This window comes from Heterodontus francisci, chromosome 3 (genome assembly GCF_036365525.1).
Source record: "Heterodontus francisci isolate sHetFra1 chromosome 3, sHetFra1.hap1, whole genome shotgun sequence".
NCBI classification, from domain to species: domain Eukaryota; kingdom Metazoa; phylum Chordata; class Chondrichthyes; order Heterodontiformes; family Heterodontidae; genus Heterodontus; species Heterodontus francisci.
The window spans coordinates 75,812,961-75,957,139 of record NC_090373.1 but is presented as its reverse complement, the minus strand read 5'-3'; the positions used below and the strand labels follow the sequence as shown (position 1 = coordinate 75,957,139).

At 43.0% G+C, this 144,179-nt stretch overlaps 1 protein-coding gene across 1 annotated transcript; it reads right to left on the bottom strand.

The window, feature by feature from the left end:
- Positions 1 to 49,912: 49,912 nt before the first annotated feature.
- On the bottom strand, positions 49,913 to 115,773 carry LOC137352366 (syndecan-3-like). Its single transcript, XM_068017667.1, has 5 exons — positions 115,619 to 115,773; positions 62,319 to 62,424; positions 58,617 to 59,098; positions 56,000 to 56,210; positions 49,913 to 51,736 (listed from the first exon to the last, which is right to left on the bottom strand). Exons 1-5 carry the CDS (start codon positions 115,679 to 115,681, stop codon positions 51,570 to 51,572), a joined length of 1,029 nt encoding a protein of 342 aa, XP_067873768.1. The 5' UTR covers positions 115,682 to 115,773; the 3' UTR covers positions 49,913 to 51,569.
- Between the last annotated feature and the right edge of the window lie 28,406 nt (positions 115,774 to 144,179).

Below are 144,179 nucleotides of genomic sequence, written 5' to 3'. Positions count from 1 at the left end.
AGCAGGCCCAGTGCTGGAGTCCGGGATGAGAAGTAAGTGAGGCGGGGTTGTCGGGGCCAGTCCAGCAGCCCCCAACAATGGGGGGGACGGGTGGGCGTTGAGGGCGGGGGCGGTGTTACTGCAGAGGTGCCCTTTGCCTCAGTGGACCACAGATTACCCATGGAGGAGGTGCCCCCCCACAGAAGTCTGCAGGGAAGTCGCCTCATTTTACTGCATGACCCAAACCCCTGCATATGGACGACCCCCCTGCACCCCCCCACCACCCACTCCCCACCTCGTGCCCGTCCCCTGCCGCAGGTTTAATTCCAGCAGTGATGGGATGGAGCCCTTATGTGGCCAATAATTGGGCACTTAAGGGCCACAATTGGTCTCTGGGCAGGAAGGCCATCTTCGGCCTTTGCCGCACCCCACTTAATCGTGGTGCAACGGGAAGGCAACGGGAATGCAACGGACCCTCCGTCCCCCGCATTCTATCACAATTCTAAGGCCCGGCCCCGCCCCCCGTCTCCTAGCCCATTTCGGGGACAGCCCATTAAACTTTTCCCTAAGTTCTATAGATGTTGTCCATAAGGACTTTTAGAAGTCACGTGAAAAGGTTCTGACAAGAGTTTATTGATAAAAATTAAAATGCACGGATTCAAGGTAACCCTGTGAAATGGGTTAGTAATTGGTTGGGAGGTAGGAGATGAAGAGTAGAAATAAAGGGAATATATTCTGGTGGGATGTGACAAGTTATGTTCCCCAGGGATCTGTACTGGGGCCTCAGCATTTCACTGTTTACAATAACAACTTAGATTGAGGAATAGAAAATTGCATATCCAAATTTGACGTGGTCTCTTCAGACTACTAGAAAAGATCGGATGTCCACCAAAGCTACTAAATATCATCACCTCATTCCATGACAATATGAAAGGCACAATTCAACATGGTGGCTCCTCATCAGAACCCTTTCCTATCCTGAGTGGCGTGAAACAGGGCTGTGTTCTCGCACCCACACTTTTTGGGATTTTCTTCTCCCTGCTGCTTTCACATGCGTTCAAGTCCTCTGAAGAAGGAATTTTCCTCCACACAAGATCAGGGGGCAGGTTGTTCAACCTTGCCCGTCTAAGAGCGAAGTCCAAAGTACGGAAAGTCCTCATCAGGGAACTCCTCTTTGCTGACGATGCTGCTTTAACATCTCACACTGAAGAGTGCCTGCAGAGTCTCATCGACAGGTTTGCGGCTGCCTGCAATGAATTTGGCTTAACCATCAGCCTCAAGAAAATGAACATCATGGGGCAGGACGTCAGAAATGCTCCATCCATCAATATTGGCGACCACGCTCTGGATGTGGTTCAAGAGTTCATCTACCTAGGCTCAACTATCACCAGTAACCTGTCTCTAGATGCAGAAATCAACAAGCGCATGGGTAAGACTTCCACTGCTATGTCCAGACTGGCCAAGAGAGTGTGGGAAAATGGCGCACTGACACGGAACACAAAAGTCTGAGTGTATCAGGCCTGTGTCCTCAGTACCTTGCTCTATGGCAGCGAGGCCTGGACAACGTATGCCAGCCAAGAGCGACGTCTCAATTCATTCCATCTTCGCTGCCTCCGGAGAATCCTTGGCATCAGGTGGCAGGACCGTATCTCCAACACAGAAGTCCTCGAGGCAGCCAACATCCCCAGCTTATACACACTACTGAGTCAGCGGCGCTTGAGATGGCTTGGCCATGTGAGCCGCATGGAAGATGGCAGGATCCCCAAAGACACATTGTACAGCGAGCTCGCCACTGGTATCAGACCCACCGGCCGTCCACGTCTCCGCTTTAAAGACATCTGCAAACGCGACATGAAATCCTGTGACATTGATCACAAGTCGTGGGAGTCAGTTGCCAGCGTTCGCCAGAGCTGGCGGGCATCCATAAAATGTGGTGAGTCGAAGAGACTTAGTAGTTGGCAGGAAAAAAGACAGAGACGCAAGGGGAGAGCCAACTGTGCAACAGCCCCGACAAACAAATTTCTCTGCAGCACCTGTGGAAGAGACTGTCACTCTAGAATTAGCCTTTATAGCCACTCCAGGCGCTGCTTCACCAACCACTGACCACCCCCAGGCGCGTATCCATTGTCTCCCGAGATAAGGAGGCCCAAAAGAAATATCCAAATTTGTGTATGGCACTAAATTAGGAGGTTCAGTAAGTTGGGTCGCTGGGAGCAGAAAGTTACCAAGGGCCATAGTCAATGTAAGTTCAAGCATATGGGATCCTTTGCTTTATAAAGAGAAACAGGACTAAAGCTAGGAAGTTATGCTAAACATTTATAAATACTGGTTAGGCCCCAGCTTGAATATTGTGCCCAATCCTGGGCACCACACTTTAGGAAGGATGTCAAGCAAAGCCTTGGAGAGGAGATTTAATAGAATGTCATCAAGGATGTGGGACTTCACTTACATGGAGAGACTAGAAAAGCTGGTGTTGTTCTCCTTTGAGCAGAGAAGGTTAGGGTAAGATTTACTAGAGGTATTCAAAGTCATGAAGTGTTTTGATACGAGTAAATAAGGAGAAACTGTTTCCAGTGGCAGAAGGGTCAGTCGTCAGCGGACCCACATTTATGGTAATTGGCAGAAGAGCCTGAGGTGAGATAAGGACAACATTTATTTACACAACCTCTTATAATAGAGAACATACCACCTGAAAATGCAATGAAAGGAGATTCAAAATAACATTCAAAAGGGAATTAGATAAATACTTGAAGGGGAAAAATTTGCAAGGATATAAGGAAAGGGCAGGGGATTGGAAATAATTGGATAGTTCTTTCACAGAGCCGACACAAGCATAATGGACCAAATGATCTCTTTCTGTGCTCTATTGTGCAAAAGTGGCAGGTGGAGTCCAGTATGGGGAAGTGTGTGATCTTCCATGGAACCAAAATGTATGGCCAATTAGATATTTTCCTAATTGTAAGAAGGATTTTGGTGTCCATGTACAGAATTCACTAAAAGCTAGAGGACAAGTACAACAAGTAATGAAAAAGGCTTATGGAATGTTAACCTTTATCTCGAGATTGCTGGAAAACAAGGGGGAGGAAGTGATGCTTCAGTTGTTCTGAACCTTGGTCAGGTTCCATTGGAGCACTGCATTCAATCCTGGGCACTACAATTTGGGAAGGATAAATATATTTTTGCTCGGTAAGGATATCAATAGATGTTTGTTTAATTTTTAAATATATTTTAATTGCTTCCTCTTTTTATTTTCAGGTTAAAGCTCGGGCTGTATTGATGCCTGGGCTTATGGTCAAATACTAAACAGTCATCTGTTCATAAACTTAAATTCCGGCAGAGAGTGACAGAAACTGCAGGCTGGGGTCCTCTAGTTTGGAGAGGGTTTCAGTTACTGGACTATAGTGGGACAGTGAGCTTGCATTGTATAACCTGCATGCGATTTCAGTGGTAAGACGATGGTTGACGAAGAATCCTGAGACAGTCAGCAGAGCGAGAGGTCAGTAGAAGGGTAGAAGATACTAAATATGGTCAGGGCCACCCTCTTAATGAGACACACCCACACAAGCACTCTTACTTTTAACAGTCACAATGAAATGGATTTTGGTGTCAACTGAAATGATAAAGCACAAAATAATACCGGTGGAGAGAAAATAAAAACAGCACCTGCTGCAGCTGCTGTTCTCAAATGACACTGACTGCTCCCAGATCAGTCACTGTACAGAATTTAACATGAACAAGTCATTTATATTATTTTCATTGCTTTAAATCTAAAACAGCAGCATTATTCGCATTGTGTATGACAAAATTGAACAGTTTAATTTAAGTGAAGCAGATTGTGATATGATTTAGTTTATTATTAATGAAGTGTTTCAACATTCTACAGGCCTATTCATGCATTTTATTACATATTTGTGTTTTAATGGTTGTGGGTGGCAGGGTGAGGCCCCGAAAGTGCTTTGTGTTAAGGCCTCAAGAATTCAAGGCCCCAGTTCTGATGATAGGTCATTGACCTGAAATGTTAACTCTGTTTCTCTCTTTGCAGATGCTGCCTGACCTGCTGAGTGTTTTCTAGCATATTTATTTTTATTTTACCCAAGAATTCTTAATGTGGTCATAGTTAAAGTAAATCAATAATAATTTTGAAAAGAAGTCCCTCAACATATAGTAGAGCTGGTGCATAGTATTCTACTGAGGGTTGTAAACCTCAACAAACAATGCTGAATAGTGCCAGACAAAAAATTCATCAGATTTGGAAACTGCTCAAAAATATAGTAGTAGTAAAAATGATAGCAAATTTCTGAAAGTTGGATATTGTTTGTTCGATGTGTTTGAGTTAACTTTGTGAAGTTTTTAAATTACAAGATTACAAATGGGTATGGACATTATTCAAAATTTCAAAACTAAATTCAGCTCTAGAATATAATCATGTTTAGTCTACCAAATTGAGTTCCATTTTCCTTATTGTGTTCACAAATGCGAATCTGTTGTCAAAGTCATGCACAACAACACAGAATGTGATTTGGTGACAAGCAATTAACACATGCATTCAAGCTGTATAAAATTAAGATATTAATGAAGGTGTGTAGAAAACATAAATCTATTCCATAATGTACATGAATATTTAAATGAAAAAGAGAGCACAAAGAGCCATAAGTCCTCAGAGAGGACCTTTGAATCCAAAGATATGTCATTCTTCCTTCTCAGCCCCTCCCCCATCCCATCATATCAGGAAAAGCATTGTTAGGAATCAAATCTCAAATTAGAAGGGACTGGAAAGCGTGTAGAAAATATTGCTATGATTTTAAAAGTTGAGCAAAAGATAATTTGGCCAAGAAGTATTACCTTGAGATCATAAAAAATGGCCTTTCTGCCAAGGAGCAGTTTACATTGACTAAGAAATTGGCTGTCTAGGTCATGATGAGATAATAATAGTCCTGGATTGGCTGGTGGTTAATGGTGAGGAGTTGGATTCATAGATGATGAATCCTTTTAACAATCAAGTACAAATTCTGGTATCTATTATACGCAATCCTGATACCTGATTTTTTTTTTCTCATGCCGTTTTGTGGTGGGAAAAACTGGATGATGGTAGCCAAGAGACAGTCTAGACAGTGTCACTACTTACAGGTTGTTAGTACATTTACTAGGTTACACCCAAGATCTTAAAACCATACTTTCTTTGTTTCTGATAGAGCTCATGTGTATAAAAACATTTATAACCAGGGCGTCTTAGATGTAAGACAGATAATCAGCTTAACCACTCAACCTTGGATTTATCTTCTTGGTCAGGCCACCATAATTCTGTAAATATTAATGTGCTTGGTCAATTAGCATACCTCATTTATATTTGCAATAATCTTCAACCATTAAGGTTGCTGAAATTTGTCACCAAAAATAGATATTATCATCCAAAATGTCCCTTTGTGTATGTTATCAGAAGTAGAAAGGTTACATATACATACAATGGATCCTTCATCAACCACAGTCTTATTATATGCCATCCCAATTATCTACCAGACTTTTTGCAGGATAAAACCTAATGTGAAACATTGCCTCATTGCACAATTGTGACAACTATAAGCTGATCAGAAAGACGCAGTAAGAAAAGTGGATCAAAGTATTTTCTAAATGATGAGAAGGTAGTAATTGTAGAGGAGCAGAGAGATTTAGAGGTCCACGTACCAAAATCACTAAAAGAAAAAGTGGACAGAGACAAAAATAATTTAAAACACTAATGGAATGTTAACCTTTGTCTCAAGGGGGTTGGAATACAATGGAGTGGACGTTTTGCTGCAATTATACAGAACTCTGGTTAGACCGCATTTAGAGTACTGCATTTAATTTTGGGCACTACACTTCAGGAAGGGTAAGTTGGCCTTGGAGAAGATGCAGCAGAGATTCACCACAATTATACAGGGGCTAAAGGGTTAAATTACGAAGGCAGGTTGCACAGACTAGGCTTGTATTCCCTTGAGTATAGAAAATTAAGGGATGATCTAATTGAGGTATTTAAGATGATCGAAAGATTTGATAAACTAGATACAGAGAAACTATTTCCTCTGGTGGGTTAATCTAGAAGAAGGGACATAACCTTAAAATTACAGCCAGGCTGTTCAGGAATGATGTCAGGAAGCACTTCTTTGCAAAATGGCTAGTGGAAATTTACAGCTCTCTCCCCCAAAAAGCTATTGCGACTAGGACAATTGAAAATTTCAAAGCTGAGATTGATAGATTAATGTTACATAAGGGTAAGGAACCAAGTAAGGTAGATGGAGTTAAGATACAGATCAGCCACGATGTAACTGAATGGCAGAACAGGCCTGAGGGGTTGAATGGCCTACTCCTGTTCATATGGATTAGCATTTAAAAAGAATGCTTTTCAAGTCCTTTATCCATTTGTAATAACTCTTTGCTGCTCCCTCTCCAGAGGTTAGTCATCAGCAAGCAGATTCCTCTTGATTCAGTTCCCATGCCATTCTTCTAGTGTAAGTAGGAGCAGGACACTCCCTTTGGATAGCTCAGCTGGATCACCAGTTACAACAGATTCTTACCTAGGACTAGTTCCTACAGCAGTGATTGACAGCAGTTCAGGGTTGGGTGAGGTAAACAACAATGCAATGGTTGGAAGAGAATATAAATGAGGTGGCGTGATACTTTAATATTCTGTCTAAAGCAGCGTTGACTGACACAATAAGAGTCATTATTCAATCTTGCAGGGTCAAATGTTTGTCACATACAGAGGCTGTGGTAGGTCTCTCCCTAAAATTCCAGAACCATGAGTGATTTTATAAATGTTATTGATTTGCTGCATAAAAATAATGGACATGTTTTAAGGCATTGCACTAAATTCCTGTCAGTTTTAAAGAAAAATATTTTTATAAACATGGTTTAAAATATAGTTAACAGTAGGAATTTGACACCTCTCACAAAAAGTTCACCTGAGGAAAAAGTTCCCCAAAGAATGGTTTTTTCTCATTCTTACATTCATTTCATTCAATTTTCAATTTCTGTTTCCAACCTGACATATGAGCAGGTTTCAGTCTGCTCCATTAATAAACCCTGGTCCTATCATTACATGAATCAATACAATTACTTCTTTTGAATATTTCAGTTAGGTCAATGGTAGAATACAATTCTAAAATTCAATAAGCATAGCATGAAGAAGTCGTTCTTCAAGCTAAATTACGCACATGAATTCTTCAGTTAATGTCAAGTACTCTGGTTCTCCAACACTTGAATGAATGTACAGCTGTAGCAATTTTACAGATTGAAAATAATGAATTGAAGATTTAAATACTGTACTAAAATGAGAAAAGTTGATCACATTTTGTTTGAGTTTAATTAATTGTGCCTGTCCTAGCAAGAACACCTAATCTTATAATAGGCTAGAAGTCGATTAGATAGGCAACTGCTCCAAAACCTTATTTCTAAAGTGAGGTGTTAATTATTACAGAGTAATGATGTTTCTGCATCTTATATTTAATAATGTTTGGTACATAGGCTAAATGAAGTGGTAGAACCCTGGTTTATTAATGGATCTGACTGAAAACTGATCATATGTCAGGTCTGGAAACAGAAATCGAAAATGGAAAGAAACAAATGGACTTTTCTCATTCTTACATTCTTAAGGGAAATTTTCCCTTAGGTGAACTTTTGCTGTGAAGTATTAAATTCCTACTGTCAGCTTAGGCCAGACGTTTATGCACCCCACCCCCCAAAGAGTGGGCTGGTGGCGGGGGTGGGGGCATAATATGGAGTTGAAGGCTCGGGGGGCACTTCCCAACCCGCTCTTGCCTCCACCGCCATTTTACGCGGGGCAGCGGTGGTGAGAAACAGCTCGCCCGCCCCAAACCAGTCAAGGCCCTTAAGTGGCCGATCAACGGCCAGTTATGGGCCTCCGCCCACCACCACGGGGATTTTGCCGTTGGCAAGTGGACGGCCCAGGCCTGACAAAAGCCGCCTGATAAACGTAAGCGGCCTTCTGACGGCCTGGGGGGGGATCCCTCCTGGTTGGGCCTGATGGAGGACTGCCCTCGATGCCCCAATTACCCCCAATGCCCAAAACGCCCCCCACGCCTCCAATCGACCCCCGTTGCCTCACCGGGGCCCAACCGATCACCCCCCAGTGAGGCCCCAAAAACTTACTTTTATCCGGGGCCGTCCTTCCTCTTCATCCTGAAGCTGGGTTGCAGTCCCAGCAGTGGCCACCACTCCCAGTGGCGCTGCTGGAACTAAGAGTTGCTGGTCCACTGATTGGTCAGCATCTCCATTAGGCAGGACCTCCTGCCTCAATGAGGTAGAAGTCCCACCTAAGATCAATTAAGGGCCTGGGGACTGTAAAATCCGGTCTGGCGGTGGTGGGATTGCCACCAATTTTTCGGTTGGTGGACAGCTCCCGTCCGGCAAGCATAAAATTCCGACCTATATTTTAAGTGAGGTTCAATGGCTTTAGATTTTTTTTAAATGGCTTCAGCCTCCTGTATCTCAAAGAGAATCTCACTATTTCTGTATATGAAAATGATGGTCAATATGTGGACAGACCCATCAGTGTATTCAATGAAGAAGATCTGCCCTGGTTGGACTTGCTTTGCTTATCAATTCCTCAGTAAGGACATAGGTAAGTCATAGAGTCATCGAATCATTTACGGCACAGAAAGAGGCCATTCGGCCCATCAAGTCCATGCCAGCTCTCCACGGAACGTTCCGTCAGTCCCACTCCCCCACTTGATCCCCGTACCCCTGCAAGTTATTTCCTTCAAGGGCCCATCAAATTTCCTTTTGAAATCATTGATCACAAAAAATGTTTTGGTGGCCTGAACAGTATAATTGAATGTCAACATGTGTGGATTGACAAACTGGGAGGGGAATCAGCTTCTGCTTATTTATAATGCCTATTACCATCCCACTAGTTGATGAGTAATACAGAGTTTACATTAATTTATACGCACATCATGAATAGTGATCTATCCCATGGTGTCACAGTTTGCACGCAGGATTATTTGGGGAACGGGTCAGGACTTAATGTTACTCCGCAAATGTTTTGTGAGTCTTTTGAGGTACAGGTGTTGGGTGTTGCCAATTTCATTCCCAGTCAGAAACCAGACACTGCCCCCAAACACAGATAGGCTGCCATTTTCTATAAAGTATATGAATAAATCACTGCTTCCAACTTCTCCCACATGCATCATCTTGTCACTAAAGAAAAATGTGTCCATAATTCCTTAGCTGTTCTGCTGGACTCTGACTATAACTCTGGTGGTGAGAAAGGTCAGGGCCCAGTTACTTCAAGTCCAAACCTCAGATGGGAAATGCCACTAAGCATAAAGCATAGCCCTATTTTCTAACTTTAGATGTGTCTGGATTTGTCAATTTGGTGAGCGGAATGGAAGTTCATGTCTACCATGGCCAGAATTTTGTTGGGGCAGTTGTGGCCCCGACAATGGGCTGGAAATCCGGGGGCAATCCTGCCTCGGCCGTTTCTGGAAGCCCCAATGGATTTTCTGTCCATCAGGCAGCTAATGAACTGCTGTCGGGGATCCGGTCCCTTTAAGGGACAAGAGCCCCCTTCCAACAGCTGCCGGCCAATCAGAGGGCTGGCAGTTCTTCAGTCCCTGCAGTGCCACCTGGACTGCACCCAGCCTAGAGAAGCAACATGGACTCCGCCCTCAGATCAAGGTAAGTGTGATCGGGATCGTTGGGGCCTGTCAGACAGGCCCTGGTGAGGGTGGGGCGGGTGGTGGCTGTTGAGGGCAATGGAGGGTGTTCGTGTGAGGCAGCCATTACTGCATGAGGGAAGTCCATCCATGGGCCACAGAGTGCCCGATCAGGAGGGCATTCCCCCTTCACTGAGCCCGCAGGTAGGCGGGCTCCGCACATGGCGGAAGGCCCACCCATCACTGGTAAAATGCCAGCGGCGATGGGTAGAGGACCTTAATTGCCCACCTAAGGGCTTCAATTGGCCTCTGGGCGCGAGAGCCGTCATCCACCTTCCCCGCTGCCGGCAGAATGCCATGGCAATGGGAAGGTGATGAGCCGCCACCCCCGCACCCTTCCTACTGACATTCCGGCCCCTCCTCTCCCATCTCCCAGTCTGCTTCTTGAGGCTCTGTAAAATCCCAGCCCATGTCACATTGCAAAAGTTTCCGAACGTCTACTTTATGCAAAAGTTCTGTGGCTTACCAAACCTGGTTGAGAATATATTCTGAAAAGGTATTGTAACCCTTGTGAATTGATTCTATTTTTAAGAGTTGTACTCCTAGTATTTTGCTATATCTCACTGCTGCTATATATTCAAGTTATAAATAAATCTAATAGTTTTAGTTTTTACGCAATAGTCTAACAAAATGGTATTTTCCACTTTTCAGAAGGATCAGAACTTTGCAGGTGTCCTAGGTGACGTCCCATTTAATGGGTGATTGTTAAACTTGGGCATGGCATCTCACACATGACATATAGAACAGCATAAGTTTTGATTCATAGACACCTTGGTCTTGCTTATGGAAATTGTCTTTTCACCATGAACACAATTCATAATTGTTAGGAAAGAGCCCAAACTGTAGCTCTAATTTGGACTAATGTCACTGTTCCTGTATCCTAATTTATACGCAAAAGTTCATTTTTTTCCTTTGTGCAGAGTAACTCAAAATATTTTAATATGATTAGTACTTCCAGAATCTTGAAAGATGAGCACTTGCAGCAATATGCAGCACTGTTTAAAATTCAGTTAATTATTGTCTCAGTTCTTTGATAAGAAACTTGAAGCCCTCTCAGTCAAATACCCTGGAGCCAATTCCTTCTTCTTCAATAATAGAGGAGTTGCACATGACTGCTCATTGATGAGTATGGAAGCCTCCTCCTCTGTCAATCTATGTTCCAAGCCTCACTGTTCACTCCTTTTTCCAGGACATAGATCTTTTGTAAAAACTTTATTTCAATCCATCTGCTTGTACTTGGGTAGCAAATTTTTTTTAAAGAAAAAATAAACAGCATTCATTCAAAAAGGTCTACAATGTGCTGTTTCTAATTTCTTTGTAGCTTCTCACCCCACCCAGATAATTTTTTAGATCTAGAGGTCATTTCTTTCTTTTGTTCGCTCAGCATTGCCAAATGCTTTTATTTAATTTCCTGATCAGACTCATTCATGAAAGTACAAATCTGTAACATAATCTGTTCGATTCCTTTTCTCCTTTCTTTTTCTAAGCTTTTCATAAAACCTTGTAATTGCCAATGATATCACGATGAAACTTGACACTTCACATCGCATTACTTGCAGTAGTTGTAATTGTGCTATTTTACTATGCATATAAATTTAATTAGCAATCTGGAAATGGACAATCAACAGCATCTAAAAGAGAAAAATGGATTAAAGCTTCAGGTGAGACATTTGATAAAGGCTCCCACCAGCATGCTAATGTACTTTCCTTTTTCAGATTTACAAATACTGTGCACTTGCAGTTTATAGTTCAGACTTTCAGGAGTCAGCTGTATACACTAACAGATCAACAGACTACCTTACTGTTTTGTTAGAAAATAATATACCATGAACATTAACTTAAGCTATAATGAGAGGAAAAGTTTAACATGAAGTAACTAGCTTATAGTTTCGCAGTTCTAAACAATTTGTATGATCACTTTGCATACAGAATGCACACAATCCAAGAAGAAAGTATTAAGATTCCACAAAAGCCTTTCTATATTAAATCAGATGGAAACTTATTTTTAATGATGAGAGAAATACAAAAGATCAAGAGAAATAAGCCTGAAAATCCTTGAGTATACTCCAGTGGCATAAGTGTAGCACATTTGATATTGCTGACCTCCACTCTGGGCTCCAGCTAAGTATCGAGGGTCAGGGCAGCGTCACCTCACCAGTGTTTTTCTGGCAGATTCCCACACCGTTATGAGTGACACTGTCTTCACATGAGCTGTATGGTGGCCACTTCCAGCTATGCTATTGTGAACAGATGTGTGTGACAGGTGGGTTGATGAGGATGCGGTCAGGTAGTTTACTCCCTAATCTTGGTTGGCTCATCATTTGATGCAGGGCAAGTCTGCCAATTATATCTTTCAGGATGTAGCCAACTTGATCAGCATTGGTACTATTGAATCACTTATACATGTAGACATTTAGGTTCCCCATCTGGAATACATCTTGTGCCTTACTGTATTTCAGTGCTTACAGTCATATTCAACGTGGTTTGTCAGTTGAGGGGAGAGGTAGGTGCTTTTCTTGGCCTTATTTAACCGAAAATCATAAGACATTATGGAGTCCGGAGTTGATGTTGAGGACTCCCAACTGTATGCTATTGTGCCCTAACCTCTGGTAGACCTAACTTGCTATGTGACAGGACAAACCCAGTAATGGTGATAGAGAAGTGTGAGATCTTGGCTGAAAGATATGACTGTGAGCATGACAGTGTCAGACTATTGCCTGACTAACATGTGGGACATCTCACAACTTGGGTGCCTATCCCTACTAATTGGTGAGGAAGGCATTGAAGATTCAGCTGAGCTGGGATTGTCAGAGTCTGTTTTCCTGATCCAGTGCCTGGATCTATCCAATATTTTCCTATTGTTCTGCTTTGTGGCAGTTGTTTTACAAATGAGTGGTTTGGTGGGTCATTTCAGAGAACATCAAGAGTCAACCACATGTGGGACTGGAGTGACACATAGGGCAGGCTCCGCCTCCTGAAGGGTGTTAGTGAAATGCAGCATTCATGGTGCTAGCCCACAAATTACCTAGATTAATTGAATTCAATTTCACAACTTTGTAGAGTGAGTTTTGAACTCAGTGAATTGCTGCTACAGCACCATAACCACTAGGCTACAGTACTCCATGAACACCAGCTTGGAGATCCAAGTGACTCCCCTCCCCAATACCACTTCTGCCCCTAAACTGACCTGGATGCTAGATTTTTCCTATCATCCAGATTGCTGCATGAAAAAGAAATGGAATCCATAGGAATTCTAGGGCAAGTTCTCTCACCAACCTTGCCTTTTCTGATATTAAGGGCCCTGTTTATGATGGACTATGATTCTGGCTGCCCCAGGCCCCAACAAAAATTCTATGGAGATTTTATTCAGGGTCAAGAGCCAGCATTTCCAAGTTCTGCCCAATTTTTACTCCTGCTGGGCCTTTTGCATGTGTCCCCAGCAGTCCTGAGGAAATTCTGGGCCAATATCTTTGGAAAATATATACCTTTACGTTGTTCATATTAGTTGTAAGAGTGATTGCATTGGACTGCAGAACCTGCCTTCAATCCTAGTCTAGTTAAAGGGGAAAAAAGACTGTAGGGATCACAATTCCGATGCAAACTATACATATATGGTACACGTCTTTCTAGCAGGAAATTCAATGTAAGTAGCAACCCTTGCATAAGCCCTCTGCTGTAATGTTAATTTTTCTACTTATAAAAAACAGAAGACTAGGTCAAATTAATTATTGTGGGCATGCTCATTACTGTCGTTTTTACATAGCTTACAACCAGCTTAAAAACACATTGGGACTGACTCCAGGGTCCACCATACCCAAAGTGCCGTAGCATCTGGATGACAGACATTGAAGAGCTACTTAGTGCCTATTGTACAGTGAGGCTTTCAGTACCTTAACCACAAAAAGCCTGCACACCAACTCTGCAAAAGGTGAATTAAGCTCCTTGTTTTATTTTAAATTAGGTCAAAATGCAATGATATAGCTGAAGCACCTGAAAAACACTCCAGTCACACAGCATACTTTTATAACACACTCTTTCTAGAAAGCTTGAAAGAAAAGTCAACTATTTCCTCAAGGGTTTCCCTCTCCCTCCATTAAGTCAGCTCACCTTCCTTGGCTTCCTAAGGTCAAGCGATGAAAGGACTTGTGTATTTCCAGTATTTTTGGTTTTAATTCACATTTTCAGCATTTGTAGTTTTGCTCCTTTTATACTTCATTTCCGATATATGACAGGGTAACATGTGATGCATTGATCCTCTTACAGCATGTTTTATGATTTCTCATCCCATTGTGCTCCTGTTGCAGTGCTTTACAGAAAATGAAATGGTGATACTTTATGGGTGGGCAGCAGCCCTTCAGTGGTTGCTGATGGCTGACCTTCTGGCACCTGACAATCTAATGTGACCTGGTAGCACTCCCAGTTGGTCAAGCACCAGGGATTCCACAGCATTCATTAAATGAGCTTACTTCACATTATTTGTGTGAGGTCAGTCCATTGGGGCATAGGGACAATTCTGGCAACGTGGCAACAGGAGTACAATGGGATGAAATGGTCTCTGTGTCAAGGTGGCACATGTTTCCCTGTCATATATAGGAAATTAAGTATAAAAGGAACAAAACTACAAATGCTGAAAATGTGAAATAAAAGCAGAAAATATTGGAAATATGCAGCAGACTTATTCATAACTCAAAAGAGGAAACAGTAGTATTATTCCAGGTAAGAAGCCTTCATCAGCTCCAACAAGGGTCCCTACCTACAATGGTAACCTATCTTTTCAGATGTTGACAATCACAAATAACTGATCACTTCTTTTTCTCTCCCTTCTCTTTCCCCCTCTAATCCTACTTCCTTCAGTAACAGCCTAGAAAAAATTCTCTCCCAATTCACTTACAGCTGCACTTTCAAAATATCAGGCTTTGGACCTCCATTCACCATGACATTTCTGCAGCTACCAATCTGCTCAACTTCATGCTCATCTTCACCTTCAATGCCCCAGTCCCCATTAAAACCATTACTTTCTCTCATCCTGGCCGTTCCCCATTGTATGGCCCTCATCTCCGTTCCCTTAAGTCCAAGGAATGCAGACTTGAATGGATATCCTTCATTAATCAGTATGTTCTCAGTCCAACTAGAAAGGAGGAATTTCTGGATCTGGTGCAGGGAAATGAGGTGGGTTAAGTGGACGTGGGGAGTATTTGGGTAAGATTGATCATTGTATAATAAGGTTTAGACTTGCCTTCCTGCTCCCAAACCACTACCTCTGGTGTCCCCAAGGATCGACCCTTGATTTTAAGATTCTTATTGTTGTTTTCAAATCCTCCACAGCCTCATCCCTCCCTATCGCTGTAATCTCCTCCAGCCCCACAACCCTCTAAGATATAGGTATTCCTCCAATTCTGACCTTTTGAGCATCCCCGCTGTTAATCACTCCACCATTGGCACCTATGCCATCAGCTGCCAAGGCCCCAAGTTTTGAAATTCCCTCCCTATACCTCTCCACTTCTCTATCCTGCTGTCCTCTTTTAAGATACTCCTCAAAACCTAACTCTTTGACAAAGCTGTTGATCATGTAATGTAATGGTTCTTTATTTTATTTAGAGATACAGTACTGAAACAGGCCCTTCAGCCCACCAAGTCTGTGCTGACCAACAACCACCCATTTATACTAATCCTACATTAATCCCATATTCCCTACCACATCCCCACCATCTACCTACCTACACTAGGGGCAATTTACAATGGCCAATTTACCTAACAACCTGCAAGTTTTTGACTGTGGGAGGAAACCAGAGCACCCGGTGGAAACCCACGTGGTCAGAGGGAGAACTTGCAAACTCCGCACAGGCAGGACCCAGAACTGAACCCAGGTTGCTGGAGCTGTGAGGCTGTGGTGCTAACCACTGCCCCACTGTGCCGCCCTAAATGTGGCTTGGTGTCAAATTTTGTTTGATAACACTCCTGTGAAGCACCTTGGAACAGTTTAATACACTGCAGGTGCTATATAAATGCAAGTTGTAGTTGTTGTTGATGACAAATCTACTATGTACTTCCAGCATTTTCTGCTTTTATTTTCAATCCAATTAGTTACTGTCCATCATATTGGGATTTCTGATCAGCTCAGGTACATATTCACGGCAGTTCTAAATTTGTCACTATATTTCACTGCACGCAACAGAAAAGGGGTATAGCATGCAAGTATTCTTGTCTGTTCCATGTCATACCTTCTCATTCTCTCTGCTATAGCAATGTCATCTCTGAACAGCATTATATATGGCTTTTCCTTTAAGAGTCCAGATTTACCGATTTAGGGAGCACCACCATTCAATTATTTCTTAAAATGCAATTTCAGGGAAAACCCCCCTTTCAATGATTTCTTAAAAGGATTTTAACAAACAAAGCACCACTAATATATTCTACCTGTTTATTCCTGGGAGCTATTAAGAAGAGAAGAAAATGCTTCTCTCAGGGTATCTACCAGCGCTAATATAATGTATAATATTAAATAGAATATACTTTGTGGAGCCTCAAAAATGAATACTCAGCGACAACTGGTTACTTCAAGACTGACAAAGGGTCGTTGAAGGGATTCCCTCCAGCTCACGTTACCTCAACATAGCTGCTCCACATAGAGCCATTATGATGGATTATTGCCATTAAGAAAGAAAGAATGTGCATTTATATAGCTCCTTCCACAACCTCAGGACAGCCAAAAATACATCACATATGTAGTGCAAGACTCTGTAGGCAACCATGGGAGTAAAGATTTGATAAGTCAATCAGCATAAAACGAACATTATTGAAGACCAAGGATAAATTCTGTGTATAAGTACTTATCAGTGGTGTATTAACCCTGGAATTACCTTAGCATTTACGACAAGCATCAACAAAAAATAACAGCAAAAAGTTATCCCTTATGTGAAAAAAATGAATGTCGCAGAAGGACAGTGTTTCTACCCTTCCCACTCATAAGTGTTGTAGCGGTGAGGGTAGTTTGTTTCATTAATAAGCTTCTATAGGTATAACTAACACCTTTATTCCAGGACATAAGACAGAAAAATGCCATTCAAAGCCATATGTGATTTTGCTACTGATTCTTTTGAGTTGCTTTACCAAATCTCTCATAAGTGACATAGACCATCAGGCAGCAATCAGCATGAATCTACTCTTTGTCATGGATTTACTTTTATGAAAGGATTTTTCTAAACTACAAATGAACTTCTCAGATGTTTAACTCCAGCAAAGGGCCAGGTTTCTTATTACAGAGGTGAGTGAAATATGTTGAAGCATGCAGAAGTTTTCTGAAGAATGTAACAATTATGTACAGATCACTACAAATATAGCCAAGTTATTCTCTGGAAGAAAAACACTAGCAGTCAATTTGGTTGCAGAACCAATTAGAAATTTGATTTATATCAAAATAGAAAATTAGAACAGCCAAATCGAAATTGCCTTTAACTCTGAAGTGTTAAAGCATTGTGGCCACAAAATTCAGCTCCGTAGTGCCACTAGTTTCGGCGCTATGGGAGCCAGAAGATGAAAAGAATGGTGGGGGTTCTGCCAATAACTTTCAGCATGTCTCACTGCGATCACCATGCTTGGAAGGGCAATAATATGGGTGTCCTCTGCATGCGCGAGAAGCATGCGGAGTGGGTAGGGCATGACATCAGTCAGTATCTAACGCTGATTTGGCACCCGACCTGCTATGTTGAACCTGTTAATGCTCTTTCTTAAACATGCACAGCTGAACATGCGTTCAGTTGCATGAGGGACTCCCTCCACTAGTGCTATTTAAAGGCATCAGCATGGGACTTTCAGGTGATGTGCTTCTGACTTTCTTGTGCTGTTGCAGAGTAAATGGAAGTATTGTGTTGTTGGAGGAGATGACAGAAGTTCTTTCAGTCAGAAGGGAGTGATGCTGGACCATTGGAAGAAGTGATGTGGATTTAAAAGGCCTCTGAGCAGAAAACCTGCTCTTACTCATGAGAGTTATAGTTGCAGTTTCTCTTGGGCTGTAGTATGATAAAGAGATGCAGCAGAGGCAGCTGAGAGGAGAGGCTGCTCACAGAGGGAGAAGGAAGCGGGGTGTCAGCAGAAGGTCATAACCACCTAGGGTCTTCAGGGAGCGCTACTACCTCCATCTCAGCCAAGAGCAGTGTCTGTGGCGGCTACACTTCACCAAAGAGGTGGTCACAGAACTGTGTCAGCTCCTCCAACTGGACCTGCAGGCACACAGCGGGCAAGGACAACGCTGCCAATGGCCATCAGAGTTGCCATGGTCTCAATTTCAATGCCAGCAGATTCTTCCATGCTGGAGCCAACGACATTGCCAACATCTTACACCTTGCCGCCCATCGCTGCATCCAGGAGGTAACTGTTGCTGCTACATTATGTTTTCTTTAAGCAGAGGGAAGCAGAAGGAGTGGATACATGGCTTTGCCAGGGTAACTGTCTTCTCAATCGTGCAGGGAGCCACTGACTGCATGCTTATGGCTCTAAAAGCACCACATCTCAATTGGAAGATGTTCTGCAATTGCAAAGGGTTCCACTCCCTGAATGTGCAGTTCGTGTGTGACCATGCACGGACCATCATGCTGGTAAATGCAGGCTATCCTGACAGCAGTCACAATGCTTTCATCATGCACCAGCCAGCCGTTCCTGCCGTCTTTGAACCACCATGTCGAACCAGAGGGTAGCTTTTCAGTATAAGGACTCCCCACTCTACATGTGGCTCATGACTCCACAACACCCTGTGGCCACATATGGTCAGGGCTGCTACAATGAGAGCCATGCTGCAGCCAGGAATGGTTCCACTGCCTGGACTGCTCAGTGGGAGCCCTCCAGTACTCGCATAAGTGTTGCTCCTGTTTTGCGGTGGTCTGCAGCATCCTAAACAACCTGGCAATTATGAGGGCACAGCCCTTGCCACCAGGCCTTCAGGAGGAGGTGCAAGAGAAGGAAGAAGAGGAAGGGAGAAGACAACCAGGACATCTTTGTTCCAGATGGTCTGTGCATGAGCATCTCATTCGACTCTCTTTTACTTGAAAACATTACCACATTACCATTGCTCCACACTTCTCCATCTTTCCATCCCTCTGTCACAGACCATCAAAGCATCCTCTTGGCCGAAATCCTGAAATAAAAGACACCATAAAACAACCATTCCAGACTACTTTATTCAAACAACATTTCCAATGCTATGTACAATGTTTATCTATTCACCCTTGTGTTTTTCCTTAGTGCCTGTCTTGTGGGTGTCTTTTCCTGTCCTAGTGCTCCTCCACAGTGCTACACTGGTGGCTGCAGCACGGCTGACGGAAGGCTGCTAAATTTCTCTGGGGGGAGACTCCAGATGGCCTTGGAGGATGGCCTCAAGCAGCTCTGAGCCTTGTGGGCCTGACTGTGGACTGCACCTCCTTGGCATGGGCGGGTAGCGGTCTGGATTAGCTGGCTGACAGGCAACTGCAGGGGCACTGGCAGAGTAGGAGCACAAATGCTATCATCCTGAGAGAGGGCAGCAGGTTCATGCACCACGGAGCCACTGTCACTCCCCCAGGGTGATGCTTCAGCGATCCAAGAAATCTGCTGGAGCACAGATTACTGGACTACTGTGAAACCCTGCAAGCCCCTTTGAGAACTGGTATCCGTAGCCATGTTGGCAGCAGTCTGAACTTGCAGGACAACTAGAATATATCTCATGAACTCGATCTGAGCTTCCACTGCAGCACTCAGATGTTGGGTAGCTTCTCCTTGTGCTGCAATGGAAGCTGAGACATCGGCCATCAGTGCTGCATCACGGCTGCGTCTGCAAGTCCTGTTATGGAGTTTGTTACCACTTCCATGCTGGAAAAGATGGGCTTTAAGCTCTGCACGTAACCCTGTGCCAAGTTTGAGCCAGACTCCTCCATGTTGCTTGTCAGTGACAACAGGCTCCCTATAATAAAAGCAAAATACTGCGGATGCTGGAAATCTGAAATAAAAACAAGAAATGCTGGAAATACTCAGCAGGTCTGGCAGCATCTGTAGAGAGAGAAGCAGAGTTAATGCTTCAGGTCAGTGACCCTTCTTCAGAACTGGAGTTCTGAAGCAAAAGTTGCATCGTTACACCATCTGCAGCTTGTACTTCGTACCAACTTGTGGGATGAGGCTAACGTGGGATTTGAGAAGGTGCATATTGCAATAGCACACCCTCATCCTGAATGGTTTCAGTGTGCCTGTTGCAACAGCCTCAGTGATGGTTGAACCAATAACGTGGAGCACCATCTCCTCCAATAGGGTGAGGACATGTAATGTACCTGTCCCATGCGGGTTCTTTGCTGCTCCCACCTGTTTTGTTCCACCTTGTCCTGCAAAAGAGAATGAAGTGTGTCAGTGAGTATGTTGTAATGTGTCAGGTTGATGTGCCTGTCATAGTTGAATAGCTAACAATATGTGGAAGCTGTGAGATGTGGGTGTGAGGCTGGCAGTATTGGTAAGTGTGTGGGGATGTGGTGGAAATTATAACTGTTAGGCATAGGTCCTGATTGATAGAGATTGCTGATGGGTGACTGATGGGGGTGTGATGCATTGAGCATTGTGTGAGGTTGGTGGAACAGTTACTAGGTCATGACATTTGAATGTGCATTCACTGACCTTGACCACTCATGTGAGGCCATTGGACTTTTTCCAGCATTGTAACCAGGTCCTCAGGACTAAATCCCTGGCATTGACCTCCTTGGCTATCTGCAGCCATTCCTTTCTAAGTGAATGGCTGGAGGGCCTCCTCCATTCCACCTCCTGCACTCAGGCCTCCAGCTCTGTATCGGAGAAGCTGGGAGCCCTCTCTCTGGCCTGCTGCTCCACCTTTCTGATTTCTTCCAACTCACAAAGTTTCTCCCATCAGCTTTCAGCCCCTGCTGCAGCCTGAATGCATTTTCCCTTTAAGAGGAGCAGGCTAGCTTTAATCGGTGTAGCCTTGCACAAACTTGGGCCCCCTGCTGAGCATGCAGCCAGTCAGGAATGCATTAAGTGCTGGCTGCATGTCACAATCATGGAGATAACCAAGCAGTACAAAGTTTGTCTGCTGCTTGTATCACTTCCATGGGGTAATTGCGCATCGCAATCCCCATGCCCACTAATGGGCCTTATCCAATTTTTAGAGCTGTTTATTTCATTCATGAAATCTGAAAGATTTCCATGCTAAGCTGACTGTGCATAATAGTTTCATAATTAATAGACAAAGAGTAGTCTGCTGAATTGCTATACAATTATAAATGTTATTGAATAAGATATCATACTTATGACTTTTTCTCCTTTTGTATAGAAAAGAAGGAACATGCATTTATGTAGCACCTTTCACAAGCTCTTTGCAGCCAATGAAATATTGTTGAAGTGTAGATACTGTAGTAATGTACGAAATGCAGCAGTCTGTACATAGAAAGGTCCCTGAAACAACAATGAGAATAAAGGCCAGATAATGGGGCAGCACAGTGGCACAGTGGTTAGCACCGCAGCCTCACAGCTCCAGTGACCCGGGTTCAATTCTGGGTATTGCCTGTGTGGAGTTTGCAAGTTTTCCCTGTGTCTGCGTGGGTTTTCGCCGGGTGCTCCGGTTTCCTCCCACAGCCAAAGACTTGCAGGTTGATAGGTAAATTGGCCATTATAAATTGCCCCTAGTATAGGTAGGTGGTAGGGGAATATAAGGACAGGTGGGGATCTGGTAGGAATATGGGATTAGTATAAGTGGGTGGTTGATGGTCGGCACAGACTCGGTGAGCCAAAGGGCCTGTTTCAGTGCTGTATCTCTAAATAAATAATCTACTTTTTAGTGATGTTGGTTGAGGGATAAATGTTGGCCAGGACTCCAGGGAGAACTGTGGTTATTGACCCTCCTGCCAGTTGAAACAGTTTCTCCTTATTTACTCTATCAAAACTCTTCATAATTTTCGACACCTCGAGTAAATCTCCCCTTAACTTTCTCTGCTCTAAGGAGAACAACCCCAGATTCTCTTCAGGAATTTCAGTTATCCATACACAGAGAGTTGTTCTGATCTGGAATACATGACCTGAAAGGCTAATGGAAGCAGAATCAATAGTAACTTTCAAAAGGGAATTGGATATATACCTGAAAAGGAAACATTTGCAGGGCTGTGGAGAAAGAGCAGGGGAGTGGAACTAATTGGGTAGCTTTTTTAAAGAGCCGACACAGGCACAATGAATGACCTCCTTCTGTGTTGTACCCTTCTATGATTCTAAATTCGATGGAGGGCATGTAGAAAGTACAAAAGCACCTTAAATTGGTTAATGAGCTCTTGAAAGTTCAGTGAGTTTTTTCAGTGAGTAGATCAGGCCAGGAAGTCCCTAGTTTTTGCTGACTGATCAGATTTCTGACATGATGGTGGTACTGGTGTCACATTTGGCCTCAGCACCTGTGAATTAATAAGAAGGAAATTGTCCACAGCCCCTAAATCGACCTCACTGGAAGTACACGAGTGAGGACAGGGCCGGGCATGTCCTCTGTGGATTTGGCTTTGGGAACGCAAAACTTAAAAAAAAATCAAATGACATTTTGTCCTTGACGCAATGTCAAGGCTCACGCATAAATATAATGACCCTTGAGTGAGGTCCCAGAGGGTGCCTGAAACCCAGCTTAGCAGGGAGTCAAGAGCAGGGAGGAAATTGGTTAAGAAAGAAAAATAATGAACTTCCCATGTTAATACACGGGTTCATAGGTTGAAAAATTGGATCCAACAGCTGTATATTCACTGTACAAACTGGAAGAAGAAGATGTGGGGTGAGCATATGGAATAAGATAAAGACATATAAAACGGAGAAAAATAAAAAGCATTAACTTAATGGTACTTTTGTTCATTCTGTCACATAACATAACATGACCAGTGTTCAGTGAACAACACCTTCTTCTTCTTGTGTATCATTTTTACATGCCCTGTGGTATGAGCAGATCCTGTCAGGATACCTTTCGAAGGCCCCATTTAGTTCTTGCACCATTAACTTGCTATAAGGCAAGCTTTCATTTTCCTTTGAATGTTGCCGAGCAAATCATAATCCCTGGACTTACTCTTACTCAAATAACACGGAGGTCAAACAGGCACTGACAAAACAAATTGAGAATGACTCACCTGGAATTTCTGCAATTGATGAATTCCTTTTAGTTCCCCTACAAAAACAGAGTTTACGTATACAAAAAAAATGATAACCATGATCATAAAATTTAGTGTCCATAAAGACAGATGATTTTTAAACAAAATGTGTTTTACATTGACTTGCAGACATTTTTTTAAATTAACAGTAACTGTAAGCCACATATACTAGGCCCTTCTACTTTAACTGTTAACATGACCAAAATCTTTTGCTTTTGCAGAATTGGGGCTGAATTTAATGAGTCTGCCCAGATAAGGACGGCATTTCTGTGCATCAATATTGCGGCCGACGGGCGGCCATTTAACATAATGGAAGTGCTGGTCACCCCAAACACATGGTGGGGGCAGAAGATGAGATGCAGATTATGGCATCAGCTGACAGCAGATCAGGTGCTGGTGCCACCTTTAAAAGCCTGCAATCCCTATAATCACTCCTGTCTTGCAGTCTATAGAAGGTTGGTTTACTGTGAGGCATAAAAAGTCACAGCATTGTTTCCTACAACACTCCACCACCTCCCCCTGCCCCCGCCCCCCAGGAAGAGCGGAGAGAATGGCAGAAGTTAGACCAAGAGTGGCCTCATGCTTCAGTGATGCCTCCAGGCTGCAAGGGAAAGGCAGGAGGTTCTCTTCCCCAGTGATGGCAAGAAGATGTCCTCTCGCTTAACCAAGCAAGCCTGGGTGGAGATCACAGAGGAGGTCAGCAGACATGGAGTCACCCAATGCAACTGGGTCCAGTGCAAGAAGAGGGTCAATAACCTCCTGCGTTCAGCCAAGGTGAGTGTTAAGTTCCAATGCTCTTTTCTGTGGTTTGGTTGTCTCTACAGGTGTGCGACATGGTGAGGGTGCCACTGCCAGCGTGATGATAGAGGTTATAACCTCATCATGACATATGTATGCCTGCATCTTGGCCACAATCCATCCTGGTTCATAGCTTACCCCCAGTAAATCCCACAACAGCGTGTGTCAGCATGAGATATATCCGATCCCCCGGTTGGAGACGAGGGGCCCATAGTAGCAGAACTGTCATTGTGAAACTTATGCCAATTTATAATTTCTCCATCCTTCCTCTTGCTAGAGAAAAGTGCGCATAACAGGAAGGAGGCAGCCAGGACTGGTGGAGGGGTTGCTGACATATGTCCGCTCAACCTGGCCGAGGAAGAGGCCTTAGAACTAGTGGGGAGCCAGGGCGGACATACTATATCTGATGGGGAGACTGGAGTCCCATGCAAGAGAGTGATTATTACAATTCATTGAAAAATTCATGAATGCTGGAAAGGCACCTCAGGCATGTTTGCCATAACGGGATATGTCCATCCTAACCCATACATGTTTTTGCTGTATCTTGCAGGTCAGCATTCACGGGTGACTGCAGCTCCAGAGGAACACCCCTCAACCTCTGAGAAGGAGCAACACTCAGAGGACGCACCGTCCCATGACTCTCCTGCGCCTTCCTCCTGCAGATACTTTCACCTCAGTGGGTAATCGATTGGCATTAGCATTAGGATCACAAGCTGGTGAGAGCACTGCACATGCACCCAAGCAGCTGGCTGAGGCTGAGACAGCCGAGGCCACCGACAGTCGGAGGACTGTGGGTGGCTAGGCCCATGCTGAACACCAGGCTGATGACGAGCCTCTGGTGTTGACAGCACAGGGCATGCTGGAGTTGCAGACAGAAGTAAGGCAACATCTGGCAGAGATACCAGAGGCCATGCGCAGCCTTGAGCAGATGGTGGAGGAGTCCATCCATGCCACGACTGCTGCCATGTCCCAGGCATACAAGTGCATGGCTTCCTCCATCGAGGGGTTGGTGACCCTCATAAAGATCCAGGTTCCATAGATGCATGAGGACCAGCACACCATCGCCTTGGTCATAAGCTCAAATCAATAGTAGCAAGGTGAGAGAAGGAACAGGAGCCTGGAGAATTTTCCCGCTCCTTGTCCTTCTCTGGTGAGCAGGGACATTCCAATGAGCCTTGAAAGGGAGGAAGAGAGGCTGCCCTCCACATCTGGGGACTCCCCTAAGGGCGCTCCTTGTGTGACCAATGGCTCCTCAGCCCCTTCCCCAGTGAGCCCAGCTCCAGCAGCTGTGACACCTGAGGAGACTCCTGCACCTGTCCAGGAAACCCTCAAGCAGCCAGGGCCCTCCAGGCCTCAAACACCAAGAGGACGGCCACTGAATTAATCTCAGGCCAAGGGGCAGCCTGAACAGCAGCCTGCCTCCAGCACAGTTGTTAGCGTAAGGGTAACACCTCATAGGAGCACCCACAATCGTAATGATAAGCACCTAGCCGCACTTGGGTATTCACGGGTATTGCAAATATGTTATTGGAACTGAATTAGTTGCTCTTTTGTGCCAATCATTAGCCATCATTGTGTGAAAACCATGTTCCATTATGGCTTAATTGTGAGCTTCTGAATTCCACCCTACTCCTTAGTGCTGTGCCAATGTGACCACAGCCCTCAATATCATAATGTGACTGCAGATCTCATTAACATATATTCTCCCATGGGCACCAGCGTGCATTGCAGCTGACAGGCATTCAGGGAACACAGATGGAAACAAAGCGAAAGTCTACATGCATGAAGGTGAGCCGTTATTGGATTCTCAGTGAGTCTACATCAGGGTGGGTGAAAGCGACTCATTATGAGGTTGTCTCTTGCCTCCTTTGCAAATTGCTCAATATGTCTCGCCTCCATCACTGTGTTATCATCATCTATAGCTGCTTGGCCCTATCTCTCCTCCGCATCCTCCTTGTCAGAGGATGATTGTCGCTCAGGCATATCTTCCACATGTAAGGCCTCCCCCCTCTGCAGTGGTAGATGTAGAGCACAGCAGACCACCACGATGCATGAGACCCTCACCGGGGCATACTGCAGGGCTCCGCTGGATCGATCGAATCACTTGAATCTGATCTTCAGCAGCCCATCGGCCGGCTCGATGATCGCTCAGGTGGATCCGTGGCAATTGTTGTACCTCTCCTCCATTCATTGCGAGGGTTCCTCACAGGTGTCAGTAGCCATGCCTTCAATCGGTAGTCCTTGTCCCCAAGAATCCATTCTTGAAGGCGAGCGGGGGGATCGAAAAGCTGAGGCACCTGGGAATGTTCAAGTATGTAGGCGTCGTGGCTGCTTCCCGGGAAGCGGGCACACACCTGCAGGAAACACTTTTGGTGGTCGCAGACCAGTTGAGCGTTGATTGAATGGAATCCCTTCCTGTTGATGAAGGCAGATGGCAGGTCCGTGGAAGCCTTGATGGCCACAAGTGTACAATCTATTACACCTTGCACCTGTGAGGATCCAGCTGCGGCCCCGAAACTGCAGGCCCTCTCAGCCTGGCTGTCAGGGTCAGTCCGGTAGCGCGCATAGTCACCGGCCTTCTTGAACAGGGCTTTGGGCACCTCCTTGATACAGCAGTGGGCTGCAGCCTGGAAAACACCACACATTTCACTGGTGAATCTCTGGAAAGATCCAGATGTGTGGAAGTTTCGTGCCACAGTAATCTTTAGGGCCACTGGCATAGGGTGACCCCCAAATCCCAGATATTGCAAATCACCCTGCAGAAGGCTGCATAAGTCAGTGACAGCCTCCCTGGAGAGCGGCAGTCTTTGCTGATAGTGTCGCTTGGACATTTGGAAGTAGGTGATGCGAGTCCTATAGACTTTCTGGTGTACGTGGGCCCTTATTGGCCTGGCCAGCTGCTGCTGCTCATATCCTGGAACTTCAGGGTCAGGCGCAGCTGCCTTGGGCTTGCCTTTGTCAGAGGTGCCACAACACGCCAAGGGGATCCAGGAACACAGAGTGTACGAGACCCATGGCAGAGCCCCTGATACACACAGCCCCTTCCAGACCCTACATCAGCAGAGTAACAATGGCCTCAGAACTCCCCACTTCCCCTATGCTGCAATGGTCAGGATACCTCCCCGTCGCAGCACTGAAGCCTCTCACCTCGGTGCCACTTTAACAGTCGCAAAGTCGAATGCATGTGAGTGCTGCACGCCATTCACAAAATCACATTTCAGTCATTAAATCAGAGATAATTACATTTAAATTCATGTTAAACAGCATTTCAGCAATTTAAATTAGGTTCCCGTCATGTCGGGGCGTCAATTCCGCCATGGTACTTCCCTGCCTCTAACGAAATCGGGACACTTCGGAATGATGCTAGATATCAAGGCAGACGGTTCTGGTGCAATTCTCCGTCCCCCCATGGCACCGGACCTGCCTTAAAAATCATACAAAATTCAGCGCTTGGTATGCATCTTTGAGCAAATGGGAATTCTACTCACCTACAGATGCACCTCTGACCTTGTCTGATCTTAAGGTCATTTAAATTACTTAGAATTACATAGAATGTATAACACAGGAACAGGCCATTTGGCCCAACAGATCTATGCCAGTGTTTATGCTGCACATGAGCCTTCTCCCACTCTTCTTTTCCCCATATCAGCATAACCGTTTAAATATTTTTGATGGGCACCCCAGCATCGACCAATGGTCTATCAGTCAAGCGGATGGAGATTAAATGCCATTTGTGATTGCTCTACCTAGTTAGTCTCATCCTGGATGTTGCCTCTTTCCTCCGAACATCATACCATTCCACACTCACAGTGACGGGTGAGATGTAATTTAAAACAGGGAGATATATCTGAATTAATTTTGTGCTTCTTGATTTAATACTTGAAAGGTCTGGATTGTTAAAACATTATTTCAGAAGTTTTAAATGTTTTTTACGTTCAAGGTGCATATTTAAAGAATTTACAAAGTATATTCGCAGCAAGATGAATGGTGTTAAAAATATTTTTGGATTGTTTGCAATTCTTATCTAACTAGGCAATTATAAATGAGTAATTTCTCTCTGACAGCCTGTTAGAGAAACTGTCTTCAATTTATTTATATTTTAAATCTAAATATTCAAAAAAATCCCAACTGCCTGCAATAGCAATGTTGCAATTCATGTCGATATACTTTATTTATACTACAGCACTGTGGCTGTACCTACCCCACATGGACTGCAGCGATTCAAGAAGGCAGCTCACCACCACCTTCTCAAGGGCAATTAGGGATGGGCAATAAATGCTGGCCTAGCCAGCGACACCCACATCCAGTGAATGAATGAAAAAAAAACATTAGGATTACGTCAGCTTGAAATTGAGATTGCAGAGGAAGGCAAGGAAACTGCTCATTGATAAATTTATGTACTGCCATTTTGCATTATCAATTTAAAGTGAGAAACATATTGAATAAATGCTTTATTGATACGAAAGATTATAATACTAATAGAAATATATTTGCAATAAAATCCACATAAGCTAAGTGGAAGGATTCAATTGTAACCTTTGTGTCCCCATCATAGTATTTCTCAATTTCACACACAGCATTCTCATGTACGACTGACAAGTTCACCTTACAACAAAATTTCTCTTTCATTGTTAGCTACAATAATGGGAAACAAGAACATTGGTTACTAATGCAAGAGCTATACATCTGTAACACCAAGACAAGATCTGACTAATTGGAGAACAGGTTTACCAGTGTATAGCAGGTCTTATATCATCATACAACTGTGTGGCTTTATGTGTTCTCACAGAGAATGGGATATTGTTCATACTTTCAGCCGAGCAGAAAGGCTAACAAGGACAGCGCAGTTTTGAATTTTGCTCACCATTGAGTTATTAAACAGAATGATTATATACAACTTTAGGAATAATAGAAGTTTGTTACTAAACTCATCCAATGACGGATGCCATGAAGTAACTTTAGAATTTGGGCAATTCCAGTTCCATAGCAGAAAGTAAGTCAGACGTATGCAGACATGTTAACTTCTTTGCCTTCAGCAAAATGGAAACTCTCCTTTCCACTGTAACAGTTTTGGTCATAAATGCCATTTTGCATTATCAATTTAAAGTGAGAAACATATTGAATAAATGCTTTATTGATACGAAAGATTATAATACTAATAGAAATATATTTGCAATAAAATCCACAAAATTACAGGTATAGAAAGTTACAGCTATAACAGGGTACTGAATTAGACGATCAGCCATGATCTTTTTTGAATGGCGCAGCGGGCCCAAAGGGCCGAATGGCCTACTCCTGCTTCTATTTTCTATGTTTCTATAAGTTACACATGTCAAGTATGTGGTTGCTAGAGTTTATTTGTTCGATGTTTGTGATAACTAGCTTAACACACCTCCAATCATACTTATGTTCAATATAATATTGCAAGAAAAAATTACTGCATTAAATACATCAGCTCTGATTTTAACCCGGGTGGCAGTTGTGCAGGCAGGGTCTAAGGTGGGCAGCAAACTGTCTTGACCTCGTGAGCCCTCGCAGCAGGAGGCTTAGGAGAATTTACCACCCAGGCCTCAACTGCATAGGCCCAGTCAGGCACCTGCCCAAAACTGGCAGGATGCAGCAGCTGTCCAGCTGGCAGCAGTGGAATGTTGGGTGGTAAGAGGCTAATGGCAGGGTCTAAAGAAATGGTCCTCTGCACATAGCTAAATTGCCTGGAGGGGGTTTACCTCTCCCATTCCAGCTCCTCCTGGCCACACAGGAAAGTCAAAAAAAAGTTTAAAAAATAATCTTTTTGGGCCAATTCTGGTCCGCCTCCTCTTCCTAAGTGATCGGCTTAGTGGAAAAGCCACAAAAACTTCTCCTCTTAGGTTTCTAAACCAGTCATCCGAGCCCAATCTGCATATTCAAAGAAGGACTCTGACAAATGAGTGTCCCTCCCGATGATGGGTGAACCTCTCTCCTGCTCAGAAGAGCAGGTGAAAATCAGAATCTGAGAGAAGAGTGCAAGACCTCAGCAACTAAGTCCCATAGACAATTTTAACTGCCTGCTGCCTGGTTTCCACTGTACAGGCAGGGTTAAAATTGCACCTATTGTAACAATTTTGCATTCACAACAATTTCAAACTCTGAATGTGTTCCTCTATGGTAGTCCAACTTACAAACAGCTAGGTATCTCACAATCACAGGAACCTCACCATGTTTAACAGTGTCCAACTCAAGCTACTGAGAAATCTACACCCACTGGTAGGATATGGAGATATCTGCCCAATATGGAGTACACACTTTTTCCAAGGAAGGACACATCTCACTTAATCAAGTACAGAGAGCTTAGGCTGGCAGCGCCAGGGCTTAGAACCCTTCAATTGAATGCAGTAATACTGCTTAAACAGGTAAATTTATGCAGTTGGGCGGCACAGTGGCGCAGTGGTTAGCACCGCAGCCTCACAGCTCCAGGGACCCAGGTTCGATTCTGGGTACTGCCTGTGTGGAGTTTGCAAGTTCTCCCTGTGTCTGTGTGGGTTTTCGCCGGGTGCTCCGGTTTCCTCCCACATCCAAAGACTTGCAGGTGATAGGTAAATTGGCCGTTGTAAATTGCCCCTAGTATAGGGAATATGGGATTACTTTCGGGTTAGTATAAATGGGTGGTTGTTGGTCGGCACAGACTCGGTGGGCCGAAGGGCCTGTTTCAGTGCTGTATCTCTAAATAAAATAAAAATAAATAAAATAAAAAATAAATACCTGTAAGAGCACTGGTAAGCTTCATATTTTATGTCCAGCTAGGAATATATTAGCCACTGGGGCATTGCCTTGCAAGGCTATCTGGAGCCGAGTGAGAATAATTGTCATCGTCAGTACGTTGTCTTGGAACCACCTCAAGCAAAAGATACTTCATCTGGCATCCAATTAATGCTTTCCAGCAGTTGCTGTCTCAGGTTTCAGAGCCTTTTAAGAACAAAAGAAATAGGAGACAGAGTAGATCATTTGGCCCTTCGACCTTGCTCCACCATTCAATAAGATCATGGCTGATCTGATCGTTGCTTCAACTCCACTCTCTTTCCTGACCCCCTTTTCATCTGCTATATGACAGGCATCTGCTTTCAGGGTATGTATTATCAGTCACCTTGATATTGTAAACATCCAAGTTCACTGTCATGTATCATGTTTACTCATCATCATGTCCTTATTCCAGGTCCTCATTTGAGGGGCTTTAGCAGAGCGGCATGTCTGTTGTGCGATGGACTCTCGCTCCAGATTACTCAGTGACATGACAATGTAGACCAGAGGCATCCCGCACTGCCCCACTTCCCTTTCCTGCCACAAATCCATCTCAAACATTGGTTCTGGATCTTGCACAGGAGCTGGAGGAAGCCCTTTGGTTTCATGCCTTTAAGTTCTGAACTGTAAAGGAGAATTTTTAGCATGCCTGAAATAGCAGAAGCTTGTGTTGAGATTTTATTGTCATTGAATAAAGTTGTGAAAGACCAATATGCTCTTTGTCCCTTCTCAGTGTGACCCTAGAGGATTGTGTCCAGCCTAAAGTTGGCAATGATCTTAACCAACAGCTACAGATATGGATCAAAAATTAGGACAGCTGCCTGTTTTATTTTCCAATCAATGCCTCTGGGTCCCCTGTTGAAACATAAAAACAGCACTTTGGGCAACCCATCACCATAATCATACTGGTCAACCCATTGTTCAAGATGTTGAGTAGGGCATAGTAGATCTGTAGATAAATCCACCAACAATACAATATATCATCATCATCAAAAAGAGGTGCTGCAATATCAGGCTCACTAGGATCACCCACGTTGTAGGTAAAGATCACGCTGAAACACTTGACGACAGACACCTCTCAAATAGAATCCTACTCATAGACCCAAGGCAAGTCAATGATTTCTAGGAATATTTTCCAAGACCTTTGCAATCTCATCCACACCAGGTGACCTACTATTAGGTGGTGGATGCAAGGTCACTTCCTCCCATTAAACTGGTTCTTTAAAGCCTTCAATCTATGCAGCATATCCAGCTAATCCAAACTCCATGTAAATGCATACTACAACAGCGTGTTGGGTCAAATGACAATTCAATATAATGTTCTCTTCAGACTCCAAGAAACTCCTCAAGACTCTGTTGGCGGGCCTCTGCAAACAGGTGTGGTCATTTTGGGAAATAGTGTTGCAGGTGTCTTTAGATCTATTTGTACATCTGTAGGACAGCAATTGTACCATTCAAATTAGCCACGCTACTACACAGAGTAGTGCAGAAATTTGATACATTTTAGTAATTGCCGATGCATCGAGCTATTGAAGGCTGAAATGCATATAGTTCAAAGGCTGTGTTCATGTTCTTAACTGCAGATTAGGCATGTTACCAAAAACAAAGTTGATTTCACTGTTAGGAAACTACTTCCTTTTAGAGACACTGAAACTGAGGTAAATAGCATTACATCATTGTTCTTTGACTTCTGGTGTATGGTTTAGTCAATACAAGGGTGTGACCATGCTGGACTAATAAATGGAGAGCCATCCTTCCTCAATGAAGAGGAGGTAAAACATATTGCAGAATACTGCTACATATGCCACAAAGCCTCCTTACATTGCATTACAGTGGTGCATTCTTCTGCATGCAGTTACTGAATAGGTACTTTTGCAACATGTACCTGGGGAACATGATTGAGCAGACTAACAGGAAGAGCAAGACACTGCTTGTGATAAAATTCCACTACAGTGCACTTTTAGGTCTTGTGCAAGAATGTATCAATTTTGTGAGTAATCCATGAATGATGCAAAAGAAACAAGTCTGATCTTCCAGTAAAATAACTGATCCCATGGGAGAGAAAGGGTCTGAGTTTCTGCAAACTACTGCTGGATACTGATGGAAAACTGCCAAAATGAGACAGTTGGAATGAAAGGAGTAGGGCAGATCTATCCGATTACTGGTTTTCATTATGAGGTTAAAATGGCTATATAAGGGAACTATCTTTAGAAACTTACAAAGCATCAGCTCTTGACTGCTCTGGTGTAGAGGAATTTTCTTGTGTTCTGTAATATTTTGCATAGCACAGTCAAGAGTACTGTGCAGTAAAATGGAAAACATTCCTCAGCATTTATAGCTGATTTGATAATGTCATACATTATACTTTTCCCATTTAATGTAACAATTTTATACATAATTCTGACTATAAGTTCCTTGTCAACAGCTTAATTAAAAGGAGCTATCACCAATCACTTGTAATAGAAGTTTTCCAAACTTTTCTTTCAAGCAAATATTCCTGTATTATCACATACTGCCAAATTGAGCGCCTATAAATCATCCATAAAAATCACTGTTATTCATGAAGAAGTTTATACATCTTAATGTTCCTGGCAGTTTAATTAGAAAAGCCCATAAAGCTGTAATATTTTTTCTTAAAATTAAATAATAGTAGAGATGTGAAGTGACACATTTTGGAAGGATGAATGAGGAGAGGCAATGTAAACTAAATGGTACAATTATAAAGGGGGTGCAGGAACAGAGAGGCCTGGGGTTCACATACACAAATCTTTGAAGATAGCAGTATAAGATGATAAGCCTGTTAAAAAAGCATAGATGATCCTTGGCCTTATAAATAGAGACATGGGGGGGGGGAATTTTATACTCTCCCCCCAGCAGATTTGGAGGCGGGGAGAGCATAAAATCAGGTGGAATGGAAGGCCTGTGAACGGCTTTCCCACCCCACCACCAATTGAGGCCCTTAACTGGGCGATTAACCCCAATTAAGGGCCTCATCCTGCCGTCACTGCAATTAGCCACGTGGTGGGCAGCCCTGTCGCCACACAGGAAGCATGGCACGACAAACCATGTGGATTGAATTCCGGCTATGGGGGTGGGGAGGGGTCCCTTGTTAGAAGGCACTTAGTGCCTGAATGAGGGACCCAGCATCGGGAAGGTGGAGCCTGCTGAGAGCTAACCCCCTGCTTTTGCTAGCGGTCCACCCCCCACCCCCCCCCCGTGACCCCGCTCCCACTCTTACCTACCTGTGGCCCTGGGTCCAGTGCCACTCCTGGGCCTCCGGTAGATGCTCCTCTGACAGCAGCCACTGTCTCTGTGGTGGCATTGCTCAGTGGAAGAGCTGCCGGTCTCTGATTTGTTGGCAGCTCTCCAAGGCCAGGACTTCCGGAGAAAAGGTCCTTGATCCTGTGGAAGGCCCGCCTCTGTCCACTTAAGTACTTGATTGGCAGTAGATTCGGTGGGCCTTCTGGAGAAGAGGCAACGCAGGGTTCTTAGCATCACTTATCCCGGATGATTGCACATTGTTCAGCACCATTCACAACTCCTCAGATACTGAAGCAGCCCATGTCCATCTGCTGCAAGAGCTGATCAACATTCAGGCTTGGGCTGATAAGTGGCAAGTAACATTCACGCCACACAAGTGCCAGGCAATGACTGTCTCAACCAAGAGAGAATCTAACCATCTCCCCTTGACATTCAATGACATTGCCATTGCTGAATCCCCCACTACCAACATACTAGGGGTTATCACTCTGGCCTGCTCTTGTAACCACAGCATTTATGCAACTGGTCCAGTTCAGTTTCTGGTCAATGGTGACCCCCCCAGGATGTTGATAGCGGGGGATTCAGCGATGGTAATGATATTGAACATTAAGGGGAGATAATTAGATTCTCTATTGTTTGAGATGGTCATTGCTTGGCACTTGTGTGGCGTGAATGTTACTTGCCGCTTATCAGCCCAAGCCTGGATATTGTCCAGGTCTTGCTGCATTTCTACATGGACTGCTTCAGTATCTGAGGAGCCGTGAATGGTGCTGAACACTGTGCAATCATCAGTGAACATCCCCACTTCTGAGCTTATGATAGGGGGAAGGTCATTGATGAAGCTAGTTGGGCCTAGGACACTATCCTGAAGAACTCCTGCAGTGATGTTCTGGAGCTGAGATGATTGACATCCAATAACTACAAACATCTTCCTTTGTGCTATGTATGATTCCAACCAGCAGAGATCTTTCCCAGTGTTGCACATTGACTCTAGTTTTGCTAGGGCACCTTGATGCCATACTCAGTCAAATGCTGCTTGATGTCAAGGGAAGTCACTCTCACCTCACCTCTCGAGTTCAGCTCTTTTGTCCATGTTTGGACCAAAGCTGTAATGAGGTCAGGAGCTGAGTGGCCCTGACGGAACCCAAACTGAGCGTCAGTGAGCTGGTTATTGCTGAGCAAGTGCTGCTAGATAGTGCAGTTGACGACCCCTTCCATCACTTTACTGATGATCGAGAGTAGACTGATAGGGTGGTAATTGGCCAGGTTGGATTTATCCTGCTTTTTGTGTATAGGTCATACTTGGGCAATTTTCCAAATTGCTGGGTAGATGCCAGTGTTGTAGCTGTACTAGAACAGCTTGGCTATGGGAGTGGCTTCAGTACTATTGCCGGAATGTTGTCTGGGCCCATAGCCTTTGCAGTATCCAGTGCCTTCATTTGTTTCTTGATATCACATGGAGTGAATCGGATTGTCTGAAGCCTAGCATCTGTGATGCTGGGGTCCACAGGATGAGGCCGAGATGGATCAGCTACTTGGAATTTCTGGCTGAAGATGGATGCAAATGCTTCAGCCTTGTATTTTGCACTGACGTGCTGGGCTCCCCCATAGCTGAGGATGGATATTTGTAGAACCTCCTCCTGTCAGTTGTTTAATTGTCCACCACTCATGACTGGATGTGGCAAGATTGAAGAGCTTAAGTCTGATCCGTTGGTTGTGGGATTGCTTAGCTCTGCCTATCGCATGCTGCTTCTGCTGTTTGGCATGCAAGTAGTCCTGTGTTGTAGCTTCACCAGGCTGACACCTCATTTTTAGGTATGCCTGATGCGGCTGCTGGCATGCCCTCCTGCACTCTGCATTGAACCAGAGTTGGTCCCCTGGCTTGATGGTAATGATAAAGTGCAGGATATGCCTGGTCATGAGGTTACAAATTGTCGTTGAATACAATTCTGCTGCTGCTGATGGCCCACAGCGCCTCGTGGATGCCTGCTTTTAAGTTGCTGGATCTATTAGAAATCTATCACATTTAGCACAGCGGTAGTGCCACACAACACGGTGGTGGGTATCCTCAATATGAAGACGGGACTCCGTCTCCACAAGGACTGTGCGGTGGTCACTCCTACCAATGCTGTCATGCATGGATGTATCTGTGACAGGTAGATTGGTGAGGACAAGGTCAAGTAGGTTTTTCCCTCTTGTTGGTTCCCTCACCACTGATTCCTCAGCTGAGGGTGGGGGGAGGGCGTTAGGTGGTAATCAGCTGGAGCTTTCCTTGCCCATGTTTGATCTGATGTCATGAGACTTCATGAGGTCCAGAGTCAATGTTGAGGACTCCCAGGGCAACTCCCTTCTGACTTTTTACCACTGTGCCAGCACCTCTGGTGGGCCTGTAATCAGTGTTAAGCAAGATATTTTTCTTACCAGCTTGTGGTCCTGTGCCAATGAAGTATATAGCTACAGGGGTGGGAGAAGACTTGGGCTTTACACATTAGCATGACAAGCCGGACGGTTTGCACCTCAATCGGACCAGGACCAATATCCTTGCCAGGCAGTTTGCTGGTGCTGTTGAGCAGTGTTTAAACTAGTTTGACAGGGGGATGGGAACCTGAGGGTAGACTCAGATGGGGCAAAATCAGAATTGGAAATGGAAGGCAGAAAAATAGTGAGTGAGTCTGGAAGGCAGAGAAAACAAAGGATAGAAAATTTTTTTAAAGTGTTTGCAGTGCTCAAGAATATATACTTCAATGCAAGGAGTATAGCAAATAAAGCAGATGAGCCGAGGGCACAGATAGAAACATGGCAGCATGATATCATAGCTATTACAGAAACATGGCTTAAAGAGGGACAGGAATGACAGCTCAACATTCCTGGTTACAGGGTTTTCAGACAAGATAGAGAGGGGGATAAAAAGGGAGGGTGGGTGACAATTTTGATTAGAGAAGCAATTACAGCTTTGAGGATGGATGATATGCTAGAAGGATCATCAACTGAGGCCATATGGATTGAGCTTAGGAAAAAAAGGGCTGTCATGCTGCTGTGAGTGTACTATAGATCCCCAAATGTCAGAGCAAATTTGTAGGCAAATTTCTGAGAAGTGTAAAAACAATAGGGCAGTAATAGTAGAGGATTTTAACCACCCCAATATTAACTGTGAAAGTTTTAGTGTGAAAGGAATGGAGGGAACAGAATTCTTAAGGTGCGTTCAGCACTTTTTTTAGCCAATATGTAGTAAGCCCAACAAGAGAGGGCACAGTTCTGGGCTTTGTTTTAGGTAATGAAGCTGGGCAGATGCAAGGAGTGGCAATGGGAGAACATATTGGTGGTAGTGATCATAATTCAGTTCGGTCTAACATAATTGTGGAAAAGGGCAAAGATCGAACAGGAATTAAAGTTCTAAATTGGAATGAGGCCAATTTTACTAAGCTGAGAAGTGATTTAGCAAAAGTAGACTGGAAACAACTATTTGAAGGTAAGTCAGGGTCAGAGCAGTGGGAGGCATTCAATGGGGAGATCCAAGGGGTTCAGAATACACATGTTCTCACAAAGAGAAATGGTGGGATGGCCAAATCTAGAGCCCCCTGATTGTCAAGGAGCTAACAGGGTATGACAAGGCAGAAAAGGAAAGCTTATGTCAGACACCGAGAACTATGTACTACAGAAAGCCAAGAGGAGTATAGAAAGTGGAGGGGTGAAATCAAAAAGGAAATTAGGAAAGCAAAGAGAGGGCATGAAAAAATATTGGCAAGTAAAAACAAGGTGTTTTATCAATACACTAAGAGTAAGAGGATAACTAATGGAAGAGTTGGGCCCATAAAAGACCAAAAAGGTAACTCACGTGCGGAGGCGGAATATATGCGTATGATTCTTAATGAACACTTTGCGTTTGTTTTCACAAAAGAGGGGAACGATGTAGACATTGTAGATAAGGAGGAGGAGTGTGAAGTATTGGATGTGATAAACATAGGGAGAGAGGATGTATTAAAGAGATTAGCATCCTTGAAAGTGAATAAATCACCAGGGCCGGATGAAATGTACCCCAGGCTGTTAAAAGAAGCCAGGGAGGAAATAGCAGAAGGTCTGACCATCATCTTCCAATCTTCACTGGATACAGATGTGGTGCTGGAGGATTGGAGGTTTGTTAATGTTGTACCTTTGTTTAAAAAGGGAGCAAGGGATAGACCGAATAATTACAAGCCAGTCAGTCTAACCTTGGTAGAAAGCAAATCATTGGAATCAATTCTGATAGACAGGATAAACTGTCACTTAGAAGGGCATGGATTAATCAAGGATAGTCAGCATGGATTTGTTAAGGGAAGTTCATGTCTACTAACTTGATTGAACTTTTTGAGGAAGTAACAAGGAGGATTGATGAGGGTAGTGCAGTTAATGCGGTCTACATAGATCTTAGCAAGGCTTTTGACAAGGTACCACATGGCAGCCTGGTTAAAAAAAACAAAAACCCACTGAATCGAGGGAAATGTAGCAAGCTGGATACAAAATTGGCTCAGTGGCAGGAAACAAAGGGTAATTGTTGACGGGTGTTTTTGCGACTGAAACGTTGTTTCCAGTGGGGTTCCGCAGGGCTCAGTACTAGGTCCCCTGATTTTTTTGGTAGATATTAATGATTTGGACATAAATATAGGGGGAATAATCAACAAGTTTGCAGATGACACAAAAATTGGTCGCATGATTGACAGCGAGGAGGATAGCTTTAGACTGCTGGAGGATATCAATGGACTGGTCAGGTGTACAGAAAAGTGCCAAATGGAATATAGCCCAGAGAAGTATGAAATGATGCATTTGGCAAGGTCAAACAAGGCAAAGGAATACACAATATATGGGAGGATACTGAGAGGTGTGGAGGAAGTGAGGGAATTTGGAGTGTATGTCCACAGATCTCTGAAGATAGCAGGACAGGTTGATAAGGTGGTTAAGAAGGCTTATAGAATCCTTTCCTTTATTAGCCAAGCATGGAATATAAAAGTAGGGTGGTTATGCTGGAACTATATAAAACATTAGTTAAGGCACAACTTGAGTACTGTGTGCGGTTCTAGTCATCTCATTACAGAAAGGATGCAATCGCATTGGAGAGGGTACAGAGGAGATTTACGATGATTTTTTTTATTTTATTTTTATTTATTTTTTATTTAGAGATACAGCACTGAAACAGGCCCTCCGGCCCACTGACTCTGTGCTGACCAACAACCACCCATTTATACTAACTCTACAGTAATCTCATATTCCCTATCACCTACCTACACGAGGGGCAATTTATAACAGCCAATTTACCTATCACCTGCAAGTCTTTGGATGTGGGAGGAAACCGGAGCACCCGGAGAAAACCCACGCAGACACAGGGAGAACTTGCAAACTCCACACAGGCAGTACCCAGAATCGAACCCGGGTCCCTGGAGCTGTGAGGCTGCGGTGCTAACCACTGCGCCACTGTGCCACCCCCAGGATGTTGCCAGGACTGGAAAATTGCAGCGATGATGAAAGATTGGATAGGCTGGGGTTGTTCTCCTTGGACCAGAGAAGATTGAGGGGAGATTTGATTGAGATGTACAAAATTGTGAAGGGCCTGGATAGAGTAGCTGGGAAGGGTCTGTTTACCTTGCCAGTGACTAGGGGGGGCATAGATTGGTAGAAAGAATGGAGGGGCGATGAGGGAAAAAAAATTCACTCAGAGGGTGGTGGGGGTCTGGAACTCACTGCCTGAAAGGATGGTAGAGGCAGAAAACCTCATCTCATTTAAAAGGTGCCTGGATATGCATCTCAAGTGCTGTAACCTGCAGAGCTAAAAACCAAATGCAGGTAAGTGGGATTAGGCTGGGAGCTCTTTTTTTCAACTGGTGCATACACAATGGGCCAAGTGACCTCTTTTTGTGCCGTAAACCTTCGATGACAACTTGGGAAGAGTAGAATACATGCTTACTCTCATAAACACACCCTAACAGATCCATAACGAACCCAACCTGAGGTTCAAAATGTCTAGCAGAAAAAGGACAGACAAACCCTCTAATACATACATGCCAGGTGACCAAGTCTAAGCACCCAACCCTAGGGGATTGAAAGCTGTGCAAGAGGAACTCACATTAATTTGTACATACTTACATCAGCTAATCCTCAACACAATATTCATGAAGCGCAGGATAATCAACAATCCAATAAAAAGAAAATATTCTAACATGTCCCGACTTGTCCTTTCTCCAAGAAAAATTCAGCACTCTTCAAAAAAAAGTGATAAACCAGGAAACGATAGGTCAGCTAGCCTTACTCCAGTTGTCAGTAAATGGTTAGAGTCTCCAAATAGATGAAATCACAAAGAACTTGGGAGGACCATGAGCTGATCAAGGCCAATCAACATAGCTTTTTAAAAGGTTGACTAACCTTAGTAATCGCTCTTAAGAGATGACAGTAGCTAGGTAGAGGAAATGAAGTGGATGCATTTCATGTGGATCAAGTTAGGAGAGTACAGCATGAAGTGGGAAGTGATGTATAAAAAATAACAGGGTTCAGGAGGTGGAAGAGGAGAAGAAATGGTGCCAATTTGAATTATTTTCTAAGAGGGAGTTCAGTGCCAGGTTGATTTACGAGAGAAATTGTGCGAAGTGCTATAATGGAACAGCAGGGTTGGAGAGCAAGTGCATGTCTTGGTGAAAGAGTGGAGAGATGTATATGGTTGACTATTGAGGGAACGTTTGGAGAAGGGATGGTCAATTAAAACAATAAATTTTATAATCATAAAAGGGAACTAACAATGGTGAAATATGAAGATGCTTAAAATATCCAAAATGCATCTATTTTCCAGGAACATGACCCCAGACCTCCCCAGCACCCTCCCCACAAAAAATGCACCAATTTTATGCCTTCTGTATTCCATTCCGCCAACCCCCCTCCTCTCCCCACCTCAGGTTTTCAGCTTCTTCGCTCCAATGTAAGCCAATGAACATTGGATATAAATATATCATAATTTCCAAACTCTGTAACTACTTGCTTTCACAATATAGTGTTATGGTCAAGTGAGGAGGGGTCGAAGGGCTTCCCTCTTTTCCCTCTCCTTGTTTGACCACAACAGGTTTAATTCTTTCTTAAAGTTGATGTACTACCAATTCAGTAGGTGTTTGATTATTTACTTACGCTGATCATAACAAGAACTATTCAGACAGGTTTTCTTGAGTTTAACAAAGGAAGTGGTTAACTTCATTGTACCTAAACTGAACTAATGAAAATAATAAACTATGTGCCAATTTTCACTCACACATATACACTGAGGTTGATACACACACAAATAGGGTACAGAGTGGGAAAAGGTACATTGGTTGAGTTAGAGTCCATAGAGAAACAAGGTATACAGTGTGTGGCGTTTGGTGATTTGGCTGGCTTCTAGCTGAATTCGATGGTCCTGAGGCTTTTAGTTTGAAGAGGTAGATGACTGGTTCAGTGGGTCTCTTGGAGACAGTGATGTGGATGATTTCCTCCAATAGGGTTTCTGATAGTAGCTGGAGTATGCAAAGGTGGTCAATCATCAGGCAGAGTTCGAAGCTTGCAAGCTGAAATGGAGAGAGAGAGAGAGGGACCCCCACTTGGGTCTGCAGAGTCCAGAAGCTTCTCCTTTGCTGGAGAAAAACACAAGCTTAAAACAACAGATGGGGAGGGACTTGTCACATGACAGTCACTCAGTGATTCAAACATAGCAGTTAGCAGTATTTCTCTCTTGCTAAAAAGAACAAGTAGTTCCCTTAAACTTCCTGGGTCTTGGTTCTTACTGTGGCATGAGCAGACATTACGTCTCCCTCTTCACAGGCCTTGCAATGTAAGAAATGGTGCTGTGAATTAGATGGCCATCCTAAGCTGCTAGCGAACTCATCTTTTTCTATCTGTTCTTTTTAAAATTTCTTCAAAAAATATAAATTCCGATCTCCAGTCAGAGGATTAAAGAAAATTATAATTAAACAAAGCAAGTTGGCACGACAATAGGCTTAAAGTCAGAAACTACGTGGGCTGTGTCAGCTGTTCCTAGTTTTCAAGTGCATGACACAGTGTAGATCAATTGACCCAATGTGCAAAACAGACAGCAAAACCACCAAGATCCAACTTAAAACAAAGCATTTGTCAGCTATTATGTCTTTCTTTATGTTTCAGGAGGTACAGGCTATGCAAGTGGGAGATTCTTAGCAGACCTCCCAGGATAAGAACTTTTAAGGTCTCGATGTCTTAGTCTCAGCCAGTGAGATCCAAAAATTAACCAGGGTCCGACACTTCAGTAAAGCCCGATCTGGACATAGTTTGTGCTTGTTAAACTACAAAGCTGCACTCCCCTAATTGCTTTAGTTCTTCCTCCACACACTAGTAGATTCCTCCTTTGCTCCCTTCAATTATCCATAATTAAAAGCCCATTAAATGCAGGACCCGAATGCTTGTGCACTCTATCGATACATATCCTTCCCGAACTCAGGTGATAAATTACTGACCAAAAATCCTGGCCTCCAGATTGCATTGGCTTTTCAATATTAGAACATTAGAACATTACATTAGAACATTACAGCGCAGTACAGGCCCTTCGGCCCTCGATGTTGCGCCGATCATCTGACCTACACTATTCCATTTTCATCCATATGTCTATCCAATGACCACTTAAATGCCCTTAAAGTTGGCGAGTCTACTACTGTTGCAGGCAGGGCGTTCCACGCCCCTACTACTCTCTGAGTAAAGAAACTACCTCTGACATCTGTCCTATATCTTTCACCCCTCAACTTAAAGCTATGTCCCCTCGTGTTTGCCATCATCATCCGAGGAAAAAGACTCCCACTATCCACCCTATCTAACCCTCTGATTATCTTGTATGTCTCTATTAAGTCACCTCTCCTCCTCCTTCTCTCTAACGAAAACAACCCCAAGTCCCTCAGCCTTTCCTCGTAAGACCTTCCTTCCATACCAGGCAACATCCTAGTAAATCTCCTCTGCACCCTTTCCAAAGCTTCCACATCCTTCCTACAATGCGGTAACCAGAACTGCACGCAATACTCAAGGTGCGGCCTCACCAGAGTTTTGTACAGCTGCATCATGACCTCGTGGCTCCGAAACTCGATCCCCCTACTAATAAAAGCTAACACACCATATGCCTTCTTAACAGCCCTATTAACCTGGGTAGCAACTTTCAGGGATTTATGTACCTGGACACCAAGATCTCTCTGCTCATCTACACTACCAAGAATCTTCCCATTAGCCCAGTACTCTGCATTGCTGTTACTCCTTCCAAAGTGAATCACCTCACACTTCTCCGCATTAAACTCCATTTGCCATCTCTCAGCCCAGCTCTGCAGCCTATCTATGTCCCTCTGTACCCTACAACACCCTTCGACACTATCCACAACTCCACCGACCTTCGTGTCATCCGCAAATTTACTAACCCACCCTTCTACACCCTCATCCAGGTCATTTATAAAAATGACAAACAGCAGTGGCCCCAAAACAGAACCTTGCGGTACACCACTAGTAACTAAACTCCAGGATGAACATTTGCCATCAACCACCACCCTCTGTCTTCTTTCAGCTAGCCAATTTCTGATCCAAAGCTCCAAATCACCTTCAACCCCATACTTCCGTATTTTCTGCAATAGCTTACCGTGGGGAACCTTATCAAACGCCTTACTGAAATCCATATACACCACATCCACGGCTTTACCCTCATCCACCTGTTTGGTCACCTTCTCGAAAAACTCAATAAGGTTTGTGAGGCACGACCTACCTTTCACAAAACCGTGCTGACTATCGCAAATGAACTTATTCTTTTCAAGATGATTATAAATCCTATCTCTTATAACCCTTTCCAACATTTTACCCACAACCGAAGTAAGGCTCACAGGTCTATAATTACCAGGGCTGTCTCTACTCCCCTTCTTGAACAAGGGGACAACATTTGCTATCCTCCAGTCCTCCGGCACTACTCCTGTCGACAATGACGACATAAAGATCAACAACAACGGCTCTGCAATCTCCTCCCTGGCTTCCCAGAGAATCCTAGGATAAATCCCATCTGGCCCAGGGGACTTATCTATTTTCACTCTTTCCAAAATTGCTAACACCTCCTCCTTGTGAATCTCAATCCCATCTAGCCTAGTAGGCTGTATCTCAGTAATCTCCTCGGCAACATTTTCTTTCTCTACTGTAAATACTGACGAAAAATATTCATTTAACGCTTCCCCTATCTCCTCTGATTCCGCACACAACTTCCCACTACTATCCTTGATTGGCCCTGTTCTAACTCTTATTCTTTTATTCCTGATATACCTATAGAAAGCCTTAGGGTTTTCTTTGATCCTATCCGCCAATGACTTCTCGTGTCCTCTCCTTGCTCTTCTTAGCCCTCCCTTTAGATCCTTCCTGGCTAGCTTGTAACTCTCAAGCGCCCTAACTGAGCCTTCTCGTCTCATCCTAACATAAGCCGCCCTCTTCCTCTTGACAAGCGCTTCAACTTCTTGAGTAAACCACGGCTCCCTCGCTCGACAACTTCCTCCCTGCCTGACAGGTACATACTTATCAAGGACACGCATTAGCTGCTCCTTGAATAAGCTCCACATTTCGTTTGTGCCCATCCCCTGCAGTTTCCTTCCCCATCCTACATATCCTAAATCTTGCCTAATCGCTTCATAATTTCCTTTCCCCCAGCTATAATTCTTGCTCTGCGGTATATACCTGTCCCTGCCCATCGCTAAGGTAAACCTAACCGAATTGTGATCACTATCGCCAAAGTGCTCACCTACATCTAAATCGAATACCTGGCCGGGTTCATTACCCAGTACCAAATCCAATGTGGCATCGCCCCTGGTTGGCCTGTCCACATACTGTGTCAGAAAAACCCTCCTGCACACACTGGACAAAAACAGACCCATCTAAAGTACTCGAACTATAGTATTTCCAGTCAATATTTGGAAAGTTAAAGTCCCCCATAACCACTACCCTGTTACTCTCGCTCCTGTCGAGAATCATCTTCGCTATCCTTTCCTCTACATCTCTGGAACTATTCGGAGGTCTATAGAAAACTCCCAACAGGGTGACCTCTCCTCTCCTGTTTCTAACCTCGGCCCATACTACCTCAGTAGACGAGTCCTCAAACGTCCTTTCTGCCGCTGTAATACTTTCCTTGATTAACAATGCCACACCCCCCCCTCTTTTACCCTCTTCTCTGTTCTTACTGAAACATCTAAATCCCGGAACCTGCAACATCCATTCCTGCCCCTGCTCTACCCATGTCTCTGAAATGGCCACAACATCAGGATCCCAGGTACCAACCCATGCTGCAAGCTCACCCACCTTATTCCGGATGCTCCTGGCGTTGAAGTAGACACACTTTAAACCAAGTTCTTGCTTGCCAGTGCCCTCTTGCGTCCCTGTAACCTTATCCCCTACCTCACTACTCTCAACAGCCTGTACACTGGAACTACAATTTAGGTTCCCATTCCCCTGCTGATTTAGTTTAAACCCCCCCGAAGAGCACTAACAAATCTCCCCCCCAGGATATTGGTACCATTCTGGTTCAGGTGAAGACCATCCTGTTTGTAGAGGTCCCACCTACCCCAGAAAGAGCCCCAATTATCCAGGAAACCAAAACCCTCCCTCCTACACCATCCCTGCAGCCACGTGTTCAACTCCTCTCTCTCCCTATTCCTCTCTTCGCTAGCACGTGGCACGGGCAACAACCCAGAGATAACAACTCTGGTTGTTCTCGCTCTAAGCTTCCACCCTAGCTCCCTGAATTTCTGCCTTAAACCCCCAATATGGAGGTGGAAAACAGGAACCAGGTCTGGTTTTGGGTCAGAAACCCACCTCCAGTGAGAAACTGATTCAGATTGCAATTTTCAAATGGGTAAAGCCCTTAATTTGTGTGGAGAAAGGCTTCTTGGCAATCTTGTTGTGCAGCAATGGGCACATCCCTGTGCAGTGTTATCTCCCTACAACCCCTCTTCCTCCTCCTCTCTTAAATCCTGTCCTGCCCCAATGAGCTGTCTTCTTCCAGGGCTTCACTGAACTCAAGGTTCACACCTCTCTGGACAGCCATATACGGAGAGCGCAGCAGACCACCATAATGACAGAAACCTTTGAGAAGGGTATTGGAGGATGCCACCCAACTGGAATTGAGTGTTGTTGGAGGTGCACCCATCCAGTCAAGTGGAGAGTATTCCATTACACTCCTGACTTGTGCCTTGTAGATGGTGGACAGGTTTTGGGGAGTCAGGAGGTGAGTGACTTGCTGCAAGATTCCTAGCCTCTGATCTGCTCTTGTAGTCATGGTATTTATATGGCTACTCCAGTTCAGTTTCTGGTCAATGGTAACCCCCAGGATGTTGATAGTGGGAGATTCAGTGATGGTAATGCCATTGAATGTCAAGGGGAGATGTTTAAATTTTATCTTGTTTGAGATAGTCATTGCCTGGCAGTTGTGTGGCACGAATGTTACCTGCCACTTATCAGCCCAAGTTTGGATATTGTCCAGGTCTTGCTGCATTTTTACACAGACTTCTTCAGTATCTGAGGAGTTGTGAATGGTGTTGAACATTGTGCAATCATCAGCAAATATCCCCACTTCTGACCTTATGATGAAGGGAAGGTCATTGATGAAGCAGCTGAAGATGGTTGGGCCTAGGACACTACCCTGAGGAACTCCTGCTGTGATGTCCTGGGCCCAGATGATTGACCTCCAACAACCACAACCATTTTCCTTTGCGCTAGGTATGACTCAAACCAGTGGAGAGTATTCCCCCTGGATTCCCATTTACTCCAGTTTTGCTAGGGCCCCTTGATGCCATACTCGGTCAAATGCTGCCTTGATATCAAAGGCAGTCACTCTCACCCCATCTCTCGAGCTCAGCTCTTTTGTCCATGTTTGAACCAAGGCTGTAATGAGGTCAGGAGCTGAGTGGCCCTTGCGGAACCCAAACTGAGCGTCAGTGAGCAAGTTATTGTTAAGTAAGTGCTGCTAGATAGCACTGTCGATGACATCTTCCATCACTTTATTGATAGGGTGGTAATTGGCCGGATTAGATCTGTCCTGCTTTTTGTGTACAGGACATACATGGGCAATTTTCCACATTGCCGGATAGATGCCAGTGTTGTAGCTGTAATGGAACACTTTGGCTACGGATGCAGCAAGTTCTGGAGCACAGGTCTTCAGTACTGTTGCCGAAATGTTGTCAGGGCCCATAGCCTTTGCAGTATCCAGAGCCTTCAGTCGTTTCTTGATATCACAGAGAGTGAATTGGATTGGCTGAAGACTGGCATCTGAGATGCTGGGGATCTCAGGAGGAGGCTGAGATGGATCAACCACTTGGCCCTTGTGGCTGAAGATGGATGCAAATACTTGAGCCTTATCTTTTGCACTGATGTTCTGTGCTCCCCCATCATTGAGAATGGGGATATTTGTGGATCCACCTCCTGTCAGTTGTTTAATTGTCCACCACCATTTACGACTGGATGTGGCAGGACTGCAGAGCTTAGATCAGATCCATTGGTTATGGGATCACTTAGCTCCGTCTCTCACATGCTGCTTACGCTGTTTGGCACACAATTAGTCCCATGTTGTAGCTTCACCAGGCTGACACCTCATTTTTAGATGTGCCTGGTGCTGTTCCTGGCATGCCCTGCTGCACTCTTCATTGAACCAGGGTTGGTCCCCCAGCTTGATAGTAATGGTAGAGTGGAGGATATGCTGAGGCAAGAGGTTACAGATTGTGGTCGAGTACAATTCTGCTGCTGTTGATGGCCCACAGCGTCTCATGGATGCCCAGTTTTGCATTGCTAGATAGTTTGAAATCTATCCCATTTAGCATGGTGGTAGTGCCACACAACAGGATGGGGGGTATTCTCAACGTGATGATGGGACTTTGTCTCCACAAGGACTGTGCGGTAATCACTCCTACCAATACTGTCATGGAAAGATAGGTCGGTAACAGGAAGATTGGTGAGGATGAGGTGAAGTATGTTATTCCGCTTGTTGGTTCTCTCACCACCCGCCGCATACCCAGTCTAGCAGCAATGTCCTTTAGGGCTCGGTCAGTAGTGGTGCTACCAAGCCACTCTTGGTGATGGACATTGAAGTCACCCACCCAGAATATGTTCTGTGCCCTTACCACCCTCAGTGCTTCCTCCAAGTCGTGTTCAACATGAAGGAGTATTGATTCATCAGCTGAGGGTGGGGGGCGGGGGAGGGGGGCAATAGGTGGCAATCAGCTCACGATTTCCTTGCCCATTTTTGGCCTAGTGCTCTGAGACCTCATGGGGTCTGGAGTCGATATTAGGACTCCCAGGGCAACTCCCTCCCAACTGTATACCACTGTGCCACCACCTCTGCTGGGTCTGTCCTGCCAGTGGGACAGGACATAGCCAGGAATGGTGAGAAGGAATGGTGATGATGGTTTCTGGGACATTGTCTGTAAGGTATGATTCCATGAGTATGGTCAGGCTGTTATTTGATTAGTCTGTAAGACAGCTCTCCCAATTTTGGCACAAGCCTCAGATGTTAGTTAGGAGGACTTTGCAGGGTTGACAGGGCTGGGTTTACCATTGTCATTTCCAGTGCCTAGGTCAATGCCAGGTGGTCTATCCAGTTTCATTGCTTATTGGCTTGGAGCTGTTTGGTACAACTGAGTGGCTCGCCAGGCCATTACAGAGGGCATTTAAGAGTCAACCACATTTCTGTGGGTCTGGAGTCATATGTATGCCAAACCAGGTAAGGACAGCAGGTTTTTACAACAATTGACAATGGTTTTTATGGCCATCAATAGACAAGCTTTTAATTCCACATTTTTATTAATTGAATTCGTATTCCACCTTCTGCCGTGGTGGGACTCAAACCCATGTCGCTAGTGCAATCCCCTGGCTCTCTGGTCCAGTGACAATACCACTACGCCACTGCCTCCCCCATGTCGTCAATGTTCACCCACACACTTGTAACAATGCGGAATATTCCAGATAGGTGTCCATCAAGTTAGGAGTGATCTTGATCACTCTCTCCACGTCTCTCTCTCTCTTCCTATGTTGTTCCCCCCTCTTGTGTCATACCCTCTCTCTGTTCCCCCCCTCACACCCCTGTTGTCTTCCTCTCTGTTTCCACCCCACCCCACCCCATCTCCCTCGCTCTCTGACAATTGCAGCACAGCAGCTTTGTGGTTGGTCAGTTTTTTTTAAACATCACACTGTCAGTTTCACAACTGTCCTGACATCGGGAACAGCGGTTTGCCAGCTTCGGACAGATTTGGGGTTTTCCGGCGAGCTATTAAAAAAATTGGGAAACTGCTGTTCCTGATGTTAGCACCTGTCAGTTGTGAAACTGATGGCATGATTTTTTTTTAAAGCCAGTCTGAAAGAAGACGACAATGGAAAATTTCTGATCTCTGAAATACTTCCACGGGCCGGATTAAAACCTTTGGCTCACAGGCTGTGTATTGGACAATCCTGATTTAACATATTATCCAGAGATTGATACATCATGATTCAAAGAGCCTTGGAATCCATGACTAGAACAAGCCCCCCTTTACAACTTCTCGCTCAGCATGAACAGGCTGTGTCCTCCCAGTCCCTTTTGCACTCCATGGTCTTGTTAACAATAGCAGGTTGGAAGGCCTACTTCAAGTTGAAAGTGAGATTAATCAGAAAGCCCATTGGCAACTTCCAAAATCACTTGTTATATGTATGTTCTGAGCCTTTTACAATCACAGTATTACAACAGTAACTTGCATTTATATTGTGCCTTTAGTGCAGTAAAACATCTCCCAACATTACCAGGATGATCAAGTTGCTCCTCAAAGGCCAAATCCTATCCTTAAAGCAAATGGTGTATATGTAATACAATTTATGTTACTACCTAGATTAGATACTACTTCCAGAAACCTGCCATGCTATCTGGAATGTGGGGTGGTATTGTGGAGGGAATATCCAATGGAGACTGCCCCTATTGGAGCTATCCTTAATAATGTGAAGTTCCTCCCTCAAATTTTTCATTGCATACAGAAAGCCCATGAAATTAATAGGAATAAAGCCTAAGCCACTAGTTAACAGTGGAAGGCTAGAGAAAGACTCTGTAGTCAACAGGAATTACCTGCAACTACCCCAGAATTTAGGGAGGTTGGGGTTGGGGGGGAAAACTCAAAATCCTGCAATCTATATACTTAACCTTACACAAGCTCTCAAATATTTTAATTTTCACGTTCATGTTAAATGGACTCTTCAAGTTCACAAAGTATTGACAATAAGTTAGTGTGCCAGTGCTCTTTTATTGCTTGATATGCTTAGAAATAGCACAGTTAATAAATAGAAAACATTAGTGAAAGCTCAGGACAAAGTTTAACATTCATGAAAAGAGTCACCAAGTCACAAACACCCTGTTTAACTAACTCTTTTGGCATCTAGCCTTTTTGCTAGTCAAAAATGGTTCTAAACACAAATGAACCACTAGTTCGATCATACAAAAATAATTATATTTTGTTTATTCTTTGTTAACTTTAGAAAATGCAGATCGTAACCTGCAGAGTTGACAAGTTGTGATCAACTTTATAGACTTTTACTTGAAAATGGCACTAATTCAATGACAGCAAGAGGCATACACAGTTATCTATTTTATATAGCCATTTGTTCATAAATTCATAACAGCTTCAAAATGTGAAATTAAAAAAATACAAATCAGGAATTCAGCACGCTTATGGAAGATTGTGGTAACTGTGCAATGGCTGAAAAAAGGAACAAATCATTGGATCCAAGTTTATACAGAAAGATGCAAGACATTTTACTTGCACTGCACAGGTCACATTAAAAAAGTGACTCCATTTCATTTGTGGAGCTTTCAAAGTCTCAAGATAAGCATTTTAGATTGTGGCTGTGATATTAGATGGAGAAATTGTGGTATACTTGGACTAAGTAAACAGAGGTATATCTGAAAAAATCAATTTTATTTAGTTCAGTTAGATCAACAACACAACTGAAGATCAAGAAAAAAAAAATACTTACCTGTGCAAAAAAAGTTGGGATGGGGTTGGGTGGCGGGGGGGCGGGGGGTGGTCGTGGGGACACTGAACTTTACTTAATTTTACACAAACTCAGAAGCCCAGCTCTCTAAAAAGGAATAGATCAGATCAGGAGTTTCAATGGCTGGTTACAGTATAAAAGTAGGAAACACTTTGAAAGCTTCAGGACCAAACATATGTCACTCATGAAACAGCATTCAACTGCTACTGCCCTTCCACTTGATCAATTAAAGTATTTAGAAAGGACATAATTTCACCAATTAAACCTTCAATTGCCATAAAACTGAAGGAATGGTTAAACTTAGTAAGTCTGCTTTAAAAAATTCAAATGTATTTTTTCAATGAACACCATAATACAACACAAAAATAAGAACATAGCCAAGTGCAATGGGAATCTCTAATGTAAACCTATATTATTAGGTACACATCATCAGCTTTCATACAATTTGAAATCACAATAGTACAAGTATCCATCTCCCCTTTTATCCCCCCCATTTGATTAATATTTTTACAATACAGAAATTTACAGGTTTCGGCAGTTTGTGGCTTTACAATATTGTACTGTGCATTCCCAACTGTTTATTTTTTTGTTTTTTTAAAAAAGCCTATTTACCCACCATTTCAGAAGGCAGTTATCCTTTACAATATAAAAATTGCATGGAAATTTAACCGTCTCCTCACCCATGAAGCCAAATGGCAAGACGTCCCATTACACAAACAAGTTACCCCTCTCTGCCTCAGGACTGTCAAAAATACAATTGTACAATTGTCATGGAGATAGAGGTTAGACTGAACTTTTTCTGATTCACTTTCTAACCCAGGCAAGAAAAAAGAAAAAAAGAATGCTCACTTTGCATTAAAGATTGACACAGAACTTTATAAAAATAGAGTTATGCATAGAACTCCTCTTGTTTTTGTGGTTTTTGGTAACCTCCATTTGGCTGCTTGGATTCATCCAATGTATAACTTCCTTCATCCTTTTTCTTCATTCGATACACCAGCACCACCACCAGCAGAACAGCAAGCACGAGTCCCACAAATCCTCCAGCAACAGTTGCTAAAAACATGGAACAAAATAAAATCAAATGTCTCAAAGAACATTAATGGTCACATCTCCGTGATTTCTGTAAGGATGAAAAATGTTCCAAGTTCTAATCTCCTCAGAACATGTCAAGTCATAATCATTTTCTCCCAAAAGAAACACAATGAGATTTTCAACTGCAATAAATGTATTTCAGTGCATGCAAAATATCTATCAGATCTATCACTGCAGAGTCATAATCCCCAGTTTTTCTTGAACCAAATTCTGAGGACCAGTAGAACAGGAGGAAGAAAGCAGAAAAGCGATAACCACACAAACAATTTAGCTTTTGGAACTGGGATTACAGCTTGAAAGTGTCTGCAAACTGACTGTTGGTTTTAGTGCAAGTGGATAGTCCATTTGAAATAGCTAAAAAGAAAGCAGATGCCAAATAATTTTCTTCCCATCAAATACTTCCATCTCTTTTAGTACCTCAATTTTTTACAAATGACAAGAGACATAAGTTCTACTTCTTAGGAATTGCTCAAGAACTTTCTCACATTCTCTCCCCACTTGACCTACCAGCCTACACTCCCTATTTGACCGACCATTCTAAAAGGGCACCTAAATCATCAGCATTTAAGGTTGTAATATATAGTGCATGGCTTGAACTTTCTTGCAGATATTCATGACCCATGAACCCTGGAGGAGTAATTTTTTTAAATCTGTATAAAAGTTACAAATATGACAAAGTTCTCACAAACTGGTGGAAATGAAAATGGTGAAATTTTGAAAAGTGACATCAGCTGGCACATTTTCCTTGTTCATTTATCTATTCATGTGTCAATTGCAGTGAATTAGAATTTGGATCAATTGTCCTGTATCACAACACATTATATAATTTGCCAGTTATAAAGCCAACTTGTACAACTGCAGAACAGCAAATTACAATTGATTAGGAGGGAAACCAAGATGGAGGTTAAATGTAATCAGCTTCCAAATTCAGTTGAAATAAACTATATTTAACTGTAAAATTAGGACTACAAGGCTTTCAACTGACCTTCCATTTTAGATCTTTCAAAAGCTAAAAACAGCACTAAATTACAGTGCAAAATTCCAAATTGTGCTTCTAACTAGATCTTTTGTTTTCCAACATGCTACTTCAATTGCACTTCATTAAATTGAGCTGCCTTAATATACATTGATGCCAGTTGTTCAAATCTAAACCAATGACACATATCAGAACTTCAGTACTACCATTCCTTTCCAAATGCAGCCCAGTCTCTGCCAGTCATGGATGAGCTGGACATACAGCCAACCAAATCGGAACTCAGTGATGCCATTGATTCCCTAGCCAGCGGAAAAGCCCCTGGGAAGGACAGCATTACCCCTGAAATAATCAAGAGTGCCAAGCCTGCTATACTCTCAGCACTACATGAACTGCTATGCCTGTGCTGGGACGAGGGAGCAGTACCCCAGGACATGCGCGATGCCAACATCATCACCCTCTATAAAAACAAAGGTGACCGCGGTGACTGCAACAACTACCGTGGAATCTCCCTGCTCAGCATAGTGGGGAAAGTCTTTGCTCGAGTCGCTCTGAACAGGCTCCAGAAGCTGGCCGAGCGCGTCTACCCTGAGGCACAGTGTGGCTTTCGTGCAGAGAGATCGACTATTGACATGCTGTTCTCCCTTCGTCAGATACAGGAGAAATGCCGTGAACAACAGATGCCCCTCTACATTGCTTTCATTGATCTCACCAAAGCCTTTGACCTCGTCAGCAGACGTGGTCTCTTCAGACTACTAGAAAAGATCGGATGTCCACCAAAGCTACTAAGTATCATCACCTCATTCCATGACAATATGAAAGGCACAATTCAACATGGTGGCTCCTCATCAGAGCCCTTTCCTATCCTGAGTGGTGTGAAACAGGGCTGTGTTCTCGCACCCACACTTTTTGGGATTTTCTTCTCCCTGCTGCTTTCACATGCGTTCAAATCCTCTGAAGAAGGAATTTTCCTCCACACAAGATCAGGGGGCAGGTTGTTCAACCTTGCCCGTCTAAGAGCGAAGTCCAAAGTACGGAAAGTCCTCATCAGAGAACTCCTCTTTGCTGACGATGCTGCTTTAACATCTCACACTGAAGAATGCCTGCAGAGTCTCATCGACAGGTTTGCGTCTGCCTGCAATGAATTTGGCCTAACCATCAGCCTCAAGAAAACGAACATCATGGGGCAGGATGTCAGAAATGCTCCATCCATCAATATTGGCGACCACGCTCTGGAAGTGGTTCAAGAGTTCACCTACCTAGGCTCAACTATCACCAGTAACCTGTCTCTAGATGCAGAAATCAACAAGCGCATGGGTAAGGCTTCCACTGCTATGTCCAGACTGGCCAAGAGAGTGTGGGAAAATGGCGCACTGACACGGAACACAAAAGTCCGAGTGTATCAGGCCTGTGTCCTCAGTACCTTGCTCTACGGCAGCGAGGCCTGGACAACGTATGCCAGCCAAGAGCGACGTCTCAATTCATTCCATCTTCGCTGCCTTCGGAGAATACTTGGCATCAGGTGGCAGGACTATATCTCCAACACAGAAGTCCTTGAAGCGGCCAACACCCCCAGCTTATACACACTACTGAGTCAGCGGCGCTTGAGATGGCTTGGCCATGTGAGCCGCATGGAAGATGGCAGGATCCCCAAAGACACATTGTACAGCGAGCTCGCCACTGGTATCAGACCCACCGGCCGTCCATGTCTCCGTTATAAAGACATCTGCAAACGCGACATGAAATCGTGTGACATTGATCACAAGTCGTGGGAGTCAGTTGCCAGCATTCGCCAGAGCTGGCGGGCAGCCATAAAGACAGGGCTAAATTGTGGCGAGTCGAAGAGACTTAGTAGTTGGCAGGAAAAAAGACAGAGGCGCAAGGGGAGAGCCAACTGTGCAACAGCCCCAACAAACAAATTTCTCTGCAGCACCTGTGGAAGAGCCTGTCACTCCAGAATTGGCCTTTATAGCCACTCCAGGCGCTGCTTCACAAACCACTGACCACCTCCAGGCGCGTATCCATTGTCTCTCGAGATAAGGAGGCCCAAAAGAGGTAATAATGCATTTACTTCAGTCTTCAAGTTCATTAAAGAAACCCTTTAATGGAAATCATTGTTAAATTAATATTTGTGTTATATAGAAATGCCAGACATTAATTCAGCATGCTAGGTGTGCTTCAAATGCATTTTTAAAGCAGAAGTTAAAAAAACACACAACTGCCTGACACACATAGTAGATATGTCAGCGTTGGTAAAGAGAAGGGGCAGGAACCCTGACGTCAGGCTCCATGCCGGTGGGGGGGGCAGGTAGATTGTTCCAGCAGAGGCCCGCCACAGAGCTCAACACCAGGATGGCCTGGCCTGACCCTCCAGGCAGCAGCGAGGTTCTGAAGCACCCACCACCACCCCCCCACCACTCCGCCGCTAGGCGACGGGACCTGAATTTCAATATGTAAATCAATAAAATGAATAAATGTAAATGCACTCTCCTCCAATCTTCCAGACCCACTGCGATATTTAGTGCGGCGGCTGGCACTCCCACGCCTTCACTTCCCCATCCGGGGAAAGCTGGTGCGACACAGATGGGGAGGGGAAGAGTTAAGATTTTTAGTGCAGGAGGAAGATGGATGGGGTCAAATAAACGCAATGAGGGGATGGTGGAAAGGGGTGAACTTTAAACTTTGTGCAGTCTGGGGGCGGGGGGACGGTGGTGGGGGGGAGGGAGGTCAGATTTCAAAGGCAAGTGTTTTGGTGGGGGGGGGGGGAGGGCGAATAGTTAATTTAATTGTTATTGGGGGGGTGGGAAAGGGGCCTTACAATTTCATTTGTTACATTTTGGGTGGGGGGGCGGTGGGGGAGACACCACTTTAAAAATTCAAATTGACTGGCAGGGCTGGCTTCCCTTTAAAAATGGTGCTTGCACCCAGGCACTGATTGGGGGAGCGGGCCGCCCCAGCTATTTTAAATGAACCGCCACATGGGAGATTGCGGCGACTCTGCAACATGTGCAGGCCGTCATTTTTTTCACCGGCCACCGTGAGTGACGGCGGGCTCCTAAAATCTGGCCCAATAGGTTGACATTTGGAGTGTAGACTCTTCAGCAGAATTGTCCTGATCAAGCGGTTACACCTAAAATAGCAAAGGCATCTTTTCTCTTTACATATGCTAATAAATCGAATGTGTATTTGCAGCAGTTTCGGTATTTGTGCATTATATAAAAATTAGCGGCTATACAAAAAAAGTAGCATACCTGCCAATAATTCACGTTTTTCCAGAAAACTCCCAGATGAACTGACGTCCTGAGAGTATCTTTCCTCTGGCGGTTCAATTGAACTTCTTGAATCTGGAATGTGATTTTGATTCCGAGAAGTTTTCTTTTCTATTATGTCAGTGAAGAACAGATCATCCTCATCGGTTGTATTGTCCTTTTGCGTCATTCCTATAATCACCATCGCTGTACCCTAAATGAACCAGCCAAGATTACTCAGGAATCTGGTTTTGATCAAAGTTTTATTCAATTCAAGTTATTGTATATAATGCAAGAATACTTCAACATAAATGCCTTGGCATTTTAATATTTACCACGTGTGTTCATATTTACTGAAAATGAAGGCTGGCTTCCTGATCTGAGCTGCTATTTTTGGAGGCTTGATAGAGGCATGTTTCAGTGCATAAGCTTGAAGTTCCAACACTCCGTATCATTTAAAAAAAGCGATATCTCCCTTAAGCCCAAATATTAAAGCTAATGGCCTGGAGATTCCGCTTGATTGCGCTGTTTCAGCACAATTTCCTTGAAATCAGTGTAACTGGCACAAAAGATTGAGGAATTGTAAGTGAAAATTGAGTTCAATGTAACTTAAGTTTCCGCGATCTTTTGAGCTAGTTTTAAAAACATCACGCTAGAAGCAAACCCTGCTCTCAAAACTGGCCACTACCCAAGGATGTCATCACCACTGCGAGTTTTCATAAATTGCGCCCATTTGCAGGCCTTCAAGGAGACTTTAAAAATTAAGCAGGATATTTTGGGCGCAAAGACACGAATAAGTACATTTTAAAATGTTTAGAATGTACTTTTTTCTCATTTACTCAGGAACTGACTACTGTACCCCAATCTAACCAGAAAATAGTTTTTTTTTTAAACTCGTTTTCAGTAGTTTAAGGTTAGCAGGTGGAGTACCACTGATTAAAAATGCAATTTTTGAGATAAACCCATTTACAGCTGCATAAAACTTTGCCAAGTTATCACATTTAAATATGTCAAGGATTTTTTTTTTTAAATTACATTTTAAGACACTGCCTGATTGCACTGGTTTCTGGCAGATTTTGTATTTGGTTATATGCAAATGACTATGGGCTGAATTTTATAAGCCCGCCACCGAAATCCACATTTTTAAAGGGCTGTCAGTCCTACCGGGAAATTTAAATATTTAAAGGGAAAGTGAATTCAAATAAATAAATAAATAATCTCTTTCGCCACTCTCCCACTCCCCAATAACAATTAAAATTAATTATTTGCCCTTTCCCCCATAAAACACTTATCTTTGCCATCTGACCTTCCACACCCCTCCAAACTTTAACCTTCCCACCATCCCCTAAACCAATGACATTAATTTGACCCCACGACCCCCGCACTAAGAAACTTACCTCCTCCCCCCCTTCCCCACCAGTGTTGCGCCCCGTTTCCCCACATGGGGATCTGAAGACATGGGAGTGCCAGCCGCCAGGCTGAAGATCACGGCGGGATTTCAGGAGGAGACGCAAGATTGATTAATTCAATTATTTTAATGTATTCAAACATTTAAATTGTGGTCCCATCGCTGAGCAGCGAGGGTGGGGGATGGGGGTCGCCAAGAGGCCTCGTCGCTGTTGGTAATATTGGGCCAGGCCCTGCCGGTGTCAAGGTGCGTGGCGGGCTTCATCTGGGGCCATCTTCAGGCCCCCCCCCCACTACTATGGATCCCGACATTAAGGGCTGCTTAAAATCCAGCCCTATGAGTGGAAACTTGGGGGAAAAAGATTTTTTTTAAACGGGCTGAATTTTGGGCACAATTTGTGCCGGAAACGCCGATAGCGCCCAAAGTGGAAACTCTAGCCCAATATTTTTGAAGTGCATTTTTGAAAATCAAAATTGGATTTCATTCCATAGCTCCCAATTTAAAAAGATGGTTTAGTGGATAAACAAACTGCCCATGGTGACACGGAGGTATGCAGACCTGGAAGGGGTTAGGTATGATATATAGCCTGATTTCAGTAGGGGTGCTACAGGTGGCCTCTGTGAGTAGGGGAGGAAAAAGGTAGCGAAAAAAGCCAGAGTTTGGGCTTCTGATTGACACCTGTTGGAGAATACATCTGGAGCCAGAAGCAAAACATATGTCTGATACCCTCAACTACAGGCTGAAACTTGTTATCTGGTCTCACATTTGAAGAATGCTCACTTGTCTGGTATACCAGAGGTCAGCAACTTATGGGGAGAGGGGGAAATCGTAAAGTAAAACCACTTCACATTTTACCTTGCAAGACAAAAAGCTGTTAGGACCCTTTGATACAACAATGTTTGATGTACCTATGGCCCTAAAAGTGCACTGTTTGAAGATTAGCAGATTTACATTTAATGTCTTCATATTAAAAATGCAGTTATTGTCTAGTAATTTAAAATAATTAAAGAAAAATCCATTAAAGCCTCTGGGAGGTTAAGGTTTAATTTTTAATGTTGTTGACCTTGAAATTCCACTCTGTGAAGATTAACGCATGAATGTTCTTTTTTTCTCATCTTTTCCTTTAACAAAGTTAAGCCTGCACGTATTGCTTGATCTGAGCACTAACTTCACAGCAAAAATGTTAGACTTCATTTTTTTTCCCCCACTCACCTCTTCAGTTGGATCAGCTTTTTTAACCATCATGGTCGTCATTTCATTTGCTACAAACACCTTTGGTACAGCTAAGGATTCATCATTGATAACAGAAACTGCACGACCAGATGATGTGGTATGAACAGTAGGGCTAGCACTGCTCATTTCAGCATCAACAGTTGAAGGATCATGTTTAGGTCCAACACCACGTGCCAAATTATCAGCGTTGATTTGAGGAACAATGACAGCATCAACGTCCTTTGAAACAGTAGTGGAAGATATGGAACTGGTCACTATGGTTTCAATTGTGGTATTAACAACGGGCAAGTTAACATGTACTGGTAGAGTATTCACATCTGCATCTGTGATCACTTCACTTGTGATCTTAGTCGTGGTTACTTGGCTTGTTGAATGCAGATTACTTGAAACTGTTGAAGGAAGCGTGTGATAAGCTGTTGTATGCTCCACATTGGAACCGCTATTCAGCAGTATAAAGCCATCTAAAAGTAAATTAAAGTGGAACAGTTAGACTAATATACATTTTTGATACAACATTCTAAAACTGATTAGTTCAATATTAGATTATAGTCTTCACCATTTTCTGAGTTTCAGCCTCTACAAATATATTGCTATCACCCCACAGGCAGAAACCAACTAAGACAATGAGAAATTGCTGCCCAAATCAAGTGAGGAAATCTTGCCCAACTATGATATAGATAAACCTTTGTTCTGCCAGCAGCGCAAACTCCATAAATCAGCCCTTTAGAGAGTTATCCAACTGTATGGTGGCTGCAGCAGTTGTCACTGCTGAGTAAACTGAATGCTAGCTTTCTACCATGAATTCTGTCACCAAAATACTCCACCGTAGTCTGAACCTGAACTGAAGCAAATAAATTTGGGTGGGCCATTCATGCACAAACTTCAGCCAGTGTGCATGGTAAGAAGTCCTATGTTTGCAAATGTTTAGATTCCTCTTTGTGTAAAGTACTTGCACATTCACCTCAAGGAACAACTTGGTGAAGCTTTGTGAACAGGAAACTTTCAGATGCATAGGGCACAAATAAGCACCTTTCTGGCATAAATGCTACAGCAACTATATGATTTCTTTTCATAAAGAACATAAGAACCAGGAGCAGGAGTAGGCAATTCAGCCCCTTGAGCCTGCTCTGCCATTCAATACAATCATGGCTGATCTCATCTCGGCCTCAACTCCACTTTCCTGCCCGTTCTCCATAACCCTTCAACCCATTTCTAACTACAAATCTGTCTATCTCCTCCTTAAAATTTACTCACTGTCCCAGCATCCACCGCACTCTGGGATAGTGAATTCCACAGACTCTCGACCCTTTGAGAGAAGTAATTTCTCCTCATCTCTGTTTTAAATCTGCTACCCCTTATCCTAAAACTATGACCTCTTGTTCTAGATTGCCTCACAAGAGAAAACATCCTCTCTATTTCCACTTTGTCAATCCCCTTAATCATCTTGTATACCTAAATTAGATCTCCTCTCATTCTTCTAAACTCTAGAGAGTAAAGGCCTAAACTGCTCAATCTCTCTTCACAAGACAAACCCCTCATCTCTGGAATCAATCTAGTGAACTTCCTCTGAACTGCCTCCAGTGCAACTACATCCCTCCCCAAGTACTGTACTCAGTACTCCAGATGCAGTCTCACCAATGCCTTATACAGTTGCAGCAACACTTCCCTACTTCTATACTCTATTCCTTTAGCAATAAATGCCAAAATTCCATTTGCCTTCCTTATTACCAGCTGCACCTGCATACTAGTTTTCTGCGATTCATGCACAAGGACACTCAGATCCCCTTGCCACGAAGCACTGTGAAGTTTCTCGCCATTTAGATAATAATTTGCCTTGCTATTCTTCCGACCAAAATGGATAACCTCACACTTATCCACATTAAACTCCATCTGCCAAATTTTGGCCCATTCTTCTAACCTGTCCACATCCATTTGTAAATTTCTTTATTGCAACTTACTATTCCACTTATTTTAGTGTCAACTGCAAATTTGGCTATAGTACCTTCTATCCCTGCATCCATGTCATTAATATATATTGTAAATAGTTGGGGCCTGAGGACCGACCCCTGTGGCACCCCACTAGTTACATCTTGCCAACCAGAAAAGGACCCATTTATCCAGACTCTGTTTTCTAATGGTTAGCCAATCCTTTATCCAAGCTAATAAATCGCCCCTAACCCCATGTGATCTTACCTTGTGTATTAACCTTTTGTGCGGCACCTTATCAAATGCCTTCTGGAAGTCCAGATATACTACAGCTACAGGATCCCCATTATCCACTTCACTTGCTTCGAAGAACTCTAGCAAATTAGTCAAACACGATTTACCCTTCATAAAACCATGCTGACTCTGATGGATTGCGTTTTGACTTTCTAAATGTCCTGTTATCACTTCCTTAATAATGGATTCTAACAATTTCCCAATGACAGATGTTAAACTAACTGGTCTATAATTTCCTACTTTCTGCCTCCCTCCTTTTTTGAATAAGGACGTTATATTAGCACTTTTCCAATCCACTGGACCCTTTCCTGTATCCAGGGAACTTTGAAAGATTATAACCAATGGATCCACTATCTCTGCTGTCACTTCCTTTAAGACCCTAGGATGTAGGCCATTAGGCCCTGGTGACTTGTCTGCCTTCAATCCTAATAGTTTGCTCAGTACTTTTTCCCTAGTGTTGATGATTGCTCTAAGTTCCTCCCTTTCTATAACCTCTGCATTTCTTGTTAATATTGGGATGGTACTAGTGTCCTCCACTGTGAAAACTGAGGCAAAATACTGATTTAGTGTCTCCGCCATTTCTGTGTTCTCCTCTATCAACTCCCCAGTCTCATCCTCCAAGGGACCAACATTCACTTTAGCTACTCTCTTCCCTTTTATATACTTATAGTATACTTTATATACACACTTTTGGCACATTGGTTATACTCCACAGAAGGTTGTAAGATAAACTATGCAAACATTTGACAACATCTATCCATTAGACCAAATATGGCATCCATGCTCCAGGGTGTCCTTGTCAATGAGGAAAATCAAAGCTTAGGCCGAGGCCTGAAAAAAATATTTAGGCTAAGCTTCATCTCTAGTAATGAATGTAACTCCTCAGTTGGACATTAAAAAAAGCCTTCCCTATACTTTTTAATCGAGAGGGTGGAAAGCAGGAGAAAGGAGAGAAAGGACATGCTCCATCATAGAATGTATTAGTTAAGGTCACACAATGAAAAGATCCCACAAGAAGTTGGAAAATCCTTTTCTATACATCATTTGTTTTCTGCTTTTTCTCCTTCCTGCCCCTTGCAGAAAATCTCAGTGCAACCCATTTTTCTTTGCTTACCCCATATGATGCCAACCCAGTCATAGATGTATACCAATGACATACACTTGCAAACAGACAGACAGTCAGACATTATTCAATTTTCCCTCCTTCCACGCAGTACAATCTATGCTCTGAAAGGACACCAGCTTTTTGTTTTGGATGGGGAAAGAAAAGATAATGGAGATAAAAACAATTTCCTGTCATTCTGTAACCAGTCACATGAAGTCTAATATTGTGTCACCCTAGTCTTAGTCACGATTTTAGAAAGAATTGATTGTGGCTGAACGTTATCTGCATCTGAATTTAAAATTTGATGTCAACAGAATCTAGAATCAATATTTGACGCACAAAAAAAAAACACTCACCACCAGAACCTGAACCAGAATAAATGTCATCATCTTCAGAATCTGTTCCAGACCCTTCCAGTTCATCAGAAATCAAGTCTTTAGGCACTTTTGTTGGAGTGATGGCCTATTTTAAACAAGAGAATATTAATATTGTGGATTTAAAAAGAAAAGGAATGTTTCATTTTCTCATTTGCAGTTTTTCCTCATGTTACAGCTACACTTGGGCTTGGGTTTTGGCTACCACTTCAGGGTAAAGCAGATGAAGAATACAACAAAGGAGCATTTTCCCAAAACAACTTGCATTGCTTGGTTTTGCATTATTTTTACACTATTAAAACATTATAAGCCAATAAACAAACTTATGAATTTTTGAACTACAGAAAATCCCAATATCCTCTCTATTAGTGAGATAAGGGACTTGAAGTGGTTAAATCCCCAATGAAGTACAATAGGCTAATCTAATCCACAGAATTTTCCACAGTTCAGCTGCAGACATTAAATATACCATTTCAGACAAAGTACTGGTAATTAAAATCATACTGACTTGGCATGCAATATATGTGGTTTCACTTCAAACTAGCATCTTCCTGTTTACTGAATCATTTTCCCTTCCGCCTCCAAAACACACAAGAAGCTATACTGGCTGATCACTTTTCTGGGGTTTGCACGGAGAGAAGAGGGAAAAAAATTAGTCTGATATTGGTTAGTTCTTAGTTTGGTGCAAGATTCTTCAGAGCAGAATCCATAACAGCTTTTAAAAGGGAAGAGGATAAGTATTTGAAATAGATTACTGGGAAAGGGAATAAACAGACTAAGTGGATAGCTCTTTCAGAAGGAAAAGGCACTAGCGCTAGGGAACTGAAGAAGCTTCTACTTTTGGCACCAGATGCTAGCATCAAGCAATTCCAAGTCAGATACAACAGGCCAGATGCAGAATACAGCTTCAACTTTCCTATTCTGGCCTCAGCACTTCTTGTAGTGCCACTGAGTATCCTTAATCTTCTCCTCTCCCCACACTATTTTACCCAATCATCCTTAAAAGGAGATTTCAGGGAAATATCAAGACCGCTCAAGGACAGAGAAGGGAATCTATGTGCGGAGCCAGAGGAAATGGGCGAGGTACTAAATGAGTACTTTGCATCAGGATTCACCAATGAGCAGGACTTGGTAAATGATGAGCCTAAGGAAAGGAGTGTAGATAGTCTCAGTCATCTCATTATCAAGAAGGAGGTGGTGTTGGGTGTCTTGCAAAGCATTAAGGTAGATAAGTCCCCAGGTCCTGATGGGATCTACCCCAGAATACTATGGGAGGCAAGGGAAGAAATTGCTGGGGCCTTGACAGAAATCTTTGCATCCTCATTGGCTACAGGTGAGGTCCCAGAGGACTGGAGAATAGCCAATGTTGTTCCTTTGTTTAAGAAGGGTAGCAAGGATAATCCAGGAAATTATAGGCCAGTGAGCCTTACTTCAGTGGTAGGGAAATTATGAGAGAGGATTCTTCGGGAAAGGATTTACTCCCATTTGGAAACAAACCAACTTATTAGCGAGAGGCAGCATGGTTTTGTGAAGGGGAGGTCGTGTCTTACTAATTTGATTGAGTTTTTTTGAGGAAGTGACAAAGATGATTGATGAAGGAAGGGCAGTGGATGTTATCTATATGGACTTCAGTAAAGCCTTTGATAAGGTCCCGCATGGCAGACTGGTACAAAAGGTGAAGTCACACTGGATCAGAGGTGAGCTGGCAAGATGGATACAGAACTGGCTCTGTCATAGAAGACAGAGGGTAGCAGTGGAAGGGTGCTTTTCTGAATGGAGGGATCAGTGCTGGGACCTTTGCTCTTTGTAATGTATATAAACGATTTGGAGGAAAATGTAACTGGTCTGATTAGTAAGTTTGCGGACGACACAAAAGTTGGTGGAGTTGCGGATAGTGATGAGGATTGTCAGAGGATACAGCAGGATATAGATCGGTTGGAGACTTGGGCGGAAAAATGGCAGATGGAGTTTAATCTGGACAAATGTGAGGTAATGCATTTTGGAAGATCTAATGCAGGTGGGAAGTATACAGTAAATGGCAGAACCCTTAGGAGTATTGACAGGCAGAGAGATCTAGGCGTACAGGTCCACAGGTCACTGAAAGTGGCAACGCAGGTGGATAAGGTAGTCAAGAAGGCATACGGCATGCTTGCCTTCATCGGTCGGGGCATAGAGTATAAAAATTGGCAAGTCATGCTGCAGCTGTACCGAACCTTAGTCAGGCCACACTTAGAATATTGTGCACAATTCTGGTCGCCACACTACCAGAAGGATGTGGAGGCTTTGGAGGGGGTACAGAAGAGGATTACCAGGATGTTGCCTGGTCTGGAGGGCATTAGCTATGAAGAGAGGTTGGATAAACTTGGATTGTTTTCACTGGAACGACGGAGGTGGAGGGATGACATGATAGAGGTTTACAAAGTTATGAGCGGCATGGACAGAGTGGATAGTCGGAAGCTTTTTCCCCAGGGTGGAAGAGTCAGTTACTAGGGGACATAGGTTTAAGGTGAGAGGGGCAAAGTTTAGAGGGGATGTGTGAGGCAAGTTCTTTACACAGAGGGTGGTGAGTGCCTGGAACTTGCTCCCGGGGGAGGTGGTGGAAGCCGTTAAGATAGCGACGTTTAAGAGGCATCTTGACAAATACATGAATAGGATGGGAATAGAAGGATACGGTCCTTGGAAGTGCAGAAGGTTTTAGTTTAGGCAGGCATCAAGATCGGCGCAGGCTTGGAGGGCCAAATGGCCTGTTCCTGTGCTGTACTGTTCTTTGTTCTTTGTTTGTTTACAATATACTGATACAAAGCAGCCTTTAGTTTTAGAACTTTCATGAATTGATTTTGGATTCAAACATCTTTGACCCACCTAACTTGTATGCACGACAATGTACACACAGTAAGCTGTAGTGAAGTTTATACCACCAGGTGCATGCAGTAAACTTTCAAGCTGCATCTGTGTACACAAGCATCTGGTTGCCAGCAATGTGTTTCTACAACACATTGAAGAAATTTCATAATACTCTGATGCCTTTACCTAAAGCTTTATAACAATCTCAGCACTACTTTAGAAGTTGATGTACCATCATCAATGCTTGCAGAAATCATGATTCTAGAGTATCCTAATGTGGTGCGTGCCCACAAATCTAACTTTAAAAAATTGTTTTCTATTACTACTTAGAAGATTACTTTATTTTATTTAAAATGAGGGGAGAAGAGGGAAAACATCACAATCTGAAGTGTTTTTGGGAAGGTAGTATTCCTGGAACAGCCTGGACAGAAAACTCCCAGTACAACAACAAATTGCACAAGATACTTCTCTATTACAGCATGTAACAGAAATTCAACACATTTGTCTACAATTTAAGGGGTTTACATTTCTGTTGGAGAGATGCTAATTGGAACCAACTAGTAACCTGCTCATATCCCATACAATAATAGGGATAGGAAATTGACTGTCTTCATCTCATCTAGACCATATTTAAGACTATGTCAGGATGTCACGTAGCAAATCTACAAATTCATCCTTTGTATTCTTATTTAGAATCAAATATGTTTCTTGGAGTCTGCCAGGCATCTGTGGTGTACTAGATGAGATACCTTTGTGCACCATTGCCTAAAGGTACTAAGGTGAACTATAGCACCATTATGATAGTTAACCCAGCACTACTCAGGGATTGAACTTTGCAGCTTTCTAATCAGTGAAGCCCAGCTCTCGAACTGGTTGTACACTTATCTGCTCAAGCAATGCAGGAGCAGCAGCTCTAGTTACTGAAACACCAGTTATTTACTTCCATCGGAAGGCATGAAAATAGCAGATGTCAAACTACAGAGCAGGACAGATTTTTTTTTCAAGTGATTGAATCTTTGGTTTTTATTATTGCTAAGTTTTAACTCAAATGGCTTCAAAGTATCATCACCTCATAAATGTTACAGCCAAATTACAGGCACCATAACATAGGCTTTGAAGCATTGTAATACCTCATGGCCACATCTGTGTTTTGCACTGCACACAACAGGTATTGCACCCAACATACTATTACTGAGAGAACCAGTCTTTTCCACTGATGGACATTGGGCAAACCTTGCAATTATAAAGCAGCATTAGTATATCAGCAGCAGCAAACGTCAAGGATTTTTTGTGTATTAGGTATCAGATTTGGAGGACAAGATATTACAGACTAATACCAGATAAGGTTTAGGCAGTCAGTGGTAAAGCTGAACTTTAAGAGCATAATGCTTCAAAAACTAATTTTGTATATTGGTGCCGGAATTAAAACTACCTACGTGTGCTGCAGAAAAAAAAACTCAGTTTCTGAATGCATTCAGGCTATTAAAACACAAGGTCAGTAAACTACTTAACTCATTATATAAAGAAAGAACTTGCGTTTATAGAGCACCCTTCAACAACTTGGGATGTCCCAAAGTGCTTCACAGCCAATGAATTATTTTTGAAATGTAGTCACTGTTTGTGTAGGAAACATGGCATCCAATTTGTGCACAACAAGGCCCCACAAACAGTAATGAGATATTGACCAGATAAATTGTATTTTTTTTTAATGGTGTTGGTTCTTCGGAGACTCAGCATAGATCCCCAGAATTTAAAATTGTGAAACAAAAAACAATCTTGAAAGCTGAAATTGTATGGCTCCAGTGAAAGAAAGCAATTCTCTACAAAAGTCAACTGAAATACACCCGACAGTCTGGGTTAATATGTGTTATATCATTTAACAATAAATAGACCTTGAACTCCAAACATTCTATCCTTCTGCAAACACGATCAATACAGTTGAATGGTAAATTAATCGTGCAAGGAGTGGCTATGGACTTCAAACTAAAGATTAAATCATACCTGGAGCATGGTTAGGAAAATGCAGTTTGGGAGGGAGCAAAAAAGGTGAAGTGAAATATCTATAAGTAGGGCCCTACCAAATTCAGTCAAATTTTACAAATTTCATGAGCACTGTATTTTAAGAATTGTAAATTTCACCATTTCACATATTTTAATTATTTTAGTGTTGTAACAAACCATGAAAATGATGGATTTAAAATAAAAAAAAAAGACAAGGGAGGTTTCTTGTTTCAAATGGCATTTATTATATACTCAGAAACTATTGTAAAAAGCTGACTATAAACAGGTCACATTCTTTACACACTGAAGTCAATGGTTGAATGGGAGCATAGAGCAACCTGCAACTGTTTCTGTCTTCATTCACTGTCTCTGCTCCGTGAACACCTGTCCATGTTTGCACAGCTCTCTCCGCATCCACAGGGTTTGTTGGAATTGCCAGACAGTGCTGCGCTAGCCTTACAAGGTGGCGGATTCTGCATTCCACAGAGTTCCAAAACTGTAGCACAGGAAAAGTACAATCTGTTTTTCTTTTTGCAATGCTTTTATAAGCAGGAAACTCCAGCCTACAGCTCTTGTCAAAGTCAGGAATCACATCAAACGAGTTTAAATCCACCATCAACAGGTGTATTTGTGCAGTGAGAAGATCTGCACAGTTCTCAGGACGCTGCAGAAGGTTGTTGAAACCTCTGAACCGCTTTTTCTTCACTGCTCGAGTCTTCCCCATAGCAGTAATATTGTTTCTTTTCCATGCTAGAAAACACCTGTTGAGCACAGGCATTTAATTCAGCATCATCAGACTGGGTTCCGAAGAAGGGTCACGGAACTGAAACGTTAACTCTGCTTCTCTCTCCACAGATGCTGCCAGACCTGCTGAGTATTTCCAGCATTTCTTGTTTTTATTTCAGATTTCCAGCATCCGCAGTATTTTGCTTTTATTTTAGTGTTTAATTCACGGCTACTTCTCTTCCAGGAATGCCTACCTTGAAGAAGTTCTACTCTTCTCTCCGACGGGATTTTCGTTTGTCTCTTTTACCTTGTTCACCTTCGTTGCTTTCTATTTCCCTCCTGGTGTTTGATTAAGTGTCTACCAAAACTCATTTTCACAGCCACATCTCCTTCCTCAGTGACTGTCTCCAGCTTGGACATATTCCACGTGGATTCCAACTGCAGTTTCACCCATCGTGTTTTGAATCCACCCAGGACTACAGGTATCTCCGAGAAATACAACTTTGGTCGGACTGCTATTCTCGCTGCATCCGGAGATCCACACTCAGTGCTATGCGCCGCCACATGTACACACTGAACCTCTCTCTCCAGCAGCACCGCCTCACCTTATCTCAAAGCTGTTCTACTCCGCAGTTTCATTTCATCCTTCGTCTTTTCCGTCACATTGACAAAAAAACTTTTTTCTTCCTTTCAGATGTCAAGCAACGCGTTCGAAAAGAAGGGTCACTGACCCGAAACGTTAACTCTGCTTCTCTCCACAGATGCTGCCAGACCTGCTGAGCATTTCTTGTTTTTAATCACCATCAGACTGTTGTTTGTTTGACTTTGCTTCAGCCCAGACAGTACATCCATTACTTTACTGTAAGCTTTGTGGATTGTGATGTGTCGAGATTCAAACCAAGTGATTAAATCCATCAGTTGTGTAACATTCTTGGCAACAAACTGAACCTCCTCATCAAGCGGAGCATCGTTTAGAAGGGTTACAATATCTGCATCACCAAGGAGAGGGCACCTCAATGGCAGGGCGCACTTGAGAGTGGGGAGTTTGGTTGGGGGCAGCCAGGATGAGGCGGGCAGGCCTCAGCCATTTGGGGGGTAGGGGATGGTGATGGAGCCACGAGAGCAGCCATTGCTGCCAGGAGGGCCCTTCCATGGGCATGGATGCCCATAAAGGAAGGTCTTTTCAGTGTCAGTGTGAGCTCTCCTGAGATGAAGTCTGAGTACTATTTCAGGTGTGCTGCATGATACTATACTGCCCAAAACCAGTCCACCCCTGGGAAAGTCCCCAGTGGCTTCAATGTTCCCAATATTTAGCTGGAGGAAATTTTTCTTATCCCATACTAAGTGGTCCTTTGTTCATTGTGACACCACCCCTTTCCCTGTCTCTGTGGTTGCCTAAAACCTGTTACATCTCTAACTTTTTCCAATTCTAATGTAAGTTTATTGACCTGAAATGTTGGGGGTAAATTTTTTCTTACCTGACTTGCAGGTTGGTCAGAAAGTTGTGGCAATTACAATTCAGGAATTTCCCCACATGCTGTGGAGTTAAACTTAACAGCAGGCTGAATATTCCCAGCCCGTCTCCAGGAGGGCTGGCAATATGGCAGAGAAAGGCATCAGGAGGGCAGCCTGACATCTTCCCACAGCCATACCATAATGCCACTGGCAGGAAACGTGGTGGTGTGGCTGCCAAGACAGCCAATTGACCCACTTAAGAGGCCAATTAAGGGCTACTTCCCACCTCCGTGGACACTTAGTTCATGTCAGGAGGGCCTGCTACCGCATGGCGAGACATCATGGTAAACCCTGGTGACCTCCCAGCAGGTCCGGCATAGGGGAGCCTCCTTTATGGGCATCCATGCCCATGGAGGGACCTCCTGGCAGCAATGGATGCTCTCGTAGCACTGGCCCTGCTGGTGCTCCATCACAAACCCCACTCCCCAAATCACTGGGGTCTGCCTGCCCGGTCCCAGCTTTCCCCAACCAAACTCGCCACTCTCAAGGGCACGCTCTCCCTGGTGATGCAGCCTCAGCACTGGTGGTGCTAGTGGTGGCGCTACTGAAGCTGCCGGCCATCTGATCCTTAATTGGATGGTGGCCTATTAATTGGCTGCCATTGGCAAGATGCCATCCCAGTGTTCCACCACCAGCCAAAGCAGGGGTAGCTCCCATTTTCAGCCCCAGTGGCAGATTTCACCTTCACTGAGAAAATTCAGCCCAGTGTGTCCATGACGTCACTGATCAGTTCCCCATGCGGAGGTCTGATTGACAGGCTGGGCCACCAGTCGAGTGGTGAGCCAGTTAACGAAGACCGTAGCAGCAAGTAGGCTTGTGTCAGAGAGCGGAAGACTTCAATCAGATGAGCTGCCGATCCCAGGGGAGTGAGAGAATTGGAGACCTGGTGGTAAGGTGGGGGGGGGGGGGGGGGTGGCGGGGTGTGGAAATCAGGGGTCTGGTTGTGAGGTGGGTGGGAACGCACAGGAATTCCAACTAATAGCAGTTAAAACATCAAAAACCTGACTGACAATGAGGCTCGCAGTCTCTTTATTGTATTTAAAGTTCTATCCTGTCTTGCAGCAGGTTGATTACTCATAACTCTTACAACCCCTGTTAAAGCAGGAAATGTACGGGTTGGAGGTGGGTTTTGGCGGGAAAAGAGATTTCGCAGACTTTAGCCCCCTAATCGACGCAAACCTACCCTTTCTTTTTAGGTTAAAATTCTCCGTTAGCTGTGTTTCTTTTTCCATAGATGCTGCTTGACCTCCTGAGTATTTTGCAGCATTTTCTGCTTTTATTTCAGATTTCTACCATCCACAGTATTTTTTATCAGAGGAGCAAATTTGTTTTCCTATTTCTGGAAAGATTGTAACACTTAATCCTGACTACCCAGATCATCTGCAAACTTTGACAGCTTGCACTGCTCGTGCATATCATCATGACAAAGACTTAATTACATGACACGAAGAAAGTTAACAGCACTCAACAACGGACCATGTTAAATGTATTTCTAACAAGGAAGACCAAAGAAAGATCAAGTAAAATTGGCAAAGAGCTGACACAACTGGGCCAGATTTAATTCCGGCAACGGGGTTCCCAGTGGCGGGTCGAAAAGCAAGGGGAGAACTCATCTCGGTCCTCCATTGGACACATGTTGCAATTTAAATGGCAGACAGCCAATTTAGTGCCTGCTGTCGGCGACATTGTCCCTTTAAGAGATGAGCTCCTGCCTCCAGAGCTGCCAGCCAATCGGAGGGCCGGCCGCTCTGCAGTACCACCAGCGCCACCGGGAGCAGTGGTCATTGCCAGTACTGCAGGAGGTTTGCAGGGAAGACATCAGAGACCCCCGGATAGGTGAGTGGGATTGGGGTTGCCGGGGCCAATCAAGCAGATGGGGGTGGGGGTGTAGTCGGTGAGGGTGGAGGGTGGGGGGTTGGGGGTCTTGCCCGGGGGGGGCGGGGGGGGGGGGGACAACAATCAGTGCTGGTTTATTGCCCCCAAAAGGAGGAGCCCCCGACCGCGCGAGGAGGCCGCCAGTTTTCACCTGACGGCATCTTCATGTGGCTTGTGGCCCCTCCTTTCTCCACAAAATTGGATTGGAGGTGGGAAGAGACTCTTGAGTGACAATTAATTGGCCACTTAAGGGCCTCAATTGGCCTGGGTCGGGATTCCTCACCCCAAACAACATAGCAGATGGCTGGACAAGGTCAGGAATGGCACCTCTTCGCATTTTGTTTGCCCCCTTAACTCCCCCCTCGGCCTTCATTCCTGTTCCCAAGGCAGGATAAAATCTTGCCCAATGCAGTTTCAAAGTAGCATCTTACTTTCTAAACTAAAGTACAGCCAAAGGGAATGCAGTAAAAAACCATAAAATGTATTTGTGGAGATATCATGTTAAAACATACTTCCACATTACAACAATACAAAAATTATTCACAACTTACTTGCACAAGATGTGAATAGCAATTCAGTAGTCTGATATTTGACCTGCCTTACTCCAGTTACAGTCTATCAACAGCATTTTTTTGACATAAACTCCTCCAGAACTCCAAAGCCTGCATCTGAGCCCACACAAAAAAAAAAATCACTCCCCCAATCCTTGCCAGCCTCTGTTGGCTCCACATCCCCTGTGCATTCATTTCAAAATCCATGTCCTCATCTTTGAAACGTTCACATTGTTATGACCAAGTGAGAAAGGTGTATAGGGTTCCCTCTCAGCCTTCACCTGATCTTGCTGTAACAGGGTTAAATTTTAAACACACTGTTTTTAGCTCCCCCTTGGTGAATCCTCGTTCACTGCTTTCCAATTATAAGGCAAAGAAACCAGCACAAACAGGTATCTTAGGTTTAAAGAAGAAAAGTTGAAATTTATTCAACTCTAATTCGGTTAACTCCTACAGATACACAACGTGCCCACGTTAGCATGCATACGCGATACACATGTGCAAATAGAGACAGAAAAGAGAAAAATAAAGTGGAAAAGTTTGAGGCAATATCTGAAGAGTTGTTGTTACAGTTCTTTGAGCTCACTGTAGTGTCCTTGATTGTAGGTAGATCTTGATTTTCATTGGGGCCCAGTATTCTTCTGAAACCTTGTTCACTGTAGAAGACTTTTCTCTCTTGGGGTTTGTGTGTCTTTAGTTGATTTAGAGGCTTGAGAGAAAGAAACAGGAGAGATCTTCTTAGACCAGGAGCAAACAGACACTCTCGGAGTTCAAACTGTTTGTACAATTCAGAAAGACCCCAGGTTGCCAAGTAGGTTAGTCATGTGACTAACTGGTTTGACCACGTCTTCGCTCTGTGGACTGTGTCACCTTAGCAGGGCCTGGAATGCTCCTCTTATACACAGTACCTGGTGATCAAGGTCCATTGTGGGTTGAATGTGTCAGGGAATTGGTCCTTTGTCCTTCCAATCACCATCTGTTAATATGCAAATGTCTTTTCCAGCCATGGCTGATCTGTTTAACAAGTCCTTTCTTCACTCCAGTAACAGTTTAAAATCAATGTTCATGACAAAATTAATGTCCCTCATTCTTGGCAGGTGGGGCCCAAGCATGGCAACATTCTCACCCTTGCAATCTCTTCCTGTCCTGCATCCATGCTCACACTCTTGGCTCTTCCAGGACTGGTCTATTGCACATTCCTCCTTCCCACTGCTCTAGCATTGGTGGTAGAGTTTTCTGCTTTCTTGCCACACAAAAACACCCTTGCTAGGATAATTTATGATATCATTCCACTTTCATCTACCTCCTGCTGTAATAAAGCCATCTCCGCACAACATTTCCCTACTCCTGCTTAGGTCTAATCTCAAACTGTGAAGCATTTTGAGCCATTTTGTTAAATTAGAGATATAGTGGATATACATGCAATTGTAGATCCAAACATTTTCTGTGGCTCTGGGGAAAGGAAAGACAAAAAGAATAAAAGATGCAGGAATATCAACTGCTCAATTATTTTTGACATTCATTGCTTATTGGGTTGTTGCTTTATTTACTTGTCAACTTTCTTTTGTCTCATTAGGGAAACAGTCCATGAATACAGCAAAAGATGCTGAGAAAGTTTAATTCAGAATTACACATGCCAAGACATTTATGACTTACTATTATTCATTGTGAAGGCAATTTATTTCAAAGATAATTTTCAGTTATAAAGAATACATAAGGTGCATAAAAGCCCATACCATCAGATTTTTGTTTCCTCACCACCAGAAATCCCAGTTAAAAGCCATGCACCCAAAAATGGACAGTATCTCTGGTATAGCTTTATCACTAGAGGCAGGAATAAGTCTCAAAATACCCAAGATATATTCTACAAAGCAATAACATTTCTCACTGGATCTGCCTTTTCAGAAGTAGATGCTGAAAAAAAATGAATATTCTATTTCTGCACACAGATGCTGCTCCATTCGACAGACAGTTCTCCTCAATGTCCCAAGTACATACACAGTCGGGATACAAACTAAACACCATTCCCCTGGTCATTTCCACCCCCTAATCCCCACCCCAAGAAGAAAACTTTCCAGGTATACCATATTTTCAATGGTGATCACAGGCTTTCCAAGTTGGTTAATCCTGGCACCATTTAGTTCCAAGGAAATAGAGGGCTGACATTGTGCCCATATTTTAAACTGGCAATCAAAATGAAGGGCAGCAAATAGGCCACAGTGTGTATCATTTTGAAGAATGATGGAACTTCAATTTGAAAACAAAGAGTTTATCCGATTTTGTGTTACTAAAATAAAGGATAGCACTGTTTTCCTTTTGGTATCTTTTCAGTTAGGATGGCATCCTGTGTAGTACATTGACTTTTGCAGGAGGTCCTTTGTACAATAAAACCTTTAATAAGGATCACAGAAGTGCTTTATACCACCCCACAACTCTGATGCTGCGATTATGCTACACTACCAATCTGAAACAAGAATTCAGGACCAATGGTCCTATGCAATGTACCAACCAATGCTGTACAAGTCAAACCTGAGCACAGCAGTGACTTCAGCAGCTAAAACAAAACAACAATCTCAGCATACTGAGCAGGTAAGTGGCATTTGAAAAGAGATTTTTGTTAGCAATCAAATTTACATTGCTGGAAATGCAAGATTCAGCCTACAAAGAGCTCAATCAAAATGATTACAGAAGGAGAAGACAGGTTAGAATTAACGCAAAATACTGGAAATACTCAGAGAAAAACAGAGTTATTCACGCCACAGATGCTGCCTGACCTGCTGAGTATTTCTAGTATTTTCTGTTGTTCTTTCAGAGTTCCAGCATCCGCAGTATTTTGCTTTTGTACAGGTTGGAATTACTTCTTCTCATACCCACTTTTTGAGTACCATTTCTTATCAATTCACCCACAAGCTGCTTCAATTTTGCTAATGCGGCCTCTAATATTTAAAAAAAAATAAATGATCTGGACACATGGGAAATGTTGGTTAAAATTTAAACAAAAGCTACAATCAGAGTTCACCTTCACTGATTAGTCACTGCTATTTGCAAGGTCAACATGCTTATTGAACCATAATTTATGTGAAAGATATTGCAGAAAAGGGGTTCTGCAACCCCGACAAAATTGCTAAGTAGCCCAACAAGAACTGATCTCAGAATAAAGCAGAGGTAAAAAAGAAAAGTCATATGCACCTTAAATATAAATCTGGCTCTAAAATAAAAAAATACTCAATAGGTTAGTCAGTGTTTAAGAGATAGGCAGATTATTTCCTGATGAAAGTTTGCACCCAAAACATTAACACTTTCATGTGCTGACAGATCCACTGTGTATTACAAGCACTTTGCTTTTACTTCATGGATAATCAGGTTATTCCATTATAGGAAGTGGTCATACAATTGTAAAATTCCAAGAAGTTAAAAAGGAGAGAAAAAGTTGGCAGAAAAATTATATGATCCAATCAAAAACCAACTTATACCTTATTTGCCAATTTTTACTGCACCATTATTCTACCCTGTGTTCAGGTTTCAGAGACTGTATTGAACTAATCACATGACAAAAGAACCTTGTGTTTTGCTGTGTAAAGTAACATGACCTAGAAACTTGGCTCTCTAGTAACCTATATAGATTCAAGGTGACATTAGTGAAGCAAAAATGTTCAGTGTTTTATAATACAGTTGGTAGCTTTAAAGTATTTTGCAAGGTATTTAAATATAACTTTAGCTCCTTTAAGCCTGCAGCATTACCAAAACTAAATCGTGAATACTAAAATTGTAGCATGCTCAATTCCCATACAGTGACTTGCTGTAATATCAAGTTGACTAACTACATTTTGATTTAATTCCATTACAAAGTTGCCAACTCTAATGTTAATACATCATAACCCAATGAACTTTATTTGTTCATGGGATGAGAGTGTGTTGCTGGTAATGTTGCCCATCCCGAATTGCCCTTGAGATTAAACATTGGGAAGACTGAAGCCATTGTTTTCAATTTCCGCTACAAACTCCATTCCCCAGCGATCAACTCCATTCCTCTCCCTGGCAACAATCTGCGATTAAACCAGTCTTTTTGCAACCTTGGTGTCACAAATGACCCCAAGATGAGCTTCCAACCTCATATTTGTGCCATCACCAAGACCGCCTATGTGCATCTCTGTAACATCGCCCAATTTCACCCTGTCTCAGCTCATCTGTTGCTGCAACCCTCACTCGTGCCTTCATTATCTCTAAACTTCGCTATTCCAACACACTCCTGGATGGTCTCCTACATTCTACTTGCTGCAAACTTGAGGTCATCCAAAACTCTACTGCCCCTCCCTATCTTTGTAATCTCCTGCAGCCCCACACCCCTCCCAGATATCTGCGCTCCTCTAATTCTGGCCTCTTGGGCATCCCCGATTTTAATCGCTCTACCATTGGTGGCTGCGCCTTCAGTTACCTGGGCCCCAAGTTCTGGAATACCCTCCCGATACCTCTCCACCTTTAAGGTTCTCCTTAAAAACTACCTCTTTGACCAAATATTTCCTTTTATGGCTCAGTGTCATACTTTGCTTTCGAATGCTCCAGTGAAGTGCCTTGGGATGCTATGTTACATTAGAGGTGTTACATAAATATAAGTTGTTGTTGTTGTGAGCCACCTTCTTGAACCGCTGCAATCCATGTGGTGCAAGTACACCCACAGTGCTGTCAGGGAGGGAATTCCTGGATTTTGACCCAGTGAAGGAATGGTAATATAGTTCCAAGTCAGGATGATGTGTGGCTTGGAGGCGAACTTGCGGGTGGTGATATTGCCATGCATTTGCTGCCCTTGTTCTTCTAGGTAGTTGCGGACTTGAAAGATGCTGTCAAAGGAGGCTTGGCAGGTTTCTGTAGTGCATCTTGTATATGGTACGCACTGTTGCCACTGTCTGCCAGTGGTGGAGGGAGTGAATGTTTAAGGTGGTGGATAGGGTGCTAATCAAGCAGGCTGCTTTGTCCTGGCTGGTGTCAAGCTTCTTAAGTGTTGTTGGAGCTGCACCCATCCAGGCTAGTGGAGAGTATTCCATCACACTCATGACTTGTGCCTTGGGGAGTCAGGAGGAGAGTTATTCGCCGCAGAATTCCCAGCCTCTGACCTGCTCTTGTAGCCACAGAATTTATATGGCTGGTCCAGTTAAGTTTCTGATCAATGGTAACTCCCAGGATATCAGTCAAGTATTAAAATGGAGACAGAGCAAGAAAGCAATGGTCAAGCATCAAACAGGAGCTTTAGCTGGAGCTCCAGTTTTTGATGCACATGTACACTTTAGCCGTGATAATCTTATACTGATGCAACAAACAATCAAACCACTAATTGCGCTGGTTAGGTTACAAGTTCAGGTTTCTGCTGGAATTCATTGTCATAATCACGAATGTAAAATCTTCCATGGACTAGTGCAATCGAACTTAATTGTTTTTTCTTTCCTATCCATTAAAATGGATTCCTTGATGTATTTAAGAGCTGTAACCTGGTGCCATTTTATTAATACAGTTGAAAATGAGCTTATCAGCAAAAATAAGCATTTTTAAATAAGGGTGTCTGATTTTCCATTTGGGTGTAACCTGATTTAAAATCACTGAAAATGAGTTAAAAAATATACTGAACAATTTAATTATTTCATTGGTATACACGGGTCAGTTTCTTAGTAAATTAGATATCTTTGGCATGAAAAAACTATTAAAACATGCCTACAAGTGCCTGTGCACCTAAGAAAATGAATGCAATTTGAAGAGCCTTCTTGATCCAGTGCAATCGGCAGAATCTCGCAATTCCAACTTGTGGATGTGGCCAGTTTTGAGGGTATGGTCTGATTCTGGTGAATTGTATCTTGAACCAGCAGAAAGCATTGCAGAAAGCATGCGCACAAATAATTTTGGATATAACTCACATATTTAAAATTACTTGATCTTTTGCGCATGGTTCTGCGAATTCTACCCAGATTGCTCTAATAGTAGTAGGGAAACTCAACTTAGGATTGAATGGAATACTGCAGTTGTGAACAGAACGCTACAGTCTGACAGAGTCACTGAGGAATGGGAATGGAGTCAGCCAATGAAAGGAGCCAAAAACAACTGCTTTGATTTTCTCAGTGCTTCAAGCTGGAGGAAGTTAAGATCCGTCCAATACTGTCAGTCAAGCTGCCCGATAGTACAAAAGTGCTGAAGTGGGTGAAAAGTAGAGTTCAGGATCATCAGTGTCGATATGGAAGTTGACTCCATTTCTGGAGATGTTGTTGCCAAGGGACAGCATGTAGGTTGGGGTGGCGGCAAGAAGGATAGGTCCTTGAGTGAATTCAGAGATTAAGAGGTGCTTCAAGAGTGTTTTAAGATCATCAGATTTTATGAAGTTGATCAGGTTGTCCAACATAAGGTTTCAAACAGGCCTTAACAATGTCATTTAATGGTTTTATCACCATGTCATTTACTCCATTTTATGGGGTATAAAGAAGAAAGTACTATTGTTATAACATGATTACTTGAGCCATTTCAGCCAAATAAAATAATTTACAGTATTCAGCTGTTGTAATCAACCAAATAACCTTTGTATGTGAGATTACGTCATTAATAAGCTGCTCCACTTTAGCACATTCAATTCACATCATTGAAACATCCTCCAAAGACAAGCTGAATGAGTTTCAATACCACTATTTTATGCTAATGTAGGTGCAAATTGAAGGGAGTTGGTGGTAGATTGCAGTTGAAGAGAAGTTTTTATGCGAGTCATGATGATCTGGAATGCATTGCCTGAAAAGGTGGTCGAATAAGATTCCATAGTAACTTGCAAAAGGAAATTGAATATATACTTAAAAATGAAATATTTACAGGGCTATAGGGAAAGAGCAGATTAATTGGATATCTCTTTCAAACAGCTGGCACAGGCACGACGAGCCGAATGGGCTCCTTCTGTGCTGTATGATTTTAGGAAAGTATCTGATATGCAGCAACCAATACAACAAAGAAACTGACTGATATCACATAATGACATATGTTTAAATTGATACACTAAAACCAATTTACTTGCAAGCACTCGTCCAATTCATATTTTTAAGGTTGGTTAAATTAGTCAATAAATAGGTCACCCACGCGGCCTCATGTCTTCCTATCTCTAAAGTCTTCCACCAGTACAAACCCCAATCCTTGTGCAGCACTCCCTGCCCCTACACCCAACCCTTGACATCTATGGAATCAATCATGCAAGTCCCACTCTTGAATTCTTTTCTTAAACCCCTTCACATCTCTATCTCCCTCTTCCCCTCCAAGACCCACCTTAAAGACCACCTCTTTAAATCAAGCTTTTAATGTCTCTTCCTCTAGCTCAATGTCAGTTTTCCTTAGGCCTCTGAAGTGCCTTAGGATGTTTCTCAGTGGCAAACATTCTATGTATAAAATGTAATTTCTTGTTGAGTCTGCTCAGCCTGGTAAATTAGGTACACCCACTGGGTGCCCTGGCTTTCTATGGAAAGATAGAACTGAAGGTATGTAGGGACATACATATTTGCCATCCCACATGTAATGAACAAACTGAAGCATCACTTGTACAGGTGACACAAACTTACCAGGGAATGAGGTAGTGTTCAACCATAACTCAGAAGTAGCTGTTCCAAAGTTATCCTGGCTATCTAACAGATGAACATGGGTGTCTGCATTGTGACTGGATGTCAGCCTCTTCTCTTCCATTCCATCCCTCCCCACCCTGTCATGGTGCCTATTGTGAAAATGTCTGTGGAATTTGTCCAAACAAATATAAAAATCTCATTTGCACGACAGGGAACAAATCCCCCACTAGGATAAGTCTGTGGATTCCCTTTCTCCTTTCTGATTGGGTCATGGGTTTTCATTTCTTTGCATCCCCTTTTTCAGTGGGAAATCAGCTACTTGCTAATCAATCAGGTCATAGCTACAGCCCTTCCAGATTGGAGTCGAGAGATATCTGAAAACCTAAATAGGAACAATGATCACTTAAAATTGGAATTGAATGTTTAAATTAAGCTAACTGTAAACATACAAGTTTAATTTCCAGATAAAAGTTCCATTTCCAACAAAGGTTTACGAACAGCCATAAGTCGAGGCCTGCAGGAGTCAGGTAGCATTCAAAGAAATATCATCTAATCCTGCTGATTAAATGTTTCTATTGGGGATAGTGTAGGAAAATGGCATTGGGGTAGAAGATCAGCATGATCTAGTAGAATGGAGGGGCAGGCTCGAGTGGCCGAATGACCTGCTGCTGCTGCTCCTATTTCCTATATTAAAGGGGAATCAGCAATAAACTGCATTCCAATTTTTATTTTATGCAAATCCAGTCAGAGAAAATCCATGAAAAGTCAACTAGTATATTTAAACAACAAATGTAAACAGCCATAGGACCAAAGGGCGGCACAATGGTGCAGTGGCTAGCACTGCAGCCTCACAGCTCCAGCAACCCGGGTTTGGTTCTGGGTACTGCCTGTGCGGAGTTTGCAAATTCTCCCTGTGACCGTGTGGGTTTCCGCTGGGTACTCTGGTTTCCTCCCACGTGCCAAAGACTTGCAGGTTAATAGGTAAATTTGCCATTGTAAAAATTGCCCATAGTGTAGGTAGATGGTAGGAGAACTGAGGGAAGGTGGGGACGTGGGAGGGAAAATGGGATTAGTATAAATGGGTGGTTGATGGTCAGCATGGAGTCGGTGAGCCGAAGGGCCTATTTTGGTGCTGTATCTCTCTCTATGACCCAGCAAAGGGCAACAAAGTACTATAGATAATGATTCATGTTGCATGATATAGTTAAATGGAAGATGGGTAGGAAGAGGGATGTGGTCCTGCAGAAAGAGTTTGCTGAGCTAGGTAAGAAATTAGCAAGCAAACAGGACCTCAAAAGTAGTAGCCAGGGTGGCACAGTGGTTAGCACCGCAGCCTCACAGCTCCAGTGACCCAGGTTCAGTTCTGGGTACTGCCTGTGCGGAGTTTGCAAGTTCTCCCTGTGACCGCGTGGGTTTTCGCCGGGTGCTCTGGTTTCCTTCCACAGCCAAAGACTTGCAGGTTGATAGGTAAATTGGCCATTATAAATTGTCCCTAGTATAGGTAGGTGGTAGGGGAATATAGGGAAGGTGGGGATGTAGTAGGAATATGGGTTTAGTATAAATGGGTGGTTGATGGTCAGCACAGACTCGGTGGGCCGAAGGGCCTGTTTCAGTGCTGTTCCTCTAAAATAAAATAAAAAATCTCCAAATTACTCCCAGTACCATGCACAAGTGAATATAGAAATAAGATATTGCAGATGAATGCATGGCTGGAAAGATGGTGCAAGAGGGAGGACTTTAGATTCTTGGGGCATTGGGATCAGTTCTGGAGAAAGTGGGATCTATATAGGCTGGACAGGTTGCACCTGAACAGAGCTGGGACAAATTTTCTTGTGGGGTGATTTGCTAGTTCTATTGGACAGGGTTTAAACTAACCTGCAGGGGTGTGGGAACAGGAGATAATACAAGAAAGCAACACCAAGGTGCACAGAGAATTGGATGAGACAGATAGCACTAGAGTAAGAAATAGCAACGTATTAGGTGGAGTCAGGGTGAGAGTGTTGGACTGTACTAGAGAAGGGAGTAGTTCTGCATTAGATGGCAGTGGACTGAGAAGGAGTACAAGGAATGCACAGGCAAGATTACAATGCATGTGTGTAAAGGCACAAAGTATGCTGAATAAGGTTGCAATATGGGAATAAGATGTAGAGGCAATAACAGAAACGTGGCCTAAAAATGATGAGGACTGGGCACTTAATATACAAGGATATGATATGAAGTGTTCAGAAAAGATAGAGAAGGAAAAAAGGGAGGTGGGGTGGCAGTACTGATTATGGAAGACATTGCACTGTTGGAAAGGGAGGATGTCCTCGAAGGGGCAAAGACAGAGTCCATTTAGAAACATAGAAAAATAGGTGCAGGAGTAGCCCATTCGGCCCTTCGAGCCTGCTCTGCCATTCAATACGATCATGGCTGATCATCCAAACTCAGTACCCTGTTCCCACTTTCTCCCCATATCCCCTGATCCCGTTAGCCCCAAGAACTATATCTAACTCTTTCTTGAATATATTTAATGATTTGGTCTCAACTGCTTTTTGTGGTAGAGAATTCCACAGGTTCACCACTCTCTGGGTGAAGAAATCCCTCCTTATCTCAGTCCTAAATGGCTTACCCCTTATCCTTAAACTGTGACCCCTGGTTCTGAATTCCCCTGCCATCGGGGACATCCTTCCTGCAACTAGTCTGTCCAGTCCTCTTAGAATTTTATAGGTTTCTATGAGATCCCCTCTCATTCTTCTAAACTCTAGCGAATACAAGCCTAATCAACCTAATCTCTCTTCATACGTCAGTCCTGCCATCCCAGGAATCAGTCTGGTGAACCTTCGCTGCACTCCCTCCATAGCAAGAACATCCTTCCTCAGATGAGACCAAAACTACACACAATACTCCAAATGTGGTCTCACCAAGGCCTTGTATAATTGCAACAAGACATCCTTGCTCCTGTACTTGAATCCTCTCGCTATGAAGGCCAACATACCATTTGCCTTCTTAACTGCCCACCTCACCTGAATGCTTACTTTCAGCGACTGGTGCACAAGGACACCTAGGTCTCGTTGCACCTCCCCCTTTCCCAATCTATTACTGTTCAAATAATAATCTGCCTTTCTGTTTTTGCCAAAGTGGATAACCTCACATTTATCCACATTATACAGCATCTGCCATGTATTTGCCCACTCACTCAACCTGTCCAAATCACACTAGAGCTTCTCTGCATCCTCCTCACAGCTCACACTCCCACCCAGCTTTGTGTCGTCTGCAAACTTGGATATATTACATTTAATTCCCTCATCTATATCATTAATATATATTGTGAATAGCTGGGGTCCTTGCACTAATCCCCGCGGTACCCCACCAGTCACTGCCTGCCACTTGGAAAAAGACCTGTTTATTCCTACTCTTTGTTTCCTGTCTGCCAACCAGTTCTCTATCCATGTCAGTACCTTATCCCCAATCCCATGTTCTTTAATTTTGCACGATAATCTCTTATGTGGGACCTTATCGAAAGCCTTCTGAAAGTCCAAATACACCATATCCCACTGGTTCTCCCTTATCTATTCTACTAGTTACATCCTCAAAAAATTTCAGAAGATTTGTCAAGCATGATTTCCCTTTTGTAAATCCATGTTGACCATTTGGTTAGAATTGAGGAGCAAAAAAGGAATGATTACAGTACTAGGGGTATTCTATAAGCGAGCGAGCGAGGAGGTCTGTAGGGAAATCATAGAGATGTGCAAGAACTATAGAGTGGTGATATTGGAGGACTTTAATTACTCAAATATTGACTGGGATAATTTTAGAGTAAAAGGGTAAAGAGGGAGAGGAATATTGAAAATTTGTTCAGGAGAACTTCCTTGATCAGAATGTTCTCAGCCCAACTAGAAAAGAGGTATTGATGGATCTGGTTCTGGGAAATGAGGTGGACCAAGTGTCTGCCAGGGAACACTTGGGTAAGAGTGATGATCACATCATAAGGTTTAGACTAGTAATGCAGAAAAGCAAGAAACAAAATAAGGTAGAATGTCTAGAATGGAAGAGGGATAATTTCAACACAATGAGAAGGGATCCAGTCAGGGTAGAAAGGAATCAAAGACTGACAGGAAAAGCTGTATCAGAACAATGGGTTATCTTTAAGGAAGAGATGCTTCAGGTACAGTCTAGGAACATTCCAACAAATGTGAAAGGTAAGGGAACCAAGAATAGGGCTTCTTGGTTGATGAGGGAGATAGAGATTATGATCAAACAAAGATAGAGGGTGTGAGATTCATGTCACGTGAACTCAAGTGAGAACCAAGCCACATACGTTGAGAAGGGAGGTGAAGAGGAAAATAAGACTGGCAAAGAATATGAGAATAGAATGGCAGTCAAAATAAAAGGGAACCCAAAAAACTCTTCTACTGGCATGTAAATAATAAGCGAGTAATGAGGAGGAGTGGGGCCGATTAGGGACAAAGGGGGTAATATATGCTTAGAGGCACAGGGAAAGGTTAATATACTTAATGATTACTTTGTATCAACGTTCACTAAGGAAATGGAGGATGAAAGAATGTCAGTAGAGGCAGAGAGAGTAGAGGCAATAGATAAGATAAAAATTGAGAGGGGTTAATTGGTTAGTGTGTGGAGGACGGTGAAAAAGTTATAATTCAATTATGAGCTCCCACTTCATATCAATGACAAAAAAAAGACAGCAAAAAGTACAAAGGTTGCTGCCTTTATTCAAACTATCTTAGGTGTAGCTTTCCCTTCCTCAAAAGTAAAGGTGGACCTGTGTAATAAATAGTGAACTTATTCTCCTAACCCAAGGTAAAGGATTATTTCACCTAGCTGCTTAGGTGACAAAATTGTGATAATTGAATTATCATGGTCACCAAAATGTGTATTTTGTATCCTTGTGGCGCTAACAGCAGCTTTGCAGCCAAATGCCATTCAGCCCATCGTGTCTGTGCCGGCCAAAAACTAGCCATCAAATCTAATTCCACCTTCAAGTACCTGGTCCATAGCCTTGCAGGTTACAGCACCACAGGTGCATAACCAGGTATGTTTTAAAAGAATTGAGGGTTTCTGCCTCCACCACCATTCCTGGCACATCAGTTCTAGAATGGTTGCACATCTATCATATCAACCTCATTTTGGTCTCACAACTTCATAAATGCGACTCGTCCAAATGCCAGTAGCATGCAACTATTGAATTAGAACTATCCACCTGCACTACCTCAGTGTTAAATGTAATTATTTGGTTATATAGAAACACCATCAGCTTCTGTGTAATACTAAGAACTGAAAGAACATTTTTTTTTTTTAAATGAGGAGTAGGCCATATGGCCCCTAAAGCCTGCTCTGCCATTCAATAAAGGTCATCGTTGAACTTCTACATCAACTCCAAATTTGCACCCATAGCCCTCGATTCCCACAGTGCACAGAAATCTATTGATCTCAGTCTTGAATGTTCTCATTGAGCATCCACAGATCTCGGAGGTAGATCTTTAGGGAGTTAGGAAGGAAATTTAAAAGCAGGACCTCCAAAGCAGTAATCTCAGGATTACTAACTAGTGAGCATAGGAATAAGAGGATTGATCGATTGAACACGTGGCTGGAGAATTGGTGTAGGAGGAGGGCATCAAATTTCTGAGGCATTGGGACCAGTTCTGGGGCAGGTGGGACTTGTACGAGATGGACGGGCTACACCTTAACAGGACCAGAACGAATATCCTAGCAGGGAGATTTGCTAGTGCGGTTGGGGAGGGTTTAAACTAGCTTGTCAGGGGGATGGACACCTGAGGGGTAGCTCAAATTGGAAGGAAGTAAAGCTGGTAACAGGAGGTAGAGAAGTAGCTAGTGACATTTGAAGGCAGGCAAAACAAAGATGAGCATCAACTAGGCTTAGAATGCAGAATGCCAAGACGACAAGGTTAAGTGCACTCTACCTGAACGCTCACAGCATTCATAATGAGTTCGATGATTTAAAGGCCCAAATAGAGGTAATTAGATCTAAATAGATCTAATTGCCATAACAGAAACACGGCTACAGGGTGACCAAGACTGGTGTCTTGCTAGGCCCCCACCTGCCAAGAATGAGGCACATTAATTTTGTCATGAACATTGATTTTAAACTGCTACTGGAGTAAAGAAAGGACTTGTTAAACAGATAAGTCATGGCTGGAAAAGACATTTGCATATTAACAGATGGTGATTGGAAGGACAAAGGACCATTCCCTGACACATTCAACCCACAATGGACCTTGATCACCAGGTATTGTGTGCAAGAGGAGAATTCCAGAGACTGCTAAGGTGGTACAATCCAAGACGTGGTCAGAACTGTTAGTCACATGGCTAACCTGCTTGGCAACCTGGGGTTTTTCTGAATTGTACAAACAGTTTGAACTGAGAGTGTCTGTTTGCTCCTGGACTGAGAAGATCTCTCCTGTCTGCTCCCTCGCTTTCTCACAAGCCTCTGAATCCACTGAAGACGCACGAACCCCGAGAAAAGTCTCCTACAGCGAACAAGGTTTAAGAAGAATACCGGGCCCCAATGAAAAGCAAGATTAACCTACAATCAAGGACTCTACAGTGAGCTTGAAGAACCATAACAAAAACTCTTCAGATATTGTCTCAAACATTTCACTTTATTTTTTCTTCTGCTTTTTTCTGTCTCTAGTTTGAATGTGTGTATTGCCTATGCATGCTAGCGTGGATGCATCGTGTATCCGTAGGCATCAACTGAATTAGAGTTCGTGTTTAAGTTTAATAAATTTCAATCTTTCTTTTTTAAACATAAGAAAACCTGTTTGTGCTGGTTTCTTTGCCTTATAATTGGAAAGCGATGAACAAGGATTCACTAAGGGGGAGCTAAAAAGAGTGCGTTTAAAATTGAACCCTGTTACGGTAAGACCAGGTGAAGGCTGAAAGGGACCCCTAGACACCTTTCTCACCTGGTTGTAACACTGGGAACTGAATATTCAAGGATATTTGACATTTAGGAAGGACAGGCAAAAAGGAAAAGGAGGTGATGTTGTGCTGATAATAAGGGATGGGATCAGTACATTCGTAAGGAAGGATCTCAGATCAGAAGAACAAAATGTGTAATCTGTTTGGGTGGAGCTAAGAAACAGCAAGGAGCTGCATACATTGGTAGGAGTTGTTTACAGGTCAAACAGTAGTGACAGTGTCGGGCATGATATTAATCAGGAGATTAGAGAAGCATGTAGCATGGTCAATACAGTATTCATGGGGACATCAATCTGCATATAGACTGGTAAACCTAATGAGCACTAATGCTGTGGAGGACGAGTTTCTGGAATGTGTTAGGGGCGGCTTTCTAGAGCAGTATGTTGAGCAACTGACTAGAGAACAGGCTAGTTTAGATCTAGTATTATGTAATGAGAAAGGGCTAATTAATAATCTTGTTGTAAAAGAACCTTTAGGGATGAGTGACCATAATGAGATAAAATTTTACATTCTGTTTGAAAGTGAGATAGTTCAATCTGAAGTCAGGGTGCTAAATTTGAACAAAGGAAATTATGAAGGCATGAGGGGCAAATTGGCTGAGGTGGATTGGGAAAATACATTAAAAAGGTATGACAGTACATAGGCCATGGATAGTCTTTAAAGAAATATTACATAGTTTACAGCAATTATACATTCCTTCAAGGCACAAAACACCCCAAAAGTAAAGGCAGTCAACCATGGATAACAAAGGAAGTTAAGGATTGTATAAGATTAAAAGAAAAGGCCTATAAAATTGCCAGAAATAGTAGTAAACCTGAGGATTGGGAGGATTTTAGAATCTAGCAAAGGAGGACGAAGAAACTGATAAAAGGGAGATGCTCATGAATGTAAGCTAGCAAAAAATATAACAATGGACTGTAAAAGCTGTTACAGTAAAAAGGAAACATTTGGCTAAGAAAAATGTGGGTCCATTACAGACAGAGTCAGGAGAATTTATAATGGGGAATAGAGAAATGGCAGAGAAGCTAAATGGTTACTTTCTGTCTTTCTTCACTGAGGAAGATACGAGAAATCTCCCAGAATTAGAGATCCAAGAGATTAGGGGGAAATGAGGAATTGAAGGAAATTGGTAATAGTAAGAAGGTTGTATTGGAGAAATTAATGGGGCTGAAAGTTGATAAGTTCCCAGGACCTGATATTCTTCATCCCAGAGTGTTGAAAGAGGTAGCTATGGAGATAGTGGATGCATTGGTGATCATCTTCCAAAATTATATAGATTCTGGAGCGGTTCCTGCAGATTGGAAGGTTGCAAATGTCACCTCACTATTTAAGGGAGGGAGAGAGAAAACAGGGAATTACAGACCTGTTAACCTTACATCAGTTATTGGGAAAATGCTAGAATCTATTCTAAAGGATGTGATAAATGGACACTTGGATAATAATAATCTGATTGGGCATAGTCAACATGGATTTATGAGTGAGAAATCATGTTTGACGAAACTGTTGGAGTTTTTTGAGAATGTTACAAACAGAATTGATAAAAAAGGGAGTCGGTGGACGTGGTATACTTGGATTTTCAGAAGGCTTTTGATAAAGTCCCCCACATGAGGTTGGTTAGCAAAATTAAAACACATGGGACAGGAGGTAATATACTAGCATGGATTAAGGACTGGTTAACAGGTAGAAAGCAGAGAATAGAAATAAACAGGTCATTCTCGCGTTGGCAGGCTGTGACTAGTGGGGTACCGCAGGGATCAGTGCTTCGGTCCCAGCTATTCACTATAGATCAATGATTTGGATGTGGGGACCAAATATAGTATTTCCAAGTTCGCGGATGACACAAAACTAGGTGGGGATGTGCGTTGTGAGGAAGATGCAAAGTGGCTTTAAGGGCATTTGGACAGACATGGTGAGTGGGCAACAACGTGGCAGATGGAATATAATGTGGAAAAATGTGAGGTTATCCACTTTGGTAGGAGGAATAGATGTGCAGAGTATTTCTTAAATGGTAAGAGATTAGACGGTGTAGATGTACAAACGGACCTGGGTGTCCTCATCAATAATTCACTGAAAGCTAACATGCAGGTACAGCAAGCAATTAGGAAGGCTAATGGTATGTTAGCCTTTATCGCAAGAGGATTTGAGTACAGGAGTAGTGAAGTCTTGCTTCAAATATACAGAACCTTGGCTAGACTGCACTTGGAGTACTGTGTGCAGTTTTGGTCCCCTTACTTTAGGAAGGATATTATTGCCATAGAGCGAGTGCAATGAAGGTTCACCAGATTTGTTCCCGGGATGGCAGGACTGTCCTATGAAGAGAAATTGGGGAAACTGGGCCTGTATTCTCTAGTTTCGAAGAATGAGAGGTGATCTCATTGCAACCTACAAAATACTTAAAAGGGATAGAAAGGGTAGATGCAGCTAAGATGTTTCCCCTGGTTGGGGAGACTAGAACCAAGGGACACAATTTCAAAATAAGGGGGAAGCCACTTAGGACAGAGATGAGGAAAAATTTCTTCACTCAGAAGGTTGCGAATCTTTGGAATTCTCTGCCCAGAGGACTGTCATCGAGTATGTTTAAAGCAGAAATTGACATATTTCTAAATACAAATGACATAAAGGGATATGAGGATAGTGTGGGAAAAAGACAATGAAGTGGATGATCAGCCATGATCATACTGAATGGCAGGGCAAGCTAAATAGGCTGAATGGCCTACTCCTTCTCCTATGTTACTATCTAAAGGATTCCAAAGATTCACAGCCCTGATCAAGAAATAAAGAGGGCTTGAAAGAAAGATACTGCAATAATCGTGGGTAATTTAAATCTTCCCATTTGGACAAATCAAATTGGCAAAGGTAGCCTAAAGGATGAGTGCATAGAGTGTATTTGGGACAGTTTAGAACAATATGTTGTGGAACCAACCAGGGAACAGGCTATTTTAGACTTGGTAATGTGTACTGAGATAGGATTAATTAATAATCTCATAGTAAGGGATACACACAGGAAGAGTGATCATAACATTCAGTTTGAGGGGAGAAACGTGGGTCTGAAACTAGTGTCTTAAACTTAAATAAAGGCAATTACAAAAGTGTGAAGACAGAATTGGCTAAAGTAGACTGGGAAAATAGTTTAAAAGGTAAGATAGTAGGTAAGCAGAGGCAGAAATTTAAGGAGATATTTCATAACTCTTAACGTAGTTGTGGCTGAGTGGTTAAGGCGATGAACTAGAAATCCATTAGGGTCTCCCCACACAGGTTTGAATCCTGCTGACTACGATAAATCTCATTATGGAGATGAGGAAAATATTTTTCACCCAGAGGGTGGTGGGGGGTCTGGAACTCACTTCTTGAAAGAGTAATAGAGGCAGAAACCCTCAACTCATTTAAAAGCTATCTGGATATGCATCTCAAGTGCCGTAACTTGCATGGCTACAGACCAAATGCTGGAAGGTGGGATTAGACGGGGTGGCTTGTTTTTCTGCTGGCGCAGACATGATGCGCCAAGTGGCCTCTTTCTGTGCCATAAACTTTCTATGATTCTAAAGATATATTCCGTTGAGAAAGAAAATTCTGCGAGAAGGATGAACCATCCACGGTTGACTAACGAAGTTCAGGATGGTATCAAATTGACAGAAAAGGCATACAATTCTGCAAAGATTAGTGGTAGGCCAGAAGATTGGGAAGATTTTAGAAAGTAGTAAAGGATGACCAAAAAAAAAGGGAGAAATTAGAATACAAGAGTAAACTAGTAAGAAATATAAAAACAGATAGTAAGAGCTTCTACAAATATATAAAAAGAGAGAAGCTAAAGTAAGTGTTGGTCCCTTCGAGGATGAGACTGGGAATTAATAATGGGAAACAAGGAAATGGCAGAGACTCTGAACAAATATTTTATATCTGTCTTCACGGAAGAAGACATTAAAAGCATCCCAATAGTAGTAGAAAATCAGGGGGAAGAAGGGAGGGAGGAACTTAAAACAATCATTATCACGAGAAAAAAAAAAGTACTAGGAAACAAATAGGTTGACAAGTCCCGTGGATCTGATAGCCTAAATCCTTAGGTCTGAAAAGAGGTGGGCTGCAGAGATAGTGGATGCATTGATGGTAATCTTCCAAAATTCCCTAGATTTTGGAAAGGTCCCAGCAGATTGTAAAACCACAAATGTAATGTGCCGATTCAGGAAAGGAGGGAATCAGAAAGCAGGAAACGATAGGCCCATTAGCCTAACATCTGATATTGGGAAAATATTGGAAACCATCATTGAGGAAGTAGCAGCAAGACTTTTAGAAAATCATAATACAATCAAAGTCAACAGTGAAAGGGAAATCATGTTTGTCAAATTTATTAGGGTTCTTTGAGGGTGTAACGAGCAGGCTGGATAAGGGGAAACTGGTAGATGTAGCACATTTGATTTCCAAAAGGCTTTCAATAAGGCGCCACATAAAAGGTTGCTACACTAGATAAGAGCACATGGTGTTGGCGACAATATATTAGTGTTGCTAGAGGATTGGCTAATTAACAGGAAAGAGAGAGTTGGGATAAATGGGTCATTTTCAGGTTGGCAAACTGTAACTAATGGGGTGCCACAGGAATCAGTACTGGGGCCTCAACAATTTACAATTTATATTACTGACTTGGATAAAGGGACAGTGTAATATAGTGAAATTTCCTAATGATACAAAGATAGGTGGAAAAGCAAGTTGTGAGGAGGACACAGACTTGCAAAAGGATATAGATAGATTAAGTGAGTGGGCAAAAATTTGGCAGGTGGAGTATAATGTGGGAAAATGTGAGGTTATCCATTTTGGTAGGAAGAACAGAAAAGCAAAATATTATTTAAATGGAGATAGACCACAGAATGCTGTGGTACAGAGGGATCTGAGTGTCCTTATACATGAATCATAAAAAGTTAGCATGCAGTCAGTTTAACCTCGGTGGTGGGGACGCTTCTAGAAATGATAATTTGGGACAAAATTAATAGTAATTTGGATTAATTAGGGAAAGCCAGCATAGATTTGTGAAGGGCAAATCGTGTTTAACTAACTTGCCGGAGTTTTTTGATCACCTAACAGAGAAGGTTGATCAAGGTAATGCTGTTGATGTGGTATACATGGACTTCCAAAAAGCATTTGATAAAGTGAAGCACAACAGACTTATGAGCAAAAGTTATAGCTCATGGAATAAAAGGCACAGTAGCAACATGGATACAAAATTGGCTGAGAGATAGGAAACAGAGATTAGTCATTAATGGATATTTCTCAGACTGGGAGATGATTTATAGTGGAGTTCCCCAAGGGTTGGTGTTAGGACCCTTGCTGTCCCTGATATATATTAATGACCTAGACCTTGGTGTACAGGGCACAATTTCAAAATTTGCTGATACAATGTAGAACTTCAAAAAGAACTTAGACATATTGGTGGAATAGGCAGACAGCTAGCAGATGAAATTTAGAGTCATAGAATATAGGAGCAGGAGTAAGCCATTCGGCCCTTCGAGCCTGGTCTGCCATTTATTATGATCATGGCTGATCATCCAACTCAGTAACCTGTTCCTGCTTTACCCCCATATCCTTTGATCCCTTTCACCCCAACAGCTATATCTAGCTCCTACTTGAAAACATACAATGTTTTGGCCTCAACTGCTTTCTGTGGTAGCGAATTCCACTGACTCATCCACTCTCTGGGTGAAGAAACTTCTCTTCATCTCAGTCCTGAAAGATTTATCCCATATCCTTAGACGATGACCCCAGGTTCTGGATTCCCCCACCATCAGGAACATCCTTCCTACATCTACCCAGTCAAATCCTGTTGGAATTTTATAGGTTTCTATGAGATTCCCCGTCACTCTTCTGAACTCCAGTGAATATAACCCAAACCGACTCAATCTCCCCGCACATGTCAGACCCGCCATCCCAGGAATCAGTCTGGTAAACCTTTGCTGCACTCCCTCTATAGCAAGAACATCCTTCCTCAGATAAGGAAGCCAAAACTGCACACAATATTCCAGGTGTGGTCTCACCAAGGCCTTATATAATTGCAGCAAGACATCCCTGCTACTGTACTCGAATCCTCTCGCTATGAAGGCCAACATACCATTTGCCCTTATTACCGCCTGTTGCACCTGCACGCTTACCTTCACAGACTGGTGTACGAGAACACCCAGGTCTCGTTGCATATTCCCCTCTCTCAGTTTATAGCCATTCAGATAAGCTGCCTTCCTGTTTTTCCACCAAAGTCGATAACCTCACACTTGTTCGCATTGTACTGCATCTGCCATGCATTTGCCCACTCACTCAACTTGTCCAAATCACCCTGAAGCCTCTCTGCATCCTCCTCACAACTCACCATCCCACCTAGTTTTGTGTCATATGCAAATTTGGAGATATTACATTTAGTTCCTTCATCTAAATCATTAATGTATATTGTGATTAGCTGGGGTCCTAGCACCGATCCCTGTGGTACCCCACTAGTCATTGCCTGCCATTCAGAAAAAAAGACCTGTTTATTCCTACTCTTTGTTTCCTGTCTGCCAACCAATTTTCTATCCATCGCAATACACTACCCCCAATCCCATGCGCTTTAATTTTAATACGTTAACCTCTTATGTGGGACTTTGTCAAAAGCCTTCTGAAAGTCCAAATCAACCACATCCACTGGCTCCCCCTCATCGACTCGACTAGTTACGTCCTCGAAGAATTCTCGTAGATTTGTCAAGCATGATGTCCCTTTCGTAAATCCATGCTGACTCTGTCCAACTCTATCACTGTTCACCAAGTGCTCCGCGAGAAAATCTTTGATAACGGACTCTAGAATTTTCCCCACTACAGACGTCAGGCTGACTGGTATATAATTTCCTGCTTTCTCTCTACCTCCCTTTTTAAATAGTGGGGTTACATTAGGTACCCTCCAATCTGTAGGAACTGTTCCAGAGTCTGTAGAATCTTGAAAGATGACCACAAATGCATCCACTATTTCTCAGGCCACTTCCTTAAGTACTCGGGGATGTAGATTATCAAGCCCTGGGGACTTAATCGCCTTCAATCCCATCAATTTCCCCAACACTATTTCTCTGCTAATATTGATTTCCTTCAGTTCCTCCCTCTCACTAAACCCTGTGTTCCCCAACATTTCTGGTATGATATTTGTGTCCTCCTTTGTGAAGACAGAACCAAAGTATCATTTAGTTAGTCAGCCATTTCTTTGTTCCCCATAATAAATTCCCCTGTTTGACTGTAAGGGACTTACATTTGTCTTCAACAATCTTTATCTCTACCTATAAATGCTTTTACAGTTTTTATGTTCCCCACAAGCTTACTCTCGTACTCTATTTTCTTAATTAATCCCTTGGTCCTCCTTTGCTGAATTCTAAACCGCTCCCAATCCTCAGGTCTGTTGTTTTTCTGGCGAATTAGTCTGCCTCTTCTTTGGATCTAATGCTATCTCTAATTTCCCTTGTAAGCCATGGTTTGGCTACCTTTCCTGTTTTACTTTTACGCCAGACAGGAATAAACAATTGTTGCAGTTCATCCATGGGCTCTTTGAATGTTTGCCATTGCCTATTCACCGTCATCCCTTTAAGTAACGTTTCCCAATCCATCATAGCCAACTCATGCCTCATACCTTCGTAGTTTCCTTTATTAAGATTCAGGACCCTAGTCTCAGGATCAACTATGTCACTCTCCATCTTGATGAAGAATTCTATCATATTATGGTCGCTCATACCCAAGGGGTCTCGCACAATGAGATTGTCAATTATTCTTCTCTCATTACACAATACGCAGTCTAGGATGGCCTGTTCTGTAGTTGGTTCCTCAACCTATTGGTCCAAAAAACCATCCCGTATATACTCCATGAATTCCTCCTCTACGGTATTGTGACTAATTTGATTTGTCCAATCTGTATGCTGATTAAAGTCACCCATAATTATAGATGTTCCTTTATCATATGCATCTCTAATTTCCTTTTTAATGCCATTCCCAACATCACCACTACAGCTTGGGGGTCTATATACAACCCCCACTAATTTAATGCAGAGAAGTGCGAAGTGATTCATTTTGGTAGGAAGAATGTCGAGAGACAATTTAAACTAAATGGTGAAATTCTAAAGGGCGGTGCAGGAGCAGAGGGATCTGCATGTGTAAGTGCATAGATCATTGAAGGTGCCAGGACGGGTTGAGAGCACAGTTAATACAGCACCTTAGCCTTCATTAATAGGGGCATACTGTACAAAAGCAAGGAAGCCACATTAAACTTGTATAAAACACTGGTTCCACTCTATTTAAACCACCACCTGAAAGTTTCTCTCCAGGTCACACACCATCCTGACTTGAAACAGCATCGCCGCTCCTTCATTGTCAAAATCCTGGAACTCTCTTCCTAACAGCACTGTGGGTGTACCTAAACCAGATGGACTGCAGTGGTTCAAGACACTGGCTCCCCACCATCTTCCCAAGGGCAATTAGGGATGGGCAATAAATGCTGGCCTTGCCAGTGATGCCCACATACCACAAAATGAATTTTAAAAATTCATATTCTTTGCTGAGAGCTCTTGCCGCAGATTGAGGATTAAGACGATCAGCAACAGTATTAACAAAATGCAGCATGTGATCAAAAATTCAGAAATCTGTGGGTCACTGAAGATATCAAAACTAGGCATCAACAAGGTATCAAAACATTTGTTTAGAGACATATATACATAACTGATCACATTTTCATGCAAATATCTGCATGACCAAAAATAAATGCTCGTAATTTGTAAAACACAATATCTTAGTGTATTGTTAATATTTCACTCCTCCACATTATTTAAAACAGACCATTTCAAAGGATTTGCAGAATTGTTTTCTTTACTGCATAAAACCTGAATGTATTTATTCATACTATTATTCAACACTTACTACGTTCCTAAAAGCACTTCCAACTGCAAAAAACATCTAAACTTGCAGTACATGACAGTCTCCTAAAAATCTGAGCTTGCATTAAATTCTCCAAGTTTTGCTTGAAAGAGGCTTTTGCTTTGTATTCAAAGAATAACTTTTAAAGGATAATCACACTTTGGAACAGTTTACAACAATTCTATTGCAGAAACTGCACTAGTCCCATAGCTACATCCAATTCTTCAAGTAATACTCTAAATGACCTATCAGCAAACAGACAAATCGCACATCCTTTAGTACAAGTGCTAAGTACCTGCAGATTTGTGTAACTCATTTTGCAGTATAATGACACTCAGATAAGTGGCATTGAGAAGTGGAAAGAGAAGTCTGCAGGTATCAGGAATCAAAAGAAGGTTTAAAATACATTGCTTCATTCCATCATACTTGCTTTTCAACCTGGGAGGACAGGATGGTATGGTTCATGCAATTCCAAAAGGTCACTGTTAAACCAATGCCACTCAATGGTTAGGTTTTTTTTGGAAGGATGATAAACATACTACGATTCTGTGGCATGGGACTGGCCACATTAGCATTCTTCTTACTCAGCAGTCTGCTTGAAAGCTAGGGAAACATGCTCAGAAGAATCAAATGCTGGAATCAAACATCAGCCCTTCCAGGAAGAAAAATGAAAAATGATCAGTAGAGTTAGCAGCTATTGAAGTATAACATAGGTTAAAAATGCAAGCTTGCTTCAAAGTAATGAGCAGTTCACAAATTGCTTATTTTGCACATCTGAACAATAGATTAATCAAATTAACTTGAAATAATTTGAACAAAATCATAATGCATTAGATTTGAATCGTAATGCATTAGATTTGATACTGAAATCTATACTTTCATGGCCTTGCCCATCACAATTTCTAATCTCCTTGGTCCCCCCCCAAACTCTCAGATCACCTGACTCAAGCCTCTTGTACATCTCCATTTTGCCCCACCATTTGCCCTGGTGCCTTTAGCGATTAGGTTCCAAACTCTGGGATTCCCTTCACTAACCACTTCGATTTTTTTTTGTCTCCTTTTCTCTGTCTTACTCAGTAATCGATTTTACCTATATAGGCACCATACAAGTGCAGGCAGTTGTGGCCAAATGTCACATTCTAATTAAAACATTAGTCTCTTCCTCCTAATTCAAAGTGTAATTTAAATTATGTAGAATTTACACACAGTAATAGGCTATCTGGCCCAACTGGTCTAGGCCGGTGTTTATGCTGCACACAAGCTGCCTCCCACTTTACTTACTTCATCTCATAACAGGAATATGATGAAATACTGTCCATAAGCCTGGCTGAGTGCAGCTCCAACAACACTCGAGAAGCTCCACATCATCCAGAACAAAACAGCCTGCTTGATTGGCAGCCCACCCATCAGCTGTAACATTCACTCCCTCCACCATCAGCATACCTATAGGATGCATTGCCATGGTGATGGCCTGTCCAAGGTCAGGTCCTTTGCTCTTCTCCTCCACCCAGGAGAGATGGGCATGAATAGGGAAGAGGGTATATGAGGTGGCTTCCTCAGGCCAGAGCAGGAATTGAACCCACACTGTTGGCATTGCTCTGATCCATATGCTAATCATTTAGCGAACTGAGCTGCCCAGTCCCCAGGATGCACTGCAGCATCTCCCAAACCTGAGGCATCCACCACCTAGAATGACAAGGACGGCAGGTGCATGGGAACACCATCACCTCAAAGTTCCCCTCCCAGGTCACACACCATCTCGACTTGAACATCCATCACTGTTTGATCCTGAAACTCCCCACCTATAAGCAAAATGGGAGTACATCACCACATGGACTGCAGTGGTTTAAGAAGGTGGTTGATCACCACCTTCTCAAGGGCCACTGAGGATGGTCAGTAAATGTTGGCCTGACTGGCGATGCCCATATCCCAAGAACAAATTTTTAAAAATGCAATCTATTAAGCACCAAATCGCCACTTTGCCATATTATTCATAATACTTCTTTTGAATTATTGGCTAACTCTTTTTAATGAACAAAATACAACTTTTAGCAGACGCTATATAGATAAGCTAAATATGAAAAATAGTTCTCTACTCTTATTGTGTCACATTATAAATTGATGAGCTGGGGTTCAAATTAGGATATGTTTAATTAAAAACACACAAATAATACATGGAAGCTCATTTCACTGACAGTTGTAAAAATATTATTTGTAAGAGAGATAAACCAGAACTTCACTGAACACGATCATGCTAGCCTAATTATAGAGCACACAAGATCAAGCAGTCTCCAAATCCGTCCGAGGAAAACTTGTGAAGATAACAAGTCCAGTAGCTCCACGGTCATATAACTTAAGTTACTTCTCATATTGTAAAGGTTCAAAAAAGATGTAACACTTCACTTATGCACGATCACAGTTAACCGCAGAAATTCAGGGCATGCTGTTGCAAGTGGGTCAGGCCTTACAAATGGTTACTTTATGCTCCTGTTAATGCACCATGATTGTACCTTAAATGCACCTGCCCTTGCAACAAAAATACATCTACATTAACAAGCCAGGGCCTGTTACAATATCCTCTGTTGTTTAGGCTGCTTGGCAACATTAGTAATATGGAAGTCTTGCTGCTGACTAATATTCTGATACTCAAGCAATTAGGATGGGTGGATTGTTGTTACTGCACTTTCTACCCAAGAAAGATTCATTTCTGTTGCGCAATAACACTTCAGCTGCCTCCACCCATTAGCTAGAATAGCCATGTTCTGACTTGCAAAATCTTCAATACACTTGTGTCACTTCCTCTCCCATTCATCAATCATAGAGAGCAGTGTACTTAACTCTATAAAAGGATAGCATCTTTAAAAACAATGCTACCTTTTTTTCTGACCAACTATTAAAAGGGAAAGTGGGGGGGTGAGGGTGGGGGGGGCGGAGATTCAAATAATTCATGACACAGAGGCTGGTTAGAGTGGCTTATGGCAGAGACTTGCACATTGTGGAAAAAGAATCCAGAAATTCTTTTAACCAGAAACTGAATAGTTGCTTGAAAAAAAAAGGATCATTAACAGGCAGGATTAGATTAGGCGATGCATATGGAGAAAATCACAAGCACAGATTTGATGGGCGAAATGGCTCCTCTCTGTGCGGTGACACAAACAGATGCCAGCTGAGTGCTCTAAAGGACAATCACTTGTTTGCTCAATTGAGAAGTGTAGGTTTGAACCCCCATGTGGGTAGCAGATACTAGAGTTTATGAGTTCAGGGATGTCTCAGATCGGCTGCAGAACATTCTGAAAGGGGAGGGTGAACAGCCAGTTGTCATTATGCACATAGGCACCAATGATATAGGTAAAAAACGGGATGACGTCCTACAAGCAGAATTTAGGGAGTTAGGAGCCAAGTTAAAAAGTAGGACCTCAGAGGTAGTAATCTCAGGATTGCTACCAGTGCCACGTGATAGTCAGAATAGAAATGAAAGAATAGCCAGGATGAATGCGTGGCTTGAGAGATGGTGCAGGAGGGAGGGGTTCAGATTTTTAGAACATTGGGACCGGTTCTGGGGGAGGTGGGACTATTACAAATTGGACGGTCTACACCTGGGCCGAACTGGAACCAATGTCCTTGGGGGTGCTTTTGCCAACGCTGTTGGGGAGGGTTTAAACTAATGTGGCAGGGGGATGGGAACCAAATGAGGTCAGTGGACAGTAAGCAGGTAGGAACTAAAGCCTGTAAGGAACTAGATAATGAAGTCAGCGTGACTAAGGGGAAGAGTAGACAGGGAGCAGATGAAGAACGCAAAGGGACTGGTGGTCTGAGGTGCATTTGTTTTAATGCAAGAAGTGTAGTAGGTAAGGCAGATGAACTTAGGGCCTGGATTAGTACCTGGGAGTATGATGTTATTGCTATTACTGAGACTTGGTTGAGGGAAGGGCATGATTGGCAACTAAATATCGCAGGATATCGATGCTTCCGGCGGGATAGAGAGGGAGGTAAAAGGGGTGGAGGAGTTGCAGTACTGGTCAAAGAGGATATCACAGCTGTGCTGAAGGAGGGCACTATGGAGGACTCGAGCTATGAGGCAATATGGGCAGAACTCAGAAATAGGAAGGGTGCGGTAACAATGTTGGGGCTGTACTACAGGCCTCCCAACAGCGAGCGTGAGATAGAGGTACAAATATGTAAACAGATTATGGAAAGATGTAGGAGCAACAGGGTGGTGGTGATAGGAGATTTTAATTTTCCCAACATTGACTGGGATTCACTTAGTGTTAGAGGTCCAGATGGAGCAGAATTTGTAAGGAGCATCCAGGAGGGTTTTCTAGAGCAGTATGTAAATAGTCCAACTCGGGAAGGGGCCATACTGGACCTGGTGTTGGGGAATGAGCCCGGCCAGGTGGTTGAAGTTTCAGTAGGGGACTACTTTGGGAATAGTGATCACAATTCCGTAAGTTTTAGAATACTCATGGACAAAGACGAGAGTGGTCCCAAAGGAAGAGTGCTAAATTGGGGGAAGGCCAACTATACCAAAATTCGGCAGGAGCTGGGAAATGTAGATTGGGAGCAGCTGTTTGAAGGTAAATCCACATTTGATATGTGGGAGGCTTTTAAAGAGAGGTTGATTAGCGTGCAGGAGAGACATGTTCCTGTGAAAATGAGGGATAGAAATGGCAAGATTAGGGAACCATGGATGACAGGTGAAATTGTGAGACTAGCTAAGAGGAAAAAGGAAGCATACATAAGGTCTAGGAGGCTGAAGAAAGACGAAGCTTTGAAAGAATATCGGGAATGTAGGACCAATCTGAAACGAGGAATTAAGAGGGCTAAAAGGGGTCATGAAATATCTTTAGCAAACAGGGTTAAGGAAAATCCCAAAGCCTTTTATTCATATATAAGGAGCAAGAGGGTAACTAGAGAAAGGATTGGCCCACTCAAGGACAAAGGAGGAAAGTTATGCGTGGAGTCAGAGAAAATGGGTGAGATTCTAAACGAGTACTTTGCATCGGTATTCACCGAGGAGAGGGACATGACGGATGTTGAGGTTAGGGACAGATGTTTGATTACTCTCGGTCAAGTCAGCATAAGGAGGGAGGAAGTGTTGGGTATTCTAAAAGGCATTAAGGTGGACAAGTCCCCAGGTCCGGATGGGATCTATCCCAGGTTACTGAGGGAAGCGAGAGAGGAAATAGCTTGGACCTTAACAGATATCTTTGCAACATCCTTAAACACGGGTGAGGTCCCGGAGGACTGGAGAATTGCTAATGTTGTCCCCTTGTTTAAGAAGGGTAGCAGGGAAAATCCAGGTAATTATAGACCGGTGAGCCTGACGTCAGTGGTAGGAAGCTGCTGGAGAAGATACTGAGGGATAGGATCTATTCCCATTTGGAAGAAAATGGGCTTATCAGTGATAGGCAACATGGTTTTGTGCAGGGAAGGTCATGTCTTACCAACTTAATAGAATTCTTTGAGAAAGTGACAAAGTTGATTGATGAGGGAAGGTCTGTAGATGTCATATACATGGACTTCAGTAAGGCGTTTGATAAGGTTCCCCATGGTAGGCTGATGGAGAAAGTGAAGTCGCATGGGGTCCAGGGTGTACTAGCTAGATGGATAAAGAACTGGCTGGGCAACAGGAGACAGAAAGTAGCAGTGGAAGGGAGTTTCTCAAAATGGAGACGTGTGACCAGTGGTGTTCCACAGGGATCCGTGCTGGGACCACTGTTGTTTGTGATTATACATAAATGATTTGGAGGAAAGTATAGGTGGTCTGATTAGCAAGTTTGCAGACGACACTAAGATTGGTGGAGTAGCAGATAGCGAAGGGGACTGTCAGAGAATACAGCAGAATATGAATAGATTGGAGAGTTGGGCAGAGAAATGGCAGATGGAGTTCAATCAGGATAAATGCGAGGTGATGCATTTTGGAAGATCCAATTCAAGAGTGAACTATACAGTAAATGGAAAAGTCCTGGGGAAAATTGATGTACAGAGAGATTTGGGTGTTCAGGTCCATTGTTCCCTGAAGGTGGCAACGCAGGTCAATAGAGTGGTCAAGAAGGCATACGGCATGCTTTCCTTCATCGGACGGGGTATTGAGTACAAGGGTTGGCAGGTCATGTTACAGTTGTATAAGACTTTGGTTCAGCCACATTTGGAATACTGCGTGCAGTTCTGGTCGCCACATTACCAAAAGGATGTAGATGCTTTGGAGAGGGTGCAGAGGAGGTTCACCAGGATGTTGCCTGCTATGGAGGGCGCTAGCTATGAAGAGAGGTTGAGCAGATTAGGATTATTTTCATTAGAAAGAGGGAGGTTGAGGGGGGACCTGATTGAGGTGTACAAAATCATGAGAGGTATAGACAGGGTGGATAGCAAGAAGCTTTTTCCCCCAGAGTGGGGGATTCAATTACTAGGGGTCACGAGTTCAAAGTAAGAGGGGAAAAGTTTAGGGGGGATATGCGTGGAAAGTTCTTTACGCAGAGGGTGGTGGGTGCCTGGAACGCGTTGCCAGCGGAGGTGGTAGACGCGGGCACGATAGCATCTTTTAAGATGTATCTAGACAGATACATGAATGGGCAGGAAGCAAAGAGATACAGACCCTTAGAAAATAGGCGACATGTTTCGATAGAGGATCTGGATCGGCGCAGGTTTGGAGGGCCGAAGGGCCTGTTCCTGTGCTGTAATTTTCTTTGTTCTTTGAGTGGCACAGGTGAGCAGCACAACTTACCATAAAATGGGAGTACACTGTCACCATCCAAATTACCAAGAAACTAAATGGACTAAGTAAAATTCCAACTAATTACAATAAATTTTAGAATAAGCTGAATGAGTCTCCAAAAATAATGAAATCTGGTCCATCCAGTCCAAACACTACATCTACACACTCACTAATTAAACAAAAAAAGGGGTCACTTTCAACTTCAGAAGGGTGAAAAAAATGGAATGGTCACTCATCATACACCTGGCCAATATGATACTGTCGATTTTGTGCTCTCGAAGCTGAAGTATTCATCTTATCCCATCTAAAAGAAACTGATCCATCTCAGGATCACATTCTTTAGTTTCCAAAAAGAAATCTCTACAGCAGTATCAGTAGAGTAAGGAGATCAAACTTATTGATAGACTGAAGCCTCTACTATCCAAAAGTAGTTACACTTCATGCTGGCTAAGGGCACACCTCAGAGTTAATAGGCATGATCGCTGTCAGGTTGATAATACAAATGAAAACCAGGCTGAAAGTAGAAAGTTCAGAGGGGAAATGAAAAAAAAGAGAAACAAAGAGAGAGCATAAGAAGAGACTGGCAGTTAACAAACATTAACAGAAGTTTTCTATAGGCATATAAATAGTAAAAGGATGATAAAAGGAGGAGCGGAACTGATTAGGGACCAACAAGGGGGTATGACTGAGGTAATAAATGAGTACTTTGCATCTGTCTTTACCAAGGAAGATGCTGTCAAAGTCAGTGAAAGAGGAGGTAGTTGGGACATTGGATGGGTTAAAAATTGAGAAAGAGGAGGTATTAGAAAGACTGACTGTACTTGATAAGTTACCAGCAACAGATCAGATGTATCGGAGGATGCCGAGGGAAGTAAGGGTGGAAATTCCAGAGGCACTGGCCATAATCTGCCAAACCTCCTTAGAGACAGAGGTGGTACCAGAGACCTGGAAAATTTCAAATGTTACACTCTGGTTCAAAAAAGCTTGTGAGGATGAGCCCAGCATTTAACTACGGGCCAATCAGTTTAACCGCAGTGGTGGGAAAGCTTTTAGAAAATGATAACCTGGGACAAAATTAACAGCCACTTGACAAATGTGAATTAAGTAAGGAAAGCCAGCACGGATTTGTTAAGGGCAAATTGTGTTTAACTAACTTGATTGAGTTTTATGATGAGATAACAAAGATGGTTGATGAGGGTAATGTGGTTGGTGGGGTGTACATTATTACAGCCAGGTGAGGAAGGGGTCATAGGCTCCCCTCTTGCCCTTCCTCTTATTTGACCGCAACAAGGTTTATTCCTTTTTAAACAGTGGTTGTGCTTACCACCTCAGTGAGTGTTTTACCTTTTATCTTTAATGTGATTGTGAAAGAAGCAATCGGACAGGTTTTCTTGAGTTTAAACAAGGGGTATGTTTATTACACTCAACAAGCTAAACCCGATCTAAAATAATAATTTAGAAAAGATACACTACACATTCATGCACACATTCACACGAGGATCACACGCACAAAAATAGACTACAAAAGTGGAAAGCAGGTTTTTTGGATGGATTAAAGTCCAGAATAAAAAAAAAGTTAAATACACAGTCTGGGGTTGGATGATTCGGTGGTCATTTGGCTGGAGTTGTATTCTTGAAGTCTTTGGCTGGTTAAAGTGCACTTTGTGGCTGGCTCGCCTGGCTCAGGGTTTTCTTGGAGGCAGTCTTGTAGGTGGCTCTCTTCCCCTGTCTCTGTAGGCTTGGAGGGTCCACAGTTGTAGACGGTTTTCAAACTTGATGTTTTCAGGAGATAGATATAGAGATATATAGATAGTTTTTTTCGGAGATGGACAGATGGTCACAAGAGTACCTCAGTGTCTTCTCTGGAACCTTCTAATGAGATACAAGGTTCAGAATTGGCTCCACAGGCCCCAGGATGCCAATATTTATACTTGGAGGGGTTTTCTCTTTCAAAGTCAATGTGTCAGGATTGCCTTGACTGTCGTGCTAATGAAGCAATCCCAAGTAATTCAATTACTTAGAGCAAGCTATTGTTCTGGGTCCAGGCCCTCTGACTTCGATTGGGCCTTAGAATGTGCAAAGGTGTTTCAGATGCAAATGATGGTGGCCATCTTGGCTGACTGTTTTTTTTTTAAAAGTTAACTGTAGGATTTTCTCCATTAAAAGTCTAATGTAAGTTTCCAACCAATTAATTATTATTTCTCATTTGGTATATAGTGTTTTCTTAACAACATGGACTTCCAAAAAGCTTTTGACAAAGTGTCACATAACGGGCTTGTCAGCAAAGTTAAAACCCATGGAATAAAAGGGACAGTGGCAGCATGGATAAGAAGTTGGCAGGGTAACAGGAAACAGAGTAGTGGTGAATGATTAGGGCCACTGCTTTTCTTGATCTATACTAATGGCTTAGACTGGGGTGTGCCAGGCATAATTTCAAAATTTGAGATGGCACAAAACTTGGAAGTATCGTGAACTGTGAGGAGGATAGTGATGCACTTCAAGAGGACATAGACAGGCTGATGGAATGGGTGGACATGTGGCAGATGAACAACAAGGAGAGGCAACATAAAATAAAGGATACAATTCTAAAAGGGTTGAAGAGCAGAGGGACCTGGGGGTATTTGTGCACAAATTGTTGACAGTTGCAGGGCAGTTTGACAAAGTGGTTAATAAGGCATATGGGATCCTGGACTTTATAAATAGAGGCATAGAGTACAAAAGCAGGGAAGTTATGGTGAACCTTTATAAAATGCCTCACCTAGAGTATTGTGTCCAATTCTGGACACCACACTTTAGGAAGGATGTGAAGGCATTAGAGAAGGTGCAGAAAAGATTTACAGGCATGGTTCCATAGATGAGAGACTTCAATGATGTGAATAGATTGGAGAAGCTTGGGGTGCTCTCCTTAGAGAAGAGAAGGTTGACAGGAGATTGATAGAGATGTTCAAAATCATGAGGGATTTGGATGGAGTAGATCGGGAGAAACTGTTCCCATTGATAGGCAAATGGAGAACCACAAGTCGCTGATTTAAGGTGAATGGCAAAAGAACCAAAAGCAACTTGAGAAAAACCTTTTTCTTTACACAGTAAGTGGTTGGATCTGGAATGCACTGGCTCAGAGTGTGGTGGAGGCAGATTCAATTGTAGCTTTCAAAAGGGAATTGGACAATTATCTGAAGAGAAACAAATTGCAAGGCTACGGGGAAAAAGGTGGAGGAACGGGACTCGCTGAGTTGCTTTTGCAGAAAGCTGGCAGGGACACGACGGGCCGAGTGGCCTCCTTCTGTGCTGTAATGATTTGATGATTCTATGATTAATATCAAGAATTGTATTGGTAGCTCATTTGGCATCCATGACAGCCCACATTCATTGTGTGCCTATGGGATGCGCAGCACATGTACTAAAAAGATTGTGGTTTTGGAATGGATGGGTAGCCAAAGATAGAACAGAACAAACTGTATTAAGTACGTATTTGCTATTGATTTCCATATCTAAAATTCTTGTCTTTCTAGATGCCGCTGTGTCAGCCACCATTTCAAGAGCCTCTTCAATTTTCTGCCAATTAATGCAAACCAACCTCCAGAAGGTACATGAGAATGCCGGCTCATCAGCAGCCCTCTGAATTTCTCTTTTGTGTAGAGTTGATTGGCCCAATTATCTCTTCATACACGCCTCGACATTGTTTGAAAATTAGTATTTTTGCAGGAACTGGTCCCTGAGGATTTCCATAAGTTATTTCAATTAAGTTATTACCTACACTGCCAGAAATGACTCCTTTAAGAGCCATTTAATTACTGTGGGAAGGAGCCAGCTCTCATTGCTGAGGCACTAGTTGAGGAACCTGGAAATAAGAATAGCCAATTGTGCAGAATAAGTGAAAGTAAGTAAGCTGCAAGTTTTCTCTATAACTAGACTGAAGCATTTTCCATAGATGTTAAAATAGTATATTCATATATACAATATATGCGTAATTTAAATGCTTTGCAAGTACACACTGCATGGGAGGAAATAAATAGCTGCCTTGTGAATTTGAAAAGGTTTCTACTTACTTTGTATTCAGGGAAGCCTGGGGGTTTGGTTTCCACATATGGTTTAATTATAAAAAGAAAGATTCGCATTTATATAGCACTTTTCACAATCACTGGACGAATCAAAGTGCTTTACAGCACAATGGAGTACTTTTGAAGTGAAGTGTAGTCACTGTTGCAATATAGAAAATTCAGCAGCCAATTTACACACAGCAAACACCAGAGGCAAGAGTGCTACCCACTCAGCCACACCTGACATAAGTAAAACAATGGCTTATAAAATAAAAGACCAGTATAATGTACATACAATATTATGGTTCAGATTTTATGTACAAAAATCACAAATCAAGTTTCACAATTCAAATGTGCACTAATATACACACATTTTAAATAACTATAAACATTATCACCATAAATACTTTAATGCAGCTTTTAGTTGCTGTTAGAGTAAAAGGAGAAAGCTCAATAGTTGTGAATCAGTTGGCTGTTAACAGTTCATGCTCCAGCCAAGGATTAGTAAATACAAGATTGTAAACGTCTGCATCTCAGTCTAGGAAATGAGATGCCAAGATCAGGGTTTCACTTCAACCCTGTAGAACTGCTGATGCAGCACTTGAATATAAACTGCATCATGCAACAGGTGAAATTTCATTACAGGCCTTTGAAGCGACAATGCATCTGCTCCATGTATCTGTGGTACGAATCTCAATGCGATATCACATGCCATTCAAGATCAAGCCTTCTGGTTCACATGATAGCTGGCTCCTTAGTACAATTGAAAAACCTTTCCTTAAAAAAAATCAGTTCCAATTTTTTTGTCTTTCTGGATAGAAACATATAGACTGAACAATTTTTCCAGAATTGTGTGACCTATGCTGAACTGAATGTCCAAAAATGCAATGACTCAAAAAATTCATTTTAACTTCCTGAATGACCATACAGGCAACAGAAATAAGGAAAATGGTTGCTTTTAAGGGTTAACTTGTGTTCTCCAAATGGCTTTTCTGTGCAGTCACTGGAGTTATTCTGTAATTATTAATTACCATGGGAAGGAGCCAGCTCTCATTGCTGAGGCACTAGTTGAAGAACCTGGAGATAAGACATACAGATACAGACATGTACTATAAACAGACAGCACCTTGAATTATTGTCATCCAACACCATTTGGGTTCATTGAACTGTTACTTTTGAGTTATAAAATTCCAATGAAAACCTGTTTACAAATGCACCACAATTCCATTAATAAGTGGAAATGTATTATGGAGAATTATACAAACAAACAATGCAGATCAACATGTCTGGAACTCCTCCTCCTTAATCCCCCTATCCCACACTCTCCAAACATCAGTTGACACAAATTGTCCTCTTCCATGTAAAAGAGAGGGGCTGGGCTCCCTGCCTGTCCAAAAAAAAATACTAAGCAGAGAAGGAAAGTTGACTAGAGAGAGAAATCTGTTCCCAATATTCTTCTTTTGGTGTTTGGGCAGGAGGGGTCCACTGGAAGGAGAAGGAAAAAAAAAACTTTGTAAGAGCTATTTTATCACCTGTGGCTTCAAATACAGATTTAGCTAGTAATGTTTTACCGCACCGCTTTACAAACTAATAAGTTTCTTGCATTTCAATTCCTCCTCAAGGACAATTTAATCACCTACAGCTCAGCATTGTATCTTTTTACAACAAAGGACCATGAACTTTAATTCAATTAGGCCCTCTATTAAAAATTACTTTTTTTTTTGCAGTGGGGTGGAGTTTAATTTAGAAACAGTGGTTTAAGTGTTCACACTGCTGATCCATGCTCTTCTGGTTGAAATCTATGGATTAAAATGATTGAATGATTGTGTATTTACACAAACATTACTAACGTTCATGGGAAAACTTCAGTATCTTCAGAAGTGAGGATGTTAGGAAAAAGAAATGCAAGAAGCAAACTGCTAAATGGATGGTGGAACAAGGATATTGCATCGACAGTCACGGGGCAGGGGTGTGGGGAGAAGAAAACTGAAGCAGGGTTGATGCAACTAGTTCAGAACAAAAGGCAGCTCTAGGTTTAGCTGTTGTCATCCTAGAACAATATTACTCCCTATATGTGTTCTCAGCAACCACCAAATCAGCTGTAGGGGACATCTGTCCAGTTATCTACTCTCACATGTAGCCCACTGTGGGAGAAGATCATGGTAATGAATTAGCCAATAGTCTTATAACATTGGGCATAGACACGAGAAGGTTTTTGACTGTACACTCAGAGAATAATTTCTCTACAAGAATATCTATTACCAGCATCTCCTTTTTAAAAAAAAAATCAGAACATTGTATCCTTCTGAATTATTAGTTACAGACATCCAAACAAAAATAATTGGGTTGAAAGCAACAATCCCCATTAAAGATGTTTTGGGTACAGTGGAAAGAGAAAAGGAGAAGAGGAGGGCAAGAGTCCTTTACACAACAATGACTATTGCATGGCTTATAACGAAGTTTGACATAAAGAAGAGGTGCCTAAAAGTGCACTACATTTATAACATTAAAGGCACTCTGGGGCAATTTAGTGCAATATGCTTCTCTTTTACAATACAAAAATGCACGAGTTCCTAAGATGAATGAACTACCTTGCATGGTGCTGAAGGTCCCAGGTTTGACTCCTGGTTTGTGAAGAGTTAATTGATTTTGAGTCAGGACTGACCTCAGTGTCTTGGGCTTGAAGGCAGTGGAAGGGGGTAGGGTTGGGAAAGTGAGCCAGGGGTCACAATCCTGATCACAACAAAGCAAAGGCCACCTGAAAAATGAAAGTACATGCCTGCATGCACTGAGAACAGGTTTGTGTTGAGTTGCGATGCCCACCATATTTGAATAGCTTGTCAACATTCACCAAGATTTATACATGAGAAATGAGTACTAGGAAGCAGTGTTGATAGAACTGAACTACAGGAAGAGTCAAAAAAAGAAAAAAAAATGGGAGAAAACTGAAAAAAAAAGGACAAAATTTGGTGGAATAAAAGAAGAATATTTCTAACTAATGCAGTATAGATTGGTGCGGGAAAGTTCCTCGGAATAATTAATATAAAGTTAGACAGGTAAGTCAAGAAGGACTGTTGTACAAATTATTGGTCCAGTTTTTCCAGTTAGTGGCTAAACAACTGTGCTCGCTGCTGACCTTGAAGAAATCTGCCGACAAAGATCGAGCGAGCTCTGTGGCATGGTTTTCCCCTTTCCTAACTGGACAAAGTGGATAGTCAGAAGCTTTTTCCCAGGGTGGAAGAGTCAGTTACTAGAGGACACAGGTTTAAGGTGCGATGGGCAAAGTTTAGAGGGGATGTGTGAGGCAAGTTTTTTTTTTTTACACAGAGGGTGGTGAGTGCCTGGAACTTGCTGCCGGGGGAGTTGGTGGAAGCAGGTACGATAGCGACGTTTAAGAGGCATCTTGACAAATACATGAATAGGATGGGAATAGAGGGATACGGTCCCCAGAAGTGCAGAAGGTTTTAGTTTAGGCAGGCGTCAAGATCGGCGCAGGCTTGGAGGGCCGAATGGCCTGTTCCTGTGCTGTACTGTTCTTTGTTCGAACATCAGTTTAAATCTGGCACAAGTCAAGGGGATGTCTTGGTGTGCAGTAGCAGTGAAGCCAGCAAGCAGGTAAACAGCCAATCACACTGAAGTATTCAATCAGCTGCCTCTGCTGCGTCCCTCCCTTCCACTAGGTCACAGGTTCAAACTTCCTCTAAAGTTCCCCTTGTCGTAGACCTGACCTCGCAACTTTCTCTAGCTCCTCCCCAATCTCCCCTCATGTCTTCTCCGAGTTCATCTTGCTCATGAGACAGACTACCTCCTGCTCCCTGGACTACATTTCCACCAAACTACTGATCCCCATGTTAGCTGACATTGTTAACAATTCTTTCTCTTCAGGTGTTGTCCCTTGCTCCTTCAAATCTGCTGTCATCACCCTTCTCTTCAAAAAAAAACAATGCTTCACCCCACCATCCTTGCAAACTACCACTCCATCCTTTCCAAAGTCCTCAAACGTGTTGTCACCTCCCAAATCTATGCCCATCTTTCCTGAAGCTCCATGTTTGATTCCCTCCAATCAGGTTTATGCCCCTGCCACAGTTACGAAACGGCTTTTATCAAAGTCGCAAATGACATCCTATGTGACCGTGACAAAGGTAAGCTATCCGTCCTTGGCCTTCTTGACCTGTCTGCAGCCTTTGACACAACTGACTACACCACCCTCCTGCAACGTCTCTCCACTGTCGTCCAGCTGGGTGGGACTGCTCTCACCTGGTTCCAGTCTTATCTATCAAATCGTAGCCAGAGAATCACTTGCAATGACTTTTCTTCCCGTTCCCACACCATTACCTCTGGTGTCTGCCAAGGATGGATACTATTTCCTCGGAGACATTATTCGAAAGCATAGCGTTAGTTTTCACATGTATGCTGACGACACTTAGCTCTACCTCACCACTAACTCTCTCAATTCCTCCAATTGAAGCTTGTATGTTGCTTATAGCAATGAAATAAATACTTATTCGATTGGAGAGGTAGAGTTATAATGCACATTAGTCACCACACCCTTAAAGAGGATTGAAGTATGAAAGGTTAGAAGTTGCCTCCAGCAATCGTTAACAAGAAACAGTATGAAACATAAGCAGATGTTAATAAATATTCTGTTAACTTAAATTGCTTCACTTTTCAATAATGCTGAATAAATCAGCAGATTCAACAATTTTAAAACCTTCGATACAACAGCTCACTAAAATTACACTGCTTCCCAGCTAATTAAACCTAACAGGGAGCAGAAGAAAAATTGAGCAATTTTGTATCAAAGATGTTTAGTTTTCTAATGTACGGGTCTTCTTTCATGGAAGCCAAATTTCACTGAAAATAGTAAGTAACAGGAAGTACTGGAACCCAAAATAAGTGAACAAATCTGTCTTTTCACCCTCAACACATGCACACCCCGGCTTCAAAAATATTACAAGAGGTCAAACCTTATCACAAGGCCTGCCACCTAGTGGTAGGTTTATTAAAAAAATCTTTTAAAAATAAGTAAAATATGGCAGATGTTGGAAATCTAAAACGAGAACAGTAAGTACTGGAAATACTCAGCAGGTCTGGCATCATCTGTGGAGAGAGAAATGGTTGCCAGACCTGCTGAGTATTTCTGGCACTTACTGTTTTTGTTACAAAATCATTTGTCTTTTTCCCCAACAGGTACTCAAAGATAAGTCTCCTTTGAGATTATTGCTTCATTTCTAATTGAAGTTGAGAAAATGTAAAACCCATTCAAAGCTGCAACACATCTCAATTCTCCCCCCCATACCAGTGACATTAAGCTTTATAGAACTGGTTTTAATTATGTGTTTGAAAGTTGATCAGGCAATAATAATCAATTGGCTTATATCAACTGCATGTAAAGATAACCATACAATAGCAAAATATTACAAGAGTGATAACAGCATCCGAATAGCAAAGTGGTAAATAAGAAAGAGAGCAACATTGACCAGAGAATGGTGTAAACTTATGGACTGAGAAGCAGTGGCATTAGGCACTGAATTAGTTACAGCATTAGACTTTATACAAGGGATAGAAATGCCCTATATTTAATTTAAAGTACAGACAACTTTCTAGTTCATATTCCCTAGTTTAACACAGTATGCCAAGATCTACTGTTGGTGCAACACATTTTCAGGAGCTGAGTCCAGGTCTAGGTGGAATTTAAACTATCAAGCTAGTGGTGATTTTACTTCACATTGATGCTACAGCTCTAAGTATACCCAGAGCCATTTGAGTTGCAAAGTCATTTTTTATTTTAAAAATGTTAAACGTTTCTGATATATTTGGGGAACTAAATCATATGTACTTTGGATAGAAAAGTCGAAATTTACTTAAGAAATTGTAATATATTCTCATTACTCCTGACAGTATATTTGGGACTGGACCTTTCCAGGCTTGTAATTTCATATGCTCCTTTGTAGAAGGTACTATGAATTTAGTTCTTCAGAACAGGTAGTCCCACTTTCTTCCACCAAGGCTTCAAGGTTACAATATTGTTGTTGCAACATATGCTGTCCAACAAGTTCCAGGCAAGTATGAACAGGTGGTGCAGGTTTGGTTAATCACTCACCATTTAAACAAAATTGTCACCAAGATACAGAACATCTAAACCAGAAACAGAAAATTTTCTACATAGGGTAACTGATGTCAGGTTTAAAAACCCTTCACAGTCAGACAAAAGGTAAAACACCATCTATCTGTTCTAACAACCATCTTTAACACAGAGCAGCATCCCAACTGCTTCATGTCCTTTTCCCTCATGCCTAATCTTTGGGATCTCATAAATATTGTCAAGTTAGAATCAATTCATTGTAAGCTATGGCAAGCTGGTACTGATTCTTTAGCATATCAAGTGAATTTAGGCTGATCATACTCTGTTATGATCCTTGCACATAGCAGTAAATAAGAAAATCAAGAGGTTTTGATGGATTAATCAAACCACTGAGCTTTCCAATCCTCGAATATAAATACATTTTTGTTTGATAATTACTGCCCAAATCATAATCAACAATACCAATTTGAAGGGGTATAGCTCCTTTAATAAAAGTAGTTGGAAATAATAATCTAAGGATAAAATGTTTGGCATGTCCTCAAGGCAAATTAAAACATTCTGTAGCTTAAGACATGTCTGAACTTTATATATTTTTGAAAGGTTAGGACATGTACGCTGTCATTACACTTAACATGATTTCACAAAACAATACTTTGGCTTCCTCCAGACCTTGCAGTGCTCCAGAGCATGTGCAGCCAGGGATGGACAGTGTGTTTTTTTTTAATTTATTCATTCATGGGACATGGGTATCGCTGGCTAGGCTAGCATTTATTGTCCATCCCTAATTGCCCCTTGAGAAGGTGGAGGTGAGCTGCCTTCATGAACTGCTACAGTCCATGTGGGGTAGGTACTCCTACAGTGCTGTTAGGAATGGAGTTCCAGGAATTTGACCCAGCGACAATGGCGAAATAGTTCCAAGTCAGGATGGTGTGTGGCTTGAAGGGGAACTTGCACCTGATGGTGTTCCCATGCAACGGCTGCCCTTGTCCTTCGAGGTGGTAGAGGTTGCGGATTTGGAAGGTGCTGTCTAAGGAGCTTTGGTGCATTGCTGCAGTGCATCTTGTAGATGGTACACACTGCTGCCACTGTGCGTCAGTGGTTGTGGGAGAGAATATTGTGGATGGGGTGCCAATCAGGCAGGCTGCTTTGTCCCGGATGGTGTTGAGCTTCTTGAGTGTGGTTGAAGCTGCACCCATCCAGGCAAGTGGACAGTATTCCATTACACTCCTAACTTGTGCCTTGTAGATGGTTGTCAGGCTTTGGGGAGTCAGGAGATGAGACTCACCACAGGATTCCAAGCCTCTGACCTGCTCTTGTAACCATGGTATTTATATGGCTACTCCAGTTCAGTTTCTAATCAATGGTGACCCCCATGATGTTGATAGCGGGTGCTACACAGACATAGCTATTTACAGTGACAGAGCCAATGGGGTCAATGACCCACCGTCCCCGATCATTTTGAAACTGGCCAATGTGGCTTTGGAGGATCTCCTCCATTTTCCTCACAAGAACCTCTTTCTTCCCCCATCTTCATTCTCCAGGTTCAGCCAAGTCTGTGCAGTCCCCAGGTGCAACTTTTGGGCCAGGTATGTCAGCATTCCCCAGTTCCTAGCTCAGCCCCCTTCCTGCCAAGTCAGCAATTTTTGAGCTTTATTACCTCTCCTCTGCATGTGCCCACCCCTCAAACCAGTCTGCCATTGCCCATATACGTACATCAATGTCCACAATATTGGACTAGCGCATGTGGCCAATTAACACCTGCACACACAATATCTATTCGTCAGCACAAGGCTATTGGCCCACAAGCTAGATTTATTTTGTTAAGTAACTGGTGTGGTTATAATGACAGTTTTGACTTACAATCTAACCATTAAACTGAAGTTAGTGTCACTCCCACACCAAGCCATCTAATTGTCTGGGTCATTATGGAGGCGGAGGAACTAACACTGTGCAATTGACTTTCGAAGTTATCATTTTGTACCAAGTTTACACCACAACACAGCTCAGTGTGAAAATCACAGTGCAATGCAAGCACTAATTAGACCGATGCTCCCCAGACAGCTTCAATAATAATTATTCCACAGAAGAACATAGATATCCAGAGGTTGCTGTTCTGACTACTTTGGGAATTATTTATGTAGTCAAACTCTCCAGTCTAAAATATACTCAAGAACCTTTCAATAGTTTTAACAGTCTTACTGTTGTACATCAAAAAAGCCACTAATATACTTGGGATAGAGGCAGACGGAAACATGTAGAGAGTTATGAGATTTTCTCTATTATTTTAAGGATCGCGAAGGTCATGAAAAGAAATCGCCCTTCAATTTACAAGGAGATATGCTCACAAAACATCATTACATTTGATTCCCTCAAGTGTGACAACTGTTTTAAATATTGTACAACTGACAACTTCGAGTAGTTAAAAAGGGGAAACAAATCATTAAGAGATCCCTAACTTCTTTAAGGAATGCAAGTTGTGCCAATTTCTATCATCTTACCTGTTTGGGCTGATTGATGTGATTTCTTATTGAATTTGGTTTTGGAAATGGTGATCTTGCCAAATTACACTGTAATATATATTTCTGTAATACAACCACTCCTTCATATCTAACAGAAACGTTCTGTGCTACTGGAATATTCCGGACTTTTAAAATGTTAACAAATGAAAATAAGATCCTATTTATCCTACTTAGATGACTTTATAAGCTTTTTATGGCAATTGGTCAACTGACGTCATAGGAGGGTCCCATTCAGAATAATACTTGGATCGTATTTAATATTCTAGGTGAGACGTCCAGTTGTGTCTTACCCAGGATTCATTCACTGGTGTACGATTTCATGTAAAGTTCAGTTTACGCTCACCCACTGTAATGTCTAACTTAGTGCATATCGCAGCAGTAAATCAAAATTGAAAGCATCAAAACAAGAAGTATTCTTCAAGTATTACTGAACACGAATAGTGGCACAATACCTTAAAATGAGGCGGAATCTAGGAATTGGAAAATTGCAACACGGCGATAATCGAGCATTTTCCGCCGGACTTCGATTCAAATTTAGCTCATGACCCACTAAATTCTGTTGCCTGCATTTAAGTGTATGTCTGTGTGTCTTGCTGCCTCTAGCTGTATGTGTTTGTGGGAAGTAAACGTCCTGGTGTCCTTTCCAGATCCGTATTGCAATATCCAGGTAACTAGCAGCCAAAGGGACCGCCACGATCCTCTCAGTTCGGCCCGAGAGCCACAAAAATAGGTTCAGCAATAAGTCTATAGGAACAGAACTGGAGTCAGAACCGAACTCAGCACGAAATCCAATCCTCTTACTTTCGGACTTTCTGCAAAGAAACTATGCTAAGAGCTACGAAATGAGTTTTTTTTTTAAAGGTTAAACACTATTTGCCTCATTTACACTCGATCGAGTGGCAAAATTATTCAAGTGCAAACCCTACTTTCCTATCCCATTAAAGTTGAATCACTTTCAATTAAAGACCATAATTTATAATCATCTCAACAAAATACAACTTACCAACAGGACGAAAGGAAATCCCATGGCCAAAAGAAACTTGAGACTGAAATTTGACGTCTTCATTTTGGTTTATCTTTTCCCCCCGGCAAAAGAAAGCCCCTTTCAACAATTTGTGAAGCTGCCTCTACTGAGCTAATCTCACTGAGCTCCCGACTAATGTAGTCCCCGGCCCCTAGCGTCACTACCCAACACTCAACCGCCCACAATACACTTGAACAGATAAGTACTTGCCTTGAGCAAACCTGGAGAAGTGTATTAGTCACCTGGGGAGGAAATTAAACTTGTTCATTCATTCTTTTTTTTCTAAATTTCTACTTATCAATTTGTATTTTTAAAATAGTAGCAAAATATCCTATCGCAAGGATTCGGGTATATACTGGATATTAGCAACAACATTATTATTTAATTTAGGTTCAGTTCTTAATTAGTTGTGCCTCTCTAAGATGAGGGCAGTTTTGTTTGTATCTTTTAGAAAAGGCATTCACTTATCTCTGGTAATGCCAAGACAGAAATGATGGAGTGTAACAGCGTAACTTTATCTAAAGCCAAGTTAAATGGCAACGTATCACTAAAATAAAAGCAAAATATTGCAGATGCTGGAAATCTGAAATAAAAAGAGAAAGTGCTGGAAATACTCAGCAGGTCAGGCAGCATCTGTGGAGAGAGAAACAGAGTTAACTTTCAGGTCAGTGACCCTTCATCAGCTGTTCTGATGAAGGGTCACTGACGTGAAACGTTAACTCTGCTTCTCTCTCCACAAGTGCTGCCTGACCTGCTGAGTATTTCCAGCACTTTCTCTTTTTATTTTTGGCAACTTATCACTGTTGCTCAAAAGATGAAAGATCTGCAGTACAGTAGCATCTTTTATCCTATACTGTAGATACATAACCCATATGAGTAAACTGTTCTGACATGATATTGCTCGTGCTCCAGTGGAAATACATTAGGGATTAGTAGTTCACTGAAATAGTTGCTTTATAGATGTCATAAAACCGAGGATACAGGATTAGAGCAAATAGCTCTGGGGTGGAATTAGCGCCAGCACAATGGGCCAAATGATCTCTTTTTGTGCTGAAATTCTTATCTTATCAAATCTAAGTTGAAAATGGACTATATGGGGTGAGCCCTAAAGATAATACCCCTGCATGGCAAACAACCGCACCCAGAAGGGTGTTTTTACCAGTAGTTGATCCCGACAACTCACTCAGCTCTAACTAGTGGCTCCAAATGTCACACCCAGGGAACCTGCCTCAGCTGGCATGCTAAACCTAGTGAGAGTTCTTCTCCTTCTTTGGCCTCCTTGTCTCGAGAGACAATGGGTAAGCGCCTGGAGGTGGTCAGTGGATTGTGCAGCAGCGCCTGGAGTGGCTATAAAGGCCAATTCTAGAGTGACAGACTCTTCCACAGGTGCTGCAGATAAAATTGGTTGTCGGGGCTGTTACACAGTTGGCTCTCTCCTTGCGCTTCTGTCTTTTTTCCTGCCAACTGCTAAGTCTCTTCGACTCGCCACGCTTTAGCCCCGCCTTTATGGTTGCCCATCAGCTCTGGCGATCGCTGGCAACTGACTCCCACTTGTGATCAATGTCACAGGACTTCATGTTGCGTTTGCAGACGTCTTTAAAGTGGAGCCATGGACGGCCGGTGGGTCTGGTACCAGTGACGAGCTCGCTGTACAATGTGTCCTTGGGGATCCTGCCATCTTCCATGTGGCTCTCATGGCCAAGCCATCTCAAGCATCGCTGGCTTAGTAGGGTGTATATGCTGGGGATGTTGGCTACCTCGAGGGTGTTGGAGATACGGTTCTGCCACCTGATGCCAAGGATTTTGCGGAGGCAGCGAAGATGGAATGAATTGAGACGTTGCTCTTGGCTGATGTATGTTGTCCAGGCCTCGCTGCCGTAGAGCAAGGTACTGAGGACACAGGCTTGATACACTTGGACTTTTGTGTTCTGTGTCAGTGCACCATTTTCCCACACTCTCTTGGCCAGTCTGGACATAGCAGAGGAAGCCTTTCCCATGCGCTTGTTTAATTCTGCAATGAGAGACAGGTTACTACTGGTGATAGTTGAGCCTAGGTAGGTGAACTCTTGAACCACTTCCAGAGTGTGGTCGCCGATATTGACAGATGGGGCATTTCTGACATCCTGTCCCATGATGTTTGTTTTCTTGAGGCTGATGGTTAGGCCAAATTCATTGCAGGCAGCTGCAAACCTGTCGATGAGTCTCTGCAGACACTCTTCAGTGTGAGATGTTAATGCAGCATCGTCAGCAAAGAGGAGTTCCCTGATGAGGACTTTCCATACTTTGGTCTTCGCTCTGAGACGGGCAAGGTTGAACAACCTGCCCCCTGATCTTGTGTGAAGGCAAATTCCTTCTTCTGAGAACTTGAACGCATGTGAGAGCAGCAGGGAGAAGAAGATCCTAAACAGTGTAGGTGCGAGAACACAGCCCTGTTTCACGCCACTCAGGATTGGAAAAGGGTCTGATGAGGTGCCACTATGCTGAATTGTGCCTTTCATATTGTTATGGAATGGGGTGATGATACTTAGTAGCTTTGGTGGGCATCCAATCTTTTCTAGTAGTCTGAAGAGACCACATCTGCTGATGAGGTCAAAGGTTTTGGTGAGATCAATGAAAGAACATAGAGGGGCATCTGTTGTTCACGGCATTTCTCCTGTAGCTGGTGAAGGGAGAACAGCGTATCAATGGTGTGCCTCAGGGTAGACACGCTCAGCCAGCTTCTGGAGACAGTTTAAAGCGACACGAGCGAAGATTTTCCCCACTATGCTGAGCAGGGAGATTCCACGGTAGTTGTTGCAGTCACCGCGGTCACCCTTGTTCTTATAGAGGGTGATGATATTGGCATCGCGCATGTCCTGTGGTACTGCTCCCTCATCCCAGCACAGGCAAAGCAGTTCGTGCAGAGCTGAAAGTATAGCAGGCTTGGCACTCTTGATGATTTCAGGGGTAATGCCGTCCTTCCCAGGGGCTTTTCCACTGGCTAGAGAATCAATGGCATCACTGAGTTCCGATTTTGTTGGCTGTATGTCCAGCTCATCCATGACTGGCAGATACAGGGTTGCATTGAGGGCGGTCTCAGTGACAACATTTTCCCTGGAGTACAGTTCTAGGTAGAGCAAGACTACACCTTCTTCTGGCAGGGTAGGGATCCTGAAGAACCAAGACAGCACGGAGTGGGCTTCGCCATCAGAAACTCTTTGCTCAGCATGATAGAGCCACCCTCAAATGGCTCGGAACGCATACTGTCCATCCGACTGTTCACCGCCTCTGGTCCAGTACACCGACTCAGCATCTATGCTCCAACACTCTGCTCCCCACCTGAAGCTAAAGACCAGTTCTGCGAGGAACTCCATAATATCATTAATAGCATCCCCAACACCGAACACCTATTCCTGCTGGGGGACTTTAATGCCAGGGTTGGGGCCGACCATGACTCATGGCCTTCCTGCCTTGGGCGCTATGGCATTGGAAGGATGAATGAGAATGGACTAAGACTGCTTGAGTTGTGTACCTATCATAACCTCTGCATCACCAACTCATTCTTTCACACTAAACCCTGTCACCAGGTTTCTTGGAGGCACCCAAGATCACGTCGTTGGCACCAGCTGGACCTCATCGTCACAAGGCGAGCCACTTTAAACAGTGTTCAAATCACACGCAGCTTCCACAGTGTGGACTGCGACACCGACCACTCCCTGGTGTGCAGCAAGGTTAGACTCAAACCAAAGCAGCTGCATCACTCCAAGCAGAAGGGCCGCCCGCGCATCAACACTAGCAGAATTTCTCATCCACCGCTGTTTTGCAAGTTTCTAAATTCACTTGAAAAAGCCCTTCAAAACACTCCCACAGGGGATGCAGGGACCAAGTGGGCCCACATCAGAGACGCCATCTATGACTCAGCAATGACCACCTATGGCAATTATGTGAAGCGGAATGCAGACTGGTTTCAATCTCACATTGAAGAGCTGGAACCTGTCATAGCCGCTAAGTGCATTGCACTGCTGAACTACAAGAAAGCCCCCAGCGAGTTACCATCCATAGCACTTAAAGCTGCCAGAAGTGCTGCACAAAGAACAGTCAGGCGCTGCGCAAATGACTACTGGCAACACCTATGCAGTCATGTTCATATTCTCTGACACAGGAAATATCAGAGGGATGTATGATGGCATTAAGAGAGCTTTTGGGCCATCCGTCAAGAAGATTGCCCCCCTCAAATCTAAATCAGGGGACACAATCACTGACCAACGCAAGCAAATGGACCGCTGGGTGGAACACTACCTAGAACTGTACTCCAGGGGAAATGTAGTGAGAGTAGTCAATGAATAATGGTCGGACATGGCGAATTCCAGATCTCTGACCGAATCAAGCCCATTGTCACTGCTGAGCTCCCAGATGTAAATTTAGCTGCAGTCTGTGTTAAAAATAGGATTTGAAAGACCCTGCATCAGTAGGTGGCACTGTCGACATAATAATACATAACAAAGTGAAAACTATGGGCACCACCTAACATTATGTGACAGCCCACTGTCACCCTAATTCAATGTCAGATAATTGTCCCTTGGATTAATTCACAGAATTATAGGAACCATCAGAAAATGTCTGCAGCATCAAACGGTTTGCTTTAGCAATGCTTTAACACACTTAAAAAATATATTAAAAGCAGAAATGTTTGCATTAGCAACAGGAGCAAAGTGCAGGAGGAAGGATGAACACAGAGGAAACAAAACAAAAAGGTAGACAGGAGCCAGATACTGAGAAGTATACATATAGATGATAATATCATAACTAATGCCAGTGACATACAACTCGGAAAATCAGAGGCCAATCTCTTCCCTCAGTGGCATGACAGCGATGTTTCTAATAAAGTGCAAACTCAAATGGAGAAATAACAAAATGTTTTCATGGCCATCAACGATGAAGATCATGGCAGTCAGTTGAGCAGTAGTGAAAAAGCACGATGCATCAAGCTGAGCAAGTGCCAAGCACATCAACATTCATTTGGATTGAAAAAAAGGAAAACTAGACCATTCAACAGTAGCCAGGTAATGAATGGTAGAAGCCAAATAGCAACAGACAGGCCACTGAGAAAACGAACACGTCAAGGATTTTAAACTGTAAGCCTCGATTAACCCACCCCCCACACCAGTTTTCAGTGTCAGTACCCATGATGGGAAAGTTTCCCCACATTAAATAAGCTCCCTCCTTGATGAGTAGCTTTGTTGTCACACCCCACTTCAACTGCACACCCCCATACATGAGCAAGTTTTCCGATTCCTCCTCCTGCTACTGAACAAGGTCTTCAATTTCCCCCTCCCTTCTGTTAAGCATGTCTCCCCTCCTCAATGGAATAAAAACTGGGAATTCCCTCAACAAAATGAAGGAGAAACAGAAATGGAGTAACATCAAAACTTTGTTGAAGAACATAGTCGAAGTAGCTGGCGATTATCTTAGGTGCAGAATCCATTAATCAAATGTATTATTATCTGAACATAATAAGTAGTAACATGGAAACAAAACCAAAATCTTTCCCCAGCTATTAACCAACAACCCAACTCTTCATCTGGCCTAGAATTGTGAGCCCCCATCCACTCAGCAGGAATCGTTGACCCTTCCAGCCCCACTGTACAGGATTTGTGCACCGCCTCCAACCCCCCCCCCCCACCCCCCCACCCACCCCACCCAGTGAGCAGTAAATCATGGACTATACAACAAAATAATCAGAGTGGCTGTTCTTTCCACACACCCTCTATCATGTGAAAGATAGGAGGGCTTGTTTAGCCCTGCATTTGCCCATGAAGAAATAGAAACCGAGTGTACTTTGAGAATGTGCAAGAAGCTAAAATGATATATGAGGAGTCTCATCCAAGCATTACTAACCTTATCTTGCCTGCTCCAGCTTCCAACTTCATCCTCTCTGGTCCATCTGCCTCTTAAGTAAAGTACCTCCTTTTTCTGTGGCCTTAGGTGCCTCAGTGAAAATGGCCCTCAGGCAGTAGTCTTTCAATGGCACTGGCTGTATACCATTTTCTATCCTTTGGAGGGAGAGAAGGCAATGTTACAGAGCTGTGAACTTCATGGAGACTCACCCTGTAGGTGATCATATGTGATGAATAGAGGTGAGCGTGCCTTGTTCCTTTAAATAAAGCATCATTGAAGGCTAGCAGAAGCCCTTGTGGCAACCAAAGTGAATTGAAAGAGTGGTTTTGAGTAAAGAGGGTGCTTGAAAGTTTGAACAAGTTGCCCTCAGAACAATTGAGCTTCTCTGATATCCAGATGATGAGAGAGGAAGGGTATCATAGGTAAGCAGGTGAGCAGAGCTGTGTGAGTAGTGGAGGATGTTCATTGGCATCTGGATTTTGATTACCATGATTAGTCTTGTGAGGCAAATGAAGCTCTTTCTGCATTGTGTGGCAGTGCTTTGGGAGGCAGGAGTTGCACTGGCTGCATCTTCCTCTAGACAATCCTCACCACTTTATTATGCTCCTTCTGCCTTCAGTGCCCATCAGATGTATACTCCCGGGCCCCATTTCTGACTAGCAGCACCTCCACAGCTACATTGGAAGATCTGAGAGCACTTCCCAAGGCTGTTGCTCCTTCTGCCATCTTGCTGAAAAGTGAAGTTGCCCTTTAACTTTTGAAGGCTTCAACAGAACTGCATTTCCTCCACTCCCAGAAGCAGTAAGACAACAAAGGTTGGTTTTGTGGCCTCCAAACTGGCCTGCACATCAGAAAATAGGAACAGAAGTAGGCCGGTTAGCTCCTTGAACTGTTCCAACATTCAGAGAGATCATGGTTGATCGGTGACCTAACTCCATCTACCTCCTTTTCCTCATATTCCTTAATACCTTTGGATAACAAGAATCTATCAACCTCAGATTTAAAATTTACAACTGATCTAGAATCAATTGTTGTTTGTGGAAGAGAGTTCCAAACTTCTACCACCCTTTGTGTGTAGAAGTGTTTCCTAATTTCACTCCTGAAAGGTCTGGTTCTAATTTTTAGACAATGCTGCCTAGAACTAGGCTCCCCAACCAGCGGAAATAGTTTCTCAATCTACCCTAACTGCTGGCTCTTGGAGGAATTGCAGTGGGTTAGTGGCAGTTTGATATTGATAGGTGTTAGGACCCCCTGCCATAAACCTGCCAATGGAGGGATACTCCAGGCCCAGGTCTCTGGAAACTTGTGTCTACAGCTTATCTTGATTATACAGTAAAATATTTTAAATAAATTGACACCTGAATTGATATTTAAAAATATATTGTGTCTTGTCCTGGCATTATGCATCAGCTTGCCTATTACAGAAACCACCCAATTTTAATTTCTGTTAAAATCAAGTTGAAAATCCAACGCAATATTTCTTAGCTGAGAGGTTAATAGTTGACTTTTCTCCAGTCTCTGTCCTATACTGTTTTACGCAACTTCTCACTATCAGCTTGATATGTTTTGGTCTCTGGCAAAAACATCTCTAATTTTTTCAGGTTTTTCTATTCAGAAAATTGCTAATCACTGCTAAGCTATTTGTGTAAATTAGATTTTTCTTAATCCCACTATTCACTCTGACTCAAAAGTCTCCAATTTGTAAATTAACCTCAATAAGTCCACATTGCACGATTTGGTAGCTTACTACCCACAACAATAACAACTATTTACTTACAGCGGAAGATTGGGGCAGTGAAGTAACCAATCACGCTCACTGATTCTCATACCAATCCCACCCCATTGAAAGATAAGAATAGATTATATCCAAGGTTATGTTTGATGCTAGCTGTATCGCGATTCATGCTTGATGTTGGAGACAGAAACAAAGACATATGAGGGAAGCCAATTCTGCAACTTAAAACTATAACTATGGAGACATATTAATAATTATAATTATAATAAAAAGCATATATTCTACAGTACAATTTTACATGCTACAAAATGTTATTATACAGTTTGGGGACAGTACTACTGCATTACAGAGCTTTTCAGACAGAATAAGTATTATGGAATAACTCACAACAAAAACTCTACTACAAATCTACTCCCAAAGATTTAACTCCAGCAATCTTTTTTTAAATTAAATTTCATACTAAAGTTTATGAGTTTGTCTGGAGCAGACTTTGTTCATTATAATACCAAGTTCCAATGTTGTCTTCAAATAGCTGAGTACAGAACATGTAAAACACTTTGAAGACAGCAATGCTCTTTTAATACAGGGTTCAGGTAAACAAATTTCCATTTAAACAGAAGCCTGGTTCTCTAATCCAGGCTCAATCATTGGAAATGGGAAGGATCAATTAATTAAGTTAAAAAAAGGGAAATGGTGGATTCGAGAACATGATTCAATCCATCAAGACTGCTCCTTCAACAAACCACTGACTTCTTCAATCTCCTGAAGGAAAGTTATGCATAAATGCTCCCTGGGTCATCATGGGTCATCGAGGTCAATATACATTTCAAAGTGTGTCCATGTGCAAACAACCTATGAGTTGACTTTGGATTAGACTAGCATCAGTTTGGAACTTGAACTAAACTAGATAGTGGGGCAAGGGATCAAATTTGGGAAGATGTGGTAAATCAAAGAGTAGAGACAAGACAAGAGAGAAAGGTATTGATACGGGAAAAGATAAACAGACTGTGACAGGAAGGAACAGTGAGTACAAATCTAAGAGTAAATCAGCAGATAAGGCTAGAGGTTACAAAAATAATAAAAGGACAAAACTAAAGGCTCTATATCTGAATGCACGTAGCATTCAAAACAAAACGGATGAACTGATAGCGCAAATACAAACAAATAAGAACGATCTGATAACCATTACAGAGACATGGCTGCAGGATGAAATAGATTGGGACCTGACTATTGAAGAGTACCTGACATTTAGGAAGGACAGGAAGCTGGGAAAAGGTGGAAGGTGGCTCTGTTAATTAATGATGGTATTAGCACAGTAGAGAGGGATGACCTAAGTTCAGGAAACCAGGCTGTAGAAGCAGTTTGGGTCGAGATGGGAAATGATAAAAGCAAGAAGTCACTCGTGGGAGTGGTGTACAGGCCCCCTAACAGTAGAGTCATAGAGTTATACAGCACAGAAACATGCCCTTTGGCCCATCGTGTCTGTGCCAGCCATCAAGCACCTAGCTATTCTAATCCCATTTTCCAGCACTAGGCCCGTAACCTTGTATGCTATGGCATTTCAAGTGCTCATCTAAATACTTCTGAAATGTTGTGAGGGTTCCTGCCTCCACCACCCCTTCAGGCAGTGTGTTCCAGATTCCAACCACCCTCTGGGTGAAAATATTTTTCCTCAAGTCCCCTCTAACCTCCTGCACTTTACCTTAAATCTATGCCCCCTGGTTATTAACCCCTCTGCTAAGGGAATCACATGGTAGGACAAGGTATAAAGGAAGTAATAATGGGTGCTTGTCAGAAAGGTACGGTGATAATCATGGGGGATTTTAATCTACACATAGACTGGAAAAATCAGATGGGCAAAGGTAGCCTAGATGAGGAGTTCATAGAATGTTTTCGGGATAGTTTCTTAGAACAGCACGTTCTGGAGCTAACCAGAGAGCAGGCTATACTAGACCTGGTATCGTGCAATGAGATAGGAGTATTTAATGACCTCATAGTGAAGGAGCCCCTAGGCAGCAGTGATCAAAATATGATTGAATTTTACATTCAGTTTGAGGGAGAGAAGAGTGGGTCTAAGACTAGTATTTTAAACTCAAATAAGGGCAATTATGAGGGAATTAAAGCAGAGCTAGCAAAAGTAAACTGGCAAATCAGGTTACGGGATAGGTAAATAGAGATGCAGTGGCAGACAGTTAAGGGGATCTTTCAGAATACACAGAACAGATACATTCCAACAAGAAAGAAAAATTCCTAGGGGAGGACCCATCATCCATGGTTAACAAAAAAGTTAGATATAGTATCAAACTTAAAGGAAAAGCATATAATTGCATAAAGATGGGTGGCAGGTCAGAAGATTGGACAGAATATAAAAAGCAGCAAAGAACGAATAAAAGATTAATAAGGAGGGAAAAGTTAGAGTAGATAGAAAGCCAGCTGGAAATATAAAAACAGATAGTAAGAGTTTCAATAGATATTTTAAAAAGAAAAGAGTTAACACAGTGAGCTTGGGGAATTAATAAGGGATTAATAAGGGAAAATAAGAAGATGGCAGATGAATTGAATAGGTATTTTGCATCAGTCTTCACCATAGAGGATACAAGTAACATCCCAGAATTAGCTGTAAATCAGGAAACGGAAGGGAGGGAGAAGCCCAAGTAAATTACAATCATCAGGGAAGTGGTACTGAGCAAATTGTTGGAACTACAGGCTGACAAGTCCTCAGGTCCTGATGAACTTCATCCTCAGGTGTTAAAAGAAGTGACTAGTGAGAAAGTTGATGCGTTGGTTTTAATTTTCCAAAATTCCCCTGATTCGGGGAAGGTTCCATTAGATTGGAAAATAGCCAATGTAATTCCTTTATTCAAAAAGGGAGGAAGACAGGAAGCAGGAAACAACAGGCTAGTTAGCTTAACATCTGTCATAAGGAAAATGTTGGAAGCTATTATTAAAGATGTTATAGCAGGGAACTTAGAAAAATTCAAGGTAATCAGGCAGAGTCAACATGGTTTTGTGAAACGGAAATCATGTTTAACAAATTTATTGGAATTCTTTGAAGAAGTAACATGTGCTGTGGATAAAGGGAAACCAGTGGATGTACTGTACTTGGATTTCCAGAAGGCATTTGATAAGGTGCCACATCAAAGGTAATTGTGGATAATAAAAGCTCATGGTATAGGGGGTAACATACTGGCATGAATAGAAGATTGGCTAGCTATCAGGAAACAGAAAGTAGGCATAAATGGGTCATTTTCTGGTTGGCAAGATATAATGAGTGGTTTGCCACAGGGATCAGTGCTGGGACCTCAACTTTTCACAATTTATATAAATGACTTGGACGAAGGGACCAAAGGTATGATTGCTTTGCTGATGACACAAAGATAGGTAGGAAAATAAGTTGTGAAGAGGACATAAGGAGGCTATAAAGGAATATAGATAGATTAAGTGAGTGGGCAAAGATCTGGCAAATGGAGTACAATGTGGGAAAATGGCCATTCTGTGGACAGAGAAGCAGAGTAAACTTGCCCAAGTTCACAGACCTGAAAGTTAACTCTGCTTCTCTCTCTACAGATGCTGCCAGACCTGCTGAGTTTCCCCAGCACTTTCCACTTTGCTACCACATACTTTACCCTGCTGTGTCCCAGCGTCCTGTGAAGTTGTGATTCTCTTCTTCTACTCAAGTGTTAAATTGCTTCTTGTAGGCATGCCGCACCTGGGTAAATAATCTTAATTTTGCACATTCCAGGACGTGAGACTTAAATGTACCATAAAAGGCAAATACACAACATAAATAAAACCATAATTGAATAATATTTACATACTATGGGCTTCTAATCATCTGACTGTGAAAAGCTGGACACTAATATGCATTTGGAATCTGTATTAATTTCTCTGCTAACTGTTATGTGAAAAAACATGTAACTGCGATTAAATGATATTTGTTAAAAAAAGGAAAATATGTTCATATTCTAGCTGCATTGCCAACTAGAAATATTAGACCAATAACTTTGATCAGCTGCTGCAGAAGCAAAGTGTTCGTGAACACGCGTCGCTGTGTAATAGTTGAAAAACCATGACAACAGCACAGATTTCCTCACTAGTCCTGCATTGGTTTTCAAACATGTGTAAGACAAACCTTGCAGCCAGAAGTTACAGCAGTTCTACAGTGGAGTCACCTTTCCATTTAAAGGACCACACCAAATGCCAAGGATGGCAGAGGGGTGTTCTAGGGTGGCCCCATAGTGCAGCGAAGCCTCCCTGCTCACTCTTCTCCAGGCTGTGCAGGCAAGGGGGAAATCTTTTTCACCAGCAACAGTAAGAAGAGGCCCTCCCGTCTGAACAAGGCAGTCTGTCTGGAGATGGCAGAGGAGGTGAGTAGCCATGGGGTCATCTGGTGTCAAAGGGTCCAATGCCAGAAGGGGATGAACGAGTACTCCCCCAGCCAGCCAGGCCCTCTAGGCCTCGTGCGCACAGTGTACGAGCGCCAAAGTCATCCACAGCCAAAGGCCAATCAGATCAGCAGCCTTCCTCCAATCAGGCTGCTAGCGCAGAGGTTGCACTGAGAATGGGCACTCGGAAGTGTTTACAGAGAACAACTAACACAAATGGGAATGCACGGGTGTAACAGCAATGTAAATATGTCTTTCACTAAATGCTTGTCACCAACATACAAACATATGAATTAGGAGCAGGAGTAGGCCACTCGGCCCTTCGATCCTACTCTGCCATTCAATAAGTTCATGGCTGAACTGATTACTCCATATTTCCACCTATCTATGATAACCTTCCACGTGTGTCCTTTTCTCTGTGTGAATGATGTGTGCCAGCATGTAGCGCCAATGTCACATCCCTTTGCATCATTGGCCCTTCAGGAGAGCCAACGTATGCAAGAACATCATTGCCATGCCACCATTACTCATGAGCGTCTCCACGGATGCAGTGACATGGACATTGGCTCAGTCAGCTGCTGTCTCTAATGGTTTACACAGGGATGCTGCAGATGTGGACTGGTGCACAGCAGGTGAGCGAGGGTGATGTGTGGCTTGCAGAGCTCATGTCGGTTCCTATGGTGCAGACAGCCTTTGTCTGATAAGCCACTGCCGTACATCCTTGGCTTCCTGATAGTCCTACATGCAAAGCCTGGGTGCCATCTGTCCTCCCATGCGTCCTTCCTGTTGAAGGTCCTCAGCGTTCTCATAGTCCGAGGAGGAATCCTGTTGATGTTTCTCCTCACCATGCTAGGCCTGGGTCCTATTGGGTGCGTAGTTGTACAGAGCACAGCGAGCAGCAAAGAAAGGAGCTGGCCTTTTTGGCCCGTAGTACAGGGCATCACCCTATCCATCCAGGTATTGGAAGCGCTCTTTCAGCATGCTGATCGCTTGCTCAATGGTGGCTCTTGCAGCTCAGTGGCTGGCATTGTATCTCTCCTGTGCAGCAGTGGTGGGGTCTCTCACTGGTGTCGGGAGCCATGTCTGCAAGGGATAGCCCTTATCTCCTAGAAGACACCCCTCCATCTGAGCCAGTTCAGTGAACAGCGGTGGCAGCTGGGACTGGCGCAGGACCCAGGTGTCATGGCAGCTGCCTGAGAAGCGGGCACAGATGTGCATGAAGCATCTCCGCTGATCACATACCAGCTTCACCTGGATTGAGAGGATTCCTTTAATGGTGATGTTTGCAGGTGGCAGCCTGGCGGGAGGCCTGATGGCCACCTGAGTGCAGTCTATGAACCCTAAACCTTTGGTTATTCAGCAATGGTGCCAAAATCGATGGCCCTCTGGGCCTGGCTGTGAGGGTCCGTCCTGAAGCAGACGCACTCACTGGCCCTCCAGTGCAGGGCATCAATGACCTCCCTGATGCAGTGGTACACTGCTGATTGTGGGACTGTGTGACCCCACAAAGATCTCCAGTGGGTCCCTGAAATGCTGCATAGGCATCAAGCTTGAGAACCGCTGCCACTATGAGGACCGCAGGCATAGGATATTCACCGAAGCCCATGGGCTGCAGGTCATCGTTAAGCAGGGCACAGTGACATGTCACCACCCTCTCTACATGTGCAATCGCCTCTGACACTGGTGCTCTGACATCCGATGGCATGTCATGTGGGGCCTGTATATGCACAGTGACTGTAATGGCGAGCTCCCCTTGGGTGCTTCTGCTCACGACCAGGAGCCTCTATGTGGATCACACCTGCCTGTTGATTTTGGTTCCGGTGCATACGGATCCTCAGGAGCAGAGGATCACACAATGTAGGATGAGCCATACCTATTTCCATGTGATAAATAAAGTTGAACTCATGTATTCGAAGGTTCCTAACAGGGCAGGGATTGATGTTGACGGGTACATCAGCTGCTTTCCTGGATCAACTATATGGCATGGCATTGCCCATCTTGGCCAACACTGAGTGGCACAGCATGACCACATCAAGATCCTACCAGCTGCATCGATTGCCCCCACCATCCATATAACCTTAACGCTCCTACCCTTTCTGGCACCCTCCCCACACACAGGGTGACGAGAGTGCCATTGCTCCTTCACAAACACAAACAAAAGCAGAGCGTACTCCGTTTACGGAGGAAGGGTACACAGTATCTCCCTTCATGCCTGCAGAGCTTTCCCTCCAGAAATCCCAGACCCCCTCCCTCCTCCCTTTAAGAATGCAGAGCTGAGACCCCTGTGATTCCCCCCTCCCTTCCAGCATGCAGAGTGAGACCCCTGATTATGCCCCCCTCCCTTCCAGTATGCAGAGTGAGACCACTGAATATCTGAACTTACCTTCGGTAGAGAAAACTTCTGCCTCTGATGACCCACCAGCTTTTCTGATCGTGAACGGGACGGCATGTGACTGCCGCCCATTCAATGTAAAATCCGGAAGTGTGCATGGAGAGGCGGCGGGCTGTATAATCTGCAGAGGTAAGTACTGTTTTGAATATAGTAATTGGTGTGTCGCCACCGAGCAGCGGGGGGGCCGCAACAAGGTCCCCCCACCGTCGATAATATGTGGCGGGCCCTTCTCAACGTCAGGGGTCGAGGCGGGCCTCTCGCCGCAGAATTTTATCGGCCCCCGCGCACGACCCATGGCATCGAGTGGCCGATAAAAGTCAGCCCATTATGCGCAACAACCTTATGTGTGACACTTATTGCATGCCTTTTGAAAATCCAAATACACTACATCAGGGTTGTCCAATGTACGGCCCGTGAACGAGGATCTGGCCCGCCAAAGGTTTCCAGTCCGCAGATGTAAACTATTCCCGGGGCCGTTCCTCATCCTCACCGTGACTGGAAATGGGAAATTTCTCATTGTCGTCGTCTTCTGACAGAGCGGCCTTTTTAAAAGGGTCGTTGTCAGTTTCACAGCCCACAGCTGCTGACATTGGGAACAGCGTTTCCCAACAGATTTGGGGTTTTCTGGTAGGTTCTGAGTTTTTCTCAAAAAATCCGCCGGAAAACCCCAAGTCTGTTGGGAAACGGCTGTTCCCGATGTCAGTAGCTGTGGGCTGTGAAACTGACAGTGATCGTTTTTTAAAAACTGACCAATCATCTGTTGATCTTTTCCTCGAGCTATTAACATCAGAGTCATAGAGTTATACAGCACAGAAACAGGCCCTTTTGCCCACCGTGTCCATGCCGTCCATCAAGCACATAACTATTCTAATCCCATTTTCTAGCACTTGGCCTGTAGCCTTGTGCGCTCCAGATTCCAACCACCCTCTGGATGAAAATGTTTTTCCTCAAATCCCCTCTAAACCTCCTGCACTTTACCTTAAATCTATGCCCCCTGATTATTGACCCCTCCTCTAAGGGAAAAAGTTTCTTCCTATTTAACCAATCAATGCCCCTCATAATTTTGTATAACTCAATCATATCTCCCCTCAGCCTTTTCTGCTCTAAGGAAAACAACTCTAGCCTTTTCAGTCTTTCTTCATAGCTGAAATGCTCCAGCCCAGGCAACATCCTGGTGAATCTCCTCTGCACCCTCTCCAGTGCAATCACATCCTTTCTATAGTGTGATGTCCAGAACTGTACACAGTACTCCAGCTGTGACCTAACTAGCGTTTTATACAGCTCCATCATAACCTCCCTGCTCTTATATTCTATGCCTCGGCTAATAAAGGCAAGTATCCCATATGCTTTCCTAACCACCTTATCTACCTGTGCTGTTGCCTTCAGTGATCTATGGACAAGTACACCAAGGTCCCTCTGACCCTCTGTACTTCCTTGGGTCCTACCATCCATTGTATATTCCCTTGCCTTGTTGATCCTCCCAAAATGTATCACCTTACACTTCTTAGGATTAAATTCCATTTGCCACAGTTCCACCCATCTTACCAGCCTATCTATATCGTCCTGTAATCTAAGGCTTTCCTCCTCACTATTTACGACACCACCAATTTTCATGTCATCTGCAAACTTACTCATCATACCTCCTATATTCACGTCTAAATCATTAATGTACACTACAAACAGCAAGGGTCCTAGCATCGATCCTTGCGGTACACCACTGGTCACAGGCTTCCACTCGCAAATACAGCCCTCGACCATTACCCTCTGCCGCCTGCCACTAAGCCAATTTTGGATCCAATTTGCCAAATTGCCCTGGATCCCATGGGCTCTTACCTTCTTAACCAATCTCCCATGTGGGACCTTATCAAAAGCCTTACTGAAGTCCATATAGACTACATCAACTGCTTTACCCTCATCTACACATTTCGTCACTGCCTCGAAAAATGTAATCAAATTAGTCAGACACCATCTCCCCCTGACAAAGCCATGCTGACTATTCCTGATTAATCCCTGCCTCTCCAAGTGGAGATTCATCCTGTCACTCAGAATTTTTTCCAATAGTTTCCCAATCACTGATGTTAGACTCACCAGCCTGTAATTACCTGGTTTATCCCTGTTACCCTTCTTAAATAATGGTACCATATTCGCTGTCCTCCAATCCTCTGGTACCTCTCCTGTGGCCAGAGCGGATTTGAAAATTTGTGTCAGAGCCCCTGCAATCTCCTCCCTTGCCTCATATAACAGCCTGGGATACATCTGCTAAAACTGCTAACACTTCCTCCCTTTCAATGCTAATATGTTCAAGGATATCACAATCCCCCTCCCTGATCTCTACACCTACATCGTCCTTCTCCATAGTGAACACAGATTAAAAGTAATCATTTAAAACCTCACCTATGTCCTCGGGCCCCACACACAAATTGTCAATTTGGTGCCTAATGGGACCTACTCTTTCCCTGGTTATCCTCTTGCCCTTAATATACTTATAAAACGCTTTAGGATTTTCCTTTATCTTGCCCGCCAGTGTTTTTTCATGTCTTAGATTAGATTAGATTAGAGATACAGCACTGAAACAGGCCCTTCGACCCACCGAGTCTGTGCCGAACATCAACCACCCATTTATACTAATCCTACACTAATCCCATATTCCTACCAAACATCCCCACCTGTCCCTATATTTCCCTACCACCTACCTATACTAGTGACAATTTATAATGGCCAATTTACCTATCAACCTGCAAGTCTTCTGGCTTGTGGGAGGAAACCGGAGCACCCGGAGGAAACCCACGCAGACACAGGGAGAACTTGCAAACTCCACACAGGCAGTACCCGGAATCGAACCCGGGTCCCTGGAGCTGTGAGGCTGCGGTGCTAACCACTGCGCCACTGTGCCGCCCCTTCTCTTCGCTCTCCTAATTACTTTTTTTAAGTACCCCCCTACACTTTCTATACTCCTCTAGTGCCTCCACTGTTTTCAGCCCTCTGAATCTGCCATAAGCCTCCTTTTTTTACTGATCCAATCCTCTATATCCCTTGACATCCAGGGTTCCCGGGACTTGTTAGTCCTACCCTTCACCTTAATGGGTACATGTTGGCTCTGAACTCTCACCATTTCCTCGTTGAATGCCTCCCACTGATCTGATGTTGATTTTCCTACAAGTAGCTGCTCCCAGTCCACTTTGGTCAGATCCTGTTTTATCATCCTAAAATCGGCCTTTCCCCAATTGTGACATTGTGATTGCCTGTCTCACCAACTGTGAATTGCATGTTCGGTTCTTTAATAAATTTTTATATAAATTAGAACTTATATTGTCTCACATAGTTTTCTGTATTGCTAACTCATGAACCCGTCTCCATATACCGTTTGGTGGGGAGATACATTACTGAGAAGAGATGCCCGGACCCTTATAATATCCGGGTTATGGTAATCTGGCTGAAACGTTTAAAAGGCTATCTGGAGGATGGTAATATTTAACTAGTGAACTGTATTGATTAGTAGTAGGATTTATCAATACTAGTAAGGTTTTATTAATAGTTCGAAGGTGTTTCAGTATTGGTAACATTTCTTTTTTTTAGCAGTAGCAGAAGGGTCAACTAATAAATAAAGGTATAGCAGTGTTGCTTCGACCTCAAGAGTGCACCTCCTGTGCTATGTGGGAGCTCCAGGATGCTTCCTGTATCCTGGATAACCATTTGTACAGCAGGTGTTGTCATTTGAAGCAGCTTGAGCTCTGGGCTTTGGAACCTGAGCAGCAGCTGGTGATGCTGCAGTGCATTCATGAGGATGAGAGCTATGTGGATAGCATGTTTATAGACGTGGCCAACCCACAGCTAAAGATTATGCAGGGAGAGAGGGAATGGGTGACCGCCAGGCAGTCAAAAAGAAACATGCAGGTAGTGCAGGAGACTCCTGATTGCATCTCACTCTCCAACAGTTATTCAGTTCTGAATGTTGATGAGAGTGATGGATCATCTGGGGAGTGCAGCTAGAGCCAAGGTCCATGGCACCACGGGTGGCTCAGCTGCACAGGGGGTACAGGAAAGACTGGAAGAGCCATAGTGATAGGTGATTCAATAGTCAGGGGAACAGACAGACGTTTCTGTGGCTGCAGATGTGAATCCAGGATGGTGTGTTGCCTCCCTGGTGCCAGGGTCAAGAATGTCACTGAGTGGCTGCAGAACATCCTGAAGAGGGAGAGTGAACAACCAGCAGTTGTGGTCCACATCAGAACCAATGACATAGGTAGAAAGAGGGATGTGGTCTTGCAGTCAGAACTTAAGGAGCTAGGTAAGAAATTAGAAAGCAAGACCTCAAAAGTAGTCATCTCTGGATTACTCCCAGAGCCACGTCCAAGTGAGTATAGAAATGGAAAGTTGGTGCAGGAGGGATGGCTTTAGATTCCTGGGATATTGGGACCGGCTCTGGGGGAGATGGGGCCTGTACAGGCTGGACGGGTTGCATCTGAACAGAGCCGGGACTGGGTTCCTTGCGGGACGTTTTCCTCGTGTTGTTGGGGAGGGTTTAAACTAATTTGGCAGGGGAAACTCAGTTGGGACAAAATCAGAAATGAAAATGGCAGGCAGAAAATTAATGGATGAGTCTGGAAGACAGAGGAAACAAAGGATAGAAAATTAAAAAAAGAGTTTGACAGTGTTCAAGAGTATCTATTTCAATACAAGGAATATAGCAAATAAAGCAGATGAGCTGAGGGAACAGATAGACAGCTATGATATCATAGCTATTACAGAACCCTGGCCTAAGGAGGGACAGGAATGGCAAGTAAACATTCCTGGTTACAGGGTTTTCAGACACGCTAGGGAGGGGGATAAGAAAGGAGAGGTAGTGGCAATTTTAGTCAAAAAAACTATTACAGCTGTGAGAAGGGATGATATGTTGGAAGGCTCATCAAATGAGGCCATATGGATTGAGCTAAGGAACAGAAAAGGGGCAATCACACTGCTGGGAGTTACTATAGACCCCCAAACAGTCAGAGGGAAATGGAAGAGCAGATATGTAGGCAAATCTCAGAGAAGTGCAAGAACAATAGGGCAGTAATAGCAGGGGATTTTAACTACCCCAATATTAACAGGGCGGCACAGTGGCGCAGTGGTTAGCACCGCAGCCTCACAGCTCCAGGGACCCGGGTTCGATTCCGGGTACTGCCTGTGTGGAGTTTGCAAGTTCTCCCTGTGTCTGCGTGGGTTTTCTCCGGGTGCTCCGGTTTCCTCCCACAAGCCAAAAGACTTGCAGGTTGATAGGTAAATTGGCCATTATAAATTGTCACTAGTATAGGTAGGTGGTAGGGAAATATAGGGACAGGTGGGGATGTTTGGTAGGAATATGGGATTAGTGTGGGATGAGTATAAATGGGTGGTTGATGTTCGGCACAGACTCGGTGGGCCGAAGGGCCTGTTTCAGTGCTGTATCTCTAATCTAATCTAATCTAACTGGGATATTTTTAGTGTGAAAGGAATTGAGGGAGCAGAATTCTTGAGGTGCAATCAGGAGAACTTTTTTGGCCAGTATGTCGCAAGTCCAACAAGAGAGGTCTAGTTTTATGCATAGTTTTAGGAAATGAAGATGGGCAGGTGGAAGGAGTGGCAGTGGGAGAGCATTTTGGTGGTAGTGATCATAATTCAGTCAGTTTTAACATAATTATGGAAAAGGACAAGGATAGAACAGGAGTTAGAGTTCGCAATTGGGGCAAGGCCAATTTTACTAAGCTGAGGACTGATTTAGCGAAAGTGGACTGGAAACAGTTACTTGAAGGTAAATCAGTGTTTGAGCATTCAAAGGGGAGATACAAGATATTCAGAGTAAACATGTTCCCACAAAGAAAAGGGGTGGGACGGCCAAATCTAGAGCCCCATGGATATCAAGGAGCCTACAGGATAAGATAACTCAGAAAGGGAAAGCTTATGTCTGACACAGAGAACTCAATACTTAACCACCTTATCGACATGTCCTGCTACCTTCAGGGATCTGTGAACATTTACTCCAAGGTCCCTCACTTCCTCTACATTTCTCAGTATTTTCCCATTAATCATGTATTACTTTATGTTGTTTGACCTCCCCAAATGCATCACCTCACACTTCTCCAAGTTGAATTCCATTTGCCACTTTTCTGCCCATCTGACCAGACCATCAATATCTTCCTGCAGTCTACAGCTATCCTCCTCGCTATCTACCACACGGCTAAGCTTTGTGTCATCTGCAAACTTCTTGATCATGCCCCCACATTTATGTCCAAATCGTTAATATACACCACAAAAAGAAGGGGACCCATTACTGAGCCTTGTGGAACGCCACTGGAAACAGTCCTCCAGTTACAAAAGCGCCCATTAACAATTGCCCTTAGTTTCCTGCCACTGAGCCAATTTTATATCCACCTTTCTGCATTTCCCTGGATCCCATGGGATTTCATTTTTTTAACCAGTCTGCCATGTGGGACCTTGTCAAAAGCTTTCCTAAAATCCATGTAGACCACATCAACTGCACTACCCTCATCTATCTTCCTTGTTACATCTCCAAAAAATGTGCAGAAAACAGAGACGTGTATGGAAAGTGGAGGGGTGAAATCAAAAAGGAAATTAGGAAAGCTAAGAGAGGGTTTGAAAGAATATTGGCAAACAAAATTAAGGTGAACCCAAAGATGTTTAATCAAGACATTAAGAGTAAGAGGATAACTAAGGAGACAGTGGGGCCCATAAAAGACCAAAAAGGCAACCTATGTGTAGGGCGGAAAATGTTGGTACTGTTCTTAATGAATACTTTGCGTCTGTCTTCACAAAAGAAGGGGACAATCCAGATATTGTAGTTAAGGAAGAGGGGTGTGAAGTATTAGATGTGATAAACATAGGGAGAGAGGAAGTATTAATGGGATTAGCATCCTTGAAAGTTGATAAACCACCAGGGCCAGATGAAATGTACCCTAGGCTGTTAAAAGGAGCAAGAGAGGAAATAGCTGAAGGTCTCACCATCATTTTACAGTCCTCACTGGATACAGGTATGGTGCTGGAGGATTGGAGGACTGCTAACATTGTATTTCTTTTTAAAGAGGGAGCGAGGGATAGACCGAATAACTATAAGCCAGTCAGTCTAATCTCAGTAGTGGGAAAATTATTGGAATCTATTCTGAAAGACAGGATAAACTGTCACTTCAAAAGGCACAGATTAATCAAGGATAGTGAGCATGGATTTGTTAAGGGAAGATCTTGTCTATCCAACTTGATCACATTTTTTGGAGATGTAACAAGGAAGATAGATGAGGGTAGTGCAGTTGATGTGGTCTACATGGATTTTAGGAAAGCTTTTGACAAGGTCCCACATGGCAGACTGGTTAAAAAAATGAAATCCCATGGGATCCAGGGAAATGCAGAAAGGTGGATATAAAATTGGCTCAGTGGCAGGAAACTAAGGGCAATTGTTAATGGGCGCTTTTGTAACTGGAGGACTGTTTCCAGTGGCGTTCCACAAGGCTCAGTAATGGGTCCCCTTCTTTTTGTGGTGTATATTAACGATTTGGACATAAATGTGGGGGCATGATCAAGAAGTTTGCAGATGACACAAAGCTTAGCCGTGTGGTAGATAGCGAGGAGGATAGCTGTAGACTGCAGGAAGATATTGATGGTCTGGTCAGATGGGCAGAAAAGTGGCAAATGGAATTCAACTTGGAGAAGTGTGAGGTGATGCATTTGGGGAGGTCAAACAACATAAAGTAATACATGATTAATGGGAAAATACTGAGAAATGTAGAGGAAGTGAGGGACCTTGGAGTAAATGTTCACAGATCCCTGAAGGTAGCAGGACATGTCGATAAGGTGGTTAAGAAGGCCAATGGAATCCTTTCCTTTATTAGCTGAGGTACAGAATATAAGAGCAGGGAGGTTATGCTGGAACTGTATAAATAATTGGTTAGGCCACAACTTGAGTACTGTGTGCAGTTCTGTTCACCTCATTACAGAAAGGATGTAATTGCACTAGAGAGGGTACAGAGGATATTTACGAGGATGTTGTCAGGATTGAAAAATGCAGCTATGAGGAAAGATTGGATAGGCTGGGATTGTTCTCCTTGGAACAGAGAAGGCTGAGGGGAGATCTGATTGAAATGTACAAATTTTGAGGGGCCTGGATAGAGTGGAGGTGAAGGGCCTATTTACCTTGGCAGAGAGGTCAGTGACTAGGGGGCATGGATTTAAAGCGATAGAAAGATTACAGGGGAGATGAGGAAAAGTTTTTTTCACCCAAAGGGTGGTGATGGTCTGGAATTCACTGCCTGAAAGGGTAGTTGAGGCAGAAACCCTCAACTCATTCAAAAGGAGTTTGGATATGCACCTCAAGTGCCATAATCTGCAGGACTACTGACCAAGTGCTGGAAGGTGGGATTAGAATGGGTGGAATGTTTTTCAGCAGGCACAGACACGATGGGCCAAATGGCCTCTTTCGGTGCCGTAAACTTTCTATGATTTCTCTGATTTTCTAACAGCTGGGACACTTCATTAAGGCAACTGAAAGTGAATTTCTCAAGCAGAGGGGAAAACCCTAAAGAGCCTATTAAAACAGGAGAGAACACTCAAGAACAGCTGTGACACCTCCAGTAAAGCAAGCTACAAAATACAGTTTAAAAAAGGGAACATTGGTCATGTAAAACATACCAAAACAAATTATCAGTGTTCTTCAGAAAAGCACACATAAAGCTTCATTTTGAAGTCACAAGTCCTTTTTCTCCGTGAACTGTGTGGATGGTTGGTGACAAGCTTTTCCTCCTCAGAATGCAACATACTTTACTGGCAAAACAGTTCCAAGTTCATTCCATCATGGATCTCATAATCTTGCAACTGAACATGATTCTTGAAAATGGTATACCATTTCTTTAAGACGAGATTGTCCCCGAAAAAAGCAGAGTTTCTTAAAGGGGAACACTCTAAAAAAAAAAGTCTATTAAATAAAGCAATATGGATCCAAAATTGGGAATGCTGGAGTTTCCAAAATCAAGAGGGACCCAATCAGATTCAAACTGGGTATTGTGGAGAAAAAGATTCCTAAGGTTTAGAATCGCTTCTGAACTCCATACAAAATCTGAAGTGGAACAATTAAACACCTTCCTGTATTCAGTAGTTGTTAAAGGAAGCCAGGGAGGAAATAGCAGATGCGCTGAGGATCATCTTCAAATCCTCACTAGATACAGACACGATACCAAACGACTGGAGGTCTGCGAACATTGTACCATTGTTTAAAAAGGGAGCGAGGGATAGGCCAAATAATTATAAGCTGGTCAGTCTGACCTCAGTGGTGGGTAAATTGTTAGAATCTATTCTGAGGGGCAGGATAAACTGTCACTTAGAAAGGCACGGATTAATCAGGGATAGTCAGCATGGATTTGTTAAGGGAAGGTCATGTCTTACTAACTAAATTGAGTTTTTTGAGGAAGTAACAAGGAGGATTGATGAGGGTAGTGCAGTGGATGTGGTCTACATAGACTTTAGTAAGGCATTTGACAAGGTCCCACATGGCAGACTGGTCAGTAAAATGAAAACCCATGGGATACAGGGGAATGTGGCAGGCTGGATCCAGAATTAGCTCAGGGACAGGAAACAAAGGATAGTAGTCGACGGATGTTTTTGTGAATGGAATGCTGTTTTCAGTGGCGTTTCACGGGGCTCACTGTTGGGTCCCTTGCTGTTTGTGATATATATTAATGATTTGGACTTAAATATGGGAGGCATGATTGGGAAATTTGCTGATGACACAAAAATTGGCCGTGTAGTTGATAGTGAAGGGGATAGCCGTAGACCCCAGAAAGATATCAATGGTTTGGTTGAGTGAGCGAAAAAGTAGCAAATGGAATTCAATCCAGAAAAGTGTGAGGTTATGAATTTGGGGAGGGCAAACAAAGCGAGGGAATACACAATAAACGGGAGGATATTGAGAGGGGTAGAAGAAGTGAGAGACCTTGGAGCGCATGTCCACAGTTCCCTGAAGGTGGCAGGCCAGGTAGATAAAGTGGTGAAGGCGGTATATGGAATACTTTCCTTTATTGGCCGAGGTATAGAATACAAAAGCAGGGATGTAATGCTGGAACTGTATAAAACGCTGGTTGGCCACAGTTGGAGTATTGTGTACAGTTCTGGTCACCACATTACAGAAAGGATGAAGTTTGCAAACAGAATGTGGACATCCTATGAGCTGAAGACAAGCCGTGGATGAGGAGCCCATCCAACTGGTTAAGCCAAAGCCAGGTAAACACTTTGAGGAACAGAAAAAACATACATGTGAGAGGTGCATGATAAAGGAAAACCTTGCCAATGTTGTGGAGCTAGGAAGGCCCACAGACAACAGCAGTGCCCAGCAAGTAAAGTTGAGTGTTTTAATTGTGGAAAAACTGGACTCTATGGGAAGATGTGCCACAGCAACAGCAGTGATTCAAGTACAGCAATATCCACAAGAGAAAGAACCAGGAGAGTTCTTGGGAGAAATCAGTAACCCAGACAAAGATTTCTGGACAGCAGACATCTATATGACTGGACACTCTCGAATTTTAAACTTGACACAAGGGCTAGATTCCTGTATTGCCTCAACAATTAATTCCTGGATTGAAGACTCAAGACCACAAGAAAGTCGTGAAAGACAAAACTCCTACAGAAGAGAACAAACCCGAAATTACAATAGGATATTTTGAGCGAGAAGCTTACCCAAATTAAACAATGGTCAAAAAGTTTGGCTACATGACCTGGATTGAGAAGGTAGAGAAATCCATAAACATGACGATTATCAGCGATTGTATGTTATATGAATGAATGAAGGGGACATACAAAGGAATCGGAGGAATATCATTCCTATTCTGCAAAAGCACCAGCCAGTAATCCATCTGCAAGATCCAGATGAAGAGGAACAAACCCAAACCGAACAAAATACAGTAATCCATCTGCAAGATGGAATACTCTCCACTTGCCTGGATGAGTGCAGCTCCAACAACACTCAAGAAGCTCGACATCATCCAGGACAAAACAGCCCATTTGACTGGCACCCCATCCTCAAACATTCACTCCCTCCACCACCGATGCACAGTGGCAGCAGTGTGTACCATCTACAAGATGCACTGCAGCAATGCACCAAGGCTCCTTAGACAGCACCTTCCAAACCCGCGACCTCTACCAACTAGAAGGACAAGGGCAGCAAATGCATGGGCGGCACAGTGGTTAGCACTGCAGCCTCACAGCTCCAGCGACCCGGGTTCAATTCTGGGTACTGCCTGTGTGGAGTTTGCAAGTTCTCCCTGTGTCTGCGTGGGTTTCCTCTGGGTGCTCCGGTTTCCTCCCACAGCCAAAAGACTTGCAGGTTGATAGGTGAATTGGCCATTATAAATTGCCACTAGTATAGGTAGGTGGTAGGGAATATAGGGACAGGTGAGGATGTGGTAGGAATATGGGATTAGTGTAGGATTAGTATAAATGGGTGGTTAATGGTCGGCACAGACTCGGGCCGAAGGGCCTGTTTCAGTGCTGTATCTCTAAATCTAAAAAAAAAATCTAAATCACCACCTGCAAGTTCCCCTCCAAGCCACACACCATCCTGACTTGGAACTATATCACCTGTCACTGGATCAAAATCCTGGAACTTCCTTCCTAACAGCACTGTGGGTGTACCTACCCCACATGGACTGCAGCGGTTCAAGAAGGCAGCTCACCACCACCTTCTCAAGGGCAATTAAGGTTGGGCAATAAACGCTGGCCGAACCAGCGATGCCCACATCCCATGAATGAATAAAAAAAAATCCAGATGAAGAGGAACAAACCCAAACTGAACGAAATGCAACACGTAGAAATGAAAAACCAAGTCAACAACCCAGGCTTCCTATAAAGACTACTGATCATCCCAGACAAATTACAACCAAATTGGGGAGAGTTGTCAAACCTCCACTGAGACTGAAACTGTAAAGTCAGAGAGTAAGGGGGCGAGAGAGTAATAGAGAAGTTATAAATGTATATATGTTTGGAAAAATGTTAGATTAAGACTTGGGGGAGATGTATCAGGATGTAAAGGGTTAATACTGAAGACAGTAAGAGACCCCTCCCACTGTACGAGTGATGATGTAACAGTCACATGAGATAGGCTTGAGATGAAGGTAAAGCAGCATGAAGTAACTGTAAATAATAGAGTTGTTGTTTCACCTTTACCAGAGTCTAAGACTTTCTCTAGAACACCCTACATACTACTAATATAAACCCAACAACGCAACAGCTACAAGTTCCCTTCTAAGTGTTTCTTCTGTTATAAATGCAACACTTTTATCTACACTTTCAGGTGCATCAGAAATTCAAGATGGTAGCAGGAACCACTTTGAAAAGTAAATTTTAATAATGTGATCAGTTGAAATCAGTGTTTAAATTGGTTGCTTTCCAGTAGGACCTTTCTCAACCTTTAATTCAGCAAACAAGTAAGATCAGCTTCTTTAACTGAGCAAATCAGAAAAGCATAGCACTTAATTTTGTCTGTTACAGACAAATTTAATAGGTGATGTGCTACAGCCAAGCTATATATATTATGCACATATACATACGATATAAGTATTCTATAAATTAGAATAAACATATTGGTCATCAATTAAATTAAGATTTGGAGTAGTATTCAAGCAGCATTCCAAGGAAAAATTAGTTTTGCTAAATACATCAGAATTTTGTTTTTACAAAATCCATCAATAAATTTCTGCTCAACATCGGTATATGCTGACATCTCCTGGAGAATTTAGGTATTGCTGCCACATTAAATTGTACATAAATTTTAAGGGTGTGTGGAACTTTGCAGTGAAGTCGTATAGCATTGTGTTCCTCCAAGGTTCTGTCAAAAGCTCTGTCATGAAGAGGCCTCAAAATTAGAACCAGGCCTTTCAGAGTTAAGTTAGGAAACACTTCTACACACAGATGGCTGGATTTTATGTACCCACTACCAGGAGCAGCGACGGGCGAAATAAATGGCGTGCCGCAATGCCGCGATCTTCCTTGGGGTGGCCCACAATAATATGCTGGCCGGGCTGTGTCCCCAGTCAGGTGGAGGCTCTCCAACGCTGGCAATGGTCCCAACAGCCTGTGCGCAGGCGCTGGCACCATATTTAAAGCCCTTCCGGCTAATTTAAATTTTTAAAGTTATACCCCCCCCCCCCCCACCATTGTAATGTTTAAAAATCTGCTGCCTCTTTCCCTCCCCCCAATCACAATCAAATTCATTATTTGCCCTCTCCTCCACCCCCACCCGCCCAAAGAACTTACATTTGACCTTTCCCCACCCGGCAAATTGAACAAAGTGCACAGGTCACCCCTTTCCACCATCCACTACGCTAATGATGTAAATTTGACCCCCATTCCCACCCACCACCCCCCTCACTAAAAATCTTAAGGTCCCCCCTTCTCCACCATTGCGGCTCCTACTTTCCCCAGATGGGATAGTGAATGAGTGCCGGCCGCCGATCAGAAGATTGCGGGCCGACGGTAAGATTGGATTCAATTTTATTTAAATGTACGCATTCTGCTGATTTGAATATTTTAATCTGGGTCCCGTCGCCCAGCTGTGGTGGCACTGCCATGGAGCCTTGCTGCCACCAGGAAGATCGCCCTGGCCCTCCCAGCGTCGGGCTCCGTGGTGGGCTGCTGCCGGAACGATCTTCTGCCCCCTCCCCTCCCCACTACGGAGCCCGACATTGGGAGCTTTGTAAAATCCTGGCCAAAGAGTGATAGAAGTTTGGAACTCTCTTCTGCAAATAGCCGTTAATGCTAGGTCAATTGATAGATGGTTGCAATAGTCTTCACAAGGTGCGAAGTGTTGCACAAATTGCAGCATGGTGTCTTAAGGTCTTAATTGATTAGAGCCATTGCATTCAGACTTTTTCAGAATTGTCAAGATTGGCCATTGACAAGGGAATGGTCGTCTTTTGTTTAAATGTGTCTCTTGCAATACTCCCAAGGCACGTCTGCACTGATCAAAGGATCAGGCTGAGACTGGGTTAGTGGCTTTGTTGGACAGCTGTGCCTAACACCTTTGAAAATGGAAGAAGGTAATTGGCTTCTTGGGACAATTTGTAGCCAGGGGTATCCAATGACTGGATTATACTGGACTTACCTGGAGAGAGAACTGGCAGAAGGAGCAGACTGGGGCGC

Coding starts and splice junctions, on each gene's coding strand:
- LOC137352366 (XM_068017667.1), bottom strand. CDS start 115,681: ATGAAGACGTCAAATTTCAGTCTCAAGTTTCTTTTGGCCATGGGATTT. Junction 56,211..58,616: donor AAGCTGATCCAACTGAAGAG/GTGAGTGGGGGA, acceptor TGGTTCATTTAG/GGTACAGCGATGGTGATTAT. Junction 51,737..55,999: donor AAAACGTGAATTATTGGCAG/GTATGCTACTTT, acceptor CCATGTTTTTAG/CAACTGTTGCTGGAGGATTT.